The sequence below is a fragment of the Rutilus rutilus genome (assembly GCF_951802725.1).
Source record: "Rutilus rutilus genome assembly, chromosome: 11".
In the NCBI taxonomy this organism is placed as follows: Eukaryota; Metazoa; Chordata; class Actinopteri; order Cypriniformes; family Leuciscidae; genus Rutilus; species Rutilus rutilus.
In genome coordinates this window covers 9,851,067-9,995,245 of record NC_140216.1, presented here as the reverse complement: position 1 = coordinate 9,995,245, position 144,179 = coordinate 9,851,067, and the positions used below count along the sequence as shown (strand labels likewise).

Sequence of the window (144,179 nt, the reverse complement as noted above, 5' to 3'; positions counted from 1 at the left end):
GCCTGAGTTAAACTGATACAACTGTAGAGACATTGAAGGGCAGATAGTGAAAGATAAAGACCGATCATGAAAGATGGAAACTGGAAAGCCAGAAGACAAAAGAGGCCACTATTGCATTGCTTCTGGATGTAAAGAGGAGTTTTACAGTGTTAAAGCAAAGGACAAAAACCCTTTATTGGTCAACTACTTGGTGACCGCTATTATATAACAAACCATAATGATCTTCATTAATACAACGGAGCCAACCAACCCTGACTTCACAGGTTGTAGTACTGAAATATGGCAGTGCCCTTGCTACAAAAGCCATAAGACATTCAGCTGTACTTTCAGTAGTGCAAGCCAAAATGCACTGCAGTTAGACCATGAAAGATTAAACCGGTCGGGGCATTTCAATGGTCGTTTCATTACTCTAAAGCATCATCATGCATCCAGGAAGCCATGGTGCAGAAGTTTTTCTCATATGGCCAGTGTAGACCGCTTCAAACGGTTGTGACGTGTCAGGTCAAATGGAGCCAGCGCAGATACGTTGGATGGGTTATAAGCGAGACCCTCAGTTCACGCAATCACTTGCGACACATAGCAACACTGGCTACGTTTACATGCACAACTTTTGTTTAATTTGGACTGAATTCATTCGAATTCATCAATCGGAATGTAGTTTACATGAGCGCTAAACGTGATCGGGTTGATGTGCGCATTTGTCACAAGCTTCAAATCGGAATAGATTTTTTTTTTTTTTTTTTGACATGCACACACTGCACAATTAGAGTTTCCTTGCTGTTTGCACATGCTAACTATTCTCTTACATTGGTTCTTTATTATAGTTTTAAACAGCAGACTTAATATTTATCCATTTCTGGTCATAATTTGGAGTAAATGAGCATATTAACCGTAATGCCCCTCCCCATGCCCAAAACCAGTCGTCTGTGGATGAGAATCCAAAACAAGGACTGGTGGGACGTTGTTCTGCTCCACTTCACAGATGCTGAGTGAAAGGAGACTTTTAGGATGACGGGACACTTATGACGCTCATTCTGTGCATCATATGTCATTACGCTATTTCAGCGTCATTGCACATGCTCAGTCATTTCAGTTTCTGTTTTCAATCCGATCAAGCGTTTACATGTTCTCTTGATCGGATTAGAAAAGGAATAAACCACCCCTTTCAATCCGATCGAAGTTTCATTCGGATCGAGCTCAATCGGATCAAGGTGTTTACATGAAGGCTTTTCAGTCCGATTGAGCCGCCAATCCGATTATTTGAGGATTATTTGGTTGCATGTAAACGTAGCCACTGTTAACGGTAACTGTTAAATGGTGGACCTTTTATTGAAAGTACTGTTGTAAACTTAGAATCGAAAGACCAGGAGACTTGGTTGTTTCTTCAGCAGGATTCTTTATTGAGAACACGAGCCGTCGGTAGCTGCAGTCACCAAGTCTGACTAAATGTATTTCACTTACAGTTTATATACATTTAGGGGCAGGAACCAAAATGAGACAGGTCTCGGAACCTGTTCTAGACTGAGAGTGCTACCCACCCTAATTCACTCAGCATATCTATTCAACTGCTGAGACCCGAGTACAGGACTGGCAGGACTCTCTTGTTAAAACACAAAATCCGAGAGTCATTAAGAGTTTCAGTAAAACAAGACTGACCGGAGTCTTTTGCTAGAAAACTCTGCTAATAATCTAAATTCAATGTAAACCTGAATTAAACCTTTTAATAAATTTGGAATCCCACAGTACCTTACTTTTACCATACACCAACTTCTAAAATAACTTCACATTTCTACTACATAAATGACCCAATTTAAATACACATTCATCTTTCCAGCGGAGAAATATCCCTTTAATAAAACGACTTGTAATTTTCTTTTTTCTTGGATGCAGCCATTGTATTGGATGTTTCTCCTCTCTCTCCCCAGAAACTCCTGGGTCCTCCTACTGGAAGGAGGTGGCAGAAGAGAGGCGGAAAGCACTGTTCAGTGTTCTCCAAGAAAATGAAAAGGTGAGTTAATCATTGATAGGGTGTGTTTTTTTTTTTTTTTTTTTTTTTTTCTGCTAATGATTTGCCGCCTTGCTCCATTTCTCTTTACAGGGCTGCTGAAGCAGTTGTTCATGACACTTGTTTAGCGTGACCGTATTTAGTTGTAATTAGTACATTATCTGGGGGAAGAGTCTTTTAATTGAGACCTATTTGGCCTCCCTGGAAGTTTGTCAAAGTTCCCCCTGGTATGATTACTTTTATTTAAATGTGATCCCTGTTTATTTTGTTTCAAAACTAGTTGCACAAAGACATTGAAACCAAAGATGAACAGATTGCTCAACTGAAGAGTGAGAACGATGAGTTACAGGAGCTGGCACAGCATGTACAACACATGGCCGACATGATCGAAGTGAGTGCTCTGTATGGCGTTTAATAGTGGTGTCAGCCTTGCCCAGATTTGAATGCAAGGATTTAACAACCATTATGGTGGGACCAAAGAGTAAAGTAACCTAATGTTCAATTAATGCCAGTGTTAACATTTGCTTTTTCACATTTCAATCAGAGATTAACCGGTAAAAGTCCAGACAATCTAGAGGAGCTGCGTGAGATCGCCTTTGAGCCTGAAGATGACGAGGATCAAGAAGAAAATGGAGATGAGAGTGATTCTGATGAAAGCCTGAACAGTGTTGAACTAGACGCAGAACAATCACCCCACTGTGTGCCACATAAGGATGATTTCACAAACGAAGAAAGCTGAAATGAAGATCTTAAATATTGAACTAAAAAGAACTGTGATGGACCAGTTGTTTGGTCTTAAGTGAATTTTTCTTTTTGCCTTTTTAGGACAATTTTGCACCTTGTTTTAATACTTTTATCTTTGCTGTAAATTAGCTTGTTTTCAGTACCTGTAGTTCATATTCACTGCCAGTGTACATATGTAAACTTGAATGTATACAGTGGAAATAAACTCCCTATTTTGTACACATGCTTTTCTCCTGATCTCTTCTCTTCCTGGTGCAAGTGCAACCAACAGCTTGTCTGTCTTGTGCAGAGCATCGTTCATCAAGCTCTGCTGGAATCCTAAACCTTGAGGAGCTCCTGAAGGTAGTTTAAGGCCAGCTGTCCCAGTCTAGACTCCAGTTTCTCCAGACCGGACTGCAGACTCGGTCTTGGAGTTTTTGAGGTGGCAGGTGACTGGGACATTACGACGAAGGATGTTGAGCAGGTAGCAGCTCCAGTGCTGAAATTAGCTTTTTAGTAGGGTGTTGTATAGAGTCCAAATTATTGACTGTTTGGTGCCTTTTCAAAGGGGAAAGCTCTCATACAGCTTTTCCTACTTCAACATTGTGCAATTAGTGTTCAGAAGATCATATGCTTCAGATACTGTCCATTTGTCCTTCAGTAATTTTTACTGCTTGGCCAATTTGCATAACTGAATGCACATGTAACTTTTTGTGCTCTGGAAATTAGATAAAGCAGTTCATCTAGCAGAAGAACTTCTGTTTGTTACATGGGATACTCCGCAGTTGTCCTGCCAGGTCCAAATACAAGATAAGACAAAACACAGTTTGAAAGCTGGACAGATGTATTTGCAAAAGAAAGTTGCATAGTGTAAAGCAACACACTTCTTGAACATTGTCATTACACAATTTTGTTAGACTAAAACCAAAAACTGGAATGAGAAATTCTAATTCCCAGCATGCTTTACATGAGACTGGATCATTCATTGAAATTGTTTTGTTATAAGCAACATGTATTTTTCTTTATCTTGGTGTGTACATAGTTGTACTATATTTTCCAGAGTAAGAAATACTTTTCTGAACATTTCTTGATCTGTTAATATCAAAACAAATGCTGATATTTCCATTTTTGTTGAAAAACAAGTTAAACTAAACTGATTTTGTGAAATATTAAAATTCTATTTTACTGTTTTTGTGTGTAATTTTCAGCATCATTACTCCAGTCTTCAATGTCACATGATCTTTCAGAAATCATTCTAAAATGCTGATCTGCTGCTCAAGAAACATTTCTTATAAATGTTAACAATTGTGCTGCTTCATATTTGTGGAAACATATTTTTTCCCCCAAGATTCTTCAATGAATAGGAAGTTCAAAACAGAATTTATTAAAAATAGGAAATTTGTTACAAAGTATTTTCCCTTTTGATCAATTGAATGCATCCCTCACTGAATCCTTTTTCAAAACCTTTGAATTGTATATGATTTCACCAAAAAAAAAAAAGTGTCGTGATAATTATGCAAAAATAAATTTTATTGCCACTTTCAGCAGAGGAAATACAGTAAACTCAAAAAAAAAAAAAAAAAATTTAAACAATGAGGGAACATTAGCATTGTGACATCAAGTGAAATCCGCTCTCATTCAAACAGTAGTAGCTAAAGCTATTGCAACGGCAAGCTGAGCGCTCAAGCCCTCGACATGTACAGTCACACGCTCACAAAACCATAACAGCTTTCCTATCAAGGACACTAATTTGATGAGGTTTGAACAATAAAATGCAGTTCACTGAGCTTCTGTCCGAAATGAATACAAGGCAATAAATTCAACCTTTTCACTTGATATCTCAAGGAGTGATCACCAATGCCCAGGGTCAAATACTGTAACGGTGGTCATTCCTCACAAAGCAACAGGAAAACATTAACTTCTGTGACTGAATACAGAAAACAGGAAAAAGAATCGTTTTTGAATATGTCATAATTCTGATAAATAGAAACCACAAAACAAGCCTTAAATATATTGACTACGGTATCATTATGGCTTTAGGAGTTTGTGCAGTAGATGCCACATAACATGTTTAACATGTTAACAAACAATCTTCCCGAAACATTTCCGTTGTGCTTTTGAGGCAAATACTTACAGCAACCTTTCCGTACTCAGTACATTCCTCGAAATGTGCTCTTTTGATGGATTTAAGCCCCTGCTTTCATACAATTCTCAATGTCATAGAAAAAATTGTAAAAATAGGTACGGTGATTTACAAAACTGCGTTTTAATTGTCGCCATAAGCGTAAATTCACATTTGAGAGACCAACGTAGACGGTGTGCGTTAACGTCACAAAGCGAGGCAAGCGTTCGGTTAGCAAAGAGCGTTTTTTCAGGTCATGTGCATAAGCATACTGAAAAGACGTTCAGGAAAGGTTCCCTTCAGCACAAACACTGTAGAACTCAGCGAATACATTGTTAAAAGGTGATACTGCTCAATAAAACATACTTTTATATGTAAAATGCCAACTTTTATGTATATATAATTTCATAGTAGCCCCTCAATAATACCAAATCCTGACTTTACCTAATCATATTGTGAACAGATGTTTAGTACAATATTAATATAATCTGTTTATTTATTTTTTGAGAGGGTCAAATCAGCATCTTACCATTTATAGTGAAGAGAAATTAAAAAATAAATTAAATGATATTACAGTCACGTGACTCAGTAGTAGTACAGTAACAATAGGCACAGAAGCAAGTTCGGATCACAGAGCAAATAAGCTTCCAGTTTTCATTTATGCACAAACCAAAATTCACAGTAATGCATCACGCTTCTCTGACTGAATAAAAGTGCATTTTCAGATACTCTGATGGTCTCCAAACAGCTCTTGTTGCAAGATCCCATGTACCCTGGAATTAGTACCACGTTAATGCAATTGTCCACTACAGGCTCCGTCGTCCATAGAAATATTCACTCCTGACCAGTGAAGGCAAGCGAGCGATCTGTAAATCAGCCGACCATCGTCCACGCCGTTTTTTTGAGTAGTTCATATGCCCGGCTGGGTTGGAACAACACCTAAAATCCTTCCTTTCCCAGCGATTATAGTAATTTCACTTGTGCATTACTCGAGCACTTAAAACGGTCCCTTGTAATCCCTGAAACGGAACGGCACGTACAGAGATATAAATCCCAAAACAAAATTAAAATTAAATTTGCTGTGCTATTTACACGACCTCGGACAGTACAACTGCAAATAACTAACCGCCAATAATAAATACTCTTATTGTTCAATCAGCGACAATGACTCATGACCACTGCGACACGAGTAGTATAAATGAAAACATCCTGTAGAAAAGGAGACCTCGTGATGAAGGCCTCAAGATATGGGCCTCACTGTTCTACTTGTGAGCAGGTCGTGTGTATTTCCCGCCAGGTGTGTGCAGGGGTCACGAGGATGATAAGTTGATTTTTTCTAAAATGAAGTGGTGACCGCATTACCACGACGAGTTCCCAGCCGCACAATCTCCCTCGGTACCGTGTCCAACTGCTCGTATGCCAGACGCCCATCTTCACCTGAGAACAGAAACACACACAAACAAGCTCTGTAAGACGCAGGAAGGCTGGAGTTGAGACAATGTATGTGCAACAGTGTATCTGCAGAGTTTTTAAAATGAAGTTTAAGACTTATTAGACCTGCACAAATAAAATTAATACAGTGTGTCCATAGAGAACAAACCCATAATCTCAAAATAAATCACGTATCTCAGATTCTATTAGTTTAATTAAACAGGTTGGAAGAGATGTCGCTGAAAGAGTGAGGGGAAGTTATTTTGATTAAAGACTGAGGGCACAGGAATAAAAAATAATAAAAAAAAGTATATTATATATGCACTGATAAGTCATTTATAATAAATACTGCAATATTCCATAAAAAAAACCTGAGAATTGTCCATTTTGATTTCATAGTGACTTAAATACTGCTTATATCAGCAAAACAGGGGAACTGCAAGTTGAAAATACTTAAAACATGTTTTATTCAATATATACCTATGTATTGAAATTGGTTATGTACAGTACAGGTCAAAAGATTTTTTATATTTTTGAAAGAAGTCTCTAATGCTTATCAAGGCTGCGTTTATTTGATCAAAAATACAGAAAAAAACCCCAGTAATATTGTGAAATATTATTACAACTTAAAATAATAGTTTTCTATTTGAATATACTTTAAAAAATAATTTATTCCTGTGATGCAAAGCTGAATTTTCAGCATCATTACTCCAGTCTTCAGTGTCACATGTGACATCCAGTCTATCACATGATCCTTTAGAAATCATTCTAATATTCTGATTTATGTGAGTGTTGGAAACAGTTCTGCTGCCTAATATATTTGACGAATAAAAGGTTAAAAAGAACTGCATTTAATCAAAATAAAAAAATATTTTCTAATAATATAAATCTTCTTTACTTTTAATAATCACTTTTTATCAATTTAACACATCCTTGCTGAATAAAAGTATTGATTTATTTCAAAAAAATAAAGGAAAAAAAATAATAATTACTGACCAGTAGTGTATATTGACAAAATTGCAAAAAAAATGCTTTTTTTTCTTTTTTTACTTTTTATTCATCAAAGTATCCTAAAAAAGTATCACAGGTTATGAAAAAATATTAAGCAGCAGAACTGTTTCCAACTTTGATAATGAATCATCATATTAGAATGATTTCTAAAGGATCATGTGATAGACTGGAGTAATGATCCTGAAAATTCAGCTTTGCATCACAGAAATAAATGATCATTTAAAGTATAATAAATTGAAAACCAATTTAAATTGTAATAATATATCACAGTATTAAATTTTTTTTCCTGTAATTTTGATCAAATAAATGCAGGCTTGATGAGCAGAAGAAACTTCTTTTAAAAACATTAAAAATAGTAATGTTTCCAAACTTTTGACCTGTACTGTATCAATACTATTTATAGATGCCAATTAGAGGTCAACTGATATTGGAGTTTTCTGATACAATAATAATGCGTTTAAACTAAAGAAAGGCAATTAACAGATTATTGCTAGCATAATCTATATACTGAACTTACCCTTTTCTTCCCTTTTAATCATAAAGCAAGTCATAGATACACAGAGATATTTCATTTTGATTTCTGATAAAAGCTGCGGTCGCACTAGACCTTTGAGCACACGAAATTTCTACGGACACATATTTTGATTTTGAAGGCGCAGTGCTCATATTTTTATGGATCCACAGGGACTCTGGTGCTAGCATATTCCCAAAAGATTGATCGTTCAGTATTTATTTTCTGAGAAAACAGACCAAAAATACACATATAAACATTTGTGTCTAATAAAATGCAGTCTAGAATGGGTCAGTCAGACGTACACTCGTCTGCAGAAAGAGCGAAAACAAGAAGTATCATTGAATTGACTAATCGTGCAGCCGGTGTGTCATGTGTATGACTGGATGTCTTACCAAAAGTGAGGAGTGTTTCTATGGCAATCTGGTGGAGCTCTTCATCCGCTGAGTCACACAGTAACACCACGGCGTCAATGCTCTCCACAGCCTGAAAATAACCCCAGACACACAGACAGGCTTGAAGTAACCAATCACTGACATGATTTGAGCTTCAGTTTGAAGTGACGTGTGATTCAGTGAAACTGACCTGCAGGCAGCTCAGAGCGGCACATGCTGCTCTTGGTGTGTGTAAGCCAACTTCTGATAAGGCTTGTGTGTAACAATCAACAGCCTGTTGAAGAAAAACACACATAGACCAGATGAACTACTCCATCTCCTCCTGGTGTCCAGCAGCTGTACATTCATTTTGTACTGCTAAAGTACCATGATTACTCAAATTTGCACATTTAATTTATTAATATTTTTAATTTGTTAATATTTATATTATAATTACTACATTTTTATTTCTATGATTTTATTTTATTTTTGTAAATGTGTGTCAGTCATAGTTTATACACATTTAGGACATTTTTATTCACATCTTGGCATTTCTATCCAGCATTTTTATGCAATTTTTCAAAATTTGCTTCGAAATACACTACTGTTTAAAAGTTAGATTTTTAAGAAATTAAAACTTTTATTTAGCTAGGACACATTAATCAAAAGTGACAGTAGAGGCATTTATAATGCTAGATTTCTATTTCAGAATAAATGTTCTTTCTATTTATCAAAGACTCATGAAACAAAATGTATCACAGTTTCCACAAACATATTAAGCAGCACAACTGTTTTCAACATTGATAATAATAAGTGTTTCTTGAGCAGCAAATCAGCATATTAGAATGATTTCTTAAGGATCACTGAAGACTAGAGTGATGATGCTGTCATCACAGGAATATACATAATATATAAACAGTTATTTTAAGTTGTAATAATACTTCACAATATTACTGTTATTACTGTATTTTTGATCATATAAATGCAGCCTTGGTGAGCATAAGAAACTATTTCAAAGGCATTACAAAAAATCTTACCGACCCTAAAATTTTCGAATGTTAGATTATGTCGATATAAACCTGGCTATAGACTAAAATCATGTAATGTGGTAAACGACTGACCTTTGACCTGAAGGGCTTGTGTTGGGCAGCAGAGGACAGGAAGGCAGTAGCGGCCTTCATCACGTCAGGGTCATCAGAGGTCAGCAGCCCAGCCACGGCCCACAGGGTTTGAGCCCGGGGCTGGAGACACATGACCGACACTTCCTGTAGTTCCTTCAGAGAACGTTCTGTGTCCCCACAGCTCAGGGCTTCTTCAAGCATGACTGGTTTGGACACAAAAGAGAAAGATTACACTATGCTAATAATCTATTAAAGCTATTCAACGAATTATTATTATTATTATTCAAGAAAAACGTCTTACCTTCTTTGGCTAAATCCAGCAGGTGTCGCTCCATGTCCGTGACATCGTGTTCAACGGAGTAGCGGTGGAACTGAAACACGGTGAGGACATCCTGTGCCATAGAGGACGGCGACGGACATGAGGAAGAGGCCAGCTCGCTCCTGTCCACCATTTCATTCACCACCATCCTGATCACTGGACACACATGCGAACACACAGGCAGATGAACGCTGACGTTACATTCATAATAATTCGGCAGACTGCCGATGTCTCCTTCTGCAGAGTGTTATTGTCACTACCTGAGTCAGGAGAGTGAGGCAGAATCTGTTGCAGTGGCAAGGCAAAGCTGAGATGCATGTGCTTTAACACTTGGTCCAGTGTGGTATGGAACAGACCACCACTGCAGTCGGACCACAGAGACATCAGCGCCGGCCGCTCCACCAGCTCAGGCAGCACTGGAGACCAAACAAAGAGAGGGGAGGTTGAATTGAAAAAAAAATGTTCAGAAATATTTATTAAGTGACATTTTGAATTATTTTTATTATACATACACACACACACACTTAGCTATCTAAATGGGGACATTCCATAGATGTAATGGTTTTTATACTGTACAAACTGTATATTTTATCCCCTTACACCAACCCTACCCCTAAACCTACCCATCACACAAAATTTTCAGCATTTTAGCATTTTCAAAAAATCTTTAATTACTTTATTTTTATACCAAATTCACAAATGAGGACGTCCCTAAAGGGAGGTTGTTGAAGATTTTGTCAGGTCTTGGTCACTTCTGGGTACAAATTTGTGGGTACACAGAGACTTTGTTATTGTATCAATTTAATTTATAAAAAAAAAAAAAAAAAAAAAAAAAATACTTCCATAGGATCACTTATATTATTATTTCCAGTCTTTTTTGTTGGCATTTTTAACTCACTTATATTATAATTTATTGGTAAAAGTAAATCTGTCACAAAACTCTTTAGGACACATTGTAATTTAGTTAAGTAATCACACACGTGTCATCACATGGAAAAATAAAACACCGGGATGTAAAATTATATCACTGGGGTCATCAAGGTTATACTGGTTTTTAAACTATAACAAGGTTATTTATTTAAATCATTATAACTACTATTTCATTTGAAGTATGCAATGTTGCTGTTGCTAGTAAAATAACCTATTTCTGTCCAGTAACTTTTTATTTACTTTCTAAAGCCATTTCTAAGTGCTATAATAATGTGTATGATGCTATTTGTAGTTATGCTTCAGTAAAAGCAACAATATTTAGCTCAAACAGCCCAAACTCTTTAAAAGTCAAGCTTTGAAGTAAATATAGTCATATTAAAAATAAAAGTTCCAAAGGGGGAGGGGGGGGGGGGGGGGGGGGGGGTTGCATTGACGCCATATAACAACCTTTCAGTGAACAGTTCCTAAAAGAATCACTTTTTTTCTAAATGTGAAGAACATTTTGCCGTTGCAAGATGGAGGGGGAAGTTATTTTTGATTTTGAGGACAGACTACTTAAAAAAAAAATATAAATATAAATATAATATATATATATATATATATATATATATATATATATATATATATATATATATATATATATATATATATATATATATATAATAAATACTGCAATGTCCCATAAAAAATAAGAATGGTTCATTTTGATTTTATGGTGACTTAAAGGGATAGTTCACCCAGAAATTTAAATTCTGTCATAACTTACTCACCCTCATGTTGTTCCAAACCTGTATGAATTTCTTTCTTCTGCTGAACACAAAAATATATATTTTGAAGAATGTCAGTAACCAAACAGCTGATGGTCCCCACTGACTCCCATTTTTTTCATACTATGGAAGTCAACGGGGTCCATTGACTGTCTGGTTACCAACATTCTTTAAAATATCTTCTTTTGTGTTCAACAGAAGAGAGAAATTCATAAAAGTTTGGAACAAGATGAGGGTGAGTAAATGATGACAGAATTTTCATTTTTGGATGAGCTATCCCTTTAATAATCTAACCTTTTTCCACTGTAAAGAACCTTTTTTGTAATGGAAAGATGCTCGGAATGTTAAAGGTTCTTCATGGATCCATCAATGTCACTAAAGCACCTTTATTTTTAGTGATAAGTAAAAATGGGCAATGCTGTTGAAACAACATCAAAATTCTCCCACAAGGAACAAAAAACATCTAAGATATATTCACCATCCGACACTGAAGTGCAGCTGCCCGGTCTGTCAAAGTTTTTCTCACTGAGCTCCTCCAACAGGAGTGTTTCAGTTGCTAGTTTGTGCAGGTATGTCTTGTGCTGCGACTGCCTTCCTCCTGAGGTCAACATCTACATCCCAATACATAAAGAAACAGCATTTTATATCAACAAAACACCTTGATATGCTTCAATCTGTGGTGTATGTGTGCAGTTGAGACAAAGGAAATCACACTATTGTATGGAGTCTGAGAAGGAAAAGAAAGTTGTAAGCGTGGAAACACAGAATCACCTGAATGAGATGATTACAGTATTGTAGATGAACAACGATAGCAACGTCTAGGTTCTCGTTTCCCGTGGTGAGAGGCAACGGACTGCCGGCCACACTGTTCCCTACACCAGTGTCCTCTGTGAGGGCTTCACTCAGGTGTCCTCTTGCTTCTGGATGTTGGACCGACCTGTCGGACGTGCAAGACATACTGTGACCACAAGGCGGCGCTGCATAATCACAACTACTGAAGTTCTTGAGAGAAACCAGGTCACCAAATGGTGTGATGTCCAACTCACCCGATTCGTTCTGACTCCATGTCAATAAAGACGGTGCGTGAGAGGGTGCCCGCGTCATCTCCTGTGTCATCGTCATCGAAGTCAGAGGTGTTAAGAAAGTCGAAGCTTTCCAGAGCGCTCTCCACAGTCAAACTGAGGCTTGATGAGCGGCTCCTATGGGCAGGGACACGGCACTGAGGAGAGACAACAACACCCTTCACAGACTGTTCATTCAGAATTTAACTGAAAGCTTTCCCTTGTGTCCGTTTTGAGTTTTTCTGAACCATTGTGTGCTTTAACAACAGTGCAGATGCCGCTGGTGTTTATTCCTGCAAAATCTGATACTTTTTTTAAATCAAGATTATATTACATGGATCAAAAATGACATTAAAGACATTGTAATGTTCAAGGATAAACAATATTATACGTTTGTTATACCAGTATTTTATATCTAATTGTTCATGCTCCTTTCCTCTATTTTTACATTTAGAATATCTTTGCCATCATCTAACACTCACTTAAAGTTAATCTTTAAAAACGCCAATAGTTGAATAACACTGTTAAATGTAATATTTAGCAAATATGAAAAATATGAAGGAAAAAAATCATACTGAAAATTGGTTTATTTATTTTTAGTCTTTTTTATATTTTAAATAATATTTAAATTTAGACAAAACAGTTCAGAAATTGAATATCAGCCATATTATCAGCCAATAATTAGCGACTTATCAATATAGGCCAGGTTTATAATATAAGTGGATCCCTATTAATGTTAAGCCACCGTGTATATTTCATATAAATACTGTGTACATCAAATTATGCAATGGCAGCTTTTTATTAAGCAAATTATATATTTTCGGTTGTTTTTACTTTAGATGTATACTTATAAAACAAACATTTTTTTAAAGAAATCAGTTCACTTCCAGATGAACCATGAACCATCAGTACAATCTGAACATCCTTTTCAAACCGGGGTCAGAAATGACCTCCTGGAATTGATTTCCAGGGGCATTTTTATCTTGGTAAAATTTTTTTTTTAATAATTACCTTATTTAATGTATCCGTGTTGTCTTTCATGAATTGAATTACATTTAGAACGCAAACAAAAAACGTACCCCACCCCATCACTGAAGCAGTTCATGACCTCAACTTAAAGGAGAAGTTCACTTTTAAAATGAAAATTCTGTCATCATTTACTCACCCTCATGTTGTTTCAAACCTGTATGAATTTCTTTCTTCTGCTGAACAGAAAAGAAGATATTTAGAAGATTATCAGTAACCAGACAGTTTTGGGTCCCAATGACTTCCATAGTAGGAAAAAAATATACTATGGAAGTCATTGGGACCCAAAAACTGTCTGGTTACTGATAATCTTCTAAATATCTTCCTTTCTGTTCAGCAGAAGAAAGAAATTCATACAGGTTTGAAACAACATGAGGGTGAGTATATGATGACAGAATTTTCATTTTAAAAGTGAACTTCTCCTTTAATAAATGAGTTCTGCACTCTTGCAAAAAGTCCTGTTTTAATTACTCAAGCTGTCTAAACTGCATAATGAATCTAGTTTACATTCATCATTTCTGAAGAGAGAGTGCAGATTCAGCAAGTAAGCGTGCACACTGAACAAAACTTTCTTCATCACCGGTTACTAATCAGAACCGCTCTGATAGGCCATTGCATTTTTGCACTGCAAAAATATGCGTGAAAAGAAATCCTTGATGCAACATGAGCAGACCTAAATGTAATTCCACAATCAACACTTTTCATTCATTTCTTTTCATATCTCACTTTAATCGTGAATAAAATTAATTCAGTTGTAAAGGGGCATCTTTTGCCCCCTTATCTTGAATTTCGGTGGCATTCTTGCTCCAAGCCTCTGTTAATTCCCGACCCCGTTTCAAACCAACTGTGTTTCCTGAGTTCAGAAGGCTTTCTTGCTAAGAAAACACATCAAACTTCACGATCAATCAAACTCGAGTCTGCACCAAAACATCTAAAGTTTGAAGACCACAAACAGAGAACTCATTCACCTTGAGCAGGTCTTCAAGTCTCATGACCTCCTGCTCCAAGTCCTGCAGCTCCCCGCAGCGCTGGCCTAAGCTCTCCAGCAGCAGGAGCAGAGACTGAATGGCCTCCTCCAGGCTGCTCTCCAGGAAAGTAATGCTGCCCTCTCCAGCCCAGCTCAGAGCGCCGGTCTCTGGAAGCATGTCAGAAGAGGTGAGTCTCCTCACCAGCTGCCTGGTCAGACTGCCTTCCTCCCCGTCCAGCTCCACTGGCTTCAGCTCCAGGGCTTCATCAGGCATGTTGGGCTCCAGGAACATCACATCATCCGGTCCCACTGCGGACAGCTGACTCTCGGAGCACAGCGAGAGGGCAGCGGAGCCCGTGCCGGGCCCCTGGCCCTCAACCTGGTCCCACTCCAGGTCTGGATCACTGGTGCTGACACTGCCGCAGTCTTCCTCAACGCACTCCTCCTCAACTGGCCTGTCCTCAGGGACGGGAGCCGGTTGAGAGCTAGGGTCCGTCTCAGGGGGCGTGACGGTGATCTCGGGGTTTGACTGGATGGGGGCGGGGCTTGAGGTTGACACGTCAGAGAAGGTGAAGGACAGACGCTTGCATTCGGCAACACCGCATCCTCCGTTTTCAAAGACGTCATCTGGTAAAGTGGACTGTGCGATTGAAAGAGAAAGAAAATATGGTAAGTATGGCTCGCTTATGCCATTTAGTCTTTTCAGTACTGTTATTTATGTTGCTTTAGTGATCTAAAGATGCGAACAATAATTCAAGTCCAAAAGTTCCAACACACTAAAGAGCAGTAAAAGAAATAAAAACCTCTATGAAATGGTTTAACACAGGAATTCCCAAATGTTTTTGTAGGTTGAACAAAAGCAAATTGTCTTTCCTGTGTTAACTAATCCTACTGAAACAAGAAGTTGGGTGTTAAACAGCCAATCAAACTATGATTAGCTACTTACTAATGCTAGTCAAAGGCTAGTGTCAAACTGCATAAAGACCGCCCACAGATTGTTCACTGACCATCTGATACATACTTCACACAAAACTGAAAGCAATTGAGAAAACTGCGATAACCTGTGTTTAAAATGTACAAGGTTGATATTTTGTGCATTGTGATTTGTGGCTTAAATGTCAGTAAAATTAACTATTCTAGTTTAAGTGGGTGATTTTTGGTCCGATTTTATTTTAATTGAACAAAAATGTCTAAATGACCTGGGGATAATATTTGTGAATATCTTAAGTCCATCTTCCTGGAAGTGAAAGGTTTAAAATATGAATGTGTCTGCTAAATGTTTGTTTTGTGAACTGTGCATACAATAGGCCTCAAAGCTCACAGACATGAACTAAAAGCCACAGTTTCGTTTTCATGGGGTCTTTGAACAGTAATACTAGTCTAGAAAAGTGTATGTGTGAATGTGAGTGTGAAGAAAACTGTGTATGAGAAATGTGACAAACTTTAAAGCAGAAAATGCAAGCAAAGAAAAGTGACACACAGACTTCACTCAGAACGGCAGGGCACACAGTGACCTGACTCACGTAAACTTCCAGACTGGACCTTGAGCGAGGTCTCAGTGCGGCCAGATCGCCAAAAGAGCGACTGCGTCTGAGTTTCTCTAAGAGCGTCTCTCTGAGCGTGTGCAAGAACGAAAGACGCTGACCCTCCCACCGTCGGGGCTGCCACTTCTTTGCCATCGAGAAACATGCACACAGACACACACAACAGCCACGATGCACACGATGCCACAGGGAGGATACAGTTCATTACACAACAGCACAGACTACACAAGAACATTCACACACACAAGTTGCAAGTGCTGTCATATTTAATAATACACACAAAATAATAATAAACTGAACTCACAACAAGTATAGTAGCGTTAATATTTAGGTTAGTACTGAGGTGTTAAGGTGAGAAAGGTGACAGTGTGATCTTACATTCACTGTTTTCAATATCCTGTATTATATGTACACCCTTGTGAAAAAGAAGTGCACTTAATTTTACTTTTTCAGTTAAAACAGCTCAAACATGCATTTATATCTGGGAATAGGCTTAAGCCTTGTCTGTGAAACCGAGGGTTTATGTACTAAATTGCAAGTTCATTATTGCATGTGTAATAAAGTAATATATTTAAATACATGACATACAAGTTTAAATAGAAATTCCATTATATTTATTGTATATTTTAGTTTACCATAAATGTTCGTCAGTACTTTTACAGTACACTTTAACTGCATTTCCAAGACAATAGAAGTAATTATGAAATGACATAAAGATGTACTTGAGTCCTACTTAAGTGGGTCAAAAAGAAAAAGTTCAGCTAAATGCATTGAATATAAATTTAAACTATAATACATTTTTATTTACTTGTATATAACAAGCAATTAAGTGTAAAAACATGTACATTCATTTCACACCTAAATATATTCTTTTAAAAGTAGTTTATTTCCATAATAAGTACTCTTTTTTTAAAGTATGCTAAAGTGTACTTGTTTTTCACAGTGATAGAAGCAGACTTATAACAGAACCGAGAAGAGTTTCCGAAGTGCACTCACAAAGAAAGACGTGTCCTGGAAAGTGGGCGTCTCGGGTGTGCCTTGGCTGTACACTGAAACTCGTCTCTGAAGGGCGGTGGCTTTACTCACGTTTCCTGAGGACAGGGTCAGATCCTCCACGTCAAACGGACTGCAAAAACAAGACAGATATATGTTCATGTACAACAATCTGATATCATACAAAAGGAAACACTAAAATGAAAGAAACTGGGAAACCTATGACTTATAAGCCCCATTAAAGGTTTGAGAGAAATCATTATGGCACTTCCATGACTGTCCTGAAGAGGGCAGTGTACATAGACACTTTCCTCTACTGTGGCTAAATTGACTAAAATACCACACTTCTTATCTTTTTTTATTAGATAACGTCACTTACAACCAGGCAACCTCCAGGTTAAGTTTAATGGTTCCCAGGTCGTTGACATCTACAGCTACCACCTGAGGCATAGCGGTGAACAGGTCCTTGGTTTCACAGATCACGCTACCCACTAATATGTGAGTGGCCAACCCCTTTAACTCCGTCACCTAGCAGAAAAAAAGGTCATGCGTTGAGAAATTTCAGTTCAGCAATGTTTAATTCACAGCTTTCTTCATAGGAAAACATTTTGTTGCAATCAAGGATGTAACCAAATACTCAAGACTGAGAGGATGACATGTACATTTTAGGACTAACAAATATTGAGGGGAAGTGTTCTCTTGAATGTCTATGGTGGTTACAGCCCAGTTTGTCAATAGCCCCTTTCACACATATAGTCTTTACTGGTAAATAATCACCATTAAGAGATCATGTGTGAACAGGACCTTTTCAAAAATATCAGTAAATCATTTCTGGCAATTTACCAGTATGAGAAGTTGTAACATTACTCGTAAGATGCTGCGTGAACCAAGAATGAAGACTATTACCTGTACGAGATCCAAAAGCACTGACATAAGAATCAAAGTTCTTATGGACATGACACAATTACTCCGCGTTGTTGACTAAGCTCTGCTGCTTTTATTTCTTTTTTTTCAAGTAAATATGTGCTAGATGGAAATCTTTGTACGTAATTGAACAGATGAAACAGAGCTGTAGAGCTGCTCCTCAAGCAGGCAAATGAAGACAACAGCGCAGCGTTTAAAGCGTTTGTTTCCGATGTCTGACATTTTATTTATCTGTGTTTTTGTGCTAATGTGTGAATGGTCTCTTAATGGTAAAAGCCAGGTAAAAGCCAGAATGGCATTGCTTGTGAGAACAGCATATTTGTGTATTTACCAGTAAAGCCATTCTACTGGGCCAATTTACTGGGATTACTGCGTGAAAGGGGAAATTGTCAATTGTCGTTACATTGGGACTCTTTCATGGAAGACTGCAGCCCACCTTGATGTTGATGAGGTCTGTGATGAGGGGCATGAAGATCATCTCCTCTCCATCCCAACTCTGCTTGGAGTTTGTTTCGATCTTCCCCTTCAGTTTCCACCGCTGTCGGCCGTATCTCATGAAAATCTGCCAGGAATAGAAAGAGAGAGGCAACAAGAAAGAGAAAAATGAAAAATGGCAAAAGTAGGAAAAAGCTATCAACACAAGTTCACTTAATCGTTAATAGAGCAATAAAGCAAAGGGAGTTTTCAGTATTTAGTTATATACAGCCTTAAAAAATGTTTTATTGGGTTTGGTGGGGATCAGAAGAGAAAACGTTGCTAGGAGAGCTGTGATTATGAATGAACTGGATGTACTTGGCAGAACAGCAGGCAATTAATATAAGAGTTAAGTAATTTGATAGAAGACAGATGCATCTGGCTTTATTACAGAAAAACGGCATGAAACTTAGTATGTTCTGAAAGGTTTTGTTGTTGTTTTTTTCAAGCAACTTACCTCATACTGATCGCCTGGACAAAGCCTGGCAAAACCAGCCAATCCTGAGACAGGAGGCAAAGGAGTTTAAAAGTTTGTCATTGAAATCTAACAAAAACATTATAGATTTTCCTTTTTTCTGTGCAGAAGTCCTGTACCTTTCATTTTGATATGAAACTCCCCCAATAAGTTCTCCAGCTCACCCTCAAAAGTGCACATGTTCTGAAAAGAAGGGAACACATAATAATACAAATTGCAGCTGAATTGAGAAATTTTATTAGCCATACATTTTTCTTACTTGTACTATTCTTACTAAAAAGTAATCTGCATTATTGTTATTAAATATATATATAAAAAAGTATATTAAATATTTATTACTTTTAGTGCTAAAAAATAAATAAATAAATAAATAAATAAAAATAATGTGTACATTTGGTCTCCAAATTAATGTAGAAAGGCGGTTTATTTTAAATTTAAGTTTAATGGTATCTTTTTAAGTACTATGAATGAAGGACAGTCTCATAGATAACAATACTGCTTTTTTCTTTTTTCTGAAAGTCTCTCTGAAAGGTAGTGTCTATAATTAGTATTCCCTTTAAAGCACCGCCACTACATATACACATCTCATATATACTCAGACAAATCATTTTTGACTGTTGCATCATGACTTTTTTGATACAAGTTTTGCTTTTCTAAGAAGCTGTCAAAAATAGTTAAACTTCTAAAAGTGAAAACTTCGAGACCTGTTTGTCTTACGAAAATGTCCTCTCAGAGACACACATGATTGAGATCAGATAAACTGAAAACCAATTATATGGGCCAATTAGTCGACTGGTCATTCAGACAACCCACAGACTATACTGTGCGCAAATGCTAAAAATGGCCAAATAGTTAGAGAAACCAGCAAACATTTATAATGTACCTCTGTATATTCTTTGTATCTGCGGTTGACCTCCGCCAGGCTCTCACGTGTGCCTTTAGTTGAGGGTGAAGCAGTGAAGGCCTGTTTCATCTTACTGGCGCCATCACGCAACCTTCTCTGAATACAAAAGCCCTCGTACAGCTCATCGATCTGTAAAAACACACCAACACCATTAGTGCACAGAATTATATTACACAAAAGCAGACTGCACACACTCGCGCATGGCAACCCTCACTAAGGATAGCGTAAACACTAGCTTTGATGTCTAAATCGCTAGCATACATCATTACAGAACCCCGGGGAGCCCATTCAGCATAGAAACGTGGCTATTACAATCTACTGTAACGTTCTGTTAGCACAATGGAGCGGCGTACTGTACGGAGCGATGAAAAATGAATTTGGGCACTTCAAAAGCAAACACAAAATGATGCGGCTCAGCGGCCCTCGGGACAATGGTAATGCCATACTTCTGTGACAGACGAGCAGCTCGGAGCCACGGCCTTTATCATGGAAATGCACATTTAGCACATTCACAACTCAGTGAACACTGGCCGGCTCAAATTAGCTATGCTAATCCTAAAAACGCTGAAGAGCGAGTGATTGAGGGGGATGGAGAGAGAGCGAGAGGGGCAAATAAGAGTGTGGAGATGGACCGCAAGTGACAGAAACTAGTGAGCCGAAAGGGGCAGCAGGAACAGGGAATGATGCGGGAGTCGGCAGGAAGAGGGATGGACACTTCAGCTGAACGTCTTCACTTCACTTCAACATCTTTACGGTCACTTGATACATTTAATATATCCTTGTGGAATGAAAGTATAAATTTTACACACATACACATACACATATATACACATTCGTACTGCCCCCAAGGGTAGTGACTAAAGTAAAGTCAATTGTACTTTTTTGATGGCAGCTGCCGCTTATAGAAATATTATTGTGAGTTCATAAAGTGCAGGGAAAATTGTTTTATTATTTAATTATTGCTCCAGTTCTGAGTTCCAGTACATTTTGAGGCTGTTTCAGTAAATATAGAATACAGAATGTGTTTCTGTGGTAATGAGAAGAGAACATTCATTACCACACACAGTTACTGTGTTACTAAGAACAAGGTTTAAAATACGTACTTTGTAAGGTTAGTGAAACTTAAATTAGTTTATAATAAGTAAAGTGAGCAGTGTAGCAGAATAGAGTTTCAGAGCGCTGTTATATTTTTATCAAAAACAATTATATGTTGGAAAAAATAGAATTGGATAAGTTTAGCAAGATGTTGGGACCGGTTTCTGTGGCCCCCCACTGGGAAAACCCTACTAAGCTCCGCTCTGTGAGGAAATCTGTACGAAGATTCCCTCCATAACGTACAGATTATCCTCTTATAGGAAAAAACAAAACATGTCAAGACACTAAATCAAAAGGAAATATTCAAACACATGCAGGCAAGGGACATGAAATATTGATGCAGGGCTTTTTGATGTCTCTCATTAGGATGAGAGGGTGAGAATCGGGACAATCTAACCCAATTTGTGTATGCGGATGGGGTATATTAAAGGTGTATGATGGATGTGTATGTGTGTGGTATGATGTGTGGGGGTTGTTCATGATAAACGACATACATTAGACAAACAGTTAGCTGTGTGCAAGTGGGGGTAGAGTGTCTGGACGGTGGTCCTGTGGGTTTAATTACACTAGGATGAAAGACCCCACCCAAGTCTGGAGAACTGTACCACGTGCTATAATCCCGCTGTACCACACACGCGTACCGTCACCAGTCACAGCCCTGCTGTGGCACACAGCTGCCTGTTTATTTGGCTCCATAAAATACCCTTGTCTGACTCCTCTCATCTGCCATACCAGCTAAGCAACATGGGAAATGAATCACCATAACCGCCCCCAGCCCGGTCCGTTCTGTCTGACGGGTGGGGTCTGATGGGTGAATTTTTATGAGCTGCATTTTGAAAATGGAAAAACAGTTTTCCATAACTCGAGCTATCAACCCAGTGTCTAATTTGAAGAAATTGTCGACAATGAAAGCAGTGACTTTGAAGCTCTGACAAAAACATAAAGCACCATAAAAGTACCATAAAAATAGTCCATACAACTCATTTTACACATTGTGGCAGGATTAAAACCCCAATCTTAGCATTTTTTGTGCCCTGATGGTGCTAGATTTAAGGTTTCCTGAAGCCATACAAAATCTTTCTCCGAGAAACCCAAAATTTAAAGGGATAGTTCACCCAAAAATTAAAATTCTATCTTTATTTACTCCACCCTCGTGTCATTCCAAAACCATTAGACTTTTTTTCCTCTTTGAAAGACATACATTTTTAATGAAGCCTGAGATTTTTGTCCCTCCATTGAAAGTCCATTCCACCAAAACGTTCATGCTTCAAAAGTTAATAAAGGCATCTTAAAAGTAATTCATTTAAATCCGGAACAGATTTAATTTAGCCTTTTAAATCACATATTTTTATTCACGCACATACATAAAGCACACCAAACATGGTAAATGGAAAATCGATAGTCTATATAGTGTCGCTAGCAACCCGAGGTATGTAATAGTGTATTATTATATATGTGTATATTATATTATGTGTATATTTTGTTCACAATATACACACACACACATACAATATAATATACACGTATATATAATACACTATTACATACCTCAGGTTGCTAGTGACACTATAGCATAATACTATATATTATATATTGGGTCACTATAGACCCAAATATGTAATAATGATTGGCTTAACATTCATGCATTTAATGTTTAAAAACCTTAATCTGGTTTTGGAGTGACGTGTGTGAGTAAATGAGCACAGAATTTTAATTTTTGGGTGAACCTACCGTTTAAGTCATTATTCACTAAAAACATTTACTAAAAAAAAATCTCCTTATCAAATCTTGACCTCTTGAACAACAAATGTGACAACATACAAGCAAGAACCAATCATTAAGGTCATAATGATATTTGAAGAATGGTATTTTAATGATATTTGAAGATGCTGTGTGAATATCTGAACACAAATGAGATTTGAGAGCTCATGTGTTGTGTGATCCACAGGACACTCACACCAATGTAATCCGACCAATCCTCAACAGCTTTCCAAATTTACCAAAGGCATCTGTGGAATGGGTCTAAACAAGAGTGACCCGTGACTAACAGGATGGTGTGCCGCTCAGGTTAGCTGTTGGTTGTTTAGCTTTGTGTTTGTTTAATAAGGACAAAGCAGTAGAGAAGCACTGAGCCAATACAATCAGCTGATACTCTGCCAGATTGATATTGTCTGATTTAAATATTCATATCCACTTAATGACCACTTTCTATCTCATTTGCTGTGCCCACAGCATTTGTTCTCACAGGCAGCACCCGTAGCGACACAGACAGACAGCTCTGCTGTGACTGCTGCAGTGTGACCACTTCATCTGAGCACATGTCTGAACAGTGCCCAAGATACAGTGGCCTCAAAACCTATTTGGACACCACACTTAAAAATGTATGAATTTCATGATATAGATAGGTCAGTGACAAATACCACAGTAAAGAAAGGGAATCTTTGGGCAACATGTGCCAAGTTTGTAGGAATTTACTCTTTGTATTCAGGTTGTTTTTTTTCCTTTTATTCAATTATTATTATACAATTTTCAATAAAAGTTAAAATTGCATATCTCGAAAATAATGTGATGTAACCATTAAATAAAAAAATAAATAAAAAGTTATAATATATTTTCCTTATATTTTTCACAAAAAAAAAGTTTGTACCTGCAGATAATCTAACATTAATGAAATAAAAGGCCATGTGTAAAAGTGTACTTAAGTGTACACGTTTGACTGTTTCTTTACACCCTTAAGTACACTTTTAAAAAGTGCCCTTTGTGATAATGTCAGACTAAAAATTCAAAAAGATCATTGTTTTAACAATCTTTTGTCATGCTCTAAAGAAATACACTTATTTTGTTAACTAACATACTAAAACTTACTTTTAGATAACCATAAATGCTTATTACATACAGCAGCACACATAACCATAACCATATTTCAAAGACAATAGAAGTGTGAAATTACAAATAAATATTTACTTAAGTCCTGTCAACTAATTGCATTTAATATCAGTTTATAATACATATTAATTTAATTGCAATGAACATGCAATTAATTGTCTGAAAACATTACATTGGGTTTGGACATAAGTATATTCTTTTCAACTACATTATTTATATATCAAGTACTCTTTTTTTAAGTATGCTAAAATGTACTTCTTTTAAACAAGAGTACATAGGACAAGCGTTTTGGAAAAATTGATGGATTACAATATAATATAATATAATATAAAATAATAATGCGTCGCTGAATTAGGTGTGTGGTGTGTAAGAGTGTGTTGGCGTATGGAAGATGATGCATCTGGGGCAAACTGAGAGACACACACCCAGATATGCATTTCTGCAAACAGTCGTTCCCACTGGGAGCGCTTTTGATCTACTTGGGCATGACTTCTTTTTTGGTTGACAGCAGAAGTCCAAGGCGCGACTCAACCCAGTCATGCGTGCGTGTGAGCAGCTGTTTGTCAGCCCTCTGTCCATCGCAAGTGTGGGGTTTCGGATTAGGCCTACTGAGTCAAATAACAAGCCAAGAGTACACAGCTGGTCCACACACCACAAAAACAACAGAAGAAACAAGGCCATGAGCACACTTACAAGGCATAATAATATGCATTACTGTACAAAGAGGAAATGGACGAAGTAGAAAAATCCTCTTAAGTTACTAGCATCTATCAGCTGTGATCAGAGGATTTAGACTGCACTCAGAGGGGATGCCAGCCAGATTAAACAGAGATTAAACCTACAATACATTCACTCACATCAAACATCTTTGGGGTTCAAAGCCAGATCATAAAGCACCTCCAGCACTGATATCTGACTGCAAGCCGAGGCCTTTTGAAACTTCCTGTTGGTGTTGCTTAACTTCCTATGGGCAAGTGGGACGACTACACTTGTTATGATGAGGAGGATTTTTAAAAGCACAATCCCTGCTGAGAGTCTGCTTTAAAGGGGAAAAATTAAAAGCGTTTACCTACTAGATAGAAATTAACTTCTGTGCTCCAGTATCCTAAAAGACTAACAGTATTTGTTGACTGTCAGCACATTTAAACCCTTTCTGAGAAGTTGGCCATCTGAATTCATCCCCCTTAATTCACCGCCTCTACAGGCATCAAAGCCCTGCCTTTGTAACAAATCCTCCTCCTTCAGCAACAAACATAAACACTATTACTGTCAGACCTTAAATTAATGTGGATAGAAACATGGCCCAGATCATTTGGTCTGAGGAGTATTTGATGAAAACATTTTCAATGAGTTCATAATGAAATCTCTTGATTCTGATTGCATGAATCTTATTGTGAGGGAAAGTCTGATTCCATTCTGTGAAAATAAAATAAAATAAAATAAAATAAAATAAAAAGTATAGTGTTCAACAGTTATTTTACATCATGTTATGTTGTCATTAATACGTAATGCATTTACATTTTCAAATAAAGTCATCTGTAAGTGCATAGCTGATTTACATTTTATTAAATAAAAATAAAAATAAATTAATATTAATAATTATAAGGGTGTTTCTTTTCATCAGTACATAGTTTCTTTCATCAGTCTATCATTTGACTCATGTGAAGATTCAGTCCAATTTGGTGAACTGGTTTAACCAGTTCACTAAAGAGAATCAGATTAAAAGAATGATTCGTTTACGAGCCGGACATCTCTAGTACTTTGGCAAATGTTAGAACAGAGCAAGATTTTGTTGATATCTCTTCCGAATTCAGAGAAGACACATTTGAGATTACATAAAGATCTCATCTGTGATTTTCTTGTCAAGACTGATGATGATCCAAGCGATATAAATAGAGCAGCACAGATCTAATCAGATTTAAACATAAACTTGAAATCATAAAGAAAAGGCATCTCCCTCTATTTATACTTGCACACACTCATTAACACCCTGGATTGAGCCATCAGAGGTTTGCTCATCACCCAAGGGAATTGCTTTGACCTAGATCCAGTGCCAACCATAAACAGCATTTAAAAAAAAAAAAAAAAGATTAAATTGTTTCTCTGAGATCTGTGTACGACCACACGGTTCAGAGTGTTCCTGTGAGCTAGCTGAATACGGGGCTAATTTCAAGTGTGTCGGGCTAATTTGAGCTATGAATTGCTCTTCAACAGCCTCAAAAGCTCCCTTCGTCAGGTTGCCATGGCTACTTCAGGACTTGACGTGCTGCTGAGTTGCCAGTCAGCACAGTAGTTTACTGCAGACACCCACCTGTAATGTCACTAAAACACACTGCAAGAGGAAGGGGACACAGCAGGACTCCTGACACTAGAGAATGCCAAACCAGGGGACTCAAAATGAGTCAAGACATTTATTTGAAACACAAAGCACTCCTATATAAAACTGTATTTTCACTTGTTGTACTGACTTCACCTTTTCTAATATATAAAACAGGCACATACATATACATAGATGTATATAAAAAAAAAGTGAACTTCACCTTACTCATGTGGAACTCCAGTCGTCGCATGTATCGCTCTATGGTCTTGATTTGCTGAGAAGCAAGGAAATAAAATGACAAAATCAGAAAGTTATTCACTGAAAAAGAATTGCAAAAGATTTCACAGTGAGCAATCTAAGTTCAGAGTTCAACTGACGCCTTAGGCGATTAGTGTCGCAATAACGAATCGCTGCTGCAGGAATGCAGCACATCATTTATGTAAAGCAGCTTATTTTTCCTGCAGCATGTTTCTAACTTCTTATAACGTTTTAAAAAGGTTAACACAGGTCAACTTCGACAGGTTAAGAAGCATTAGTGTGTTTAAGGACCCTACCTTGTCCAGATCATACAGCACACCCTGAAAAAAAAAAGAAGAAGATATGTATCAGCGGAAATGCTAGAAAAATCAACCTATTATAACAATAAAAAAAGATATATATATAGATAGACAAATACACTTCAGAAATGCCCATATTAGACCAGCATGAAATTCATGCAGTAGAAAATAACCGGTGAAGGTCACCAGGGATTTATTGCTGGTTTTGCTAGAAATGTATGCTACACTGCAATTAATGACTTCTTACTGAGCTTTCAATTTCTTTCTTTTTTCACTTGTTTTTTAATGTTTATACTAAAAAGAAAACAAATCTGCCAATGCAGTAAGCCAAAATATCTCATATTAAAAATACATTCTCTGAAAACAAGTCTTAACATCTTATGCAGTTTTGCTTCTCAAGTAAATTTTTCTTATTTAAATGATTTCTATATGTTTAATACATAATTTTTTTATAATATACATGTTTCTGAAAGAAGTCATTCGTACTTAATATTTTTGAGGAAACCATGATCCATATATTTATATAACATTTTAGGATAGTCGCCTATTGAAATCAATAGATTAGCAGCACTCTGATGCACCGTAAACTATAGTGTGTAGGAAACCTGATGATGTCTCACCAGTCGGGAATTCCTCTTCATGTCTTTCATAAGGGAAGTGAGTTTATCCAGCTCTGTTTGGTGCACCTCTAGATATTCACTGACAGAAAGAGAAAACGACAAATCCTTCAGAACTCTGCAGAACAATGACTGTACACAGTACAAAGATTTCATCAAAGCCATTCTGAGCAGCAATGATTCATGCAGTCAATGTGAGAGAGAAGATCTACAGTATGTGACAGGACATATGTGAATCAGAGGAGACATCTAAACAGCACTCACTCCAGGCCTTGTTTGAGGGCTCCGTAAACTTCTTCCACTCTTTTGGGCTGAGGCTCTCGTGAGCTGCTGCTGCTGCTGGATTTGTGCCCGGACAGATGGGGCTTCCTGGGCTTTGAGATGGGCTTCTTCTGCACTGCTGAGTTCCCCATGAAGGAGTTACACCTGAAAACACAAACAGATGCGGATGAATCTCAAGGAACCTGTCAAGTGGTCATTTTCACCACAAAATCAAAAGAAAGAAATTCTATGTTTCTTAAAGTAAATTAAGCCTTATTTTAGGACAATTACAATCAAGGAAAATTATTCTAGGTTGCCAAGTCTCTGTGTTGTTAGTTGCTAGTCAAGTCAAATTTATTTATATAGCACATCATTTCAAAAGCAGCTTTACAGAAAGTCATACTAATGACTTCGTGATTTACCATAGAGGTGTTTTAAAGGGGACCTATTATGCCCTTTTTTCAAAGTTTTGATTTTCTTTTTGGGGTCTACAAGAATAGGTTTTCAAACTTGAATGTTCAAAAAAAACATTATTTTTAACATATTTTACATTGTTGCCGCACCTCTCTTCCCAGTATGTCAGTAATGCGGTTTAGTTCCAAAAAAAGAGCAATTTGTTATGATTGGTCAACCATTTCAAGCATGTTTCAGAAATGTCATGACCCTTACCATTACCGCGAGTTTCAACACACTACTAACACAACTCAACCAGGCCTTGCCAGGATCGGGAACACAGGCAAACAGGAACCAAACAGGTGTCCTTACGCCATAACTAAATAACACAGTCCAAAAGGGCTTTGTAGAAGGACATGGAGCTGGAGAGGGATGTGACCAAGGAGGGTCTGACAGAGGAAACCACCATGGAGGAGATGACGGAGCGAGGATCCAGATGCTGACCAAGAGCACAGCCAGGACGAAGGACCATGGTGGAACCAATGGTGGGAGGATCCAGGGTGGAATCAGATGTCCGACAAGCAGGGGTGGAACCAGGATAGTTGGAGACCCAGGTGGAGCCGAGGAGACACAGAGACCCGACGGAGCTGAAGGGGTGGAGGGACGAAGCGTAGCTGAAGCCCTGGAAGTCTGTGGCGCAGGCAGAGTGATGACTGACCAAGGGAGCCCGGTGAAGCCGTAAGGACGATTGCCTCAGGTGGAACCAAGTGAGGAAGGAGCCAAAGCAGAGCCGACTGGTCGACATGCCGAGGCGGAGACAGAGGATCCTCGTGCCAAGGCGGAGCTGGAGACTGGAAGACCCAAGGCGGATTCGAGTTTCTGGTTGGAGCCAACGGAGGAGGAGCTGAGGGACTGAAGGGAACCAGCAGAGACGGGGCCAGAGGGCTAGCTTGCTTTGGTAGAGGTGGTGGGAGAGAAAGGCAGGGTGGGATAATTAGAAACCCAAGATACTTGGAGTCTTGAAGCTAGGTGGAACCAGCGGCGACGGGAGACTTAGGGGAATAACATCATCCAAATCTACCTAATCAAATTTCCCAGGGCTCCAGGCTGATGTTGAGCTCAGGAGTCAGCTCTGGCACTGGCATTTCGGAGGGCTCAGCCTCTGTATCTGCGTTGGCTCAGTCATCTTCTCCTTTGGAAGCTTGGTTGGTGGATGGCTGGGCGCTGGATCCGGAGTGGGGCTGGTGATGTCGTCATCATCTGCAGTGCAGACAATGAATGACCCACCCACTCCACATAGGAAGTAAAATTCCTCTGAGGACCGTCCACGGGAGGGCATATTTAAAATAAATAATTTCTTATTTTTTATTCTTTGAGGTGAAACATGATCTGGAAATGTTTTTGTGAGATTCACCCATGCAATATCTTCACTTTAAAAGAGAATCCTACATCCACGAGCTATCTAAATATATTTTTCTTCTGCAGCTCCCTAACGTAAACACCAGTGAGTTTAGTGCAGACTTGGAGTCTGTAGTCTAGTGTTGGAATTTCAGAGCACTTCACACTTATCTGTGCAATATCCTTGCAAATAACCACCCCTTTCTCTTTTCAGACGTTTCAAGGATTCATGTCATAATATTAGTTAAACCCCAAAATGTTACAAGGATAAAGCTTGTGCTGTACATCTAATGCCACTCTTCCTCAATGCTTTCTGACATTTAAGACTTCTGTCAAAAGGCAGGGTGCTTATTAGCCTACTTCTGATGTCACAGTAATAACATTCATGTTTCAAAATAACACAAAGGCAGTTGGTTGCTCGACATGTCTGAACATGTCACATGCACAGACAGTAAAAAGAGCACTAGAGGTAGTGCTACAGTAAATCTAGGACATTGTGTAGAATGAGCACATGCTGTTGCCTAAGGGGTCACCCAGTCACGATTCACTCCGTCATACTAAGATAAGCCAGCACGCACAGTTAAAATACACTCTTTAATGCGGTTACTGCATCTGTTGTTTCACATCAGTATAATTTGCAGTTCTTTTGCAATTTGTTTTTATAGAGGAAAGTCCGAAAAGTGGTAGCAGAAATCGGTGGAATTAACGATTTTGCAAATATTGGTGTGGTGTTGGGGTGTCCACATACTTTTGGTCATGCTTTATTTATAGCTCTATATAGAAACCCCCGTTAAAAATCAATGCAGAGAGATAAGAGGTTTTGCCCACTTGTCATAAAATTGGTTAGGTGCAAATTCTGAGTAAACACCCAGAAATGGGATATGGTACAGGGCTGCACAATATATCGAAATTATCGAAATATCGCAAATGTATATATCGCGATATGCATATCGCAACAGCTTGCAATAACTGGGGTCATGAACAAAAGACAAAGAGAAAATCACTCACTGCTCTTGGCTGATTCACTTTTGTAGCTGAGAATCAATATATATTTAATTCATATAGTGAAGACTAAGCAGTGTTTTATTTTTACATTTGATTATTCAGTTTCTGTTAAATAAACCTAATGTAGGATAACCTGAAACCCTAAACCCTGTGGTTTACACTGATTTTAAAATAACACTTCTTCTGCTACAGTAAAACACTGCTGTTCACTTTCAGAAGTTGTAGGGATGTTTTCTTGTCACAAAAAGAATGTGAAACATGTAGGTTATATAATTTTAAATACACTTTAAAGATAATTTAAGTTTATTTTACACACTTTAAGCATTATAGTATTGCATATCGAATATCGCATTATGAGTTATCGCATTTTTCTTCAATATCGTGCAGCCCAAGCACATGGCATGAATTAAACACTATTACATGATACAATATTTCTCACACCCTTTCTCAACCTCTCACCTCTGCCTGCAAATGCTTTAAAATATGTTTAACAGTCCTATGTAAAGTGTTAAAAATACAATTGTTTCTTCTGCAGTGGCAAAACTGATTTTTTATATGCATCCAGAATCAAGAAGCTCATCTAGAGAGGGCTGAGTGTTTTAACTTCTGACAGGGCAGATGACCTCACCGTGAGCGTCTCTCCTGCAGGGTGCTGAAGCCGGCGAATGACTGGCTCCTGATGATGCCATTGGGCCCTCCAGGAGAGTGAGTGCCAGCAGCCATGATGTCTGGAGAGCGGGAGGACACTCCTGCAAGGGGACAGAGAGGATTCTGGGTAAGAGAGAAGTCAGTGGTACAGATGGGGGAAGGGTCGTGTGTCTAGGATGATGCCGTTAATATGATAAATATTTAGTTTATACGTAGAGTTACGCTTCAACTAAGTTTAATGGTGCAATGCAAAAATATTTAGTAGAGCATAAATTGTAACTTAGTGCCCCTTTAAGTCACAACTATAGGCTTAGTTTTAACTTGCACACAGCTGGTGCAACAGGACTTAGATCTTATTTTTTGAAAGATACTGGCTCTCTAATAAAAACAAATCCTGACAACCTTGACTGTGAATGAATGTACAATAAGCCAGCTAAAAATCACACAGGAAAGCAAGCAATGAGTCATTTAATCTCCAGTGTATATGGTTACCAAAAATAGCACTGCAGGGTGAGAAGACCCCATACGGTGCACATTCAGAGGTTTTTATAAACCGCTCGAAGCCACCTGAGCCCACCGCAGATGAAGACAGAAAAAGCGCTTGCAAACAGGAGGTGGTCTAATGGAACCCTGAAAGACCAACGCCATCACTCATTTCTATCAAATGCAATGATCCAGAGAGGGTGTAGAAATCTCCCGCCTACAAAAAAGCCTTCATGATCATCTCTGATCTCCTTATAGCTCATCTCCAACCTCCCATATTTCATCAGAGCAAAGTGGGATGATGACAGCAGTGGCAAACTCCCGATTTGAGGGTAATGAGGCTATGAGATCATCGATAAGAGAGGACTCATTTTAAGAGGACCCTAAATTAGCACGCAACCCTCATAACCCTGCCGGGGCACTGACATCTACACCAAACAGAGGGAAAAATCTGGGTTTTGAGGCTGAGATTCTCTCCATAGTTGAGGTTACACACTGTGTCCAGGGGCCGTGTGTAGGAGGTAATTATACACCTGTGGGTTTACGCTCAGTGCAATAGATACACCATTGCTTAGATGGAGCTACACAAAAGCAATACGGCTCTGGGATAGATGTTGTTTTGCACGGGAAATACAAAAGAGTCTTGTATAACGTGTACCAGGCTATTTATAGGCACTATAGAACATGAACTTATGTACCGTGCATTGTGATCATGACAAAACAAACAGATAATTCACATAAAAGGCATAAATAATAAAGAGAATACACAGAAGCATATGATTCTTGCTGCCTAAAATAACAGAGAAAAGTAATGCTCTACAGAATGGGGATACATTTCCATACTTCTCAAAATGTGTTCCTTCTCAAAAAGTAAAATAAAACTAAAATAAATATATATATTTTAATTAATATTATTTATTTATTTTATTTTTAATTGAATATTAACGGTGTAACACACCTTGAGAAAAACTTTGGCGAATTTGACCCTATTCCTGGATTATTGTAATCACTTTTGGCATGTCATATGATTTATTTCAACTTAATAATTCATGCATCAAGGTGTTCATGTTGATGAATCAAAATGCAAAACGAACACATGCAAAATGAACACAACCTATATAACCAATTGCTTATTTCAACAAACAAAGGTTCCACTTCAGTTTCAAAAACACAAAGCGACACTGTGCCACCCAGTGCATGCTGGGATTGTTCCACTCATTCTATTCAGGCCTGGCCGTCTCGGTTCACAGGCACTTGTGAAGCGCTGTTGATGTTGGCTACGTCATCCCCGTTCCTTCGGGCACGACTCCTCATAAGTATTCGGAGTACAGCTGCCTGGCACCCAATTCTGAACTCTTCACTGTGAGAGACGGATGACGAGGACAAAAGAACCGAGGAGGGGGGGGGGTTTCATTAATTTGTCACCTCCAGCAGGGACCATGTTTATCTGGCCCGTTGAGAGTGTGAGGGGGTCTTAAAGCTGGGCAGGAGAAGTACTGAATGAAAAGTGATAAACAGGTCCCTCATTTCCTCCAAAAATCCCACATTATAAATCTGACTAGTGTTTTTTTGTTATTTTAAACATAAATCTAAACAAGTTAAAAAAAATTGCCAGTGGGTTAAGAAAAATAAACAAGTTGTGATCTTACATGCAGTAAAAATCTTGTTTTTAAACAGGATGCATATTATATTGGTACCATATTGGTTATCTGTCAGGTTAAAGGTATTGGTCGATATTGGATATTTAATTGTTCATGCTCATTTCCCATATTTTTTATATTTAGATTACCTTTGCATCTTTAAAAACACTTAGAATTTAACAACACTGTTAAATGTAATCTTTATGTCAGTGCCAATAGCCTCGTTGACAGCACGTCCCAAGTTCGAGTCCCGGCTCGTGGACCTTTCCTGATCCCGTCCCCCTCTCTCTCTCTCTCTCCAAATTCACTTCCTGTCAACTAACTGTCCAGTCATAATAAAGGTAAAAACGCCAAAAATCTTTCGTTTTTCATACTGTACATTACAATTTTGTGATGCCTGAATTCACTTGTGTTATTTAAAGCGACTCTTTTTAAAGCGACTCATTTATTTAGATAAAAATTCTAAATAATATAACCAGTTAAGAATCATTTATTTTCATCACTTCAGCCTCTGGAAAAGTCATTTTATTTCCCGTGAAAGTATGCGTGCACAGCAACATACACACAAGCACAACAAACACTAGCTGCATGCGTGAATATCATCAAACTCAACCCACACTGCAACTTAACAGCAGAGCAGAGTGATTCCGAACGGCTGTATAAATTATAGTTTCTATAGTAACAGTGGACAATACACAATGTGTCCAGCAAAAGAACAATGCAATCATGGATCCCCCGCAGCAGGCCTCCTCCTGTCCTTCTTCTCTGAGGATCCGTTGTCTTCCGCTCTAAGGTAGGAGTACATCCCGCCCGGTTTCAATCCCAGCAGCTGTGTGATGCTCAGCTGGTCTTGTTCCACACTGACACTCCGCCTTGGAATAGCAATGACCTCACTTCAAGCATCCATGCCAGGTCAGAGAACTAATGTCAACCATGTGGCAGTGACCGACTGACCCTGTTCTACCCATGCTGTAGTAATGTGTGCCTTTTGGCAGTGTTGCCAATTGGGCCAGGAGAATAGATGCGGTGGATGTGAGAATGTGCAAAACCACATACACTCAGAATTAATTAGTCGGTGGATTGTCTTAATGACCACATACTGTCTTAAAGAGGACCTATTATGCTTTTTTACATTTTCAACTTTCTTTATGGCTCGTTTCCACTGAGCGGTACGGTACAATACAGCACAGTACAATTTGGGCACGATTCTCTGTCAACCAATCAACATTCTGCAGTGAGTCAAGCTCCACCCTTTAGTACCGGACTACTGTGCTAGGTACCCCAACGGAAGGGTCCCAAAAAAGTGGTACAGTACGGTTCGGAATTAGGGTGCCATTCACAACTTCTGACAATGGAAACAGCAAAAATTGCAGAGAGGCCTGGTTGGTTGCGTTAATAGTGTTAAAACTTGCAGCGTGAAATTTCCGGAAAAACACTCAAAGCGGTTGACCAATCACAACAACGCACTAGTCCAGCAGACTGGGAAGAGAGGTGCTGCAGCAATGGTTTTTGAACATTCAAGCGTAAAAAACTATTCTAGTAGACCCCAAAAACAAAATCAAGACTTTGTAAAAGGGCATAATAGGCCCTCTTTAACAGACCTGACTTGTATCTCCGCACAGAAAAGGACTCATCATAAGCACAAAGACTATAAACACAGTGAAACATGATTCTAAAGCAGGCACATCAAGACTGAATGGATGCTCTTGTGTTGTGACCGAAAAATCATGTGCTCATGGTGACAGTGGCTGCTACTGATAAACAATGTTAAAAATAAATGAAACAATTTTTCTTGAAACTAGGAGGCATATTAAGTCCACCAATGGAAGAACAAACACTATTTGGGTGCCTTAATAGTAGGCATTATTTTGAAATAAAGGGATGCAAGCATAAAAAATAAAATTATATATGAAAAAATGTAATCTATGCATTTAATCATTTGATATGGGCTTCAGCAGCCTGTACAAAAATGACAAAATAAGGGTTAGCTGTAACCACACCCACTGATTATATCTCAAAATAGAGGATAAAAAAGTTTTTTGACAAGAGCAAGGACAAGCAAGTAACAAGTGTCAAAAAACATACTTCATATACAAATGTGACAAAACCTTGCCCAAAAACAGCAAAAAAGTGATCAATACAAAGAAATACAAAAACTCACTCTCACTTGGGTCAGTACTGCTTCATTCCATCACACTCCAAGTCAGAAACGTCCAACTCAGAAGAACATCTCTTCTAACTTTGTTACTCTCAAAAATTTTAGATAATGTTTGATAGCAACTTAAGTCAACCTGAAGAAAATAGTGAAATGAACAAAAAGTTAGCCGAGACCCAAAACTGAAGTGGACAAAAAAGAGAAAAAGTCTTTATACAATGAATTTCCATGCTGGTCAGTACACTGCTTTATTGCCAGTTGACCAGCATGGTCTTATTGGTGAAACCTTGTAAAATAATTAATTGGTGGGAATGTTTGCCACAATTTAATAGTTTAGTTAAACTTATATAAATATATATACTTGTTTTTGAGTGCAGCATAAAGGCATGCCTCATATTTCCTTCCTTATTTTCTTCTTAAAGGTCAAAAACCCACGTAGTCTGTCAAATGTAATAGGTGGAGGGTGCAAAAGATGTTGATAGATGAAGCTGACACTTTAACACATCCAGTAGACGTGTGGTAGGCTATAAATTGAATATCCCCTAAAACTAAAATTTAGAGCTGAGGTAGAAAAAACACAGTGCACATGCATCTTATGGTCAAATCCTTTTTGATTCTTCTGATGGTCAAATACAACTATTTAGGCAATATTTAAGTCATGAACATGGAGCTCATAGAAACACATCAGTTAATTTATTACTAAAAGGGTCAATATTTGAACAAGAATCTATGTTCAGCAGGATCATTTAGTTTAACTTTGGAATTAATGGGTGATTTATTTCATATTTAATCCACAGACTTCAGACAACAGAGCACTTGAAGGTTATCTAAGAGCAAATAATAAAATGTCAGGCTATTTTAATTTTTTTGTGTGACTGAAGACACAAAGAAACTATGTCAGGAGGCCTGAATTACACTTGACCACTGATAACCTCTTAAGGCACATGAGGGGTTTGTAATCTCAAATTCATACCCATCTGAGCATGCTGGAAAAGTCATTATGGGAAATGTCTTTTCATTATTCAGCTGCAATTAAATAAAAACGATAACTGTTCTTTCAGAAAACACACTTTTTTTTTTACAATAGGAGAAAGCTAAAATAGAGAAAAGGCTTTTTGTAGTTTTGTATGCACATGGTTTTGCAAAATATGGATTTAAGACTCTACTTTTCTATATACATCTGTATATTGATTTATGTTCATTTCTGTTAATGTTTGGGGGGAAATGGCCTCTTTCTCACTCTGAAAATTAGCTTATTCTGAATAAGACATGGCAATAAGGCTTCATTATAGTATTTATTATATTAGTGTAATTGGGTTAACACATTTACATGCCACTTTCATAATTGTGATATTAGACAAATGTTTTATGTGCATGTAAACTCAGTTCATAGGCAGAGCAGTGACTCACTGGTTTAATCCATTTTAAAGACAGCTATGAGGATAATGCACATAAAAAGTCTGAGAAAGAGACAAGTTTAAAAATAGGCTAGACTGGAGGGTAAATTCTGAGTGATATGTGGATGTTTTGCACTAGACACTGAGCCATATTTATAATGCACAGAGCAAAGAGAGGACAGGGACAAAGCTAGAGACAGAATGAGGCACTGGGAAAGAGCGTATCTAAGAATAACAGAGCACAGCTGGCTAAAAACCAACTCAAACAAATGTACAATGCGATATGATGTGAAGCAAAGCAACAAAAAAAATAAATTAATAATAATAATCATCTTTCTGTTTATAGTTCCTGTTAATGGGGAAAGAGGATGCATTTACTTAGTGACCTTCAAATGCAGGAAACTTGTTAAGGGAGGGGTATTGTAGCCTATAGCCTAGTCATCATACAATATCTCACACAAAACTGTCAGATTGCCTCAGAAGACTTGGAATATAGCAGGAAAATATTTTTATAAAAATAAAACTTCACAGTATGTAAATGAACAACTTGGACATTCTACAAAATATCTTATTTTGTATTCTAAGAAAGGAAATAAAATAAAATGGTTTGGGAATGGCATGAGGGTCAGTAAATACCACATTTTTCATTTTTAGGTGAACTATCCCTTTAAGCAACTGTGCTCCAAGGAACAGCTGTCCTTAAATCATGCATACGTCTAACTTCACCACTAAATGTGGATTGTCACTGAGGGGCTATGCCAGTCCCGTACATTTGTTAAGCTACTTAACCAAGTTTCACTTGAATTGGTCTCTCTTTATTCAGACAGTGCTGTCTAGTGCCACACAAATAAGGCATGGCCAAAGCTCAAGCTGAAAGCAATGCTTTTAGCTTTGGAGAATTGGGAACTGAACTGAATTAATTATGCGCCCGGCAACGATACATGCTAGCACATCACGGGATGCAGACACTTGCAGGTGAATCTCTAGAATGATTCAGCAGTTCATCCACAGATCATTGTGAATGTCTTTATGTGTAGTCAATGCAAGATGCATGAGAAAGACAAGAACAGAGAAATAGTTGCCTCTTCATTTCTTTCTCTCCTGCAATAAAATAAAGATGTCAACACTTTGACTTTTGTCAGGCAGGCATACACAGATAAAATATTGAAACAGTCTTTTTTGTTTGTGTGTTTGTTTTTCTTTGGGGGGGCGCTGAAAAGACATTTTAAATTAAAGATTGTTACTTTCAGCTTCAAATAATCTAAGAAAGAAAGCACACACTTTTGATGCACAACCCTTAAAGACTGGAGATGAAACAGTGTTCTAAAAATACAATAAATAAATAACATGATGAAAAAATATGACAAACAGAGGTTTGATGTGGTACATTTAGGTCAGGCGATAGGCCAAATCCCGAATTAGTGGTGCTTGCCAACCAACCCATCACACATGCTACATACTACATGCTCTTTTGACTTGGACCAGTAAACATTCACCTAGCAACTGCATAGCAACATGATAATAAGCACACCTTGGCAACACCCGGGCAACCACCCAGAACACTCTTGTGGCGACAGGTTTCAGAGACAGTTGTAGTTTATGAGGGTGCTTTCCTGTTTTCTGCATTGCTTCTGGGTTTGACAGGAGGGAGTTGATTTCATCCCTGATAAAGCTGTATGTCAGAACAGACCCCGAGGAGGACAGCACCCTTTAAAAGGCATAAGGATTTGGCTTTTCAAAGCAGATTACATGTCACTGTTGACTAAATCTAAAAAACAGCCATCATCTGAGGGAGAATGTGTCAGACATGACAACATCCAAGGACGTCAATTCAATCAACCAATGACAATTCAGACAGAATCCACCACAACCAATCATATTCCCGCACACCTTCTAACTGCTATGCAAACAGATAAGGAAAAACAAAAATATTCAGTTCATCAGCTTATGTTGGAAGGATAAACCACCGTAATACTAATCACAGGGCTGAGAGATTGTGATTTTGTTGCTATGCAAAAACTGTGTCTCCAAAACGGATGTATGAGGGGTGTCAGTGCAGTTGATTTTAAATAGACTGTTAATCAGGGGGATTATGGGATAGCACCCCCACTGATGAGAGCTAAAAGTACATGTCATCTGTTCAGGAAGAGAGAGAGTGAGCCAGAGAGAAAGATTCCCCACACAAGACGCCAAGTCATTCACTTCATTACGTGTCATTTGAGGACGAGGCAATCCATTTTGAATCGGCTAGCATTTTTTGGTTTTAATTGATTTCACAAAATACATCGCATCACATGTAGCGTTATTTAACAAGTTATCGCATATTGCATTTTTCTTTAATATTGTGCAGCCCTACTGCATATTTTATGCTTTTTAGAGTATTATGTCATTAGCTTAGCAACATGCTAACGTCAAACTCTTCTGCGATCAACAATTGTGAAATCAATTGTGAACAAGTCTACAGTGTGTTTCATACCAGGAGCGCTATTTGCATAGTATTGCTACCTGAACATTCCAAATAAGTCAGCTTAGAAGTCAGCTACCTTTGTAGGCGATATATACAGCAAAACATTTCATTATGTTATGGAACAGAGGCCCTGTTTACACCTGGTATTAATACGCATTTTGGTCGATCAGATCACAAGTAGACGTAGTAGTCTTTTTGTAGTCTTTTCGTCTTCCAACAAAGTTTAAATCCCATCTGGCTAGCGCACTTCCCATAGTGTGTACGTACTTTACGTATTAAGTCAGCAGGAGGAGAGTAGGCATTCTTTTGTGGTTGTTCGAACCGTCGAATGCGTTTTCAACTAGCCTACCTCTGGAAGTGGTTGAAAGTGGACAAGCTCAAGACATTTTAGACCCCGTTTACACATGTATTTAGCATTGTCCACTTGATCCGATCAACCAAAACGCATTTTAATACCAGTTGTACACAGGGCCAGAAATAAACTATAGTCGTCCAGAACATCAGGCCCTTCTTGCAAGGGAACTTCTTGTCTAAGCTCTTGTCATTTCAAAACTGGACTACTGCAACGCTCTAATAGCTGGCCTTCACACTAAGCCTGATGGTAGATGCAGATGGCTCCAGAACACGGCAGCACGTCTGTTCTTCAGTCAGCCAAAGAGAGCCCATGTCACACACCTCCTGATCTCACTCCACTGGCTCCCAGTTGCAGCCAGAATCAAATTTTGACGCTGAATCAAAGTTTTGACGTTGGCTTTCAGGACTGCCACTGGAACAGCACCTCCCTACCTCATTTCACTCCTACAAGCGTACGCTCGTCCTGCCAGCTAAGGTCACTGAATTAGTGATGCCTTGCTGTTCCTTCATAACGAAGTAAAAAGTCACTCCCCAAAACTTTCACCCTCTCTGCTCCTCTCTAGTGGAATGAGCTGCCAACCTCGACCCAAACTGCTGAGAACATCACATCTTTTAAGAAAGAGCCATTCTGAAAGCACTTAACCACCCCACACCCATAAACCAATGCACTTGCACACACACACAAAAACCTTTCCTTTTCTGCATTTCTCCTTTTCTCTATAGCTTGCTTCCTAGTTGTCAAATAAACCTGCCATTGCATATTATGAATATTGTTGGGTCTATTGCTTCTGTTCCTCTCTTGTAAGTCGCTTTGGCTAAAAAATGTCTGCTAAATGCATAAATGTAAATGTACCCGATCAGAACATCCGAAACATAAATCAATATCAATAACAAAAAAACATTAAAAGTAAAAGTATTGTCCACTATTATTTATAAACCTTATTATGAATCTCAAATTCAAATGCTGTATCAGCTAGACAAATCTACTTTCCCCTTGATGTATGCACTTCTCTTTGACCACATGAACTTGTTAACATCAGAAGAAGCATTCAGTTGTAATATATTTATTAATAGTTGGATGGAGTTAGCTGACAACAGAGAGCATATCTCAGCGGAGACTGAGTAACATTGACACACTGGTCGGCCTCTTGCTGACCGCAATGATTTGATTTAGCTTTCTTTGCGGCCGTGACGCAAGCCAAACCTCTCACTGCCCCTTGTCATAAGAACAGAGTGACAGTAGATAAAACCCAGACCTCTTTCATCCTGCTTTCTCCACAAGCTAAAAAAGATTCTAAGATAAGCTATATCCGTCTCTTTCATCAACAACTTATTCTCTCCCTCCTCCATTTCTTAAAATACCCCTTCACAGGCCCTTGGAGTCAGACTATGTGATGGGAATTTGTCTGTACATGATCACTGGAAAGAGAGAGCCTTTCAAACACACATAAAACTCATAAGCTCGATTATATCTCTGTCAGGAGATACCTCAATGATGCGCATCTCAATACGCTTCAAGATACATCTCCATGAAGTCGAACGATATACTGTATTATACAGATTTCAGCAAAGCCAGTTGACATCTAAAACAAAAATCAAGACAGGCCTCCACTTATACACTGATGACCACCAAGAGAGGAACATTCAATGATTATCAGCTGTGAAAACGCAAACCACTAAAGCCTAAGGGAAACCAGTAGGGGTAAACCGTAAACAGCTTAACATAAACTCACAAAGCTGATGCGCTCATAGCCTTTTCAGAGAACTAGGATTGGATGTTTTTGAAGAGCCTGCAGTAAAGAGGCCTCGTCTTACTGAACTCCTGCCAAGTTTCACTGAGTTTTTCCCTATCCAGCGAAATTCACGAATAAGAAATAACATGCACTGCTGAAGACACACTTTGCCCTGAAGTACACTCGAAAACCAAACATCCCTTTTATTTGCTTTAGAAAATAAATTATTAATATAAAAGAACATCAACACACATTCTCACAGTTGACAGTTCAGATAGACCTCAAAGACCCATTGTTTCAGATAATAAGCCATAATGTATTGTATTCAAACAAACAGTTTTCAAATAATCGGCACAGCTGCCCACTGGCTCAGCAGACCAAGATAAAACTGATTAACCTCTGAATCTTTGCTTTAACATGTCGAACAGAAAACAGAGAGCAGAATGTGATCTAAACTGCACTACATGACATTTTTGAGAGGCTGAGATTAAAGAGATAAGGGTAAAAGGGTTGGGGCTGAATGAGGGCTGGAGTCAGAAGTAAGGGAAACGGGTTTTAATCAGAGGAAGATCTTCAGATGAAGTTCTGAGAAATGCTCATTTGTCATCAGTTTGGCAGCTCTAGCCTCATAGCAGCCCCCTCCAATAGAGCATAACAGTGACACCACCCACTTTTTCAGTGGTCTTGGTTGCAGAAGTATTTTTCTTATTCATTTTCTCTGGTGGAATTTTAATAAAATCTTCATTAAAGAGTTCTAAGCCCTTTACCAAAACAACCAGCGCTGAGATAAATCACAACATACAAACTCTGGTTCAATGCAATATATATATATATATCAAGATCAAGGTACAAGACATAAAAAAGCATTAAAGCATTGCAAATTATGTAATCATAATTTTTATCGTTTTTTATATTACTTTTAATATATTTTAGGTTTATTGCAAAATATTCAGATATGAATACCTTAAATCACCTTCATGTTCACAATCACTTTCATCTAGATTCTACAAAGTAACTAAGATAAGCATTTCACCTGTAAACATGGCACTCTGTGTCATGCATATGAGCTCATGAAATACTAAACTGACAGCTGCCAAAGTATACTACAACTACAGCAGGTTCAAACATATATTATCTGTTGTTCTGTTGGCAGTTTGTCTTATCTCATCACACAATCATTATAATCACACCCGAACAAACCAACAAAGTGCAGCTAGTAAATCACCCGGACATAATTCAGTCAGACTCGTGAAGCCCGACTACTGAACATAAAATTCAAGGCTGCGTTTCCCAAAGGCAACGTAAGCCTAAATTGATAGTGGAGGAAACCATAGGTGGCAATTGTTCAATTTAGGCTCATGCTTTTGGGAAACGCAGCCCAGATCGGTTTTGATTCATTGAAAAGATCCGACTCTTAAGAACAATTCGTTCGAGAAGCGAACGGAAGTCCCACTCAGTTTAGAGTGTGTGAGATTACATAGTTTATTAAATTAAACAGACGAAAAGCTTTACAAACTGGCAGCTTCTGGAAATGTCAGTTACGTGCTTCTCGTTCTCGTTCCCCTACAAATGTACAACTATTCAGTCTGTTTATATAACGGATTTATCTAAAATATCACAGGAGCAGATGAATCATTGACTCGGATGCTGAGTGAAAAACGGTAGTTATTAGTTCATCACATGCACCATGCATCAAAACAAAAGGAAATGGTCAACCACAACTACTCCTTAATATTGTCATTTGAGAAAAAAAAAACTCCAGCAAACCCGCGCTGCAAAACAGCATGTCGCTACAGTGAGCTATGACATCAATATTAAAAGGCGTTGTGGTGTCAAGTATATAGATTATAGGCTACTCACCGCAAGAGAGAGAAAACTTATTCCCAGTCAATGTTATTTACTCGGGCTGGGCACTTCCATTTATGAAAGCAAAATCTCACTTCTCCTTTCTGCGGCTAGTGTGTTAAATAAAACAGTTCGAGCAAAACGTGTTACAATGTCAACACCACAGACTTTGCCACGCGAAACCATCCGGACCGACAGCAACGGATTAAAAATCATGTGTCGTGCACTCGTACAGATTTGTAGCGCTCCCTCACAGCCACCACGGACCAATCAACAGGAAGCGCTGTTGGAGTGGGCGGGGTCTTCTCGTTTTTTCACTACATATTCACCCTTGACTCCTCTCGAGGCTTGTCTAAAAACGCATTGTAGTGTACAGGGGCTGGCATTAATAGTGTATGTGCTCAGCTGTCAGGATGAATCTTAAACTGCTTAAACAATGTGTCTGTAAGGAGTTTTGCATATTTAAAATAGATCAGTGTGCCTGTAAGCTACATGAAACCTGGCTGCACACCATAGAAAATAGCAGCCTACAAGCTGCAGACTACTGACCATTGTATACGCAGGAATACCAATGTTAAAGTCTTATACACAGCACAGGACATCCGTATTTAGCTGAACAATGTGACATTTAGAAGAGACTTTAGCATAAACTACTAAGACAACATGTCAGGGAAACACACATAACACTAAACTGGAATTAATGGAAGCAATGGGACAATGAGTGTCACTTTATTATGTGTATGTTACTTTTTAGACAATGTGGGCAGATAAAAGATCAATTAGAAGGATTAATTAAGCGTGAAATATCCCTCTTTTATCTTTTCATCTGCAAAACACACAAATTTATTCATCATGCTGAAGCCTTTGCTGTAGGTGGAAGAAATACCCTGCAAGCACTGCCCTTTATAGCAGAATCAGCATGACCACATTAAAGTTTGAGCACCTGATTAAGTTACAGTTACTGTGAAAGCTACTTTACATCATGTCTCACCCAGTCCAGTCTTCCTGCTGAGCTCATGGTGCTTAAACCTGACCTTGGTGGTTCATCACTCCTGTGCCTGGCAATGTATTGTATAATAGTCGGAGAGACTGAGTGCATCCAGACAGGCTTGGACAGTGTAGCACAGACACCTCCACATGCATCCTCTCTCTCAGCTGCTGCTCGGCTCATCCTGTAATTATGGCTGTCATCAACAGCCCCCGATGAGAAGCTATATTTACTGGAGCCCTGTACAAACAGTTCTCGGGCTTAAATGAGCCTGATACAAAAGTAAAAGCTCTCTCCATTCACTTGCGACTGGTCTTAAACAGGTTAGCCGGTGAAATACGAATGAAAACAGCAGGTTCTATAAGATGAATCAATAAACAATGAAGGAATGTGACTCATTTGAAACACTCAAATACAAAGACATCTTGTTTTTATCATCTCTTGCATATATAGAGGCTGGACATGCACTTATACAAGTTGAAATCTAGAAACACTTATCATGTTCAGTCAATCTGTCTTGGTATTTTCTGCTGCAATCTTCCTGCGCATTGTAGATATAAACTGAGCAGGTATCATCCACACACGTTTGTACAATTCTGTTCAACAAACTTGTCTCATCTCAGGAATTTGCGAACACTTCCATTCGGAGAGACAAACAGAAATAGGTTACGGCCATGCCACTGAGGTCAAGAGGTTACAAAAAGCTGCCAGACGAGTGCAGATGAAGATCAGTATGTGTGAAGCTGTCGACAGAATGATCACTTTAACAAGGCAGAAATATTCTCTACTATCTCTGTAAACAAGACTTTATGCAGAAAAAAATATTTAAGTGTATTCAAATCATTCTAAGTGTAACGGAAGGTCAGTAAGAGCTGTGCATGTAAACCTCACTCCCCTGGCCTCAAGAGGCGCACTAGCAACAGACACTAGAGACTGCAGACTTTAGCATCTTCGTCAGCGCACCCGCCTCCCGTGCCGGAGACCTCGATTCGAGTCCTGCTTGGAGCGGTTCGAGTTTGAGGGGCCTCAGCAAACTTCCAAGGGGGCCCTTACTTCCAAAGATGACCTAAGTTAAAATTATTTAAAATAATAATAATAATAAAAAACATTAAACAAGCTAAAACTATTAAACATGTTTAACATGTTTCTTATTTTAGGTATCCCCAAAGATATTCCCGGAAAAATTAGGTAGCATAATTTTGAAAGTATGATTTCTAGGCCTGAAAATGTCATATAAATTAATACAATCTTAAAGCTCCTTGGGCATTTTTATAATAAATATACACTTTTCCTGTCATGCCAAGCTCTAAAGCATTTTATCAGGTAGAAATTGTAAATTAAAAAGATTTTTTTTAAATCCTTACCAAGTAAATCACAAACAACTTTAAAGAGATCTGGAATGCTGAAATTGAATGTACAGAAACTAGGAGTGTCAGGCCTTTGGAAATCGTTGGAGTCACAAAGGTTGAGAACTATGCACTGGTTTGGCAGAAAGCACAGTATTGTGAGTTGCATGGAGTAGGAGCCACATTTCATTGTAAAATGTATAAACCTAGCTCTCAGTAAATTGTCAGGTGGGCATAAATTTTCCCTTAAACCCTTTGAAACGCAGCACCGCAAAACTGTGTATATTTCATGGTGTTTGAAGGCAGACAGTAAGCCTACATTTTTAAATTATAGACTGCCATGCCCTGTGGCTGATCTCCTGCCTTTGGTCCTATAATGACAGGCTCTGATGCAGGTATAGCAGCCCATGGTGCCGACCCACACAGCTGTGTGTGACAGCCAGGTGTTCAGTATTTCGTTATCAGCATTACAGGTTTACAGGAAGATTGAGATCATGACGGTATAAATGGCATAAAGATAAAGAAGGTGTTCCCAGATGGATCACGTTTTCCAACTGAATGGTGGTTCAGAGCAAACCGAGAAGTGTCTCTGCTCATCTGTCAATGGCCACATCAGTGTTTTTACCTCTCCACATTGTGCGTTTTCACCCACCGTGCGGCACAAGAATACAGTTGTAGCCTCGTGTTTGTGGAAGCTCCCCTTGTTTGGTCTAAAGTAGGTCAATGGACCATCATGTGGCAGCGAGGAAAAAGCACACCGTAAACAATCATTGAGCACGTGACACCTGAAATAGTCTTTTAAAAAACACTACTCTAGCTGCTCAAAGAAAGAGAACAGCAATCCCATGTTCTTTTCTTCTCACCCTAAGGGTACACAGTTTGTTCTGTGCGCTCAAGGGCACGTGTCCTGAGTCACTATGACCAGGTCATGGCTGCTTCCTTCTGACACGCTTTCTCAGAGCATCACAGATCCAGAGAGAGTTGGCATAAGCCTGAACCTGCCAACCTACATACTAAAGATGACATTATCCTTTAAGTATGGCTGTAGATCTAAAAAACAATTAAATGTTGGAGATACAGTCTAGCGGCAAATGAATGGTTCCAATGGGTTCACGCAATGCCCCACATCTTACTCCCACTTTCACTTTTCCAATAATTTCAAGTTTTCTAGTTTCTTTCAAGCATAATCTAACAAAAGCAGTTGAGGGTGTTTTATATTTAAATATTTGTTAATTAAAAGAGTAAAAATATTTGTCAATGAGATAAGAAGTCTTTTATTTGTTTTTGTATATTTGAAGATATTTTACTGGAAAAAAGATAAAAACACAGATTAAGAAAAATAAAAATCATAAAATAAAAAACTCATTAAGTGGCTTAAAGGGATAGTTCACCTAAATATGAAGTATTACTTTATTTCTTCAACTGAACACAAAATATATATTTTTTAAAGAACATGATTAACCAAACAGTTGATGGACCCCATTGACTTCTATTGTATGGTAAGTCAAATTCTATGGAAGTCAATGGGGTCCATGAACTGTTCGGTTAATCATAATCTTTAAAATAATCTTTTGTTATCAGCAGAAGAAAGAAATTCATACAGGTTTGTAACTTGAGGGTGAGTAAATGATGACAGATTTAAACATTTTGGGTGAACTATTCCTCAAAGTGCTATTTGCTTTTATAAAACGATGGCAATGGAAATATTATAAAAGACCTGCAATATATTATGTAAGCAATAAGGTACGAGAGGCTGTGCTGTATCGTGCATAAGTCAGAAGCGGAGTATATTATAAAATATTTATCATAAAAGATCTGCAATAAATAGTATATTATTATTATTATTACACAAATTCTTCTTAACTGTAGGTGATTTGTAGATATACAGAAGTGGCACATTATATGGAATTCAACACAACTTTGAACAAGGCTCATCCAGTCAGATTTCAGACAGAACTGTTAATCAGTTTTGTAATCTGGTAACTAATCTTGTTACCGTTAAAAGTGTCTGTTGTGGAGAATCAAACTGCGTGAAATGATCAGTGTGCTACATCACTCTCTGACTAAATCAGCTTCTGATTACGATAAGCCATCGGGGGGCCCGTCATACAGCCATTTAGAGCTACAATTGTCCTGCTCTGCTGACATAGACACTGACATCATAGATATTCATTGGCCGCCATGGACGTGTTGCAGAGTGATGATGACTGAGCACATTGTGTAGTGATCACTGTGCCAGTTCTGACCCACAGGCCTACAGATAACATCTCTACCAACGGCTCAGTTAAAGCCAGACTATATCCGTAAATCTCTCCCATCCTGCAGGAATCAATACACGGAGCAGCTCAGCGTTGAAATCTAATGCCACAACATTAAGCTTTGCTGAAGCCCCTGAGGGGATACGGTTTCCCTGGGCTGAGTGCGATAGATCAGGGGGAGTACAAATGGTTTGAAATCCGACACTGATTTTTGCATGGGCGTTTGATTTGATTGACAGAAAACATGATTAAATCCATCTTAAATGCTGTTCTTAGTAATACAGCAGCTTTTTGACACCTCACAGATTCACTGCAGCAATATCACATGAGGATTCCACCCAATCAAAAAGTTGCAAAGACCTTTAATTTAAAAAACATAAACATGTCACAAAGTTTCAACTAATTAATTTTACGCTTCACAAACCATTTAGGACAAAATTAAATGTAATACTGCACAATCAATGTAGTTATAATGCCAACTCTAATTGTATATTGATGAAATCAGGAGCGAAAGAACGATTTGAAAAGTGGGGATGAAACATTATAAAACAGGCTGGCTCATGAATATTAATTAGGTAATATTAAAGTCAGCATGAAATGGAAGTTGCGACAGTTTTTTGTGTTGACGTTCGAGTGAAACGGCTTCTCAAGCAAGAAAAAAATAGGACAGGACTTGATTTTGTCCATTGGGAATTGATTGGATGGTTGGATCGTTGTGGTTTGCTATAGTGTGGTGCCGGTGTGACGTCACAACCTAATTCGCCTCTAGTTCCTTCGAGATATAATGGGGTTTTTCAATTTATGAGTAAAATAAAGCCTGTGAGTAAACATAACTTGATGATACTTTGACGTTTTGTTTTTACCAAGACTCAATTGTCACCATGACCCAGGTCTTCTTAGTTTATTCTCAGCAGTGCTGATACTTCATTGCTTCAGGACCAGAAAACAGGCGCCACTCTCTATTCAAGGAGCCGCAGGCGGCCACATGAAAACCCTCTTTGAATAACTCATGAAGCACATGCAAAAAATACTACAATACTCAAACACTTTTTGAATGAATTAGGTTAAAGCAAAAAAACAAAAGTTTTCAGGGAAAGTTTAAACTAGGTTGCAAGCTGGATGACCTTAGTGCAGTAGTGACTCTCATGAGCTGGTTTTATTGGATGGACATTAAATATGGGACAGCACAACAATGTGCTCCCTCATATTTTTGAGCCTTGGAGTTTGAACTTCCAGAAAAAAAAGAAGTTGCATGATTATAAAAAAAAAAAAAAAAAAAGTCAGTCTAATCAAGTCAGCTTTTACGTAATGCTGTCATTACCATACAAAAGGAGATATTATCAAGATGTCAAAGGCCATTTAGATTTTCATTTTGACTATTGTTTATTATTATTTCAGCTGCTTTCTTTAAAATACATTAGGTCAGATTTGAACTTAGGTCCATGCATGCTACATAAAAGTTGTAGCACTAGACTAACAAATCTGGAAATAATAGTAATAATAAATAAACAAACAAAAAAACCTATAAGACACCAAGTCAGGAATGTCCCATACAAATGCATGATGCCCATGTGAAGGTCATACAACAAATCTTTTTGGTTCAATTCATGTGTAACTTTGCAACATCTCAAATATCAATAATGTATGTCTGCTGATAATTACTTCCTGCAACACATTAATTGGCATTGGTGATACCATAGTAGCATAGGTAGCTACTTTGTATAAATTTGTTTAAATATCTATATTTATCTAACTATTCCATCTATCACATGCTTCTGCATTTGATAAACACTAATCTCTATATGTAGTATGTGAAAGTGATGGGTAGCCTAATATCCAACATTCACACAATCACAGTTTATACATTGCAACACATTTCCACCCAATACAAACTCAGCCATGCCATTTCTACAGTTCAAACCCTTCAGGGAAAAGACAAAAGACCTCAGTCATAACTTACAGTCAGGATTGAGTGAAATAAATCACTTTCTATTCCTTCTCTCTCTATTCTCATGCACAGATGTTCCTGCTCTTTCTCATTTACTGAGGCAGCAGGTAACAGTATTTCTGCAGAAACAGCAGCTAAATCTGAACATTCAGTTCTTTAGATGGAAATAACAACATGTCTAAGACAAAGCACCAGACATCTGCTAGCATAGAAACAGGCTTTAAAGGGACAACTTTACCAGTGAAGTGATGTTTTTATATGAGACGTTAAATGAGGTAGCAAGTTAGATATTTCATAGCCTCTGATGCCAATGTGAACCCTTCATTATCAGAATAAGCAACAAAATGGGATTGATTTTGGGAATGGGAAAGATGTATTATGTTTATTCCTCAAAAGGTGCCTTGAGTGTCCATAATGAACTTTTGAAAAATTGCATCTGGAGAGTGAATAATTTAGCCCACTAATTGTGTCCAAAAACATAAATTATTTAAGTTCTCCCATTATACAATACCTTTCAAAAGTGATCAGTAATATTATTATTATTATTTGAAAGAAAGACAGACTTTTATTCAGCAAGGATGCATTAAACTGGTTAAAAGTGACATTAAAGGCATTTATAATGTTACAAAATTTGCCATTGCATGATAAAATTACATTTCAAAATATTTTTGAATAGAAAAAAGTTATTTAAAATTGTAATATTTCGCAATATTACTAATTTTACTGCATTTTTGATCAACAAATGCAGCCTTGGTGAGCATAAGAGACTCAAAAACATCAAATTCTTACCAACCTCAAACTTTTGTGTATGTGAAGCATGTGCAGATTTTTCTCCTTGCTTGAACACAAATCATAGCAGTTGTACTCCTTTTAGCAACATTTCTAATGCTCAAGCCCAAGGAGACAAATTTGCATTACATTCATCTGCTTGAAATGCCATTAACAGAAAAAAGCAGAAGTCATTACATTCTCAAGTTATTACATTTTATTTGTGCTGCTCCAAAGAGTCATTGAGTAGTAACCATACAGTAAATTCTTACAGTATGTTAATTTATGCAAATGTAATAAACAGGAGAAATGTATGCCTTCCAGAACATCGACCAGCATCCTGTTCCACCGCTCGAACAGCAGATATCATTCACATGAACATGTTTCATCATGCACTACCTTCAAAAAAAACCAAATGGCTGCAATGTTTCAGTTTTACAAGCGCAGCTACAAGCTCAAATCATAATATATTCGAGTTATCAAATAGATCTTTGTACTTCAACACAGCCAGGAGTTATACAAGAAGAACGCCCACTCGACACACTCGTTATTATGTTGAGATGACACATAAAAACGGCATCTCCTTAGGTTTCACTCACAAACACGGCCTAAACTTCCCACCCCGTCCCAGAATGACCCTACCGTCATCATCAAAGATGTCTTCTGCCTCCTCACGCACAAGTTCTTTTATGTTATCCTCCGTAATGTCAGGAAAGGCCATTCCGTCTTATCCTCTCTTGCTCTTCTCTTTTGCTTAAGCGTCTGAGCAGCAACTATACTGTAAAATTAAATCAACGTTCGGACAGTCTTCCCCCCCGGGCGAATGTAAAGCCCGCTGTCAGCTTGAGCCTGAGCAGAGAGGCGAGAGGCAGTGGACCGCTCTGAGCTTCTACTCACTGCACCAAGTCGAGTGTGAGTGTGTGTGGGAGCCCACACCATCATGGCCAAGTTTCATCAACAGGATGATTTCACAATCTCCTGTGTGAGTTTCAGTATGAGGGAGATAGTGTGTGTGGTAAATATGCCAATGGTGTTTGAGTGTTTAAGCATCTTGAGAACCAAACCATTTAGGCGATAAATAGGCAATATGTAACAGGGTTGTGTTCACAGGTTTCAGTCTCACCATACAACCATTAAAGGTCAAGAAAAAGTTGACCTTTTTTTAAATTGATCATTTTATTGAACCTTTAGATGTGTTTTTTGATATATTTGATATATTATGATCATATTTTAATCATATTTGATACATCAGGCATTTATGGTCTAGTATGATATAGGAGAATATGGAGCTCATACATAAAAACACACAAAACCCCCCCCCCAAAATTTTATTCAGAGCCCCAAACTGAGCAAAAATATATGCAATTTGGTGCTGCTGATATTGCTATGGCCAAAAAAGTAAGATGGAATTCTGATAGCTTGTAAATCAATGAGATCAACATTCAACAGCATACCAGACTACTTGCATACCGTAATCTGCATATAAATATCAGTTGTCACTTTATATCTCACAATAATATGTCTTTTTTATATGTTTTTAATATGTTTTTTTATTATGGGGTGCAAAACATAATGCAACGCAAGTTCACTTTGTAATATTACTTACCATATAAAAGCTATTCTTATGTTCAATTTATAAAAATCATTAAAGATTTCACAGCACAAAGACACTTGTACCACGATCTGAAGGTAAACAAGTTTAGAATTATATAAAAAGACCATTTACTTGTTAGAAACCCAGACAGCAACATAGTGTCAGCCCAGATCCGGGCCACATCTGGTACATGCGGATTCAACGTGTGCCAGATGTGGGCCGGATCTGGGCCGACACTATCTGGGAAAGTATAAACCATCAATCAGATGACAGAACAGTGCATAAGGTGAATCACCTTATTTAATAACAATAATTAATTTACAGAAAATTAGTAAAAGACTTCTAACTGCACAATTTGGTTTTCAATTTTGCACATTTTCTTCACATCTAAAATCTTTCTGAAATAGTAACTAGGCTGCAGGGAATTTAAGTCTTTCTCTTTAATTTTTGCGTGCCTCCTATGAAAGCTCTGTGGAATAGACCTAATGACAATCTCATTAACGGAGGGGTCAGCTCACACACTCACAGTCGTATAACAGCAATTATTCACTTCTGGGCTCTTTTTAAAAACATGTCCTATATAGGGGAACCAAAATAGATCCACCCACACATGTCACGTTTCCAGGAAACATTTTGATGTGATTGCTCAATCATTTTACATTTAGTGATGTTTGCTTAAGCAAGAAACACTGTTATTATTGCTTAAACATAGAGTGTGGGATTTAAACAGTATTACACTGCTACATGTAACTCATCTAGAACAGTTTATGGACATGAAAGATACCTCAAAACATGCTTTTCCAAACAACCAGACTTATGATTCCCCGCTAACAAGGAACGTTCTCAGAATTTTGGCTAATGTTCTGGCAAGGTTCTCTCAAAATTATGAAAAAAAAATCATCCAGCAACGTTAACAGAACGTTCGTTTAGAGTTATCTGGTCTTTAAAAATGTTCATAAAACGTTACCACAACAATGTTCATGGAACATTTTATTTCTGAAATGTTTTAGTTGGACATTCTTCAAACGTTTTTTAAAATGTTACTAATTGTTTCAGAACATTCAAAAGTAACGTTTCCACGCTGTTTGCAAAATGATCAAATGGAATGTTTCCTTAACATTCGCATAACCAATCAAATGTTAAAACTAGACGTTATGATTTTTCAGAGAACATTCAGAAATTACGTTTTCATAATGTTATATATCAGTCATATAGCAATGCCCTAGTGCCCAAATGTAAAATGTATTTTTTCTTTTGAATGTAGTAATTGAATAAAGCGTTTACATTACCATTGCATCTACTTATAACCAACTGACCTGTTGCAAACTAATTGTCAAAAAAACTTTTTTTTTTAAATCACAAAACAAAGATGTTAGGAAGATAATTCTAATTTGTATTTGTACACATGTACAAACATAATGGGCCTTTTTTATAAGTAAGTTAATGATTAATAAAATCATTGCCTGATTAACCACAGGTATGTAGGCCTATGCCACTGATCTAGAGCCTTATAAAAATCAGTGGAGTACATACATAAATTTGTTCGTACCTTTGTTGTAATGCTGATGAATCCTAAATGCTGAGCGCTAACTAGCATGAAACTTGTCGAAATGTGTTCTTAAAAGTCTTTTCTTATTCTCCTGCTCGTTAGCGCTTTCTTGTGCACGCAATCTCGTTTCCCTTTCGAATGGGAACTCACACTGCGTCCTAGGACGTTTGGGGGACACCTTCAGCGTGACCGGTGTCTAATCGCGACAATAACATTGGCCGGCGATAGCCTATGACGACACTACCGGTGCGACCAGAGTATAAAAGGTTGCCTTACATGTCAACAATTTCTTTTGTCTTCTGGGTCCATTTGTTCATGAGTGAAGACAATCACTCAGCCAAGTCTTTCAAGAAGTATGTGCCTCCGTATCAAAGATGACTTGAGGACACACAACTTATGCATTATGTGTTTGATTAAGCAGCATGCATGTTCAGTTCTCCAGTTTGTGACTGTTCTACGCGTGATTCTTGATTAGTGATAGAGTCTGGCGTTTGAGTGGAGCACGTTAAGCTCTTGAGGGACTTGAACACACTCTTTATGATGCGGTCGCTGTGATAAGCTCTTTTGTTAGCTATTCTCTCTAGAGAGGTATGAGAATAGTGCGCCTGTAGCCAGCGGTTCAGGCCCCGTGGTCGCCATAGCGGCAGGCAGGTTCGATCACGGAAGTGATGGGCGGAGTCCTATGAGATTTCTTTCCCTTTCCAGTATGCTGTTACTAATGTGTCTAATTCCTAAGGCCTAATTCTGTGGAATTAGATGCAGAGAGAGTGTAGGCAGGTGTTATTTTTTAGACACAATAGCAGTGCTAGGTGGTGGTAATCTCTGGAACCTGACAGTCCTAGTATTCAAACCCTTCCTAGTTATAGGCACCTTCATGAGTGTTGGAGTCCATTTTTCCTCAGGTTTGACTGAAGAGCAGAACCCTCCCCCAGTCGGGTCTTGAAATAGGGTTCTCCAGTCCCTGAGATGAGCTCTTTCGATCTCGAGAACCTGAAAGGAATTGGGTTGTTCGCTCTAGTTTGCAAACCCTTCTTTGTCGTAAATCGCCTTAGAAAGTGTCTGGAGTTTTGAGATCCTACGAAGACATTTGTTGCCGAGTGGTTGCAGCTAGCACTCAGCTGTTTTCAACAGAAAATGGTCCGTTAGTATAGAACGTACTCGTACTGTAGTTAGGACTCCTCTTGCTTTAAAGAGTCATCTTGCTGAGGCCTCCATTTTTAAAGCTTGGTCAGGGTGGCGACGCCGGGTCGTATGACTCTCTATGAGCCTCCTTGACGGAACCAACCTTAGGGAAGCGTTGTAAGGTATCCTCTTGATTTATGGAGTCATTATGCTGAGACCTCCGCTCCCCAGAGTTCTGCATAAGATAATATGTCCAAGTTCTGTGGCTCTCTGTGAGCCTCCTTGGTGAGGTGGTCTTTTAGCATAGAGCGTAGTTAGCCTTCCTCTTGCTATAAGGGTGCATCATGATGATGCCTCCGTTCTGAGAGCTCCGTGGAGGCAGTGGACTGGATTGTAGCCAGTTTTTTGAGCCTCCCTGGTTAATTGTCTTCAAGGTGTGTGTTGCTATGCTTCCTCTCGCTTTAAAGAGTCATCCTGCTGAGGCCTCTTCCCCCCAGAGCTCTGCCTGGATAGCAGTATCGAGATGTCAGGCTCTTTTTTGAGCCTCCTTGATAAGCAGTCCTTAATGTAGAACGCAGTAAGGCCTCTCATTGTAGAGAGTCGTCTCGCTGAGGTCTCCGTTCGCAGAGCTCCTCTCGGACACTAGCAGGTTGTTGGCTATCTGCGAGCTTCCTTGATAATATTTTTTAGTGTGTTGCTAGGTCTCCTCTCGTTTGAGTGTGGTTTTCCTGAGACCTCCACTCGTCAGGGGTACAGTGTCCCGTGTCAGGTAGGATATTCCCTATCCTTGACCATATTCCCTTGAAGGTATTCAGAAGAATACAAGGCCCTGATCTCTGCTCGCGGGGTATGTAGCTGGGGTTTCTGGCCCTAGGGAATAGAGTCACGGCAGCTTCTAGTGTGTACCATCTAAGACAGGGAAGTGTGACTTCGGATCAAGCTCCATGGAGTCATTGACTTTATGTCAGCTGTTACGGCGTTCATTCCTTCAGCATGTAGCAGAGGGTATTCCCCAAAGCGTTCCAGGATGCAGCGCAAGCTCCCATTCAAAAGGGAATATCTTGGGTTACGAATGTAACTATAGTTCCCTGAGAAGGGAAACAAGACATTTCGTCTTATTGCCATGCTTTGGGTGTGCCTGCCCATGTCTCCTTCAGACAAAAGAAGTTGTTGACGTGTACTACAGGTGCTCTTTTATACACTGGTCGCACCGGTAGTGACGTCATGGGCTGTTGCCGGCCAATGTTATTGTCGTGTTTAGACACGTGCTTCAGACACCAGTTCCGCTGGAGGCATTCAGGACTCGTTCCCCTTTTCAGGGAACCATGTTTACATTCATAACCCGTGACTTTTCATCGCAATTCCTGTTTTTATGCACAAATAAGTGCATATAGGAGATTAGTATGGAAGTTCCACCACAGAATAAAAAAAAGATGGTTGAGACTTTTAATCTCACAATTATTTTTTCCTCGCAATTGAGAGTTCATATGTCTTAATTCTGACTTTGATTCTTGCAGTTCTGATTTTATAGCTAGCGATTCTGACTTTTTTAATTACAATTAAAAAGTTGTAATTACCTTTTTATTTATTTTTGTGGCGGAAACAAGCTTCCATAGATTAGTGAATGAGTCCTATTGTTCTGTAAAATGCTTCAAAGCACTATACAGTATGTCTTCTGTAAACATTGTTCTTATAATAATGATTCTTAATAAGATGGGTCAGTTCTAGTTTTCTTCATATTGTTAGTTTGTTCTTGTAAACAGGTTAAAACCTGGGGCTAGTTGAACACTAGGATCTGATAATACCACAAGTCTTTCTGATTCTATAGCTATGCAAGCAAAATTCACAAGATGTGTGGATTGTGTTTGGTTTGAGTTGGATTGACTCGCCCCTGGCCTACAGTTTCCTGGTGGTGCATTTCAGGTCTGTGCGCATGAATAATGAAGGACAAGAGAGTAATAAGACCCCTGGGGTAGCCAGGAGGAACCGTTCTCTAGACCAGAGAACATGCAAAATATAAGCCTGGCTATAGCCTATAATAATGTCAGTGTGAACCTAAAATCGAATGCAATATTTAAAAAATAATTCTTAGGTTGTTTAGCATTGGAATATAAGAAATGAATTAGTAACATAAAACAAGTATTTTGTTATAAGAATATTTTTTTCATATTTTTTTAATCAGCTGAGCAGTGATTATTGGCGGTCTTTTAAACTTTTAAAGCATCTTAGCTACTGTACATAATCTACAATTCACAATAAACAAGTTATGGCCTTGTATTTATTTTCCTTGTCTGTGATACAAATTATTTTACAGCAATACAGGCTCATCAACAGTCTGTCCTTTAATCATGTTAGCTGTTAGTCATGCCACTGAAAATAAGCAGCTATCATAATGACACACACACACACACACACACACACACACACACACACACACACACACACACACACACACCTGCTGTGTTATCAGCACATCCCACGCAACACAGGCTGCCCTAGGTAAAAACAAGAAACACACTGAATGAAAAAATATCAAACAAAAGCATTTGGGAAATAAGGGCACTAATCTGTACAATATCTCCACAAATATTGATAGTTTGTTAAACAGCTAGCTGAAATCCATCTCTGCTGTCAGTCTGCAGTGTTTATTTTATGAAAAAAACTTAGTGTCTGTATTGCCATTACAGCTCACATTTAATTACTTTAAATTAAAGTACTCACATCACCTTTTACTTTCTTAGCACAACTTTTTCTTCTTAAGAGTTCATGCATATGTCTCTTAAGTGAGTTAGATAAAAGGATCCTGGGTCTTGTTCTTGATTTGGTAACAGTTCACAGAATTCCATGAGGGCTGACATGAATAATCTTAATTCATGCCAATCAAATCTTAACAATATGCTTTACTTATGCAAGAATGTGTAACCTCTTTTAGATAGCACAGGTTGTGCTAAGACTTAAAGAGATGGTGTAACAAGGAAGGATGTTGAAGTAAGCTGAGGAAATTCTCTTATTGTGCGCTTTTCTCCAAGTATGCCAACATATATCATACTATAAGCATCTACCAAGAGCTGCTGCTTTACCAGACAGACAATAAGAAACATAATGTAGCAAAAGACGACATAAATATAAACATTTTTCAGTGCAGGTCGAGGTCTCACTAATGCTGATTCAAGGTTTAAGATCATTGTCAGTCTGTCATTCATGCTTGATGAGTCTGTTAGCAGATTTATCTTGAATGGATGTTGGAGGAAACTTAGTCCAAAATAACAGAAGATAACAGATATTTTTTTTCTTTTTCAAAAGCTTTAAGACTCAGTGTCATCAATGTAACCATAAGGGGAGGAGTGTTGTTTTCTTTCTGATTTTAAACTCTCAGTGACCCAAAGCCATGCATTTCCCATGCTTACTGAAGGCATGAACTAAGGGCACAACCAATGTGACAAACAGTTTTACTGAACCACACCCTTTGCCAGTTCCAGTATAACTTCTGTTTTTCTCACTAAACTATTTTTCATATCCCCAAAGGCTATTAAAATGCAAATGCAAAGAGTGTGAGTCAAAAAAGTGAATGCATAATTTTTCTTGTAATGACATACTGTTTTCTTTGAAGTATTAATGGTATTTAATGTTAATGCATGTTGCTATGCTATGGTGCTGAATGATTACCTGTGTTGGGGGTAACACAATACAAGTAATGTGAATTATGTAATCAGATTACTTTTTTGATGTAACAAGTAATGCATTAATTTACACATTAATATTTTAGTTACTTTAAAAAAAGTAATGCACATTAATTGTTATTTTAATTCATTTAAAAAAAAAATTAACTACTGAATTCAAATCTCTCTATCTTCTCCATAATGCGGTATCAGAGAATTGTAGTCCACCATTGTTGTTTTGGTTTTCAAGTACTTGTGTAAGACTAATCACATAATATACAACCTTTTCACAAATTCATGTTTTTGTACTTAACACTGTGATGATGAGACAATGATGATATCGTTTTCAAAAACATTGAAACCTGTTTTTAAAAGTTTGCATTTTCAGGTTCCCAAAACGCCGTTGTCGTATAAATGAACAGCCAATACGCATAAAAAGTTTTCAGTTTTTACGGAACAGTGACATGTAAACTGCCCTTAAACTAACAAAAAAGCTTCCAAACAACTTTACATGGGTGAACTCCTAAATAACCAAGTGACAAGTGTGATATTGTTCACAAATAATCATAACATAATTTTCCCATCACAATTTGGTATTCACTCAAGATGCAGTTTATACCATCTAGTTATTCAAAGCACTTTGTGGTGATAAAATCAGCAATTTGTTGCACTTTAATTAATTACTGCTAAACATTATGGTTAAAGGATAATTAAAGGGACATTCAAACAATAATATAACATTGTTTGTATAAGCAGGACAGGGTATGGGTGGAGAAGCTTCTGTGGTTTGCATCACATCCGTTCCCACACAAATAGGTGACCAGAGAGAAGGGATGCGTTTGCAAAAGGGGGTAGAGAGAGAAAGAAAAAGGGAAGGAAAAGAGCCACACCTCCCAGATAACTCACAGCATGTTGATGTTAGTTGAGAGCGATATTGGTCATGCCTCAGTTGGGCCACATCACACATTTGCCACTTCCTGCAAACAAGCAGTATAGGGACAGCCCCCAAAAAGTGAAATGGTACACATGTTGTAAAATTTAAGCAAAATGGAAGTAAAATTGATCAAGGCAATAAGATCTCCATTGGACATATTATAGTGACACACGATCTGTTAATACCTGCACAGTAAAACTGAACAGTTTAAATTAATTAAAAAATATAAACTCAAATATTACTGAAAGTTTGTACTCGATAAAGAAAAAAGTTACATGAACTCAAAATTTGATTGTATTAAGTTGAACTTAGACTGACTGAGTTGCAGCAGATTTCTAGTTCCCAGCATGCTTTGCGCTAGACTGTATAAGGAGAATAAATGTTGAAATTAAAGGGTTAGTTCACCCAAAAATGAAAAATTCTGTCAGTAATTACTCACCCTGATGTTGTTCCAACCCCGTAAGACTTGCGTTCATCTTCGGAACACAAATTAAGATATTTCTGATGAAATCTGAGAGCTGAATCACTCCTTCAGAGGCTGCTATGTAATTGCATCTGCCGGCCCAGAAAAGTTAGTAAAGACATCGTTAAAATAGTCCAAGTGACTACAGTGGCTCAACCTTAAGTTTATCAAGTGACGAGAATACTTTTTGTGTGCAAAAAAACGACAAAAATAACGACTTTATTCAACTAGTCATTTTCTTCTGTGTGGGCCTCTGACGCGAGTTCACGAGAGCGCCACGACGCATGCGCGAGAACTGAGAAGATGATCACGATCATTAGATGAGTAAGCCATTCATTTTGCGGCATTGGTAAGGCAATTTTACGTTTTCTCGTTGGTTTCTGGCAGATATCAATTAATTAGCAGCCTATGAAGGAGTGAGCCAGCTCTCAGATTTCATCAAAAATATCTTCATTTGTGCGAAAGTCTTACGGGGTTGGAACAACATGAGGGTGAGTAATCACTGACAGAATTTTAATTTTTGGGTGAACTAACCCTTTAAGTGTTATTTTTGTACAAGATTACTATAGGGAGAGATGTGTTAGTGTTTAATGTTCTGTTATGCTGGGATTTACATGGGTTTCTGTTATGTTGTATTTGGGTCACTATTGTGGTTTACAGCTTGCATATGTCTTTAGAAATGAGGACATGTTAGTGGTATTGTATGCCTGATGATAGTAGTTTTTTTGTAGGGGAGAGAGAGAAAGAAGTGAGAGGAAGAGGGGAGGGGTGTGGGTAGACAAATTGTGAATGGACCTTTTCTACTGAGAAAACTAAGGACGACGTTTGAACAGCCTCTGAAATAACAAAAAAGATATGTTATTTTTAATTAAATGTATAGATTTATTATTTTATTGAAATATTTCTTTGAGTTATTATTCATTTAGATGCTAGTGATTTTGGTTTGGTATTGGTGAGAATGCTAACTAAATAAATATAAAATCACAACAAAACCTCACTAATACATTCTCAGAACCCCCAAAGTATTTATGTCATGTAGGCTATGTGAAAAATAATGAATTTAATTTGAAAAATTAAATGCTCTTTACCCCTGAACATGCTGAGCTCTGAATATGGCTCTTAGTTTTCCATCCTGTTGAGTGTGAGATTCCCATATGGAGTTCCAGAACTCCAGACAAGGAGCTTTTTTCCAGTTTATCTGCATGAGAATGTTCTTTCCCAGCATGCCTGGCGAGGCTGTCACCCTCTGCTCATTCAGCCTAGCCAACCCAGGGATCTTGGCATTCCTTGTTGGGCCCACATCCTGCTTTTAAAACAACGATGAGCCATGGTAACATCCCAGAATCCATCAACAGGAATCGCATGCCCCAAAACCCCCAGGCCTTATAGAGAGCTCTTGAAAACCCAGGCTCCCCTCATTTAGGGTTGCACAATGTTGTTGTCCCTTCTGTTCCAGTAATGTGTACCTGTTGGAAAGCTACTTTTGTAATACAACATAATGTTAAATGAGGCATCGTCACCCTATTGGTGCATGATTTATGAGTTTCAGATGTGTCACTTGTTTTTTGTAATAATTCCTGCGAGCTACTGCTGGCTTCTTTAGGACTGGATTTATTAGAATGACTCATTTGTAACTGTCAGCTTTATGGAGACAAGATGAAACTGGTAAAGACAGCATTCTGTCATCTGTTGTCTGGCTAATAAGATTACGAATTGTAAATATTCATCAGAATATAAAATAAAACAGTGCATTTAAAAAATAAACAAATTAAATTAAATTGTAATGGGTTTGCCAATGTGTTGGTTGCTACATAACTACAGTAAAGACACGATCAGTGAATGGATTTAAAAGGCTGTGAGATGGGATGGATAAAAATGTTTTCTTGTAGGCCTATATTATTTTATGTTCTTACATAATCTTTTATCATGATAATAACAAACTTCATTTGAATGCTGTCTATAGGCACCATCGCGCGCAATATAATGGGCTATAATATATTAATATAATAATTTCTTAAAGGGATACTCCACTTTTTTTGGAAATAGGCTCATTTTACAACTCCCCAGAGTTAAACAGTTGAGTTTTACTATTTTCAAATCCATTCAGCCGATCTCCGGATCTGGGGGTCCCACTTTTAGCATAGCTTAGCATAATGAATTGAACCATTAGCATCTCTCTCAAAAAAATGAACAAAGAGTTTCAAGAAATGGGTGAAGCAGGCATAATGATATGACGCAGCACCTGATAATAGTCCCCAGCTCAGTAGCCTATTATCAGGCGGCATGCGCTGCGTCATATCATTACGCCTGCTTCACCCATGGTACTGCCAGCAAAGTTTCTTGATTATTACGCAGGAATGAGAGTATAGTTCCTAGCCATATCAGCCTAGAAAATCACAACTTTTCATTTTCCGTCGGTCTTAGTACACGATGTAACTACAGAAGAGTCAAGTTTTAAATAGGAAAAATATCGAAACTCTTTGTTCATTTTTTTGAGAGAGATGCTAATGGTCTTGTCCGGTTCAATTCATTATGCTAAGCTATGCTAAAAGTGGGACCCCCAGACCCGGAGATCGGCTGAATGGATTCGAAAACGGTAAAACACAACTGTTCAACTCTGGGGGAGTTGTAAAATGAGGCTATTTCCCAAAAAAGTGGAGTATCCCTTTAATTCCGCCCTTATTTTGTCATTCTTAATTTAAAATAAATATTGGTTACACTTTATTTTAAGGTGACGTATATGGATTGTACTTACTCAAATAAGTTATAAATAATATTCATTATTAACTATACATGTACTTACTATAGAGTTACAGTTAGGGTTAGGGTTTGGTTTAGGGATAGTTGCCTGGAATTATGCATAAGTTACTGTTATTACAATAGTAAGTACATGTAGTAACGTGTAACTATGTCAACTTAATATAAAGTGTTACCTAAATATTATTATAGGCCTATTCATTTCTGATAATTCCAGGTTGCTGGTTGTTTACGCATTTAACTCATGCCCACGAGAAATAGATTTAGTTCCCTCAGCATATGATGTTGCGACTTTAAATTGCGACATAAGGATGGCGTTACTTTGAAAAAATGATCTTGTTGTGGCCAACGAATTAATATCTCGTCGCCACGACATAATATCACGTTCCCACCATCACCATAACAAGCCATACAAATGATATTAGGGATATTAATAAGTTACACAAAGTTAGTTACATGTCGAAGTTTAATACTTTGGGGATTGTTCGAATCATTAACCCCAAGCATGCACCACCAATGACCTCTCTATTCATCCTGTTTACAAGAACTCTGCGGCATATCTGCTGTTTCATTTCTTTTATTTCCACTGATTTATAGAACATTAGCATCAACAACACACTGAGGAAAACAACTTAAAAACCCTGAATCATTCTAAAAAAATTCATATTGATTAAAACTAGAATATTCCATCATTCACAAAGGTCAATCTAACAAAAACAAGTGAGAAAGCAGTCAACAAGCTAAAGGGCCCATTATTTTGTTCTTAAATGTTGTTGAACCTAGTGCACTCATGCTGTAAGCAGGCACAATAAATTCCTTTCCAGCAGGGGCCATTCAAGATTACTGACATTGTGATCAAAGACTGAGTTTGTTAAATAATCCTGAGAGGGCCTCTATGGTTGATAGTACTTGCTGTGACCGTGTTTGAAGGTTCTTACCTGTATCAGCATGCTTGAATGGCCCCTATTGTTTTATAATATAAGGGCCATGTTGTCATCTTAGTCTTGTATAACTATCAGTTACATTACTGTGGAAGTTCTAAATAATCCATGTTATCTGAGAAGAACCAAATTAGAGCCAAACAAGCAAGAGGGTGGAAGATGGTTCCAATGAAGAGAAGGAAATGAAACAGCAAGAGGAGTGAGAATGAATCACATCTCTGTGACCTAAACCTCTCTGGGGTGGTTAACCTCCATATTAAAGATCCCATATTAGCTCCAGAGAGGCGTGTTGCCATGGAGTGGGAAGATGCTGTTCTGCCTCCAAAAGCTCATAGTAAAGCAATAAATGTTGAAAAAGAAAGGAAGCCAAAAGCTCAAAACAAAACAAAACCAAACACATAGGTCTCAAATATTCAAAACAAAATGAGAGACTTTAAATATTTAATGATGCTGCCCTCAGAAGTGAGTCCTCAAGATAGAGCATCATCTTCAACTTCATGATAATGTATTTTCATAACTTAAACTCACATACTTTAAGTCAAGCAGCACCAATTAACCAGGTAACCACATCATTGCTGATATTCAGACCAACAGCATGGCGGGAGAGTGACCATGTGTGATTTTATACAACAGTTCAACAAACAAGAAGTTAATTTTGAACAACTTGATTTGATTTTAGATACAATATTGCCAATTACGTTGTGTATTTTTTTGCTCTGCTAGCAAAAATACTTTCGAATACATAATTACTTAATGCGTACGAATCCACAGACGAATCATTCCAGTCTCCAAGCAACATACAGTTGTGTTTCATTAAGTGTTTTTGAACAAATCCTTTGAGTGAATGATTATATAAAGACTGTTGTGGTGCTCGAAATAGAATACTAGCATACTACTTTTACTATTTCTGCCATGGGCTTTTGGTCTTTGCACTTGGGCACTTATGTACTTATTTCGTGGCATTTAGCCCAAATGTTCAAGTGGGCAAGAAGACCACAAGTGTGTGTAGAACTTTGGATTGCCTGATGAGACACACTTACAACATTCCAGCTAACAAAAATATGTTCTAAGAACGTTTTGCTAACGTTCTCATTAAGTTATGAAAATGTTACTTTTGAATGTTCTCTGGAAGTTTAAAACCCCCTTAAAGGGGTCATATAATGCCCTTTTCACAAGATGTAAAATAAGTCTCTGATGCCCCCAGAGTGTGTATGTTAAAATTGTCACTTTTTGAGGGTGAGCAAAATCGCACCGTTTTTGTGTGTGTCCCTTTAAATGCAAATGAGCTGACATTACACACTAACTAAAGTTAAAAAAGTTAAAACATAATGAACCACCCCTTTAAATATATTTTTTGTGTTCCCTTTTGCTCAAAAAGCAAATAAAAACTCCACAACTTTCAAAAAGAGTAAAACATTGAGAGAGATTGATAACGACAGTTAGAAGAAAGATGTCAACTTTACCGTCACTCCTAAAGCCGCTGTATTAGAAACACCCTCACAGCAGTGTTAACTAGTTTTTTTTTAGTTTTTTAAAGTTTTTTTATTTGATGCAAAGGTAATCACAGTCTCTGAAAAAGGTCCATGAAATAGAGTGATACAAACAGTGAAAGGTTGTAGTGGTGTTGGACTGTATATCATCACTCTTGGAACGTTGCTCAGCCAATCAAATTTGAGGACCGGAACTAACTGTTGTATAATACTATTTAGTATATCCGTTTCCGCTGTACTCAAAATTGCTTAAATTGCTTCCATTGCTTCCTCTTTACAGTAAAAGGAAAAAGGAAACTTTCTTCATTTCCTCGATGAACACTAAGATTTTGTACGGCAACAAGTGCAATCTTCACATTGCAAAATGTTTCTCTGAAAGTGAAAGGCTTTAATGTATCACCATCACAGTTATATATAGTGCAGTCCCAAACAGGAAATATTCTCAGAACTTAATTAGCTTACGTTCTGGCAAAGTTCTCTCAAAGTTAAGAACAAACATTCTTCAGTAACATTAAAGGGGTGGTTCGGGATTTTTGACATTGGACCTCATTTTTAAGTCAGCCTGGTTGTTATTCATCAGTGGAGACATTTTAAAAAAAAAAATATCCAGTCCTTATATTTGGATAGTTAGCCGATGCTAGGCTAGCGCGAGTCAATGGTATATGTTAGCCAGCCATTAAAAACCGTTTTACCCACTCCACAGTGCACCAAACACAAATCAATTATAACACTAGACTATCGATGCAAATGTCCGTAGAGAATAATGTTAGAAATCAAACTTACCTTTCATCTCAATGATCCCAAAGGAACTAGTTTCTCAACAGCTGCGGAATTTTACTTTGCTCCGGTTAGTAATGCGGCAAAAAGTAAACACAGGTAAATACACTTGTGTCATGTGTGTACCGGCTCACTCGGTTGCCTAGGTAATCAATATCACTCCGCTGCTGCTGTAGACAAGGCTTATGATTACAGGGAACAAATTATAACTAATGCAATGTGATGAAAGGTAAGTTTGATTTCTAACATTATTCTCTCAACGGACATATACATCGATAGTCTAGTGTTATAATTGATTTGCGTTTGATGCACTGTGGAGTGGGTAAAACGGTTTTTAATGGCTGGCTAGCATATACCATTGACTCGCGCTAGCCTAGCATCGGCTAACTATCCAAATATAAGGACTGGATCATTTTTAAAAAAAAATGTCTCCACTGATGAATAACAACCAGGCTGACTTAAAAATGAGGTCCGATGTCAAAAATCCCGAACCACCCCTTTAACAGAATGTTTGATCAATGTTATCTGGTCTTTAAAAAAATGCTTAAAATGTTAGCAAAAAAAACATTATATGTACATAGTTCATGCACTGTATAAAAAAAATAAAATAGGCCTAGTTGAGCTAGCTTAAAAAAATAAGGCAACTAATTGCATACAACTTTTTAATTTAACTAAACTAATCCACTCCAATTAAAGTCAACTTAAAGGGTTAGTTCACCCAAAAATGAAAATTATGTCATTAATGACTCACCCTCATGTCGTTCCAAGCCCGTAAGACCTCCGTTCATCTTCGGAACACAGTTTAAGATATTTTAGATTTAGTCCGAGAGCTTTCTGTCCCTCCATTGAAAATGTATATGGTATACTGTCTAGGGTGACCATACGTCCTGTTTAACCAGGACATATCTGGCCAGGATTTCGAGATCGCCCGAAATGCCCGGGATTCGTCTTTTGCTTTCTACAGTCACCATTCATTATGTTTACATTATTACGTTATTTGACACTGACACGTACGTGCCAGCTTTGCAGGTCATGCATTCTGATTCACACAGATCCCGATCGAGACGAAAACACAGGAATTTTCTTAGCAATGCTTACACGCACATCAACCGATCACTTGTTTAGCGTTCATGTAAACACTACATTCAGATTAACCAATCGGAATTAATTCAGTAGCCCTACTGAATCAAAAGGTGTACATGTAAACAAAATGAATGGCGACGAGAAAGCAAAAGCCGAATCGCGGATATTTTGGGCGATCTCGAAATCCTGGCCGGACATGACCTGGAATATGGTCACCCTAATACTGTCCATGTCCAAAAAGGTAATACAGACATAATCAAAGTAGTCTAAGTGACTACAGTGGCTCAATCTTAAGTTTATAAAGCGACGAGAATACTTTTTGTGTGCAAAAAACAACAAAAATAACGACTTTATTCCACGATTCATTTCCTTCTCTCTGAGCCTCGAGTTTTTTCACGTAGTATAACTGCGTAGCGCATCTGTGTTGTACGTCACACGTAGGCTCACTATTGGCCGACGCTGGTCATGTGTGTGATGCGTCTGACGTACAACCCAGAAGCGCTACGCAGTTATACTACGTGAACTCACTCGAGGCTCAGAGAGAAGTAAATGAATAGTGGAATAAAGTCGTTATTTTGCGCACAAAAAGTATTCTCGTCGCTTTATAAACTTAAGATTGAGCCACTGTAGTCACTTGGACTAACGTTACTTTGATGATGTCTTTATTACCTTTTTGGACATGGACAGTATACCGTATACATTTTCAATGGAGGGACAGAAAGCTTTCGGACTAAATCTAAAATATCTTCAACTGTGTTCCGAAGATGAACGGAGGTCTTACGGGCTTGGAACGACATGAGGGTGAGTAATGAATGACATAATTTTCATTTTTGGGTGAACTAACCCTTTAAGCCCAGGACACACCAAGCCAACGTTAAAGAACTAGCGGCAAAGAAAGCTAACTGTGTTGTCACCGACTGTTACGTCTCGGCCGAAAAGCTGACCTTGAACACCATAGGAACTAAAGGCAGCTGTCAGCATGTGTGTTCTGCACCTGCGTGTATGTAAACAGCAGGTAGGCCTATCAATAGTCTATTTTCGTCATTCTAAAAGGGAAACCAAAACTAGGACTGCAGATATGCAAACCGTAAACAAAGCAGCGCTTGCTTACCATTTTGAATATCAATCACGCTGTCACTTTCTTCATTCCAGTCGGTTCATGTTATTATGAAAATATTTTTGTGCATTTGAATGCTCAGGTAAAATGATAACGTCTTGATTCGCTTTCATCATCTTTGCTTTTATTCTCGTGCACTGACGCGTTCGCTACGCTGAACAGCCAATCAGAGTTCTCTCACCGACAGCCCGACGCCAATTCAACATACTGAATCAGCCTAAAAAAACCCGACTAGAGCGCCTGGCCAGTGCGGAACACACCGAAAAAACTAAGCCGAACAATGCTCAAAAACGGCCCGACGTTGCTCGATGGCCGACTGTCGGCTTGGTTTGTCCCGTCATTAAAATACTTTTGTTCATCTAATGAGTAACAGGTCGTTTTTTAACTTAAAAATTCTTATCAAGGCAACTAAAATAAAAACAAGTTTAGCCAACTTGAAAAAAAGGCAACCTATCACACTACACTCAACTTTTTAAGTTAACTCTACTAATTTTCTCCAGTTAAAGTCAACTTAAAAGATTTTGTTCATGAAATGAGTAACAGGTAGTCTTTTGAACTTAAAACTTCTTGTCAAGGCATATAAAGAATGTTTAGCAATGCAAGCAGCTACAATCCTTGTTTTTTCATCTCCATGTTTTATTTTCAAAGTTGGCTACATGGCATCATTTGCCTCTTAAAACTAGAGGCACACAATTTCCCCATTACACCCAGGCAAATAAGTTGCAATGAGAAGCACATAGCTCAACACCTTGACACAAATCTCAAACATGGTGATGATCAACAATTGTAATTCAGTCAAAATATGAACTCTGAACCATATGACAGCTAAATAACAGTGACAACAACGGCAGCAGCATTATTATTTTTTACAGTGTGGAATGTCTTTCTGAAACGTTTTAGTTGGATTTTAAACGTTTTATTTTTTTAACGCTAAGGCCAATTCACACTGCACCGACAAACACCGACCAATGCGGACAATCATCAGATTACAGTACATCACTTCTAAGCCATTCCATGACCCGAAAAGTGTAGATTCAGCATGTTCAGTCAGTGAAAACAAGCTCCCACAGACGCCAATAGACACAGACAGGGGTAACACACTGATCAGACAAAACCCGACAAAGTGTCTGTTGACTTCTGGCAGCGCAGTGTGAAATGGCCTTTACTACTTGTTTCAGAATCTTCTGAGAAAATTCAAAAGTAACATTCCCATAATGTTTGCAAAATGGAATGTTCCCTTAACGTTCACATATTTACTGGACATTTTGAATGGTCAGAGAACATAACGTTTTCATAACCTAATGGCAACATTAGCAAAACGTTCTTAAAATCTTTTGTTAGCTGGGGTGCTGTGTGGAGACTGATATGTTCAAACCTGACACTTTGAATATTGGTATCACAACAATGACACTTAGCAACACCACAGACTCCTTTAAAGTATGTTTAATGTGCACCGCCCTCTCGGGGGTTCTTACGTCTCATTGTCAGGGCTCTCAGATGGCAATATTAAGTAACAGTCATTGTTGGCGAGTTAGTGTTAAACATTCGGTTGTCGTGTGGCAGCATGCTAGGCACCTGAATGGACCTTTCTGAAATAGGTGGGTGTATGTGTGTGTGTTTTTAAAAAAGGGGATTTGGTTGTCTCCTAAGGACAATTTTGAATTATCATCAAACACCATGACTCTCCCATCTGGTCAGAAACAGATACAATCTCCCCTCAAAACGACTCGACCCTAATCGTACAAAGCATTATCAAAACAAAATGTAATTCTTGTCCAGCAGCTAGGGATTTACTACAAGAATAATCTATTGAAACATTGTCCACTATCATGCAACCATGGAAAGAGCTCCAGTGGGTGGACACACTGCAGTCACTGGAGGGTTTCTGTGGGTGGAAATGCTCTGACATGTATACTGACATGTTAAATAGGACTCTAAAAATAACGTTCTCTGTTTCAGACTCTTCAGAAGGGAACCGGGTTATCGAAGGAGAAAGAAGAGTATTTTTGGCATCTAAGTTTCTTCAGTGATTTGTCAGTCCCTGTGATGAAACAGATGTCACTGCTGAAAGATTCAGAGCAACGAGTTACAGTTGTAATCGAAATTATTTAACCCCCATTGCAAATCAGGTTTATTGGCAAAATTTGCAGACTTTCAGCTGTTTGCAATGAACAAGTCAAACAAAAGTAACTAAAATAGCTCAACCCACAAAAGTTTCAAGTGGTTTCCCCAAATTCAACTGAAAATGCAACTTTTGATAACTTCTGCAGTCTCAAAATTATTCAAATCCTTCATGGCAAGCATCTTTAGTACTTAGTAGAACACCCTTTTTGCTGTTATTACCTGGAAACGAGGTGTATAACCAGACACTAGCTTCTGGCAGCGTTTCTGGAATCTTTGCCCATTCCTCATGAGCAATGGCCTCCAGTTTAGTAATATTCTTGGGTTTGCGTGCTGCAACTGCTGCCTTCAAATCCCACCAGAGATGTTCTATGTGGTTCAAGACAGGTGACTGTGATGGTCATTGTAGAATCTTCCAGGACTTCTTCTGCTATCAAGGCTTGGCGGAATTTGAGGTATGCTTGGGATCATTGTCCTGACGTTTTCTCCTAGAATTTCCTGATACTCTTCTTACATCTTGCCTTCAACACGCTGCAGGTTTCCAGTGCCAGAGGATGCAAAACAGCCCAAGAGCAGAATTTGAGGTATACTTGGGATCATTGTCCTGACGTTTTCTCCTAGAATTTCCTGATACTCTTCTTACATCTTGCCTTTAACACACTGCAGGTTTCCAGTGCCACAGGATGCAAAACAGCCCAAGAGCATCACTGAGCCACCACCATGCTTAACTGTAGGCAGAGTGTTCTTTTCAGCATATGCTTCATTCTTCTTCCTACAGACATACCGCTGATCCACTGGGCAGAAAAGTTCCAGTTTTGTTTCATCGCTCTACAGAACAGAATCCCAAAACCTCTGAATTATTCATATGATTTTGAGCAAATTGGAGCCGACTTTTCTTGTGCTTTTGGGTCAGTGGTGTACGTCTTGGAGTTCTGGCATGCGTTTAGTACTCACCTAACTGTGTGAGCTGAAACCTCAGTGCCTGTTGTCTTTCTACAGGTCTTTTTCGGTCACTCGAGGGTTTTTCTTAACCTGCATTCTCATAAATCTGGTTGCAGCCGTTGATAGCTTTCTTTTTCTGCCCCGTCCAGGTAGTGTAACCACTGTTCCTTTAACTTTGAACTTTAATTTCCAACGGTGTCTCTAGGAACATTAAGTGCCTTCACTATCTTTTTTTTTCCTGTTCCTTGTTTGTGAAGGGCGATTATATCTTCTCTTAACATTTTGGACCATTCTTTTGACTTAGCCATATTTCTAACATGCAGTCAAACATGACACGCAACAAACCTAGCCAGATCAGGTATTTCATGTGTTCTAGCTCAAGCACACCTGGTGCAACTAATGAAGCCCTTGATTGGTTGCATCAGGTGTGCTTGAGACAACACCCGTTTTGCAGATGTGTGCTGTTGTGAGGGATTCTATTCAGGGGATTGAATAATTTTGAGACAGCAGAAGTCATTAAAAGTTGCATTTTCAGTTGAATTTGGAAAAACCACTTGAAACATTTGTTGTATTGAGCTACTTTTGTTCGATTTGTTCATTGCAAACAGCTGAAAGTCTGTACATTTTGCCAATAAACTTGATTTGCAATTGTGGTTAAATAACTGTAAATATATAAGTCATAAATAAACTGTATATATATATATACTTTAATTCAGCATGGTTGCATTCAATTTATCAAAAGTGACAGTAAATTTTGTAATATTACAAAAGATTTCTATTTCAAATAAATGCTGTTCTTTTGAAATCTCTACTAATCAAAGAATCAATATTTTTCAACACAGATAGTAAGAAATGTTTCTTGAGCAGCAAATCAGCATTTTATAATGATTTCTGAAGGATCATGTGACACTGAAGACTGGAGTAATGCTGCTGAAAATTCAGCTTTGCCATCATAGGAATTCAATATATTTTAAAATATATTAAAATAGAAAACAGCCATTTTAAATTTAAATGATTTAAGTTTAAATGTTTTAAAATTTAAATTGATTTTTGAAAAACGAGTGTGGACTGAGCAAAGATAGCAGATTTCAAAATGTTTTTGACTAAATAAAGGACAAGCCAAAATTATTTTCACTTATATTGAAACACATAGAGGAAGTCATCACCAAGCATGTCTATCTTACTTATCTTAAAGACTGATCAAGACTTTGAAAAGTCTCAGGGGTCAACCAGCCTGAAAATCACTGTTGAGCAAATCCGATAATTCACCATAATCAGGCATCTCTTTGAGGATGTGCTTGGGGTGTCTTGTCAGATGGCTTTACACCTCACAAAGGCCTGTCTTTCCCTCAAGCGTGGATCAATACTCCACCTTTATCCAAAACTTCAGCAAGAGCCTTGGAGGAAATTGAAGGGAATCAACCCTCATTTTAATTCTACCAACAATAGATCCCATATACAGTCAGATGCTCTGCTGGTGTTTCTCCTCCACCATATTTTTTTGTTCTCTTCAAAGACAGTCTCTGCAGGTAAAGTCAGACAGCAGACAGCTCTTGTCCCAGAGACACCACAGGCTGTGATACAGCCTAGAGTATGGGGTCCTTCACCATCCCTCAGACACCTTCAAACCCCTCATGTGGAGAGGATCGAGTCCTCATTCCCCACGCTGTGCTGCCTTTTGTCTCGCTGGCACAAACACCTCTACAACATGTCTATATGTGAGTCTAGAAATAATAGTCCAGACTACCCAGATCCACTCTTCACAGAGATGAAAGGAGTCTTTGAAATGAAATAAGCCCCCCAAAAGCTCTGTGTGTAGGCTATGTGCGTTTCATCCATCAAAAAAAAAAAAATGGTGGGGCGTTTCTAACAATTAGTTTTAATACGGGTGGGGTGGGGTTCAATTCAGACAGATTATCTTTTTATCTACAGTCCACGGTGAGCCTTCAGCTTCTTTTCAGACACAAAGGGAATACAGGCGCACTGCAGCGACAGTGGAATCAGCAATTATTTTAAGACTTGTTGTAGAGCTTTCAACCATCAATTTTGGACAAGCACTTCAATATCACCAAAACATTTAGGCCCATAACATCTTCTACTGAAGTATGTGAATGCAAATGCAACATAAACTCGGTTTTATGTGTCATTGGCTGCTTCCATCCACATTTTATGCAAAAAAAAAAAACTTAGATAAGAGGTGCATAAACTGCATTTCTCAACAAATCATGTGAACAGAAAAAATGTCAGAGAGTGAAAAGTATATGGACGACAAGATTCTTAAACATAATTTTTGCAAAAGAAGTGACTTCAATTGTTGATGGAAAACATCAACAAAACACACAGATTTTCCAAGAAGTGCGAGTGAAGATTGTGTTCCCAAACACAGGCATCTGCATCCGAACGCCAGATACCATGATGGCATTTATTGCATTTCATCTGCGCACTCTGAAGTTTATGATGCATGAAAAAAAGTGCCCGATTGCATCAACTGCCATTGTTTTACAGATATTTTTAGAAAGTTATATTTTTTTCCCTCTTGAATTGCGATACTCCATATTCACAATTTTAAATAGAAACATAGTTATTATTTTTCACCAAAAGAAAAATAAGTCAATCAGAAAGCTGCCTGATACATGCGCACAGGGAAGTTTCTTTCTCGTGCGCAATTTCTCTCAAATTATGACCAATAAATATATCTCAAGTATACTCAAATTTAGTTTGAAATGTCTCTGCCATTAAAACAAATAAAAGTTGTTGAGTACTGAGTAGACTATGTTTAGGGCCTAAAATAACGCTTCAGAATTCAAATATTCTGAATTGTGAATGCACCGTCACTCCCATTTTCTGAGACAGCATCTGTGAAATAGGTGGCCAACTCTCAGCATGACTAAGATAAATAGCATTGCACAGATCAGACTCTCCCCAAATGAGAAACAGGTGGAAATGAATACAAATCTGGGAGCGACTGAGGCGGAATTCATGGCACATGGTCAACATTCCCAGAGCTGCAGCAGCTGTAGCTGTTATGTTTAGGTTTGCAGAGGATGAATGACTTGCATATTAGCTGCAAAGCTAAAACATGGCTATGGTTAATTAGCTATGCAAAGGGATTCTGAGGCCACTGGTTCCCTCTGTTGTCACAACGCATTCAGATGATGAGCCTGAACTAAATCTTTTCTGTCACACGTGAAACAGGATTTCTCTCTGTTTCTCTCTCTCTCTCCTTTCCTTGGCTGTAATGCTAATGCAAAACATAGTTAGCGCTGTACTCATTTTGACATGGGGGTGGTGAGATCCATACAAAAGTAGGCTACTAGAGAATCAGCATCATGTCCTATTTAATAAACATCTGATTCTGATTCATTTTACAGGATTATGCTTGTCTGAGATAATCTACGGCAAACCAGAGAGGAAGAGAAGAGCGTCCCCTGCAGGTAAATCACAGTAACACAGGTCAGGACACACTTATGCTATAATTATCATGCTTATGCTTAAGCTTAAAAAACACATTAAGCTATATCTAAATTGGCTATATTTGCATATTCTGTACTTGTCTGTGTATATAAGAACTTTTACAGAGACTAAGGGCAGAGTAAACCGCATCACTTTACTGCTCTTTCCAAATCTTCTGTAGTCCACTCAATGTAACGCACACATGTGCGGCCTAGTGCTAGGCTATCACATGTCTCCGGCTCTCTCTCTCAAGACACAAAAAAGACTGCTGTACACCACAACACACAGACAGCAAATAACTCTCGGTCACACATTATATTAGGTGTCTTCAAATACTATAAAAAAGAAGTACAATGTACTTATTGGGTTCATGTTGTATTGCAAAACACTTTTGTTGCTATAGAGGTTGGATACCTGTAAGGTTAGGGACAGGTTTGGTGGTATGGGTAGGTTTAAGGGTGGATTAAGTGGATTACTGAAATTAATTACAGATATAATTACATGCAGGCAATTTTTTTAAATATAAGTACAATGTAAAAAAAAAAAAAAAAAATGTACAAAATAAGTGCATTATATCAAATGATTCAGTTAAATGTTTGTACAGAGTTAAAGACACCTAATATAAAGTGGGACCTAACTCTCAATTAACTAGGGCTAGAAAACAGTGAACCTCAGACTAAATTTAAACTAGTCCATGCTTGCAACCAAAAACTATCCATAATATAGTATGTAATACAAAATATCCCCAAGGCATCGAAATTCTCCAAACTCTGAAGGATAAATACTATTATATTATATTATATTAATCCATTTTTAAGTTAAGAAGTTTAAGAACCCTCCAAATATGCTTTTTACCAAAGCTATGATCCCCTTCAAAGATCTGTAAGCGTTTGATTGAGTGGCCATTGACTAGTTTTGTAACTCAACACTATGGATTAGAACTGAAACTAAGACACTTTAAACTCCTTGTTATTTCACATCTGAGTGAACCGATGGCTGAACAAGTCAGCCATTAATCTGAAGAAGAAATCACCAATCAGCAGTGCTGGCCTTCAGCCAATCAGAGCCCAGCGCAAGCCAGAACGTGACCAACACTCGATCCCGGGCACCCATGGTGTTTATCTTCAAGCAGAAAGTGAGTAGAAGAGGAGCCATTGTGGACACTTCACCTTCACACTCACTTCATGCTCTCCCTCCTTTTCTTCACACATAAATGTAAGCAGACAGGCCCATACAAAATACAAATGTGATTTGAATATGTCATTATGATACGGATACCATCAGTACATTGTATAATAAAGCAATTCAGTTTCAGCAGTCATTTACACTTTTAAAAATAAAGGTTCCAAAAGGTTTTCACAGCGATGCCATAGAAGAACCATTTTTGGTTCCCCAAAGAGCCTTTCAGTGAACAGTTCCTAAAAGGGACATTTTTTTCTTAGTGTGAAGAACATTTTAAGAATCTGAAGAACCTTTTTCCACTATAAAGTCCAATGGAAAGATTCCATCAATGTTAAAGGTTCTTCATGGGACCATCAATGCCAATAAAGAACCTTTATTTTTAAGACTGTATAGAGCATTTACACTGGGATAAGATGTATTCATCAACCCTTCCAGCATGTTCTTTCACACACACACATGAACATATCACACTCACTGTTGAACTTCCTGTGATGGGCCCGGGGCCTCCAGGGCCGGTTGCGAATCCAGTGCAGCTTTCGCGACAGTTCCATGGCTGTGCGCCAGACTGTGCCCACAGGACGTCATTGAACAGCGTCAGTCCAAACTTCACCTTTTGTCCCCCAACCATGAGCTCATATCCAAAGCAAACATTGGACCCTTTAAGGGTCTTCGTCCAGTTCCCAAAGTAGACTATTTCCTCTCTGTCTGGTTGCGTATATGTCGTCTCAACAAGTCTGTTTGCGTTGCCTGAGATCTATATTTTATGCATGAGTCAGGGGAACCCAACTCCCTCTACCGTTCTGACACACAGACACCACTCAGCTTTTCTTCATCCAGGGAGCATCACCTAGTATCCATGGCTGACACACACACACACACACACACACACACACACAGAGAGAGAACTGAAACATGACTCTAGTCATCTCCTGGACAAAAGAAGGGATTGGATACCAGACAGTGAACATGCACTATATCTTTGACTGAAAGGTGTATTTCACTAATGTTTTTCATTGTGTGATCTTATGCGTTTCACCAGTGTTGTTACTGTTAACTAAAAACTAAAATTATTTATTAACTAAAAATAATGGAAATAAATATTATAAAAAAATCAAACCAGCTGAAATCAAATCAAATCTAAATAAAACTTCAACTCGACAAATATAAATGAAAAATTAGAAATGCTGTCTGGGCAAATTACTGAAATAAATGTTTAAATAAGTTCTCAAATGATTAAATTGAAATAAAATATTAAATAAATAATAACTAAAATTACAATATATATTACTACTACAATATTACTAAAACTTCATTCAACTAAAATAAAAACTGAAAATATAATATAAAATAAATAAAAAATACAAATAGATACAATAGTAGCATGTGAATAATAGGCTACTAAAATGACAACGAGCCTGAGATATACTTCAGTAAAATAGATCAGTTCGCTTCAAATAGGCAACTAATTAAAGACACTCCATTTTTAAATAACTATAAATCAATGAATGCAGTAAGTGAAACATGGTGAACAGAAACATTAACACATTAATCCAAATCCACTCTAATCCAATCCGATTTACAAAGTCATTCAAAACGGTTTATTTCTTCTGATAATCACATGATACTGAAGGACTAAAGTAGTTGTAGTCCTATGACGCCCTCTGGTGGTTTTCTCCTAGGCTGATGAAGGTGTTCTGGAGGTTTTTAAGTGTGTTGCTATGCAGTTGCTAGGGTGGGGTTTTTTTTCAGGTGGTTTATTTTATGATATTCTATCTAGACAGTCCATTAATATAGCTCAGTCTCTTTTACAATGTAAAGTCTAACCGCGTAGAAAAGTAAACACTTCTGTTGAACAAGTCACATGGTTTGAGGTGTCACCCATGTGTATCACGAATTTACTGTTGAAGTTATATGACAAAGACATGTAACCCTACGTATGAGCAATAGTAAAAGTGATGCTTGTCCTATAAATGAAAAACAAGGAAACCAACCAAAGGTTTCTTTTTGTGTTATGTTTTATTGTCATGTGTACAATTCTACATCTATGCAATAAATAATAGAAACCAACGAACAGTACTACAAAATCTCACGTGAACATAAAAACAAAATGGAATGTAACGAAAGAACATTCAGAACAGCATAGGTTTATAACATCGACACCCAAAAGTCTATATGTGGAATATTTGATTGTTCTTCACAAAATATTGATCATCTGTTCATATAAATCACAACTGTTTAAGGCACATATTATAACCATACAGTACCTAAGACAATCAACATTTAAATATGTGACTAAATTGGTGACTAACAAACAACCCTTTAAAAAAACAATGTGATTTTGTGGGTCAAAATTATATGTAATGAATAACATCAGATTAAAATATGACTTCGGACAGAAGGATGAACTGTTACAATATAAAAGAGCAATGGCAAGATGTAGTTATTTAGCAGCTTTAAGACATTAAATATATACTACCAAGAGCATCTTAAGGCTTCATAATTGCTGGTAAACCTGTAAACAATTCTTTGATTTATTATTCTAAAAAGGTCCATCTAATGAGGAACTGATGGACTCGTCTAGAAATCCTTGAAAACGTCACCTCTGACCGGCAGTTTTTAAAGTGGTGTCTGTGCGTGTCAACAAACATACAAAATTAAACTGTTCAGAAACATCTGAATTTGAGATTGACCAAAACTGGCGAACACTACACTCAAATGCTGCTGTTTTATATAGCCTTGTACGGTAACAACACATTTCTGCACACAATGACAATTCTCCCATAAAACAGTGCTTTCCACAACATTTATGAAAATACATACTGAATCTTCACATTATTTTTGGGGCCAAAGAAAATAATCCATGATAAAACAGACGAAAGGAAAAGCCGCCAAAAATAAAAGCCAATCACAGAGAAAAGAAAAAAAAGTAGTATATGGTCTGGAGTAAATGACAAAACACATAGCTTTGGACTAAAAGGACACACTTGATTATGAGAAAGAAATCTTTATATTAATTATGCCCATTAGGGGAAATTAGTTCAACTTTACTAACATCTCTAGAAGTCATTTTCCCAACCGGAGCTACAAGTACAAAAAGGATATGGCTTTTAATTCTAGAGTACCAATAAAACAATCCTTCATCTCAGTAAATAAAATTCATTATCTTTAATGTCTCTACCGATTTCAGTTAACAGGCCTAACAAAAGTTGATCATCTAAGGAGCCTCATATACATAAAACTGATGTGATGAACAGAGGAAGCTCATAAAAGGAGAAACAATCTAAACGTTTAAGCCAGTGAATCTGATTTAAAGAAAACACCATATTACAGTCACATTGACATCAGTCTTTAATAACTGAATGGTCCGCTGCATTGTGTCTTAACTCGTACTGCACACAGCGTTTAAACACAGTCACAGTGTGTGTATTTGTCTATGTTCAGTTCAGTTGTTTACCCAGATAAATATTTCAATCTAATCTCCATCTACATCCATTGCTCCATTCCATGCACGCCCAGACTGGAAGGTGCAGACATGCGGTTCTGGCTTGAATTTTGGCTTATTCTCAAAGAAGTCTGGGTAATCCAGCTTTATTGGTTTAGCTTCCTTTACAGCAGTGTTTATTCTTTTTTATGATCCTCAGGCGGATTGTCCAGGTCCAAACCGGGATCTGCCACGCAGCAATAACACAGCTTCTGTGTTTGCAATGAAAGTGTATCTGAAAAAAGAAAAAGATCAAAGATCATTATGTAAAAAAAATCATCCAGAATATCAAATAAATCTCTGTACAAAACTAATAATCACAGAAGCCTATGCTTACTTAAAATCCTCTTAACTAGTCTGCATGTCTAAGATCAAAATGGTATTGATTCATTTGCATGCTCAAAAAAATCCTCCTCTTTATTATAAACAAAGCATTTATTTAATCAAGCTCCCAAAAGGCTCTTTTGATATTGCGGGATCTGTGAAGTCATACATGCAAAGACGTTTGCCTCTAGACCAAGACATCGATAAATAGTTCTACATCGTGGCATCAAAGGCCCCGCCCACTGGTATTCAATTCCTTAACGTCTGACATTTGCCTACACTGTACGTGACCGTCGCGTCACGTCAAAAGCATACAGAACCCATTATAATCACTGACGCTGTCTACACTGGATGCAGTATACAGATGTGCATTCAGATCCTGACATACTCCACGCTCTCGAGTCTTTTGACTACAGGACAAATGGAAGAGTGAAAGAACATTTGCTTTGACACGTCCAGTAGTTTAAACCGCTTTCTGTACAGACTTCATCCCAGCGTCAGAAACAAGTTGATGGTTTATTTTAAAGGCAAACCGGATCAAGCCGGAGGACTATGTTTGTTCGGAGCATTTTGTTTGGGAAATGAGGCACAATGTAATGTGTGAAAGAAACTTGTTGAAAGACAAAGAAGTCAGAACTATACTGGATCTGACAGCAGCTACATTCCAACCCGTAAGTAAATGAGTCCATAATGCTTTGTCTGTAAATGACGGTTTTATATGGATAGCGTTTTCAAAACATGCAATAGTGAGTGGACGTTGATACTGTTAGCCAATAATAACAGTGGCCGTTTACTGAAAGGCCTTAAAGGGCACCCCTTAAAATGACAATTTCAGACAGATAATAACTATATTGTCTAAAGGAAATGTGAGCAATGCTTGCCCGTGGAAATTGCAATACCATAAGAGACACAGTTACATGATTGCTATATGTTTAGAGTTGTTGCTAGATCGTTGTTCACAGGCTCAAGCCAAAGAACCCACACCAAAGTCTCTATAGCATTCTAATTAGTCTGCATTAAGCACATTAACTGAGGTTTATTACTCAATACAACAGCCTCATGAATGCTGTAATGTAAAGTGTGGCCAAAAATGATTAGAAAATGACTAACATGCCATTTTTCTCTGTAATGCCCATGGAGGCAGGCGGGTGAAAACACTACAGTCATTGTTCAGAGTAAAACGATTTGCAGTACATACGGACTATTATATGGTCAGAACACTTCTGTTTCATAAGAGCACATACATCTTGGGTTCAAATTCATTATACAACACCACATGTATGTATTTGTAACATATACATGTATGTTAAAAAATATAAACACTTCATACTGCCTGCAGCGGAAATCAGATGTGCAGGTGCCCAGCTGAACTAATAGAAATGAGACTCGAGAGGTTCTTGCGTGTTTGTGCGCTCACTCACCGAGCATGTGTCCCAGAAAGGCGGGTCTGGAGCTGGGCGGGAGGTGCACACATATGTAATACACAGGAGCTCCGGAGAGCGCGACAGTGATTCCCACTAGAGAGTTTACGGTGTCACTGTAGAGCGGTACAATCACCAGAAACACGGTGCACAGACAGTACACTATAGGGAAGAACAGACTCAGCTACATGGAAACAAAAACACACAGAGTCAATTAAGCACATCATAAACCAGGGCAATAAAGAAATAAACATGTCAACAGTGTAGAAAGTATTAAATATATGACAAGCTATTATCGAAGTATTTTAAGGCATCATAAATGTGATCCTGATGCATGGACCGTCCACACCCCGTTAGCTGAACGATTTAGCCATCTGATGCATATGGCACTAAAAACACTTTCGCGATGGCAAAAGTCTAAATCTGATTGGCTAACTTCTACAGGTCTTCCGGGAGTCTTTTTGCGATGAGCTTTAATGGCCTGACAGGAAACAAAGCTGTTTTAAAGTTCTGATATTGCAGCAATGAATGCTTTGTTAAATCGTTATAAGCCATGAACCGAAAATCAGACAAAAACACACATTTACAAGACTGTACTAAACGGCTTAAGATCTACAATCTCTCGAAGCATTGTGAATAACAACTGAAATAAAAATGACAGATTAAGAACTTAATTTAATTGATTCAACGATGTTGAATATACATGGCGCGATTTGTTTGTTTAGATTCTCTGATTGGTGGAGATTTCATGGTATCATGGATAATGTCGTTTTTCACCAGGAATTCCACTGATAAACGGAAATGGAAAAAAATACGTTGGAATAATGCTGGCTGATGGCTTCATCAAAAGCATATACCACTGATTAAACTCGAAGCTCAGAGTAGGTCTGTCTTTAAAGTTTGTTAACGTTGAAGTCGGCATGAAACGAAAATTGCAATAGTCTCTTTTTTTCCCCCTATTATGATATAGCCATCTATTAGCAATATCTAGGCAATATATTACCATCAGATATTGATTGATCTTTGATCATTGTGGTTTGCTTTTGCTGCGATCTCATTCATGATCTCATGAGTGACAGGTTGTCCCCCCCCTCACGCCGAAAAACACATCATCAGAGAAAAGATGTAGTTGCAAGTGGTAGGGGAAGTTATTTTGATTAAAGATTATGAGGGCATATAAATCTTTTATAATACTTCACTTCCGTAACCTGACTACTGCACTCTATTGAAATCAATTGAGTTAAGGTTCTCCCTTACATGTGGAGGACTACTTGCATGCATGGTGTTACTGCAGATGTAGACAAGTCAGAATCAGTAACTTATAATGGTTAGGACTATATAGGTAGAGGGACGCTAGGTTTTGGAACAGAGCTGTTGACTTACCTTAACAGGTCGAGGCATGTCAGGTGCTTTAATACGCAGGTAGATCAGACTGCCTATGGAAAGGCCGATGAACAGCCAGTAATTAAAACTGAAGTAATTAATAAGCTGGAACACGTCTTTCACACAGAGGAATATGAGTGACATGCCACCCTGTAGGAGGAGGGAGAAAAGCAGGTTAAATTAAAAAACGCATCCTGTTTTGTTGTAGAATGTAGATATTCTGGATTTTTTAAATAGTACAGGCATGTCTGAGCCTGATAGCTCACATTAAACAGCAGGGCTGGAATTGGTGTGTAGCGCTTGACATGAATCATGCAGAGGACATTGGGTAAATGACCCTCACGTGAGCCAACAAAGAATAACCTAGAAGAAAAAAAAAAGAATTTGGCAAAGAAACTGAATTCCTGGCACTAGGCATGGACTCAAGCGACAAAAGACTATTAGAACAAAACCTTTACCTGGAGGCAGCAATGATAGAGGAGTTTAAGCCTCCATAACAGGAGATGGCCACAGATATAGGGATGAGCCAGCTAGCATATCCCAGCACATAGTCAGCAAACGTCTGTATTAGATACAAAAGCAAAAGTGTTTATTAATAATCATTTTATAAATCTAATAAAGTAGTAATAAATGGCTGACATTCTATACTAGTTTTGTCTAATTAAATAAGACTATAAGTAAAACAATAAAATCAGCAGATCTAAATCCTAGAGAATTAAGGCATCGAAACATTATAATGTAAAGAATAAAAAAATGGATATTCATTTTGAGATTTGCTAAAGATTACATTTAACAGTTTTATTAAATTATTAGTGTTTTTAAAGATTAACTTTGAGCGGTAGGCTAGATGATGGCAGAGGTGATCTAAATAAAAAAAATAGAGGAAATGAGCATGAACAATTGAAAATACAATATCCATAACTGAAATGCTATAGATTTTTGTACAGATATTGTACATCCCTAAAAATAAATTATCAAACAGGTTTCTGGTCACTGATATTCCCGCCTAGGGCAACACAATTTGGCAAAACGTGCGCTTAAATTACTAAAATAAATAATAATAATAATAATAATAATAATGGTTTGTATTATTGTTACCAAATATTAAATAAAATAAGATAATTACTATTGCAACATTTCACTATAAAAATAAAAATGTAATAATTATATTGGTATTATAATATTTTTTTAATTTTATAATAATATAATTTATAATAATGATAATATTTTACAGTACAACTGTAAAATTGCAATACTATAATCTTCTTATAATCTTAAAGGTGCAATAGGTGATCTAGGAAATGCTAACTTTAGCCTGCTAGCATTGAAAGCATATGATCCCACCCTCCCTGCCAATCGGTGTATAAAAATGGGAAAGGATACAGCAGAAACAAAACAATGTATCAAACAGCACAAACTGTATGTGGGGCACAAATGATGGATACAAAAACTTTCCACAGAGCAGCACACTAGTATAATTACAGGCAGTAGAGCGTCTGTGGCTGTGGACTAATGTCATCGAGAATCTCCAGAGAGAGGACGCTGCCTCAAGCTGCTCTCCTTAACTAGATCAGTGTAACAGGAGATGAAAACATGATCAAATCTGGAGCAAATAAACTAAACAGATGCTGTCAATTAACTTGCATGTGACATCCAGGATCATGTGGGTTAAAAAACGAGGTTTGCTGCAGTAGCTTGAGATATTAAGATGTGATGATAACAGACCAAGTAGCTTCTTTTTTTTTTTTTTTATATCATGTTCGGCTCCAAGAAAGTTTTACTCACCACAGCCACAGCTTCACTGTGTAGCAATGTATCCATGTCCAGCACTGCATAATAGGCAATATTAGTCAGGATGTAGATTATTGTGACAATGGGCATGGAGATCGCTATTGACAATGGCAGGTTTCTGTAGCAGAGAAAATGAGACTGAGTTCTCTTACATATTTGAACTTCCTACTCGATTTGTAACAAAACTGCTGGACATACATTCAAGCTGTAGTTTCTGTGCCATAAGGGATGGCAAAAATAATGACTGTTTTCAAATAGGTTTTCCAAACACACATCCATCTGTCTTTTGGTCAGTAAAACAGAAAATCCTGCCCTAAACTCATGCCATTGGTTGAGCCAATTTTGCTGTGTATATGAGAAATTATAATTGAGTCTTACTAACTCACAATGAGTGGAACATATAATTGTAGGAGATTATCTTTATATTAAGTGAAATGTCAAGAATATTCATACCTCTCTGGGTTTTTAATCTCCTCTGTGATGAAGTTCAGGGTGTCCCAGCCTGAGTAAGAGTACAGCGCGGCGTACAGAGCCAGAGCCATGTTTCCTGGATCCAGTTTAGAGTTCTCAAAGGAATCCCTAAAGTTATTTGTTTTTCCTGTGGCAGAGCAATGCAAATAGAGTCAAATATCCGAAACAAACAGTAATGACTCACAAAAATACACGTACAGTGAGGAAAATAAGTATTTGAACACCCTGCTATTTTGCAAGCTCTCCCACTTGGAAATCATGGAGGGGTCTGAAATTTTCATCGTAGGTGCATGTCCACTGTGAGAGACATAATCTAAGAAAAAAAAAAATCCAGAAATCACAATATATGATTTTTTAACTATTTATTTGTATGATACAGCTGCAAATAAGTATTTGAACACCTGTCTATCAGCTAGAATTCTGACCCTCAAAGACCTGTTAGTCTGCCTTTAAAATGTCCACCTCCACTCCATTTATTATCCTAAATTAGATGCACCTGTTTGAGGTCGTTAGCTGCATAAAGACACCTGTCCACCCCATACAATCAGTAAGAATCCAACCACTAACATGGCCAAGACCAAAGAGCTGTCCAAAGACACTAGAGACAAAATTGTCCACCTGTTGGAGGTCCACTGTTGGAGCAATCATTAGAAAATGGAAGAAGCTAAACATGACTGTCAATCTCCCTCAGACTGGGGCTCCATGCAAGATCTCACCTCGTGGGGTCTCAATGATCCTAAGAAAGGTGAGAAATCAGCCCAGAACTACACGGGAGGAGCTGGTCAATGACCTGAAAAGAGCTGGGACCACCGTTTCCAAGGTTACTGTTGGTAATACACTAAGACGTCATGGTTTGAAATCATGCATGGCACGGAAGGTTCCCCTGCTTAAACCAGCACATGTCAAGGCCCGTCTTAAGTTTGCCAATGACCATTTGGATGATCCAGAGGAGTCATGGGAGAAAGTCATGTGGTCAGATGAGACCAAAATATAACTTTTTGGTCATAATTCCACTAAACGTGTTTGGAGGAAGAAGAATGATGAGTACCATCCCAAGAACACCATCCCTACTGTGAAGCATGGGGGTGGTAGCATCATGCTTTGGGGGTGTTTTTCTGCACATGGGACAGGGCGACTGCACTGTATTAAGGAGAGGATGACCGGGGCCATGCATTGCGAGATTTTGGGGAACAACCTCCTTCCCTCAGTTAGAGCATTGAAGATGGGTCGAGGCTGGGTCTTCCAACATGGCAATGACCCGAAGCACACAGCCAGGATAACCAAGGAGTGGCTCTGTAAGAAGCATATCAAGGTTCTGGCGTGGCCTAGCCAGTCTCCAGACCTAAACCCAACAGAGAATCTTTGGAGGGAGCTCAAACTCCGTGTTTCTCAGCGACAGCCCAGAAACCTGACTGATCTAGAGAAGATCTGTGTGGAGGAGTGGGCCAAAATCCCTCCTGCAGTGTGTGCAAACCTGGTGAAAAACTACAGGAAACGTTTGACCTCTGTAATTGCAAACAAAGCCTACTGTACCAAATATTAACATTGATTTTCTCAGGTGTTCAAATACTTATTTGCAGCTGTATCATACAAATAAATAGTTAAAAAATCATACATTGTGATTTCTGGATTTTTTTTATTTTATTATGTCTCTCACAGTGGACATGCACCTACGATGACAATTTCAGACCCCTCCATGATTTCTAAGTGGGAGAACTTGCAAAATAGCAGGGTGTTCAAATACTTATTTTCCTCACTGTATGTGGTCTCATGCTCAGTGCTCACCAAGGCTGCATTTATTTGATAAAATAATTTTTTTTTAAATGTATACAAATTATTCCTGTGATGGCAAAGCTGGATTTTCAGAAGACATTACTCCAGTCTTCAGTCACATGATCCTTCAGAAATTATTATAATATTTGGTTCTCATTTCTTATTGTTATCGATGTTGAAAACAGCTGTGCTGCCTAATAGTTGTACTGGAAACTAAGATGTTTTTGAAACAGAAATCTTATTTAACTTTATGTCAAGTTTGATCAATTTAATGTGTCCTTAGCCCTATTCGGACGGGACTAGTTTAACATGGAGAGGTGGGGTAAAGTAATAATTACCAGAGCTTCTCTGTGATTTTAGTCCCGTCCGAATGTGCCATCTCAGTAATCATTACGGACAATGTCAGTAAAGATTACGGCAACTTTTACCTTCAGTAAAAAGGTCCGGAAAAGTTACCTCAGGTAATACCGTCAATAGGCCCGCAGTAAATATGTACGTGTACGTACATGTTTCGTCATTTCGAGTTTAAAAGTAGTTTTCCACGTTTTTTTCAAGTATGGAGACGCTTGAAATAGCATTCAGTTGCATTCTAGACACCGGGACAAGTCTGTGGCAAAACTCAAGTGTTTTCCACATACCATTCAGATCAAAAAGAGGATCGAACGCACTTGTTAGAGGCACGAAACATCTTTTAGCGTTAGGTAAGTGCCTATTAACACCACAATCCAATCTGAAGTTAATACATCGTTCGACCGGACATAACTGTTATTACTGTATATATATATATATATATATATATATATATATATATATATATATATATATATATATATATATAGAGGTTATCTGTGTTTGCGCACGTGATATCAGGAAGCAACGTAATACGCACATGACAGGAGGGTGACGGCAATGCGCAAATCAAGTTACCCCTCCCACTTCTGCTAGTTTTAGTTAATAAAAATATTGATTTCTTTCCCAAAAAAACAAAACGAAAAAAACAACTGACCCCAAACTTTTGAACAGTAGCATATATAGTAAGCTACATGGATGTCAGTATGATCACACCTTGGGCCAGCACAACCATTCCAGCGATGATAATGACTATGAGAGCCAGAACTTTAGCCACAGTAGAGATGACCTGAAGAATGGCCCCCCACTTCACCTTCATGGAGTTCACAATGGTCAGAAGACCTGCAGAGGAAACAGAGATAGGCATGTCCATATAAATATCTAACAATTTAAACAGTAAAATTGCTGGTTGCAACTGTTTTTAAACTGCCCTTTGCGACAGGTATTTCTCAGTGTCACTTTTGATCATTAGGCTAACAGTTTAATGTTAAGCAATTACTGTATTACCTTGTTGATCGAGATGAATGTCAAATTTCCAATGTGACAAAAGTTCCCATTTAAAGGGATAGTTCACCCAAAAATGAAAACTAACCCTTTAAGTATTTTGGTTCACTGTTTGTCCAGGGCTATAAAATTAGGCTGTGGGTGAGTTTATTCACGACAGAGTAAACCATCGGCCCTTGCGGTTTTAATGACTGGTAATTCAAGTTCCTCCGTTCATTAGATACTGCAGTAAACGCTAGGAACTTCTGGCATCTAATTTCACCAACAAAGTCCTACAGTAATTCACTCATTGCCAACCGTCTCTGGCTCTGAAATGTTATTGCTACAGAATTGCAGATGCCGCTGTGACACCCAGGTGATTCATTTAAGCATTTGTGTACCTGTTTTAATCTCAGCCCAAATGCCACCTCATTCTGATGAAATTGTACACAAAGCCAACATAAAGTTCTATTTGTCACAAAAAAGGAAAATAAACCCTGTAGAATATAATTACACCGTTATGTAAGCCTGTAGCTTTGAGGTTTAGGCTGTTTGTCAAGTACTTCAGTGAGTGGACTTTGCCGCAGTAAGTAGCAAAACATGCCACAGGTGACAAATACCCAAGAATTCCCTTGAACTCAAACACATTGCACATGGTCTCAATCTGGGATAACCAATGAATTCTTAAAAGTTTCATGGAAATCTTGGCAGGGTTACGGACCCCAGTCCAAAGGGAAAGTATTTGTGCGGCATGAATAAAATGCCAACCAACACTGACACGAATGGAGAGAGCAGGCTGGCAGCCGCAGTGGAATTAACAGCTGAACCAACAGAAAACATGCTTCAAGATTTGCAGAGACATTACTCACTCCAGTTAGACAAAATTGAGAGACAAAGTACAAGTTTATGAAAAAAAAAATGAACAAAAAGGAGCATGTACTTTAGCCAAATGAAAATGATGACATCATTTATTCACCCTCATGTTGATGTAATGAAGCCTCACTTGTTGAATTCTGTAATTTTAACTAGTTAATATTAAAATCACACAATTCAACAGTCCACAAAAATAAATTTGCACTTTCTGATAAAGGAAAAAAGAGGATCCCAGAGAAAACTCACTGGAAGTGACAGTGACATTCACATTGTTTTCGTGGCAATTACTTTTTTCAATTCATATTTTTTCATGCAATGTTTTAGTATGAAGAAAATCAAAAGGATTTTGCAGATATTAAAGCAGTTCAAAGAACACAAACTCTCCTCGCATAGGCTACTACTACTATAGTATTTATTAATATTTTAAACTAGCTTTTCTTTTCATATTTTTAGTTTTCCTTTTAATTTTAAGTTACTTTGTTGTGTGCTTGTCATTTTTATTAGATTTCTTTTTATATTAAAAATATTTCAAATGAGCTTTAATTTACTTTTATTTGGATTTTAGTACTCAAACTTATTTTATTTCAGTTAGTTGCCAAAGCATTATTTTTAACTTTAAGTTTTTAAATATTAATATTTAACTTTATTTCAATTAATCAAAACTATAATAGTTTCAGTTTTAGTTTTAATTAAGAATATTAACACTGATTCAGAGATGTTGTGTATATTATGAAGTCAGTATATTCCAATGCATGCATTTCATATTTTGCATGAAAATAAATAAAGGGACTGTAAGGCAACCATACAAACTAAAAGAACTACCTAAATAAAACTATGCAGATCATTACTACGCTCTGCTACAAAACTTTATTTTTGACATGTTGACAGGAAGCGCTCTTTTCAGAGTAATCTCACACACACACTGAGCTGTGTGAACAGTAAACATTAGTGAATCTAAGGGAAAGCCTTTATTGAGCCACTATGTACACTGTTTAAAGTGCTGTTACATTTGTCTTTATCAAAGCAATCTCTCCATGCATGCATGAGCAGAAGAGCACTTACCTATAATGAGAGCTGCAATGAGCCGTACTGCATCATTTGGAGCCGAGCAGGTGGGGAAGAATGGTTTCACTAAGTAATTAGCAAAAGTAAGAGCAATGACCGCCTGGCAGGCCGGTTCCACGATCATCAGCGAGGTCCACAGACGAATAAAGGCCAGGAAGCCCCCAAAGGTCTCCAGGATGTAGGCATAACTGGCTCCTGACTTGCGAATGGTGGTGCCCAGCTCGGCGTAGCACAGGGCGCCAAAAACAGAGAAGATTCCTCCAATAACCCAAATCACCAGTGATAGACCGTAAGATCCTGTTTTCTCAAGAACACCAACGGGGGAAATGAAGATGCCCGAGCCAATCATGTTCCCCACGATGAGGCAAACGCCATGCAGTAATGAGATCTCTTGCTTCAGACGCATGGAGCTGGTGGAGCTGGAATCCCCCATGATGAACTCAATTCAGAAGGGGAGACTAAACTCAAGAGGCAAGGGTACTACAAAAATAAGGAATGTGATGTTGGACCACACAAGGGTCTGATCACCTCAAGTCTGGAGTATCAGCCGAGTCTCATCGCACTTTTCTTTCCGCATCAATCTAGAAGGTGATAAATGAGACAAACTCTCAGTTAATGGTTATATACAACTACTGTGGTACACTGTTGACAATACAAAACATTTTCGACTCATTCAACACCAATTTTAACACACCCTCTTAGAGAACAAATTCTTTAACTGAGCCTCAGTAGTTTCGCCCACACCTGCTGCCAAGGACGTCATGTACCGACTGCAGTGGTATCAGTAAGGGAACCAGAGAGAAAAGCGAGAAAGAAAAGTGAGAGAGAAAACCAGGCAACGCTTGGATGGGTGTGGCCATCGACAACAACGTGCAGAACAAACTGTTTTTAAGAGATAAATCAACTAGAGATAATGTCTTTCATTTGACACTAAAACTACATGGGAACATGCTCATTTGAAAAGTATGTTATGCATCAAATATGAAAGAATTCACCTTGTAAAAGTCACATATTAATCTGATTTTATTTAGGATTTTATTCACATTTAAACATTGATCAGCAGACATAAACAGAAGCTCAACAGAACCTCCTTCACTAAAGAACAAACATCATTGATTTTTTGCAGAAGCTCAAACGTGCTGCATAACACGAGAATGAACCTCATTGTTTCTCGCACATCAAGTGAACATGATTGAGCTTCTGTTTATCGTAACTGAAGTGTGAGGTTGAAGAATGTTTATGTGAATGAAAGCCTAAATTCAATATGTTCATCATATAAATCGATCGTGTCTCTTCAGAAAATGTGCACTAAAACGCTCAATTCATTTGGATTAGTTTAATGATTTCTTTGTGGACTTTTTAAAGCGTCAAAGTGTCAGTTGCGTAGCTGCCAATCGAGGGACGGAAAGTTCTCAATTTCATCAAAAAGATCTTCATTTGAGTTCCGAAGATGAACACGTTTTACGGGTTTTTGAACGACATGAGGGCGAGTAATTGATGACAATTTTCATTTTAGGGTGAACTATCCCTTTAAAATGACCATTTACTAGGGCTGCTCACTGCAGAGCCAAGGGTGGAAAGTGAAGTCCAGCTCCCCCTCTCTGGATGTATTTTGGGCATAATGGGTGGAGCTAGAAAGTCCAACCACACCCTTACCCTACCAAAAACCGTCCCTTTCACCCATTAGATCCACAGAGGTGGAGCTGGACTAGGTCAAACTCAACCCATGACAGGAGGAACTGCATGTCATTTGGCTCTGCAATGAGCACCACTTGATTTATATTATGCTGCATAATAAATGACAAACAGGAACAAAATGCGCATGTCACAGCTGTTCTGAATGTGTACAATAGTATTACGACAGCTTTGAAGCATGTAACAGTTACACCTTTTCTAGACTATGAAACTTAATCAAAAAGTGATTAAGAACAAGAAAGTGATGTCAACATGACCTTGCATAGGCTACTTGCGCTTAAATACATCCGGACGATCTACTAACATCGTGTTGGGTGTAAAAACAAAACCATTTCCTCAGTGATACCTCACTTCTGCCTTTATTTAAACCACTGGTCTAGAATGACATTATATAGCTCAGTGGCTGCAACAATTTCTGACGTAACGTTGCCTGCCTGGGTTTAAATGGTCGATTCGCGGCAACACACGGCTTCCTTCACTTTAATAACATAAAACACTAATATAAACACTTAATAGCATAAAAACGGACAGCATTACAAAACAATCTTTATATTCTATCGTTTTATGAGCGCTTCAACCTTATACGGTCGGTAAAACACGTCTCTTTATCAATCCGTCATCTAAGTTACATTGTTCATTTCAGGACGAGCGACACGTTAGAGGAAGTTAAAAACACGTTGTTCAGGTTTAGTCTTAAAACCTTTTGATTGCCAATCTCACGATTTCCCGTCAAACTCCATAATTTTAATGTTACTTGACCGCTGGGGTAATAATACGTTTTCCATATAAACTACAAAGAAAAACATCTCTGACTCCCATCCACATCTGTTAGCCAACAGTTAGTGTAGTATTAGCTGTCTCACACACACCACACGGCTCTGCTACAGCACTCACACTATTAACAGCTGGTGCGGATGGAGTTGGAGTGTGAAATGTAAAGTTTAACTGAGCAACTCATCAGACCTCACCTGTTCTCACTGAAGAAAGCGTGGACCATGTGCGTGGATGTCTGAGCGGACGTGTCGTGGAGCTGTGAGAGAAGAGGAGGAGACTCATGACATCGTTCAGCAGTCTTTTAATACTACAGCTTTACACTAAAACATTAGGCCATCCTCCTCCTTCTTCTCCGTCTCCTCCTCCTTCTCCTGGAGCGCTGCACTGTTGACTGCTTTATCCTCCTGGGACCACGGAATAGCCTTTATCCTCCGTAGTGGACATTATATTTGAGCAAATTTCTCTGACATCATACATGTCACAGTCTGGATGTCCTGTAAAGAGCACATTAGGGTTTTTCAGAGATAACAAATGTTTGGAGGTTTCACCATAAAAAACAACTTCTCCTTGGTCTTTAACAATGACTGACATTAGCTTAATGATCAAATTTAGTAGGCTACTCTTATGGAATTTTGATAATATTTTGTAATTATCATTCAAATCTGACTAATTTTCAAATCTTTTGTTAACATCTCAGGAAAATGTTATGGGGTTTATTATAAAAAATAAGGCATTGATTTCATGCATGTCCACTGTGAGGACAGAAGGACTTAATGTTTATCAGGCATTTTGGGAGACACAACAAGTGAAGGAAATAAATTATATATCAATATTCCTATGAAATATGAGATATTATTATGAAAATGTTGCCAGTTGTTACTCCCATTATTACACTTTTTTAATTTTTTATTACATGTTGCCCCAAGAACACATTAATATTCATATTAGATATGGTCTATACATTGTGTTGAATGGGATTACCAATTGATGGCCATTTTACCCACATATTAATGCATAAAGTAAAATGGTATATCAATTAATTCCATTATATCTTTCATAGCATAGTTTGATAACATTTGTTACATGTAATTTCATGCCCTTTTCTTTTTTAAACAACTGAGATGGTGTCCAGAGGACATAGCAACAAATAAAATAAAATTTTCAAATGTTTTTTCCCCCTCCCATTTGTTTCATATGCTCTAAACAATTAAACAACATGAAAAAATACTACATTCAAAAACCTTTTTATATCTGGTTCTCAGGAGGAGTGTTTGTGTTAGATAAATTATTGCACATTGTACTGTGTTTTTCGGGTGTGCTATTTCAAATAGATATCAGTTCTCTTTTAGTTAATGCATAACCATGAATTTTAATTAAACTCTCACATTTACAACAATCCTCTCACTGCTCTAAAAATCAATTTTCCTACTGACCATATCTGAAAACTATGCAGTCTTTAAACAGAAGTGTCATTCAAGCATAACTAAAACTCATTTTAAATTCATCAAGGACATTATTTTGATTAATGAATGACTCCAGATATATGGTTCATTGCCTGTGTGCTTTTAATGTTTGGGTAATTCAACATAGCCAGCAGCAGCTTTAAGATTAGTACTGCACTGATAAATCAATGTGCCCTCTTAACATACAGCTTTGTACTGTCTTAAGAGATTTCTCAAGTTTAAATGTTTGACTATAAACTGCTCCTTTTTCCTTAATCAAGGATCTATTGCCACCTAATGGTTGAAAATGATAATGCAGTGCCTCTTGATCGTGAATGTTTAGGCGTGACCCTGAGCTGACAGTAGCCTGGCTATCGGATCCATAAAGAATTTAGGCTTCAGTTTAGAAGCAATGAAAAATTACAATGAAAGCATGAAGATATTAATATATTGTTATTTAAAGCAAGAGACTGCAGGATTGCTTGTCCCTGAAATGCCAATTTGACCAATGGATTATTTAATCTATGACCATTGCACACTGTAAGATACAGGGGTCTTCTCTAGTAGCCTAATGCAACCCTTGCAGTCCTTCATTTTCTGCTGTGCAATTTCTAAACCGATTTGTTCAGACAGCAGAACTTTTATTATTTATTGTGCAGACTTCGCTTCCTTCATAATTGATGCTTGCAAGCCATGTGCATTTCTAATGGGAGCTGAACTGGATGTGCATGTTGATGTAGTGATACATCATGGCTAAATGTGACAACATTAGCATATTTATTATTGGTAAAGAAGTGTTTTGTAATTTTGTATTTCTTCAATGCACTTATATTACACCAAAACTTACTCTGATGTTTATAACTGTCAATACATTTCGTGCTCTTGTTATTTGTTTATGCTGTCATTTAGGTCCTGCCAGGAACCTGAAAGTAATACATGCATACATTAATTAATTAATTAATGTTAATTAACAAAATACATTGATTAAATATTTCTAAACATATTTTGATGTTCTAGAGTCACTGTAATAATTTTAGCAACAACTAATATTGACAAATATTATCGAGGAACATCACATCACCCATTTAATCTAAGGGACCCTGATAGTGCTGGGAGGGGCACTGTGTGTCCCAGTGCTGCTTTACCGGTGCTACTGCCATTATATGAATGTAAAATGTAGGCTATTCTAAAATACAAGTGCGTAGCATATCTATAACCATGAATAGGCCTACTGTTAATATGACTGTTATAAGACAGAGCTTCCATCAATCAGTGATGGCAGAAAACAGCCATTACAATCCATACGAGATTATCATTGCTAGGTTACGTATGAAATGCCATAAATGCAAGTTGCCAACGTTTCCAGTTACCACCGTCTTTGATAGTAGGCTAGGCTACATCATATAAAATGAATAAATCAATGGGCGCTGTGCATGAACGGTCTGCACCATTTCTGAGAAAGGGGGGAGACTCAATTAGTCACCTTGTAAGCTCCTCACCGTTGACATCCTCCGGTACATTAGAGCGAGCGCGCGACATCCTTTCACTTAGAGCTGCGCGTGAAGGGACAACAGCAGCCAATCTGATTGAACACACGCACGCTCATAATTCCCGAAGCTGCTCTCGCGCACTCTTTCCCTCAGAGCGCCGTTCTGCTGACTCAGTGCCTTATCAAAGCGATCCGGTTCCTCGCCACCGAAACAGAGCTGAGACGCACCAGTCACCGCAACAACCCCAGCCATGGCCAAAACTGCTATCGGTAAGACAAACCTTCCTTCATTTTGTTCGCCGGTTCATGTCTCTTTGATGCAGGATGCTGAGAGATGCTGTCGCGCGCACAAAAGATCCTGATGCAGGAGAAACAAAAGTCTTTTAGCAAAAAAAAAAAAAAAAAGGTTTTAAATTACTGTCTGGGTTATTTCTTAGATAAATAAATCTGCTTTCTCTTAACGCCCCATGCTGTTTTATTTTCAAATATGGCTGTGCGTTTTTGGGTGCACCCAGGCTGCCCACTCACCTTTACATAGAAAAAGAGGGTACTTTATAAACGAGAAAAAGCATTAAATTGGGTTGATATAGAGCACACTTCTTTTAAAATATACTGTAACATGTTTTAAAAGCCATAAAAGGATTTTCTTATGGTGACACTGCACCTGCCGGCTCATATCTCCAGCATAATGCAGAAGGACCCCACCCAAGATCCAGCTCTGTGTTTCAGCCTCCAGAAAATCTAATAAAACCTGACAATGCCTAACTCGGAACAGTTCAGAGCTTTGGACATCCTCTATATACGATATTTCTATCCTTTTTCATTAGATTAGCTAGGTGTGGATGGTATATTTATTGCCAAACAAAGCCGTAATAGTGAAATACGACATTACTGAATTGCAAACTGTTGTTTTTATCCACGCAGGGATGTTTATTATTATACAGTATACACTGAATTCCTTAATTTTTGGAAATGATCTGAAATAATAAATTAATTAGTTTAATTTCAGTGTTTTGCACTGATTTGGGGACTGGTGGGTTTGTCAAAAAACTACACAGTGGCATTTTTATATTACCTAATTTATAATTTGTGAATAAGAATCTGTTCTCACACCTTTAATATATTCTTGTGACATACAGTCTGCCAGCACATGTCATTATTTAATCCCAAAAAAACTCCTTAAACAAGTTTTTAATGTGTAATTGTGGATTTGTATGTGCATCCTTTCGTTCACACCATTACTAGCGGCATATGAGAGGCAGATTGCAGTATCAGATGATTGATGTGTTAAATGGAAGTGTGTCAGGGCTGAAGTCGTCTCGCCGGTGAGCATGTCTCAGTGCTGTTGTGATTCTGGATTATGTTGTAGGCGGCCAAACTGGGGCATGCCTTAGACAAGGTGTGAGTCGGCTTTATTGCATCATTTTGAGGCGCCTGCAGGGCAGGGCACTGTTGGTCTGAGGGCAAATGTTTCTGTTCTAGCTGTCATGTCACTTGAAATGTTGGAGAGACTTCTGTTTTGTGGAATACCAGTAATGTGCACTTAATCCTACCATGCAATGCAATTACATGGGGCGTTTTAAGGATATTTCATTTCATTTCACAGAACACACAAGAAATGCCTGTGGGATTTCTTCCGCTAATGAGAAAGAACATGTCAATCAATATAATCAATACACTTGGAATATTTATAGGGCTTAAAAGAGCCTGTAGAAAGACCTTAGTGCGTTTGTCTGCACCATACATCAGATGAAAATAAGAAGAAACCAGCTCTCTCATTAAGACTAATTTAAAAGCATGGCTTATTTAATTACGCATTTGAATTATAGTAACAATTGGATAATTGGCAACAACAATGTCATTTTTACCTGTCAGAATCATTGATCAAAACTGAGCTGCCAGGTGCCTGTCTTTGTCTTATCTACTTTAAAGGTCTCCTCATGTAACCCCCACCATGCACGTTTATCATTTAAGATTACTGGATATGTGAAAGCAGTATGACTAATCCAATCAAGCCCCATTAATCGGTAACCTTACAGGAAGTTCAAACATACACATTCAGCAATGCTCCGCAGTGGGGCGGGGCCATTGCTTTTTAAGCTAATTATTTTTAGGTTTTAATGTCAACCATATGATAAATATATTTCATAGCATACACATATACCCTATATATTACCATATTGCCGTAGTCATTTTACTTAAAAGTTTAAAATGGACTCAAGTCCGTTTTACTGATTTTACTTAAAATGAAGTGGTTTTAGTGTGAACAGATGTAATGATGATCACTATTGAACATTGAAAGGCATTTGTCCAGTTTCAGTGGACAGAGCATATGTGTGAGAGAGATGGGAGGAGCCATTATTGATTTCCAGGGTGGGCATGCTGATGCATTATCAAACAAACCACACAAAGGACTTTTCGCTTGTCCACTGGGCCGTAGATCCTGAAGGCAAATTTTGAGTAATGCACTTTTTTTTCTACCTAATTTTACAAATGCAATGCACGTATCACTGTCTGTATGGAATGATATATTAGAAAGGACAAAATAGGCTACAGAGAATTAGAATTACTTCTTCATGTAAAAAAAAAAGATAAAGTTTACAGTATAAAATTAGTATCATATTATCTTATATAAAGTTATATGTCATACATTTCAACATGTGTATATATATATATATATATATGAGGGAAATATTTTATATTTTTTTTTAATATGAAGTAAGAACAAAATACTAAACTTGGTTAAGGCATTTATCTGACAAATTATTTGACAATAAAAGCCAACTACAGCTACACGTTTCATTAGGCTATATGCAAAAAATGCATAGAAAAACTAAAATGTTTTCATGCTTTATGGGGACATTCCAGAGACATAATGCTTTATATACTCTACAAATTGAATGTTTCAAGCTTTTTTCCTGATGGCGACCAAAAAATGATTTCAGATATTATCATCTCTGTATCGTCTCATAATGTAGGGTTTACAAAGACCACCCACCCACACACACACACACACACACACACATGCGTGAGCGTGTTGTCTTCATGTTTTATGTCTTTCCATAGACATAATGTCTTTCCATAGACATAATGATTTTTAAACTGCACAAACTGTATATGTTATCCCCTTACACTAACCCTACCCCTAAACCTACCCATCACAGAAAACTTTCTGCATTTTAACATTTTCAAAAAACAACACTTAGTATGATATATAAGCTGTTTAATGACCAAAAAATGTCCCCACACGGACAAGGATTTCGGATGTTGCCATCTTTGTGTAGGGTGTGCAAGGCCACACATTATGTGTGGCCACACACAATACAGTTTATTACCCCATCATGTCAATAATCAATGTCTTTTTTGACCAGCCACAATAGCTACAGCTCAAGCCTAAGGTGTGGCTACTGTGTCTACTCTTTTCTAATTACAAACCCTCTGATATTTTCCAGCAGAATCTCTAGATTAGCTCACAGTATTGCACACAGGTTCATCCGTCTGTGTGAGATCCTTTTCACCTGCTCACCAGCCGGCTGACCTGAATTACTTGCTTCAGTGAGCTGTCTATCGTCCTTATCTCACTCTGACTACACAGCAGAGGAGAAATGCTTACTGAGGTCCATTGCCACCCCCTCAATTTACCGGAAGATATGGTTTGCTCCAGTAATTACTAATTAAAGCCCCCCACACCAAAAGCAACCTGCCTCAGGGCTTTTTAATCCTAGCGGGAGTGAACACAGTGATTCTCTCCCCTTCTTCCCTTCCCAGTTTTCTCCATCCTCTGTTTGTGAGGGATTAATAAGCTCGTCAGGGAGCGAGAGGGAGTTGATCAGATTTTTCCATCCTCCTCTGGGCGAAGAATGAAGAAAGTAGGTTTGTTCTGGAAAGCATGAAAGCAGAGTGATATCTGGCTGGAGAAACCCAAGCATGCACGGTTTGATAACATCAACACAGCACTGCTGTCAAGACATTGATTTATAACTCAAATGCACTGGCTTTGATAAATGCTGTCTTGTGTGTTCAAGGAAAATCAGATACATTAATACGCTTCATGTAGCATCTGCCATACTGATGTGTTGTATGATTTAGACTTGTTTGCACTTAAGCATTAAATGCTGAAAAATCAAAATGATTCTGAAGTTTTGGATGAGGAATTATTGCGTTAGGTTCAGTCTTGCCGTCATAAAAAGCCATCTGGATATCTGTATCGCCTCGTGCCTTCTCTGGTCTTGCCGACTCACTCCCCGCACACACCCTCAGTAGTCAGAGTAAAAATGGATTTTAATAAATAATGTAACGCTGATGGTTGGGCGATGGGGGATGGGTGGATCTTGAGGGGAACATTGTCTTGTAGGAAACCAGAGCATGTGAGGACATGTTTTCCTTAGAAAGCACAAATGGAAACATTGGCAGTACTGTTAAATCATTTTTATGAGGGTTTGTCATCGTTTTTGGACTCAGGATCCCCCACCCAGAACCCCAACCTATAGGGGTGAAACCCTCTACAATGAAAATATCAAATTTTTAACATAATATGTTTTTTTTTTTAACATAATACAGCATAAAAACTTTCAATAATAAAAGTATCAAACATTATTGTATTAATATACAATGTAAATAATTAGGATATATAATACATACATTTTAATTGACATATCTAATATAACAATAATTAATATATATATATATTAATTTCTTTAATATATATATTTAACAAATTAATGTAAGATAATATAAATCTAATATTAATTTTATGTATAATTAAATATAATTAATTTAATATTTTAGTTTTATAAAGTCAGTGGACCCCTAGATGTATTATATTCAATAATAGCTTTACCAAACACACACACACACACACACACACACACACACACATACACACACACACACACAATAATAATAATAGTAAAAATGTAATATACATTTAATTTTATTTTAGATTTACTGTTTCTCTCTCCCCTCTATAGATAGATAGATTCTACATATCTACTGATCTACATATATTTTTAACTATGTGTTAAAATATATATTTTATATCAGTCAGTTTACCCCCTGGTTGAAAACCTAGATGATTTGGGTTATTTTCTGCAACATTGGCGATGCAGTTTCGAATAATCATTCATAAAACAGCGAGAATCTGGGTCAATACTTTTGTTTGATGTGTCTCTCTGCAGCATACAAAGAGAAGATGAAGGAGCTTTCCCTCGTCTCCCTCATCTGCTCCTGTCTCTACCCAGAGGCACGCAAGAACCTCATGAGCGAGTTTGAAGGTAGGAAATGAAAATATAAAACCAGTAATGAGATACAATAATGTGCTGTGCTTTATAGACCTCGTTCTGTTTGATCTTTATAATCTATTTTTTATTGGCCTGTATGTGTACCAGCAGCACTAACATTTATTATCTTAACAGCTAATATAGATCAATAAATGTCTGATAAATATTTAGGATGGCTGTATAACAAAGTTATGCAAGCTCATTTCACGAGCAGAAGGCAGTTTGTGCATTTTATTGCATGGATCCGGATGCTCAAACCCTACCAATGTGTAGATGAATATTTGCTGCCAGACATACTGCAGTTTCTAAACAACATCTATTTCAATTTGTGTCTTGCATGCTCAGACATGGAGGTTAAGCCCATTAACAAGCGGGCTTCTGGCCAGGCCTTTGAGGTCATCCTGAAGCCACCCTCTCCCACGGCTGACGGGGGCTACAGCATCACTTCACCTCCTAAAAAGAGGGACATGTCTCTGGAGGACATCCAGAAGAAGCTGGAGGCCGCAGAGGAAAGGAGGAGAGTGAGTGACCTATTTATTTGTATAATGTATCTGTACTGTATATATCTGTATTATGTTTGCCATTTTTATTTCTATTATTTTTATCCCTAATGTTTTATTCCTCCAGTCCCAGGAGGCTCAAGTCCTGAGGGCTCTGGCCGAGAAGCGTGATCATGAGCGGGACGTCCTGCTGAAAGCCATGGAGGAGAACAGCAACTTCAGCAGGATGGCAGAGGAGAAACTCATCATGAAGATGGAGCAGATCAAGGAGAACCGTGAGGCCCACCTTGCAGCCATGCTGGAACGGCTGCATGAGAAGGTCAGGACTTTAATTATAACTTACACTACCGTTCAAACTTTTGGGATCAGTACGATTTCTTTATGTTTTTAAAAGAAGTCACATATGCTCACCGAGGCTGCATTTATTTAAACAAAAATACACTCAAAATTATTACAATTTAAAATTACTGTTGCCTATTTCAATATATATTTTGAAATGTAATATATTCCTGTGATCATTCCTCCAGTCTTCAGTGTCACATGATTCTTCAGAAAACATTGTAATATGCTGATTTGGTGCTCAAGAAACATTTCTTATTAATAGCTATGTTGAAAAGAGTTGTGCTGCTTGTGGAAACAGTGATACGTTCTTTGATTAAAAGAAAGCTCAAAAGAAAATAAATATTTTGTAACATTATAAATATCTTTACTGTCACTTCGCATTAAAAAAGTATTAAATGCATAAATTTGTCCCACAAAAGTTCCATATCTTGAAACTTTTTGAGGAGTTGCATGCTGCAACTGTGAATAGTGATCTGATTTTTACGATCTTTACAGGACAGAAGATAAAACTAACAAACAATCCTCAGACTTACATTGAAGTTGGAGCCAGAGTCATAGAGACTAGAATATCATAGAGACTTGAATGTGGGCTCTTTTGATTGGGGCTATTGTAAACAACCGCACAAAACACCCTAGAAATACAGCATCAAAACTCACATTTTCTTCAGAAAAATACAAATCTAATCTGATTCTCTGTCACAAGAGGGCACTACAGTACAAAAAAATCGTTCTTCAGTAGTACTTTGAAAAGGCATTATAAAAACAAGAATGGTATTTTCTTCATTTTCTTCAACTTTAAGCTATAAACTGCTGATAAATGTCCTGTGTTATTTCTCTATGTGTTTTCAGGAGAAGCACGCTCAGGTGGTGCGCAGAAACAAAGAGCTGATGGAAGAGTTGAGAGCATGAGCACATCTCTCTACACCCATCGTCCCATCACCCCACCCCCTCTCCCCATACCTGCGACCTCCCGTCCCCAGAGAGACCCCCTTTCCCCCTGCCACCGCAGCCCTGTGTAGAAAAGAGCCTCTGTCACCCCACCCCCCTGCCCCGCCCCGCCCAGGCCAAAAGAATCGACCCTGCCCCCCTCACCAACAGCATCCTCCCCGATATAGTCCATAAGACAAAAGGAACATCATTAGTCCAGAAAAAGAAAAAAATGTTTTTGATCAATTCGAAACCAGTCAAAGTGGGTGTGGTTTTTTGTAAATACTTCCTATTTGTTTTATATGAGACGATGAAAAGTATTGCGGTGTGCCATTTTATAAGTTTCTCTCTCTGTATTCTTATCTTTTAGTGGATGTACCTGTTTCCTCTCTCTCTCTCTCTCTCTCTCTCTCAGATATACTACAGTTTCTCTTGTACCAGGCTTTGATGTTTGTGAGTTTGCTGGCTAGCTGACATTTGCAACGTCTTCTCTAAACCCAATGATCATGTTAGTGTCTCTATGTCCATGTGGAGAGAGTAAAAGCCGCCACAGTACAGTACACACAGCTCTAACCGGTCACTAACATAGCATTTACAGTAATCTCTAGCTCTTTCTTCATACATTCATCTGGTATATAGTCACAACACAGACACACACACACACTTAAATGGACCCAGTCAGCATGATTTAGTAAAAAAAATGACATGTTGCTCAAGAGGAGCAGCGGTTTGAGCCACGCCGAAATCATGCGACGTCTCTTGACCCGTGTTTGACCATAGTCTGGGTTGCATTTATGCTGACCACATAACATCAAGTTAACCTTGAGTTCTTGAGAATCACGTGTACTGAAGTTCTCCCATTCTAAGTCTTGAAAGATTTTCAGGTTGATATCTGGTAATACAATGGACATTGCAAGATGATGTGTGTGTAAGTGTGTGTGTCAAGAGCAGTGTGGGTAGACGATGTTATAATGTGCCATAGCTATTGCTTTAATGTCACAAACATGCCCGCCCTCATATTTCTCTTCAAGCTGTGTGTTTTATTCCCTTCACATGTAACTTTGGGAGCAAGCTGTGGTGAATAAAGGCTTGGGTTCCTTGGAATGACAATATCTGTCTTTGGGTCCGTTTTTATTTCATACAACATACATTAACATAAACACAAAAGTCGATGTCAAATTGAACAACTATGCTGTGGGGAAATGCGAGAAATAACAAAGTGTAATACCCTAGTTTCCCAACAGGTGGCGATAAATGACTTTACAAGAAATCATGCTAATAACATACCATACTTCTCTAGCTATTGCACTATAGTGTGGGAAAATTCTTTATGCACAAAATACTTACAATATATTATCCACTAAATTTGCTTTAAAAATGTGCAGTATGCAATATAGTTTATTTTATTATGTATCTTAAGTGCAATGTGTTCGACTTGACCTTCCACTTGATGAAGCAGGATGAACTGAACAAGAGGTAGGCTAATAGTAATAGTCTAATATATCAGTTGCCAATTTTAAAATGTTTCTTTACTCATTATTTGATCGGGTTACCAAATGTTGATATTGTAACGTTACCCCAAATGGGAATAAACATTAAAAACAAGCGTTTTATTTTCCATGTGACAACTAGATTCCACTTTCTCAATTAGGCTAAACCAGTCTATGGGCTAAACATGCAATGTAATGAGCTCACGTGACAAAGTCGTAGCATCCCAGCTAACAGGGAACTTTCTTAGAACTTTCTGGCAAGGTTCTCTCAGCGTTAACGTTTTTCCAGTAACATTAATAGAACATTTGTTCAGAATGATCTTGGCTTTAATAATGTACTCAATAAAGCACAAAAAATGTATTTTAACATCGTTCATGGAATGTTTTTAGTTTTCATAACTTTATGTGAACGTTAGCTAAACGTTCTTAGAACATGTTTTTGTTAGCTGGGATAGGCCTACTACTTTAAACATTTATCATCGAATAATTACTTATTTATAAAATACAAAAAGGTAATCAGTTAGTTGTAAGTCAGTACTCCATTTCAAACATGGTTATTATTGGTAGTACAGTACTGTAGTATAATACTAGTGCATGGCTTACTGCATTCTGCACAGCGTACAGTACTGCCTAATATTTCTTAAAACATAGTTTATGAATCAGTATTCAATATGCCAGTATAAGCATACATATGCAATACAGGAATATATTGTCATTGCTCACCTAATTATGTATAATTCAACGAGTGGCATACAGCTCATCTTGGACATATAATCATTTTCAATCAAATAATGATTCGAGAATGTAAAATAGCAAGATAAAAATAACTAGAAATTATTTCTGGTCCATTCATCAAACATTTTGTGTTTTGGGATAGAGTATCAAACACAGTATGCTCTAATGTATACTGCATTTTTCAGCAAATCATAGGTCATCCAGGACAATTTGCATACTGCATAAATAGTATGGGTAGTATGCTATTCCAAGCCTAGCCATTACTGCTACAGTATCTACTTAATATTCCAGTTTTAGAGAATCCAACCATCACCTCTAGGGGGAATGTGGGGGGAAACATGTGATAAAAGCCTCTAAAATACATTTAAAGGCAGCTAGAGAAATAAAGAAGTGTGTTGGCAGTGCGCTGTGTGTAGGTGGGAATCTGTTTTACGGGTTTGGCTGGCAGTATAGTACCCGTGGTGGCGTGGGAGTGCTCCGCACCAGGAGCTCAGTGAGCTGCTGTGATTGCTTTGGGACAAAGCTGCACTGTGCGGCCCTCTCCTCCTACTTCTTCTCTCTCGTTCCCTCTCTTCTCGCTCTGTACCTCTCTCTTTCCTCCCTGTGCAGTCCAGGCCAGCCAGGCTGCCATTGTCCAGGATATCCCTTGGCTGTTAATGGCTTCCTGGATACATAGAGAGGCCACAGAGAGGCCCCTGGGCCGTGTTTGATATCAGTTCAAAACGCACGCATACAGGCACTGGTTCAACCCTATAGAAATCTGCAGTGCCATGAAAGGAACTATTCTTCCCCAAAGCATTACAGTTTTTCTGAATTGCCAAAACACTAAACCCCATTCTCCAAGTAACCCCATCCAGTAAGAGGAGGTGAACAAGCAGGAAGAGGATCTTCATTTTGCAGTTGCACAACTCTTCTGAGTGTACTTTACTGTAACATGCTTTTCATTTAGAGTTTTTTACTGTAACCTTTGTGGCTTTTGCAGTTGGGTCACTGTATTTTCACAGTATGCAAGTGGTGATAGTCCTACTATTCAATATTCAGTACAATACTATACTTGCAGTGGATACAGTATAACCTTACCTGAATGTTGTCAGGTGTGTGTAAGTTGTCATTACTATACTTTTTTACATAATTGCAAAATTTGTTTACTTTGTAACTGTAACTGCATGCTTTGGATTCTGTGATCTCCATTTTTTGATGTAGTGTCTAATGAATGATCTGTAGTGTTTATGATTTAGATTTTGCCAGAAGAGTCAGAGGTTCTGTGAATGTGGTTTGAAAATTTGGTTTTGTGTTTAAGGTTTTGAGAAAGTGAGTGATGGTTTCAAGAAATGTGTTTTAGCAATTCAGAAAAACTGTAAATCACATGTAAGGCCTATTTATGTACTGTATATTCACCTGTGAGAGAGAGAGAGGGGTGACTGGAACATTTCAAGCACGCCAACAAATCTGGACGATAAAAATGTATGAATGCAGTTTACTGTGACTGTTTAATGTTTTTATCAGACTGCGGGATCTGTCCTAAAAGACGTTTCGATGTAGATGTCAGTAAAAATGGTCATTTTGTCACAAAAATATGTCATTATTTTGATTAGGAATGCACCCATTTAAAATTTCCAGCTGATATCAATAAGTTGATAATTTTTTTAATTTTATGGCCAATAATTTAAGTTATATTATAATTATATTAATAATAAAATGTATCTAAATAAATGTAAATAAAAAAAACCAATCAGTTGTTAAAACTGAATTTAGGCATCATAACACTAAAATGTACAGTATGAAACATGGATAGTTGATCAGTATTTTCCTATTATGGCCAATATTTAAATGATATTATATTATAATTATATTCATTTTAAAATAATAAACACAAACCAATCAATTTAAATGCTAAAACTGAATTTAGGCATCACAACATTATAATGTAGCCTACATTTTGCAAAATAGATAGCTTTTAATTATCATGTTATGGCCAATATTTATATTATAATTATATTAATTATAAAATGTATCTAAATAAAATGATACATTTAGCCACGATAACATTATAATGTACAGTATGAAAGGTTTGTTAAAAAATTACTTTTAACGGTTTTATTACATTCTTAGTGTTTTTAAAGATTCATTTTATTTAAGAGTTAGGTGAAGGCATAAGGTAATATAAATGTAAAAATAGAAGAAATGAGCATGCAAAACCAAAAATCTCTAATATGCACTTATGGTACCAATTAATATATTGTGCATTCGTAGTATTGAATGTGTCAATGACAATATCAAAAATCAGAACATGAGCACACAAATCCAGGGTTATTAGCTACATGTATCATTTTATTACAGGAAAGTCACACAGGTTAGTGAGGGACAGGCACAGTACCACATCATCTCTTCCAGTACTATCTATTCCCCTAATCTTATCTGATTTGCCAGTGCAAATTCCCTATTACCACAAAAATGATCTGGTTTTCCAAAGTACAGTTAACTAAGAGAGAGAGGGAGAGAGAGAGAGATGATTTGGGGCATGAAGGGTGAACATGCCTGTAAGCGCTCAATTCTGCTATTAACGAACCTAACAGTGACTTTGCTACAATTACATTAGTGCAGTTCTGAGAGATTGTCTATTTAGATTGTCTCCGTAAAGGTGTACCAGTGGTCCATCCCTGCAAACAACAAATTTATTACATTTTACACACACTGGCCAAACTGACCAAAAAGACTTAAATCTTTATAAAAAAATAAAAAAAGAACGTATACTCAGCTGAGGAATACAGGTTCAGTTGCATAGGTTTTGTATATGTGCAGATGGACAGTTGGAAAACCTCAACTTCATTGCATAGTATTTTCTAATATCATAGAAATGCTGAACAGTTTCCCCCCCCCAAAAAAATCTAATTTGAAAGATCATTCTCTGATGAGGAGGAGAAGATGCAAATATATCACATCATGTTATCAAATCGTTCCTTTATTATCATTATTATAGTTAAATCTGTTTTAAATTAAACTCCATTAACAGCCGTCTCTCTCTCTCTCTCTATTAGCATACATTTCTCCACTGAGGGACAAAAGAACTCAGAACTGATGTGCGAGAACCCCGATCATCTCTAGAACTTATTTCAGCTCGACCTGAGACGGATTTCAAAAGACGGGGTCATTCGAATAAGTACATCGGTTCTGTATTCGCTCTTTCCCTTTGTACAGAGAGGAGTTCTGCGGTTGTGTCCATCTCTTTGAAATAGTCATTTGTTACAGAGAAAAGTCATTTCTAACTGACTGTCTGTCTGTCCACAGCGTTCATGTTTTTGCAGAGTTCAGAAGGCTCCTATTTCCATGCTCCAGGGCCTATAGGGCTTCCCCAGGCTGCTGGAGGGAGTCGCGGGGCCCAGCGAACTCGGGGACAGCAGAGGAAATGCGCTCAGCGGGAAGGGAAACGCCGACAGGCTTGAAAGTGACGTCAGGAGGGGCGGAGAAAGCTTGGATGTAGTAGGTGGTGTGAGGCCAGGGGGCAGGGAGGTACCGGGCGGCACCCTCAGCGGTCCCGTCTGCCCTGCCTCGCTAATCCCCGTCCCGGTCAGCCTGCTGGGGGCGTGCGGCTCTGTGGAGGCAGCGGATGAAGATGAGGAGGAGGAGGGCGACGAAGAATTGGAGGATGGAGGGCTGCTGGTGCTGCGTGAGAGCGGCGCCCCCTGCTGTTGTTGCAGGAGGAGGTGGTGGGCCAGGTGGCCGGGCGGCGTCCCGAATGCGGAGCCCCACGCCAAGTGGCCCAAACCCGAATGAGCTTCTCTCTGGGAGGCGTAACTGTTCAGGTGTGAAACCAGGCGGATGCGGAGGGGGTCGGTGTTGTCCAGGCCCTCGATGATACTGAGGTAACGCGCCGTCTCCGCCAGACACTCGCGGAAACCCAGCCCGCGGTAATCCATGGCCAGCGCGTGAGCATCAAAGTAACCTGTGAGAGAGAGAAACCAGAGCTGGTGAGTGATCTGATCTGATAATGATTACAGCTTATGACAGGAAACACTGTGCTGTTAATAGATCACACTGGGAGGGGCTGAGAGTGAAACCGAAATGACACTAGATAAACAACAGAGATTAAACGTCTGGGTTAGTAATTATTTTCTTTGAGCAGATTCCCAAACATTGGATGATCTCATAATGAAAGATAACATACAACATTAAACCTGGCAAGATTTTTTTGGTGAGGCTTTATGAAAACTTTCATTATTAATAAATCGTTAGAAAATATCATAACGCATAAAAGAGCAATGGTTAATGTTAGAGTTTTGTTAAGCATATAAAAAGCATATGCTTACTGTAAAAATTATATGATTAATAAGTTCTGACAACATATGGTTTTACACTGCTTTAACTCATCAAAATAAGTTTAGCAAATTTTCAACCTTTTTTTAAGTTATACAAGATTCAACTCATTTTTTTAAAAGTCAGTTTAAGGTAATTTAAGTTGAAATGACTTAAACATCCAAGTTGATTGTACTTAAAAATTTAAGGCAGCAAGTTAAAGTGTATTTTCTTTAAACATAAATGCTAGTAAGAAAAAACCTTACCTTTTCCTCCAGCTGCATGAAGCATCTTTAAATGATCTACCGTCATCTGTAAAATTTCTGCCTTTTCTAATTTAGCAGAGCCCTGAGAACAAGAACAGATGTGTTGATGAGTTAAGTGATATGACTATGTATACTGTATGGCTCAATGACAAATAAGAATGTCTGAGATGATAAAGAGGAAATTCTTTTTTTTAATCTTTTTTTTAATCGATTTTAAAACACATGTGCCAAGTTCTTGTTTTGGTTTCATTCTAGGGAAAAAGTATACCTTTTCACAAAAAGGCCCATAAAAATAAATAAAAAATACACAAATCTTAAGGATTTCAACGAGTCCTCTTAGTTTTTATGGTTTCTTGTGCCATGACAACAAAGTTGCATCCTGCATGTTGGTTATGCCACACTGAAGTTTATTTTAAATATTAATAATAATATTTAAAAACAAATGTTTTTTTTTTTTTAAATGAAATATTAATACTGGACTAAATGCCATAATTTCAGGACTTTTTCATGAATTGAATCCCGTAAAGAGACTTATGTATAAAATCTAGACAGTTAGAGCACCTAGACATTTGATTGCAGTGGTCTGACTCTGAGATGTAAGTCAGGTGTTGATTGACACTCACCTGTTTCTCAAAGGCGCTGGGCACCAGTCTGCGCAGCTCAGACAGACTGTTATTAATCCGGTCCCTACGGCGCTTCTCAATGATCTGTCCAAACAGATTGTGAAATCATCATTATTAAAAGTCATTTAAGGACATTAAAGTCATTTATTCAGCTTTGCAGATTCAGTTTTCAGGACTTTTCAAAGAAAAACGCTCTTACCCCTCTGCGACGTTTTCTCGCTTGCACTTGAGAGGTTGTGGATGGAGACATTGATCCGAGTGGAGAAGTCACACCGCTTTAAAAACAAAATATGCATAAGAACACACAATACATTTGATTTTTATGAAGTATGATCCTGACCAACATCTAAAGGAAACGATTTTCGAGGTAATATTCCACATAGGCTAATTTTGTTGACAGATATGTGATTTAGAATTATTAATCTTAATTTTGTGTGCGATTCAAATTAAACGTGCGCACATTAAATCGTATGACTGTTTTCTTCATCTGGTCGCAAATTCAACGTTTCATTACTCAAAAAAGCAAGACGACTCAAATAAATTACAGCTAACTTACGCATTTTCGTCAGCACTCTCCTTCTCCACTTCGATATTCTCATCGAGCTCACTATCCGAGGAGCTGAAATCGTGATTTCTCTTCATTTTTCGATAGTATTTCAGAGCGTATCCTCAGCGTGTGTCAGGTGAGACTGAAGTTCATCCGTATGAACCGACAAGCTTTCCCACGGTATAATTTCAACTCCGCAGCTCGCCAAGACAGGCGTGGCTAAGCTCGTGGATAGCCAATCAGCGAACAAGTCTGGGGTTGAGTGGCACGTCGGTTGTCAACGTCCCAGTTTAGCCCCGCCCCTCTTTTTGAATACGCTTAACAAAGGGCCAATAGAATGTTCGTCCGTGAGAGCTAAGCTCCGCCCCCGGGTTCCGCCGGTGCTTGTGTTGTCTAGCCCAGCTGAAAGGAGTGGCTGGCCGGCTGTCAGCACGCGCAAGCCGTGGGAAAGTTTCTTAGCAGAACGCTGATAACCAATCAGGGGCGACGGCCGTCTCCGGCGCTGGAATGAATGGGGCAATTGGTTGGGGCGACGGGCGGTCTGCGAGTGAGCGTGTGAACCTGTAATCTAATACTAACTCATCCGAAGGAGTGCAGTGTGTGTACGAGGAAGCTACCAAGTCTAAATGTAGGCTACTCGATGAAGCTCAAACATGTACCTTCTTTAAACGGCATTCCCAAAGGTGCACTGCAATTAAAACAGCCCATGCACAACAAGTAGGCTACACCGCAATAACCCGAGGGTTTTCCACTTGCAATTAGCTTGTCAAGTGCATATTTTAATATTCTAATAGTTTAATGTAATAATAATTATATATACTGATATATTTTGCCAAGCATTTTGACAGCATTTTCTACTTAAAGCATAGTAGCATAAAATACTAATAAAATAAATACAAATTTACAATATAAATTAAAGAATTCAAATAGTTTTTTATAAGTCTTTATATAATTCCATTAGGCCATATAGGCTACGTTTCTATTTCCATTATATAACTTGTACAACTTATATATAACTTATGTGTGTGTATATATATATATTATATGTAGCCTATACATATGTAAATATGCTATATTCCAGTTTTTCCCAATTTTTTCCCAATTATTGTATAATCATTTTAACCTAATATTGATATGTATGTATGTATGTATATATATATTCACATAATGCATAACCCCTTCAAATTATATATCTGGATCTATGTTCAAATTAATTTCAAATTCAATTAAAGTCTTCTGTATTTTTGCACCAAATATCTGCAACATTAAAAATATCATTCTGTCAGTCAAGAACTATAAGTGAGTATGCACAACTTCAAACTAAATCACAGGTTAATAAAAAATAAAATAAAAATCAGACTAACATGAAAAGCATCATATATTGACCCCTATTGATTGAGTTTGCAAGAGCATCAGAAGAGCTCCTAATCAATAGAACGAAGCAAGTTCACGCCGATGTGTGCTTCTGGCTGATACGCTGCAGCTGGATCCTTATCAGCCCGTGCACATCATGCTTAATTGTCATCGGTTCTGCATACATGAATGAGAGGAAGCTCTTTGGCTGATTTCATGTTGTTATTGCTACCAGCTTCGGCTCGACGGCATGGATGAACTTCCTCGGAGAGGGGTGGCAGCGGGGTGGATCACGGGCCGCCGTGTTTGTACGCGTATGTGTTTTTCTATGTGCATGGGGATGGGGGTGGCTCTTTTTGTCGCTGTAACTCAAGTTCACAGAGGTTTCCCACGCTGTTATTTTCTCCTGACGTTCGTCTTTGTTCTTGTGTCTCATCACATGTTGTGATTAGTGCTCCCTTTTGAAGGTGTGGGCCCACAACACAACAGTATTTCCCCCCACAAAGCATGCCAGAGCCTCTTCTCATTCCAAGCTTGAGGTTTTTGCTCCTCCGAGTGGGTCTCCATGTCGCCATGTTTTCATTTCAGACTCTTTATGTCCATGCCAAGAAGCCTAGTCTACCCACAAGGAGGGCAGACGATGGTTTAAAATTGACACGCTGCTTTTTAGGAGTTATGTCTCAGCCTATTTGGAGCATCACAGCTCATTTATCAGCATCAATGTTTCTGTTGCACCACAAAACAAGCTTGTATTCCTTGCTTTATGTTCTACAGTCGTTTGAGAGGAGGGCAACAGGTCTGTGATCGCATCGCTGCAGACTGTCTGGCCACCGCTGCCTCACGCTGTGTCGTGGCGTCGTGCGTCTTGCGCAGACAGATGTTCAGGTCCCTGAAACAATGTGTTAAACAATCCTGTCCTCCTCAGGAGGAGCAGCAGGGGGACATGTTATTGTTTATAAATAGCAATGCATTCAGTCCACACAGAAGAGGAAGAGCGGCTTTGTTTCTCTCACTGAGAGAGGAAGTGGAGCTTAATTCTCTAAGATACATGTGACACCTTGCATTGTGCCATTTGTGCATGTTTGTGGGAGTGTGCCTGTGTGTGTGTGTACACACACAGAGACGGATTATACTCTCATCCGAGTGGCAAAGACGCTTTTGAAGTCATCCAACTTTGACCCCTGAGCAATGCAAGACCTTTCCTCTTCCATTTCCAGTGAAATTACGTGTCTGTGATAAATACACCGTTGCTTTGTATGTGTTTTTCTACAGAATGATGATCTGTCGGATGTCTCCTCCCATATTTGTGTCCTTTTCTCCAATAGCCTCGTGTTATCCCAGCTCTTTGTATCCAAACTTAGTATACAAGCGTTGACACCCTTATTGTCTCCATAAGAATTGGAACAAGGCTGCTTTGATGACTTAGCTATTTTGTTAGGTTGAGATTTAGAGTTAGTAATGGCTGTTAAATCCTGATGGGGTGTGTTAAGTCATTTTTAGGTGTGTGACGAGAGATTTTTGATGGATTCTTTGGTCGTTGATATGAGGTTGATATTGGCTCAAGCTGTGATCGCACATGTAAGACGCAGTTGCTCGTAATTAGGTGTTTTAAGTCGTGGAGTGACTCGAGGTGGGTGGTCATCCACATGAACACATCAGCCACGGGACTGAGGGTGGAAAAGGGTCTCTGAACTCTTAAGCTTTCATCTCCTGTCTGCATATTTAGAAGTGTGTGTGTGTCTGGAAGTAAGAAATAGCAGAGCTTTGACAGACAGATTGTAAAATGCACCAAAGAAAAATATTTTTTGGGGGTAAGTAATAATACCATTATTAAAAAATACCTTTATTCAGCATGGATGCTGGGCGGGGTTCGGGCTGGCACCCAGGCTACATGGATGCATTAAATTGATCAAAAGTGACAGTGAAGACATTTAAAATGGTACAAATGGCTCTTTTGAACTTTTAATTCATCAAAGAATCCTGAAAAAAGTATCACAGTTTCCACACAAATATTAAATAGAAACTGTTTCAGAAATGATTTCTGTAGGATCATGTGACACTAAAGACTGGAGTAATGCCTGATAAAAAAAATCAGGGTTGCCATCACAGGAACAAATAAATGACATTTTACAATATATTAAAATAGAAAATAGTTTTTATGAATTTGTAATAATATTTCACATTATTAATGTTTTTACTTTATTTATGATGAAATAAATGCAGCCTTAGTGCGCATAAGAGACTTCTTTCAAAAACATAAAAAACAACAACCCCAAATTTTTAAATTGTACAGTATATATTATGTAATATATATTATATATATTATGTGGACAAAACTAAAAATGTACTACAAAAAATAATTGGTATAAACTAATTTTATTTCTTTCAATTATTATTATTATATATATATTTTTTAAGTTCTACTGAGAAAAATATACTATCAGTAGCGGGTCTGAAGTGATCTCAACAACTGTGCTATAAGGATAGTCAATATGATTTTAAGATTTCAATATGAATTCTTCTTATCATATGTGGATCATATTAACTCCTTCTGCATGTGGATTTTTTCAAACTTCAGTATTACTGGTCTGTGTGGGTATACATGAGACAAAAAAGGCTTGGGAAACACTAGATTTCAGGTCTCAACAGACACATTCAGACACATGTATCCGTGCTGGCAGACACACACACACACACACACACACAGCCTTGTGAGTACTTCTCACTTCTGTAGTTTCTAATTTGATAAAGTTACCAGTGATCAAAACATGCGAGTAGTTGACCTTTGGCCTGACAAAATGGCAGCATATTTGCCTTTGTGCGGGCAGCCTGGGAGAGCGCCGCCCCGTGACCTGCGTAATGCAGGGGGTCAGAGGGCAGGCTGTTTGACAGCAGTGTGAGTTGGGATCTCTAGGGCCTGCCTGAGCCGTGAAATCAATCTCTCAGGGCCAGCAGCAGGGCAGCAGACGCAACCGGAAAAAGCCCCATGCTGCGGACCGGCCCACCACCCGTCTCTGTCTGTCTGGAACTACAGAGCGAGTGAAACCTGACAGGGGAAAGTATGATGGGGAGGAGTAATCGCACACAGGACAGACACAAGTGAAGCTAAGAGAAGAGTTTCTTGTTTAAAGAAGCCCATGACTATTCAAATCTTTGCATTATTTTCAATTAAGCAATTGAGTACATTCCTATTAACCGCGTTCCTATCAAAGATATTTAAATGACCTAAAAACAGCCACATTTTCTATATTGTGTACTGTAAAAAATAAAAACAATGATAAAAGTGAAAAAAAATTAAATGGGGGAAAAAAATTAAATATTAATAAAATCCCAGCATAGGATAAAGTAAGTAAGAAAAAGTATTTATTATTCGGCTTTCTGGAATACTTGATTCTGGTTGGCCAATAGTAGCATTGGCCAACGAGTGTGTGTGTGTGTGTGTGTGTGTGTGTGTGTGTGTGTGTGTGTGTGTGTGTGTGTGTGTGTGTGTGTGTGTGTGTGTGTGTGTGTGTGTACAAAAATGCGTAATAGCAGAATGCTGCAATTGGCCAATCAGAATCAAGTATTCCACTGAACTGTATATTTGTGCATTGTCTCTGGCAACTAATCTCTTGGACCGTTCGTTTCTTTTTTAATCACTCTCTTGAGAAGAAGAAGTAGGAGGAGAAAAAAAAAGAAAGAAGAAGAGTAGTGTGAAATATGACCTCGACTTTTTTCTTAGATTCGCCCATACAGGCACCATTTTCTGGATCTCACTCCTTTAAATTGACTGGGCAGGTGTTGTCAATACATGCTTTCTCCAGATTCCTTCAACACACACACACACACACACACACACACACACACACACACACACACACACACACACACACACACACACACACACACACACACACAGTTTGCTTATTTACCAGTGCAAGTGTTTGACCTGATGTGTTTCAGTCTTGCAGAGCTGCGAGTTTGATCACTGACAGCAGCTGCGGGGTCACACTTGCCTCATAAACATCACGGGACTGTCAGTGGTCGACATCTTAAAGCTCTGAGATTTATCCAGTTTCCATGCAGAGATCACACGTAATGTGATCTTACTCTGCTGATTGTGGTTTTATTGCATTTGACAGGTATAGACAGGTTTAATGTCTCCGTTTGCAATACATTTCACTTGACCATTGGAAATAGCACAATCCAGGAAACTTTCTCAACTGACTCTACAGATTGTTGTTTCAGTATAAGATTCAGTTTGCGAAAGTGAGAAACCTTGGCCTAAGTTTACCTTTTGCTAAAACTCACACTCTTTGTTAGGCTAATGGGTTGTGCGTGAGGAGTTTTGAGTGACGCGTGAGCCTAAAGAGGTCGTGAAGGTAAGATTTAGATAGTCTGATTAGTGTTTATGCAGTCATTAACGTGACAGGCTGCTTCACTGCCACTGCTCAGCTCTGACAGTCTGTTTTCTAAAGGTCCCACTGCTTCAGTTACACAAACACTGGGGTTTCACTCTCACTGCTCCCACTAGCCTCCGAAACCTTGGCTCAGAAGTTCCTGTAATGCTGAGTAGCAAGATGAAACATTGGCCACTCTCTGCCCTTGTTATGACTGAAAGTAGAGTTGTGGGAACTCTGGAAATGTGCTATTTTTACATCACGTTGAGTTTTCACATGACTCCGGGTACAGATACATGTCATGGGCTGAAATGTTTGAGTTTAAAATTCATCCAAAATTAAAAATCTGTCACTATGTGCTCATGGCGTTCCAAACCTGTTTGATTTATTTATTTTTTAATTAAAATTAGAAAGAGATAAGTTGACATGTACATGTAAAGTATCTTATAGTCAGTAGAATGTCTTTTGGGGTTAGGGTTAACAGTAAAATAAATAAAGTTTTTTAGCAGATATTACAGGCAGGGTAGGTGGTTGCTGGTTGAAAGTCTCTTCACATCCTGATAGCAATCACTAAGTTACGTGTCCAAATGTATTTACTTATATGTATAATACATCGTCTGTGGAAGGCTGTCCAATGCATTCAGTTCTACATTCGGCTTTTATCAGTGTTAGTTCGTCGGTTTGGTGTGTCCCTATACCTTAATACTCTAATGAATGGTAGTTGATATGCAGATGCAAAGTTACTTAGTTAGTAGAATGTCTAAAGTAGACTATCGAAATAAAGTGTTACCAAAATAAATGTATGCAAAAATAGTATATTGAATATGTACTGTATTGAACTTCATATTTATATTTGATTGTTGTTTTAAAATAGAAAAGCAAAGTTTGTCAAAAAAATAATTTTAGCTTTATAAAAACTTGCTTTAAAAACTTAACTAAAAAGCCTTGAAGTTAGAATGTGTATAGACCAAATAGAAACCAAGCTAACAGAGAACGACCTTTGGCTAACGTTCTGGCAAGTTTCTCTCCAAGTTATGAACAAACATTATTCCAGTAACGTTAATAGAACATTTGTTCAAAGTTATAGGTGTTTAATAATGCTCTCAAAACAGTATCACAAAAACGTTATTTATAGGCTATGGAACTTTTTTTCTGAAACATTTTAGTTGGATGTTAGTCTAACATTTTTAAATGTTACTACTAGTTTCAAAATAGGTAGCAAACATTAAAAAGTAATGTTTCCATAATGTTAGCAATATGATAAAATGGAATGTTCCATAACGTTCGCATAATCAAGAAGAAAAACATTTGAAAACTGATGTTTTAAACGTTCAGAGAACATTCAGAAATAATGTTTTAATAACGTAATGGGAACATTAGCAAAACATTTTTGGAATATTTTGTTGGTTGGTTGGATGGATGAATGGATGGATGGATAGATAAATAGATGCAAACGCACGCACGCATGCACACACACACACACACACACACACACACACACACACACGCAGTGATGTCCGCAGTGTAGTCTGGGCCCCTCCTTCCTCCCCGGACCCCCCTCTGGCCTGGTATCTGTTAGACAGCTTGTGTGGCTCAGGCTGAGATTGTCCGTAGACAGGGCTGCAGTAACGGCTGCTTACCGCCAGCCCCGCAGCTGTCTGTGCACGATGACCCCGTGTGTGAGACCCCCCCCTCTGCTGCTTCCCAGGCTGGGAGGGGGTCATGGATTACAACCGAGGACGTGTAGCCACCACACTCCCAATCCTGTACTTACAAAACACATACACATGGCCCACCCCCAACCCCTGCCCTGGAGCAGCTCTGATCAGAGGAAGCTGGGATGGGTGTGTGTATGTCTTGAGTGTGTGTCTGTGCAACTGTGCATTCATATGCAGACCAAGTGTGTGTGAATATATATCATGTCACACGCTCTCCCCCTAAAAAATTGTATAGGGTATATAGCCAGTGGGTTTGAGTATTACATTTTGACGCATAACTTCCTGCATTGTTTAACTACAGACATGAATGGTAATTAAAATCAAGCATCTTGTTGAGGAGAGATGTGCTATTGCTGTTCTATTGCTTCTCGGTTCAGATTTAGAATTTCCACCTATGATTATAAAATAGGAGAAAAAATACCATAGGCACCTTCGCAATACATTAGCAACCACCCAGAACACCTTTGCCACTGTATTTGCTAAAAACAATAGCAATCGCATAACAATACCATAGCATTCCTTTGTTAAAAAAGCATACATTTAAATTAAATGTACTTATTACAGAAATAATATCTTTTAAAATATATGCTTCCGTGTTAAAGCTACACTGTGTAGGATTTTCTCCCATCTAGCGGTGAAATTGTTTATGACTTCCAACTGAATATTACTTTCTAGCCCCTCCCATTCCAAGGGCGTTCAAGGGCGTTTTAACTCCTACGGTGGCCGTATTATTTCAAATCTGCCGGCAGTCGCGAGTAATCTCCCCCTCGCATTAGTCACGGTGCCACTGAGTGTAAAAACGCTAAAGGCAAAGCTTGAATTTCCAGGTATGTCCCTCTTTGGGTAATGCATTTTCAAGATGGAGGCGCAACATGGCTGCCGCCAGTCGAGCGACTCACTCGTATGTATTCTAAATGGCAGATTCTACGCTTACGAGAATACTTGATTAGTTGGTAGAAGTAATTACACATTATTGAGCACATATCATTTTAAAAAAGTGTTTTTTGCTAAGAATCAACTTAATAAATTACACAGTGTAGCTTTAACTGAATGCTAGTGTTTTTGGACGCTCAAATGCTAAATGTTATCTGCATTTAGATAAAAATTTTATTGCATAAATGTATATTAAATACAATTAGTTGAACCTCAGAGTGCTTTTTTGACCCACTTATGTTGGATTTAAGAACATCTTTATAAGTAATTTCATAATTATTTATATTGTTGAAATAATTTACTGGCAAGTGTTTAAGGAAAACTAAATAGGCCTGTACTTTAATGTAATTTCTGTTGGAACTTGTATGTCATGTTTTAAATATATTTTAGTACATTTAAAATATATTAACTTTAAATCTAATATTGAATAACACACTACAGTTAAAATTGTAATCAAGTACTTTACATGTGCTTTAGTATGTAGTCAACATATAAAAATAGTGCGCTTCTTTAAAACGCATCAAAAGATTATGTACTTTTAAAACATAACTTTTATTTTGACAGTATTAAGTGCACTTTGTTACTTAAGTGCGTTAAGAAACAGTCATGAAAGTACTCAGTATTTATTAATATTTTATTATCTTCAAGTTCAGTTTTGTTTTTAATCTACTTTTAATATTTAAAGTACAATACAAGTGCACATTCAGTACAATGAAACACACTTCCTCTTCCCAAATGTTGTAACGTTTTTCACAGGCAGGCGCCACTCATATTTTCTTAGTACACAACTAAACCCGTGGGTTACTAGGCACCTACTAAGGTTGTAGATGTGTGCTAGAAACCATTCAGAACATGCTAGTAACTGCATAGCAATATAGCATTGTGACATTTTTCACAGGCATTTCTAAAAAAATTCATATTCAAGCTACAACTTTCTTAGCACACAACTGAAGTCAGCACATACTAAAAACCTCCTCTGAATCTGTCACACGCGGTTTGTTGCTACAAGCAGAAGCGCAATGCTGCCCTAACAGGAAGTGGGCAACTGCCTCTGTGGTGACCCTTCAACAAGCCTGAGAAAAAGAACCGAGCATAAGCTGACTGAGGCTTAAGCAATTATACTTCACTTTTTTCTCTCCAAGAAACGTAAGCTCAAGTAAAAACGAGAAAGCAAACATTTGCCTTTCAGAGACATTATTTTCATGCCATTGTGTTGCTTATTTATGGAACTTATTATATCGGGCTGCTCCGTAATGCCATGTGAAAACAGCTTACACGGTTCCTGCACATTCCCTAACTTTGTTTAACCTGCACAGTATGCCGTTTATTTTCTTGAGCTGAGGAGAGGACAAGGAAGCACAGTTTCCCTGGCAGAGAGAAACCTGTCGACACTGGAGTAAAGCTGGGTGTTATCATCTGCACGACTCTACCAACAAACTGAGGTGGGAGGATTGAGCCCTCTCACTCTGTCACACATTACAAACATACTGCGGAAGTACAGTACAGTGATGCTATCAGATGATATTGAATATCATGGTACTAAATAATGACAATATTCATATGCCATGGTATTCACATTATACTCCAATGTGCTTTAAAGAAAACTAGTAAAAGTTGAAGGTCAGTAACATTTATTTAATACAAAAAAAGAGAATGCATTAAATTGAGCAAAAGTGACACACTGTAAAAAAAGATTTTTTGGTGAAGTAAATACTACTGAAAAAAAAACAATGTAATTTACATGAAAAAGTTAGTTCAGGCAAGAATTAAAAAAACTAAGTAAATTCCATATCAGTACTTAATTCAAGCGAGTAGAAATGAAAGCGTAAATATCAACTCGATAAAATTAAGTAAAAATTACTCAACTTTTCTGATACTGGGGTTCCCATCATGCACTGGACCTTGAATAATTAATGAGGTTCATTTTTCACTGTTTTCCAGCTGTATTTACACTGTTTTATCATTGCTTTTGTTGTCAGGATTAGTAACTTGCCATTTTGTGACATTTCGAGTAAATTTTCTGCTCAAAATGACACATTCAAACACAAAAATGATCCATCAAATGTTACCGTCATTGTGTATTGTCTACCAAGTATTGAGGCATTTGCATTCACATGAGATTTAACATCTGACATGAAGTAGTATACATTTTCTGAGTGAAAAACGTAAATCCTACTCCAAATTTTTTTCAGTGCAGTAAAGACTTTTACATTGTTAACAAAAGATTTCTATTTCAAATAAACTGTTCTTTTGACCTATTTGAGCTTATATAATACTATTATGTGACACTGAAGACTAATGGCTGCTGAAAATTCATCTTTGCCATCACAGGAATAAAAATACATTTAGAAATATATTAAAATAGAAAGCAGTTGTTATATATCAATATTAAGTAATATATTAATATATAGTAATATTTCACAATATTACTGTAGTTTTAATCAAATACAGCCTTTGTCAGACCTCTTTCAAAACATTAAAAAATCTTAGTGAAACCAGAGTTTGGAAGGTAGTGTGTGTGTACAAAACTGATTTAAAAAGGGGTTCTGCAAATATTAACCATAGTTTTAGCAAACAACTCAAATTGATACTTTTTTATATTTGTTTCAGTAACAATATATAATGTAGCACAAGATACAAGATGCAGAATGCCACTCCAAATACACATTTTTGGACCGTACCAGAAGTCACAAAATTATGAAAGAATAAATTGAATTTTCCAGTTAAATATTTATTCTCACATAATTTTGTGACTTCTATGTAAATTTCCACTATTCGCTCTTTTCTTCTCTCCAAGAAACCGGTACGGTCCAATAATTTGCATTTGGAGTGGCATTCTGTACTTTTCTTCTAGTGAAAATTCTTCTAAAGTCACACTTCCTCTTCTTCTGTGTGATTGCTGATATCTCACTAGATTATTGGTCCAGATAGCCTCGTTCTTCTGTAAGGTAGTTTCACTTATCTTGTGCGACATTATATAATGCAACAAATATCAAAAAGTATCAAGTGTAGTTGTTTGCTCATAAATCTCCTTCTCTCTCTTTGCCCCTCTCTCCTATATGTATACCAAGATTTGGATTGTTCTAGAATAACAGTTCTAGAAAATTCCAGAAAATTCCAGAATGTTCTCAACAGTGTAAGAAAGTTCCAGAAAGTTCTAAACAATTCTATAAAAGTGCTACTTACTTATAAGACGTAAAGTTTGTTATATGGTTGTTCCAATTTTTCATCTGGAGTGACCTTAGGGCCTTTTTCATTGTTTTTAAGCAAAAGTTCGTCGATTTATGATACAGGAAATCTTATTTGAAAATTTTGAAAAATAATTTTAGAAAAAAACCTGCTTTACAAATACGCACAAACACTTTCAATACAAACTCAATCTCCTGCTCCTTCTCTCACATACACGCTCCCTTTGTCCCATGAGGAGCAAATTCCCAGGCAGTTTTGGGGCGGATTGGTTTCTGTCTCACCCAGCCACACTGCACTGTAGGTAACAACGCATTGTTCTCCAGCTGGGTCCCGACTGGGGAAGGGTTACAGGAAAGAGGGTGGTGAGAGAGGGAGAAGCTGGCCTGCAAGAACCTGAATGGAGTTTTGTCTCGGCTGTGCGCAGAAGCAATCCGATCTGGTGGGAAACCTTTGAGACGACCACAGAGTCACAAATAGAACAACAGGAACTAGGGACAATCACAGACTGCCCCATAAAAGAGGCACTATCCCCGAGTGAGATAGTCAGCCAGCTCTTGCCTTCCTCTCACACATGTGCTCAGTCTAATACAATATTAGATCTGATTTAAAGTTATGTACAAAGAGGGCTTAAAAGTATATTGGACAATTAAATAACAAATAAAAATGTGTGATTGTCATTGTAAGGAAAAAATAAATTGGACGTGGGAGTATCAAACTTAAACAGCTTTATTTATACAAAATACAACAAAACACCCCAATTTACATAATTGTGGCAAAATGATATGTAGCAAAACTCAAATTGTTAAATCGTCCATACAAGACGATTCACTAGAATAAATTTGACATTCCTACGTGACATCTGAGAGAAATTACTCTTTGAGATGAACCAGTTGACTAAAATGACCTGGGCTGCGTTTCTCAAAAGCATCGAAAGGCTAAGTAGATCGTAGAACCATTAACACCGATGGTCTCTACGATCAACTTAGCTCATGATGCTTTTGAGAAATGCAGCCCTGGTCTTTCCTATGTTAGAGATAGCCGTTTGAGATGAACCAATTCACTAGAATGAACTGGTCTTTTCTTTGCTACATATGAGAGAGAGTACCATTTTTGATGAATCGATTCACTCAAATGAACTGGACATTCCTACACTACATTTGGGGGCGTTTTAGATGAACCGATTCACTAGAGCGATTTAGATTTCCGATGCTCCATATGAAAGAGAGTACCGTTTGGGACGAACCGATTCACTAGTGAACTGAATATTCCTAATTTTCAAATGAGAGAAAGGACCGCTTGGGATGAACCGATTCACTAGGGTGAAATGGACTTTCCTACACTACATATGAGAGAGAGTAGCCTACTGTTTGGAATGAACTGATTCACTAGAATGAACGGGACATTCCTACACTGCATTTGAGGGTGTTGGAGATTGACCGATTCACTAGAGCGATTTAGACTTTCTGACGCTACATATAAAGCTCCGTTCACACTACAAGCGACAAAGCGACACGATACCATTCATTTCAATGGGGAGCGGGCGATTTCCGGCGACACGCGCGACAGTGACCGCTGGCGACTGGATGGGGCGTGTCCAGCGACGCGACAAAGTTGAGATCTGTTCAAATTTATGCAAATGAAGAGCGACTTAGCGGGAGCGACAACCAATAGAAGTGAAGTCAGTAGGGCGTGCGTGATCCGTCACTCTTCAATGCCGAGTCGGACCGAAGCTAGATGAATGAGAAGTTTATTTTAGCAGTCAGAAACTGTCCAATAATTTATGATATGTCTCCGTGTACATACAGTGGTACTCGCCGTGCTGACTCCGAGCCTGAATGGTTTCGTGAACTCAGAAAGACCAGTATTTGCCCATTTGCTGCAGTTAAATAGCCGCGATAGCAAAGAGCACTCGCTGTTTCTCATTCATCTTTAATATTATGCATTTTATGTACTGATTCCATTTATATTTAGACTTTTCCTTCCAAAATGTTAGCTTGTAGCGGCAAGAAAACAGATTTGTTGTCTACAACATGGAGTAACATCTGTGAATGTCACTCACAAACATTACTAGGCAACCAGTAGTGGGAACCATAGATATCATATATAAAGGCTAGATGTCTCGTGCGCACTGCTGGCCAATGGAGGTCGACGTCCGCACGTGGCGGCCATCTTGCGACAGTGTACTCGCTCACTACTTCAATGGTGCATGTACTTTTAAATAACCATAACTTGCTCATTTTTCTACCGATTTTCAAACGGTTTGGTTTGTTATAAACGTCAGAGATGTAGTTATGACACTGCATACATACACTGCATACATATGAAAAATTATAACATACATTTTCAAGCATTCGGAATTATAGCCACGTTAATAACGTTTGTAAGAAACCAAACCGTTTGTAAATCCGTCAAGATTTCAGCGAGATAAGAGGATTTGTGTGCGTGCTGATCATTCACCTTAATGCACAGAGCACTGTCACAAGATGGCCGAACGATGATGCCGGAAGTGACTGCGCCATAAGACATCTAGCGTTTATATATGATATCTATGGTGGGAACGCCCACTAAAGACCTCACTGCCAGCCACTGGCGACATGCAGCGACAAAGTCGCTTGTAGTGTGAACGCAGCTTCTGAGAGTGAACTGTTTGGGACAACCGATTCACTAGAATGAAGTAATTTTTCCTACTGTAGGCCTACATATGAGAGAAACAACCATTTGAAATGAACCAATACACTAGAACAAATCTGATATTCTACTTACTGTATGAGAGACAGAGAATGCAGAGGTGAGCACGCTTCCTTGATTCCCTCAGCTTAGACATTAAAGAGCGATGTAGCGTTTATGTTGGCCAAACCGTGAGTCAATGGATAAAACTGGATAAATGAGCTCCTTCCTGGAAAAGCCACACTAATGTGAAAATAGCTGAACTGCAGTTGAAAAGTTACTCCCCAACAGTGGTTCCCAGTTCATTTCAGTGAATCAATTTAATCAGTTTTTACCTTTATAATAATATATAAGAAAATATAATATTATAAAGGTATTTCTCAGTTAGGCTTCTCATTAGGGGGGGAAGCCGGTTCTTCTTTTAGCAGAACCTTTATTACCTCTCTTGAGCATGTCTACTAACGTCATTCCTTGTCACGAAACACATCATATTTTCCAAATGCATATGTTCTCGGATTAATGACATCCTCTGAAGCTGCAACTGCTGGGTGTGTTTGGAGTTCAGTTGAAAAAAAAATTCACAGTACTGATGTGTCCCATAAGTCGGCTGTTGTGATTTCGTCTTCTTTATTGTTGTCTTGGGCTACTGATGTCACTTCCCCTGCCGTAATAAAGGAGAGCAGCCGTTGGCCCCAGCAGGATCCAGCTGTTCTCGCACATGGTTGAGCTGTGCGGTAATACTCAGAAGACACAGGAAAAACAAGAAAGAGATCACTGGAGTTCAGCACATCTCCGTCACTGCGTGTCAATTGTTATGGGGACTGTACATTATTGTAAACACTGTAAAGTAGGCTATCATGAATTCAAGCTCAGCTGGGGCTCGGGATGGATGTTTGAGAGAAATGAGAAAAGTTAACAGATCCTCTGACATAAACCATGTCAAAATGTGTGATTTCCTTTGATGTCTTAAAGGGATAGTTCACCCCCCCCCCCAAAAAAAAATTCTTTCATTAATTACTCACCCTCATGTTGTTCCAATCACTTAAGTCTTTCATTCATCTTTTGAACACAAATGAAGATCTTTTTGATGAAATCTGAGAGCTTTCTGTCCCTCCATAGACAGCTATGCAACTGACACTTTGATTCTTCAAAACGTTCATTAAGATTGTAAAACTTACCCATTTGATTTGAGCGGATTAGTCAAAAAAATTTCTGAAGAGACACGATCGCTTTATATTTAAGCTTTTATTCACATATAAACATTCATTAACGAAACACATCAGTTATGATGCGTGAGAACCAATGAGGTTCATTCTCGTGTTATACGCAGCACGTTTGAGCTTCCGCCAACCAATTGAGCTTCAGTTTATGTTCGCTGATCAATGTTTATATGTGAATAAAAGTCTAAATTCAATCTGTTCATCATATAAAGCGATCGAGTCTCTTTAGAAAATTTGGACTGAACAAAAAATTCATATGGATTAGTTTTACGATCTCTTTATGAACTTTTTGAAGCATCAGATTTTCAGTTGCGTAGCTATCAATGGAGGGACAAAAAGTTTGCAGATTTCATCAAAAAGATGATCATGTGTGTTCTGAAGATAAACGGGTTTGGAACGACAAGGTGAGTAATTATTGACAGATTTTTCATTTGTGTGTGAACTAACCCTTTAAAGGAAGAGTTCACTTAGAAAACTGGATAACCAATAGCATCAGTGATATCCAACGAGGTGCGTGTTCGCTATATTTGAACATACACAAACGTAAATTATATTTGAGAGATACGGCGCTGCTGATTTAATGATAATAGATAGACTAATCAACAGCACAAACCAATGATTAAATGATTAATTTAAGTAGTTATTGTGTATGGGAAAGTCAGATGCAGAGCTGTCCCACCCTCTTAAGTGTAGAGAGAAGATGAATCCATCCAGCTTTTGGTAGTCAGCATATCCACACAGATGTTCTTCTTGGCACCTCAGCATGACCGGGTGAGCCTCAAAACCCTGGTGAGAACTTCCTCTGTGGGCCACAGCAGTGAGAGAGGACAGGGTGGATAAAAAAGGGGGGAAAATTGCTTTAGTTGATTTACATGTAAGAAATTGTGAATTGCACTTGTTTGTGCAAAATCTAAGGAGTTAGGGGTGACAAGGTCGTTGCTATGTGGTTGCTAAGATTAAGTAGTTTTAGAAGGTTGCTAGGCAGTTGATACCCTGACAGCGTCTACCCATATCCGGGCAACATCAGGTACCACATGTGGATTCCACGCATACCAGATGTGGGCCGGATCTGGGCCGACACTATGTTGCTGTCTGGGTAGGTGCTGTTGGTGATCAAGGTCTAAAAGTTTGTATGGTTTTGTGCACACAAGTCAAAAAAAAATTCAAATGCAAACTTTAAAGGGTTAGTTCACACACAAATTAAAATGATTCCATAATTCACTCACCCTCAGCCATGCTAGGTGTTTACAGTATGACTTCTGTCAGCCAAACACAATCTGGCTCTTCTAAGCTTTATAATGGGAGTGAATGGTACCCTAGATTTTGAAGCCCCCAAAAAGCACATCCATCCAACAAAAAAGTAATCCATATGGTTCCAGGGGGTTCTGAAGAGAAGCGATGTGTTTTTGTAAGAAAAATATCCATATTTATAACTTTATAAACTATAATCACTGGCTTCCATTACAGTCGTACGCGAGTCTTGACCTCTGACCCGACACATGACGTATTGACGAACGTGATTGCGCAGAGAACAGAGCAAAGGCTTTTTTTTAAATGTAACGCATATCAAAATAAAAAAAGACATGAAATAAAATACATGAAAAAACATGAAGAATTTAAAATTGACTCATGTTCAATTAATGAACTTTTGCACTTTAAAATGTTTAAAAAATCAAATCAAACAAGGCTTTGTCAAGTCAACATTAAAATTTTGCTTTTGTAGTTAAAAATGAATTATATTCGTGAAATTTCAATTAATTTTACTTACTTAACATATCACAAATGTGAATCCATAAATGCATCGGATTTGTAAATACTGGATTTGCAACAGATGTCATTTGAAAAAAAATGTTTGTATGAATTTGTACCATGTGATACAAATTAAAACATACAAATTTAAGCATGAAGGTTCACCTCTCAATGTAACTGTCAGTGATGTAAGCAGATCAAATGAGAACATATTCATATGAATTACCCGCAAATTTACCAAAACATAAAATAGTTGCATGAGGGGGTATTGGATAGTGTGTGGTCTTTTGCTTTTCACATTTCACAAATTAAGCAGATTTGAGTTAGAAATGCCCCAAAAATTGCTGATTGTCTGAATTGCTGAAAAGTCCAATATATTCTGGTCTCTATGGTTCTTCTCCCTCTTTCAGTCTATGGGATCATTTGCCCAAATTGATGTATAACAGGCAAAAATCTAATTGTTTACAGTAGAAAAGAAACAGCACATAATACTAATACTTAGTGGTTTAAAAAATATGTATACAATAAGTTCTTAGCCAGCACCACTAAAGGCTTCATAAATTGTTATTGACGGAGAGAGAAACATGGATGTTCAAACCTGTGCTTCTATTCTCCTCAGAACTCAGTTTGCCGGTCAAAGCCAAGTTGTCCGTTTTCCCCCGGGCCGTGTGACGGGCCAGGCGCCGGGAGGTCCGGACCTGCCTGACAGAACCTGCCTCTCCCATTGCATCAGACCGCGTGACTGCCAGACTAGGAACAGACTCATTCACTCCATACAATGGTTCGTAATGCCTGACACATAAACCTTTGAGTCATTGTTTGCAGTAAAGTAGCTCTGAATGAGAAGAATACATAGCCAACAATTCCTCTAAGAGGGCTACATCTATGTCAAGGCGACCTGTGTTTTTCTAGAACTTCTCCTCACCCTGGCAACTGATGTCCTCTTAATATCTCACTATTTAAAATGGAACTTTCTACTTATAGACAGGAATGTCAACTTTGACTGCAAGAACCTTCACTGGCAGAGCCGCAACAATGGCATGCTGAGCACAAAGTGGAAATTCGGACGGTTCGCTTGATGTGGGTGAGGTTTTAAAAAACATCCTTGTGAAAACTTGGATTACAAAAAGATTGAAAGAGAGAAGTGGTTTTAAATTGTGGACCAACGACAAAGCTGCAAAAGCCAAGAATAACCAAGCTGTTCCTCAGTGGGCCAGACGCGCTGCAGGCGACAGAAAAGAGGGGCTCTGAGAATCCCCCTGACCACACCCTAACCACCAGTGAGAAAGAATGTGGGTAAAAAGAAACAGACATACAGAAAGAAGACAGAAAGTTGATTGGAAATAGCATGGAGATTCTTGTTGTTTTCCGTCACTCTCAGGCCTTAACCACACCACACACGCAGAGGGGCCACAGTAAAGGACAGGGCCCCATCTAAAACACAGCATTGATCTCCTTCAAAGAGCTCATGTTAACTGCTGGAGTTAACTGCTCTCTACTTACCACACAGCCTTTTCAGAAGGCAGTTCAGTCTAAAGCTGTGGTCATATTTACCGCTGTTCTGCGAATTTTCACAAATTCACTCATTTCAATCCACCTTATTTTGCAAAGTGGAAGTAAGCTATTTTCTCTGAACATGTGAGACATCCTATTAATTAGCTGCTATAACTAGAAGAATAACAGTGCAGTACATTTTTAAACTATTTGCTCTACAAACCAATGCGTTTATAATTATGATAATAAATTGAAGTAATATGATAACAAATACCAGTTTATATTATCAAGCAGCATAACAGGCTGTTTTTGTACAGCTAAAGTAACTGGAAGCGGATGACACAGGAAGCCTCGCACATTCAAGTTACAAATGGCCGCACCCGCTCTTACGTTAAAAATAAGGTGGATCGGGAGTTTTGCGCGAAGGCAAAAGTTTGCCCCATGCAGATTTCGCAATGAGTTAAGTCGTTCACTTGGATTTGCCTCATTGAGCAACAGAAAGCTGAATGGCTTGAAAGTGACTTCTGTGTGAGATATCGCTACACTACTGACAATACACAATGAACCTTTTTTTGCCCTCAAAATTTCTTTAATGTGACCTCACCTCTAGGCTTAAAACACACTCTATGCAAGTACATGAATGCAACCATTTCTTTACATCATGCAAGCTATGTTGTCAATGCATTCTGAAAAGTGACAAATATGCAAGTAATACATGTCACATTTTCAGCATTGCCACTAGAGGCACTATAGCGAGCATTAGCGTAAACTTGGTTTCTACTTCTATAGTTAGTTTTTTCTCTGCCAGGTTAAAGCAACACTATGGAACTTTTCCTCTGCGGTCCCCCTACAGGTTGGATGCGGAATTGTCCATTACCGCTGTCGTAAATCATTTAGCCACACACGCCCACTGTTTATCCAGCACCGGCTTTGGAATGAATGATGTCCACAGACAAGGTAGAGTATGATGCATGATTTTATGAAAGTATGATGTATTGCAACATCAAAAACGAAGAAAAACTAAATAGTCAAATTTGTCGTTTTCTTATGTCTCATTAGAACTACACAAATGCGACCCGATCTGGCAATCTTACATAGTGTGGTTATAGCAGATACAGGACCGCAAAGCGGAGGCATAATGCCTTTCACCCTGTCACGACTTGATGAACCACTGAAACGATTTTGGAAACATTCTTTTAAGGTAAGAAATGTTACATAGTGTTGCTTTAACTGTTGTCATGGCGGAGCAACAGTTTGAATCATATATATGTCTATGTAGATGACACGTCAGCGCACCCGCCATCTTGGAACAGTCAGCGTGTCGTCACTCACAGTAAGAGTTAAAGGAGCCATATGTAAGATTGTGGCCAAAACTGGTACTGCAATCACTTTCAAATTACTGTAGAGCGGTGTATCCTATCTAGCCTGACTACGTCAGACTTCTTACTTCCGCTCAATTTCATTTCGCTTCTGTACTTAGTCTGAGACAGCGTAATAGCTTTCCGTTTGCCTCCGGCCTGAAAACAGCCGGGCCAATCAACGAACAGAGGGCGGGCTGAGAGCCGTGACGTAGACGCTGATTGTACCGTGGATGCGTTGATTTTTACTTCACATAATCTGCATCATACATGTGTTTACAGTGGAAGTTAGATGCGGCTGAGCATGCGCATAACACACACCATAACCAAACGTTATGTGATTGGCTTACGGTTAACCAATGATTTTAAACTTCAGACAAGCGCCCCCCCCCCGCGAGAGAGAAAACACTTCTCTATTATGCCATTCCAGACTCTGTCTACGAAGCAAAGCGAAGTAGCAGAGTTTGGTATTACCAGGCTATATCCTATCCCCCCCTGTTTAGCAAAATCATCTGCTGAAGTTTATTGCACCTATACATCACCCTACCTGCATGACCAGACCTGCTGGAATGAACTCAGGGTGTAGGTGAGGTTAGTTCAATCTTGACAACTCTAAAAACTGTTTTAGCATGTTATTGAATATGGCCATGTTAATCTATTTGGTATTGGCAGACTAGATCTGCTACGCTGCTACTGCTGTTGATTATTTCTGCTGCTGCAAAGCAAGTATGGACTTGCTATTATATGTAATAGGTACACAGACACACTGCTGTTAGCATGTAAGATATGCTGCTGCTGCTGCTGCATTAATAGACATACATAAATCCTGTTGTAGATTTTGGCAGGTGGAGCTGGGGGAGGTGGAGGTTTTCAGAGGAACTCTGATTGCACGCTGCAGGACTATCTTAAAGCAAACACTGAACCAGACTATTTAAATAAAAAGCAAGCAATCTCATTGGTTGCAGGACCAGCAGAGGCCAATGAGCTTGTGCTATGCGGTAATTGCATGTAAAGGATCTATCAGCCTGCGCCCTCTAGAGTTCATGACTGAACTAGATATATCACCTAAGAGGAGATGACAATTACAGACAGGCTCTGTTTTTTTTTAAAGAGGAAGGGAGAGAAATAATAGATGAATGACAGAGTGGGCTGATGTTGGGTCCCGAAACTTTGAACAGTATTGTTCTCATGAAGTTTGGGTTTAGCGTAAATAACCTTCAGCTTGCCAGAAGCAATGTCAGCTCAGGTAACACTGGAGATGAGGAAGGTCAGATTTACAAAGATTTAAAGTCAAGATGAAACGGCTGTCGCAACCCATTTTACTGTAATCTGACATATTTATGAGTGAAACAGGATATTCAGCAACAACAAAAGTTTTTTTTATCCATAAAGAATTGGTTAGAGGGGTTTCCACCACATGGAAATTATGGTGGTGGAAATGATGTTTAAAACTTTTTTCTCGATTTGCAATAAGCGGCATTTTATTTTGTATAATAAAAGGAGACAAATATTTTTTGATAAAAAGCAACCTCTTATGTCTCTATGCATATCCAGCCTCTATCTTTCTATTTTATTCTCTCTCTTTTGCTCTGTGTTTCTCACTCCCTCTGCGTAGTTTTGGCAGTCACAAACAGGCCATCCTTGTGTGGACAAAGCAACTGCCGCACGGCCTGCGGGCTGATCCCATGACCCCTGACGACATGGGAAAGTGTTCCACTCAGCTGTCGGCCACCCCTCGTCCCAGCCGTGAGGCTCTCCTGAGAAACACACACTTCACATCAACAACGCGGCAGCTTCACTGTAACACATTATCTGTGCGACCTTCTGCATGAGAACGAGCGCAATAAAGCTGCGCAGAAATGTCAGAGAGCCATTGAGAGAACTCATTAGTGATAACTGTGTATGGGCCCACTGTACCACATGAAGGACTGGCCGTACTGCATTCATATGGCCTGTAGCTGTATACGTCCTGAGCCATATTGGCTATTCTGGTCTCGTTTTTTTCCCCGCGTGGTTCTCACAGCGGCTGAGGTCGGAGGAATTTGTGGTATCTGGGACCTCCGCAAGCGATGGGCGGTTTGAGACGTGATTGAGCGCAGGCCTGGTGGTTCCCATGTCACAGGGCTGACAGCAGTCTGTGGAGTTTGTTACCGGCTGTGTGCCCTCTGCACTGTCTGAGCCCCGCTGTGGCACTGCACACACACAGACGGGCAGAAAGACTGCACTCTCAGCTGCTAACCGAGACATACACACTTCTCACCTCACACAAATGTACAGTTACAAAAACCATTAGGCTACCAATGTGAATCACTTAGAACTGGCAAATAAAGGCCCTGATATACTTTAAGCGAAAATCGAAGACCGAACTGCTGTGACGTCGTATCGAACAAAGTCAGGCGGAAACAAGCTCGTTTGGAGTTCGAAACAGCTTCCCAAAGCTAACTTTCTGGAAAGGTTTGCTACGGCTGGTAAACACCATTGTACTACCATTGGTCTGTGGCGATTACGTAATAGGTGGGTGCGCGGAGGCTCCGCCTTCTTTCACGAAATCTTTTCCAGTTCATTTCTCCTGTTCCGTCTGTCACGTTCGGACATCCGCAAGTAAAAACATGAAGAGAGCTGCTTTATAGTAGAAAATGAAGTTGTACTTCTGATGAAATTAGACACTGACACTGTTTTTCATGTTTAATACAGTAAAGCTGCTTGATTATAAATAAACGTGACGTGACTTTACTAGAACGCCGAATTGCAGAGCTTGTGCAAACATATCCGTTGCTATGATCAGACGCTTTTCTTATGCTTTATTACAAAAATGCTTGTTGTTTTCTCAATTTTGTTGTGTGTTTATTTTGTTATTGAGAGAAAGCGCCCATCACATATTTACATATTCATCTAAACTTCGTTTTATCCCTAAACGAAGAACGAAAATGAACTAGTATATCTGGGCCATCAACATACATAGGCCTACCCTGGTAATCCAGAGTTCTCGCGAGAGCACAAGTTGAATTTGCTCAGCGAGTTACTCTGGTGTCGAGTAATGATGCTCATTAAATATGCCCCTCGATCTGAGCTGCACCAATCACATCGGGTTATCTGATATAGGCGGGCCAGAGGCGAGCTAAACAGATGAGCACAGCGCTGTGACATCGAAGTCATTAGTAAACATTGCAAGATGGCTATGGACGAACACCAGTTGTTTGAAACGGCTTTGGCCGCTACAATGAACGAGTTAGACTTGGCTTTTAATCTAAAACAGGAACAGAAGACGCAGCTCGAATCGTTCCTTTGCAAGAAGGACGTTTTTGCTGTTTCGCCGACCGGATACGGTAAGAGTATAATCAGAGAATGTCTAATAAGGTTAGCTCCGCTGGTAGCTGGGGTTTATTGTTGTGATTGGTCGTAGTGTTATCCAATTGCGTGCAGCGAGATTTTCAAATGCACGCTTGGTGCCGCCCCTCGAGCTATTATCTTTTAGATTTAGGTCTGGATTTCCAGGCTAACATAGGCCTACAAATCAACATACATACAAATTGTGCTAAATCAGTTGTGTCTGTTAATAGGGCCAGAAGGCATTATCTGAAGTCAGGATAAATTTGATTCAAGTATGCCCTGATTAATTTTTTTTATTAATTTTTAAAATTTGTATTATTATTACAGTAATATCACATTATTACATTTAATAATTATTATATTATATTATATTAATATTATATATTCATTTTTTATTATTTATTATTACATATACTGATATGCACATATATATTGTATGAATTTATTTTAGGGGAGAGTGGAACTAGTCATAGTCATTTTTTCCAAAGATAGACATACATAAACACACCTTACACTACAAAAAATAAACAAACAAACAAACTACTTTTATAGAACTTTGAACATTTCCACCTATTGCGGCAAGATGTAAATTTTTGTAGACATTTTAACTACATTTTAAAGAAATTACAAAGCACTAAACAAAATTGTAAAATATGTTACATACAAAAATATTTATAAAGCGTTTTTATATTTTATTTACTATTTCTCTCTCTCTCTCTATATATATATATATATGGCCAACAGCAATTAATAGACTGCATAAAATTACAACACATGAAAATACATATGACAGTTTTCCCTAATACAAGTGTCACAATCTGCATCCTTCTGACTATTTACACATCTATTATGAAAATATTTCATAGGATTTAAAAATGTAGACACATTTAAATTGTGCATAACACACTTATGAAATAAGATTTGGTTTATGTGCATGAATGACCAAAGAAATAAAATTCATAGTATACAATTTGACTAATTCCTTGAATACATTAACATTTAAGTCTGTATTGAAGGAATTAGTCAAACCGAGTGAGCATGGCAAGTGTTCAGAGCAGGAATTAGCTGACCCTCCCCCCTCGTCCTCTGACCTCTCCATCTCCCTCCTTCCTCCTCACGCTACTTGTTTTCTCTCCTTCATTGATCAGATGAGACACACAGATGCACAGGCAGTGAGAGACACACAGAGACCTGACATTGTGTCCTAATTGGTAAAGGGCAGAGCCGTACCTTTCATCAGACATGTGGCATGGGGAGTGCCGGAGCTGGGAGGGCCCACCACTCTCTCGTGTGCACAGCTGACTCCAGTTAATATTTCATAGCAAACAAATGGGAGCACATTCATGCCTGACGGGGGGGAAATGGGGTGCATGGTTTAAAGGGGTGTAATTACCCCAATTACACTGCTGTCAACGCTGGGTCAAACACACAGGCCTGGTCAGAGATAAGGGCGCTCGCCTCCGCCCCTTTCTTTACACTCTAATCCTGATCAGCCTTAATCTTTAACAGAGAAAACACTGAATTTATTGGAAGAATTGCTTAGTAAGGATGTGATATGCATTCATGTGTATGCATTCATTGTGTTAAAATAGTTCCTTCATTTCAAATTTCTGATCTTTTCAATGAATCATTTGAAAATGATCCTAATGATTAATTCCCAAATCACTCATTTTCGAGTTTAGCTCATTTCCTTACTCAGTAATCACTATGATATTTTATGATATACTGCTTTTTCATCTTTCTTCCTTGAATGTACCATTCCCTCTCAACTTCATGGAAATGAGCAGCTAGGACATTCTTCAAAATATATTTTTATTTTATGTTGCATAGAAGAAAGTCATGTTTGCAATGAGTAATTCTTCATGTTTAATCAATCTATTATCTATATCAGTATGCTGTATGATTCTCTGAAGTTTTCCTTTGTAATTGTGTTGCAGTACTTATCACAGTAAGAAGTCAAAACTGAAATAGCGTGAGGATGCCCTAAACCGAAGTCCACCAAAAGAGCGCCGTGAGGAATGAAAATAGCAAGCGGAAAGGCAGATGAGAGTGAAGGAGCAGGAGCGTCCCTCTTTGATGTAAATGAAAGGCCGGAATGATTGTGATGGGATGAAATTGGTGCTCTGTGGGGAACGCCATAGGGTACACACGGACTGAATGGGAGCCAGACCGAATACTAGAACACGATCTGTCAGATAAAAGGGTGTGGTGAGGGGACAGATAAGCTGAGCTGGATGTGTGTGAGGATGTATCTTTGTGTTTGTGTCTATGGCGACATCCAAAAAGGGAATAGTAGTTCATAGTTTGGGTTAGGGTTATTCTCATCACACACCCATGAACTGTTTATGGATTCTCTGATCAGGCAAAATTAGCATGATTAAGTTGAGACTGTCAGTTGCAATCTGATTGGCTAACTTCTGCGAAATACAGAAGTCAGGGTGTGCAGGGTTTTCATCAGTAAAACAACAACGCAAAGTCATGTTAATACGCTTATATGACGTAACAAAAACTGTTTGTTTTGCCAATGTTCAAGGCATAAAACCGCAGAGAGACTTTCAGTCAGTAAACAAGAATGACTGTATATACCGCTTTTTTTTTTTCTTTTTTTTTTATGATTTCCAATTTACTCACCCCTAAATGTCACATACTGTAGAAGAAAGTGTGGTGTCAGACGACCCCTTCGTTTTTAAGTGTATTTTTTGAGTGTAGTGGACAATAATTTATCCAGATAATCAAAAGTCTGGCTACTCCAGACTAAAGTATGTTTTGTGCATAGCTTTTATAATTAGCTTTATCTAAAAACTGTAGTTGTCTGCGGCATATCCCCATTTAGAGATACTTAGATAAACATGTGTGCCTGTTGATTTACACAGTTGTAGTTAGGTCTATATGTGTGTGTGTGTGTGTGTGTGTGTGTGTGTGTGTATTGTGTAATAAAAAATTGTGAATTATATGTCATGTTTATGTCATCAATTATATATATATAAGTTATATATGTTTATGTGTGTGTGTGTGTGTGTGTGTGTGTGTGTGTGTGTGTGTGTGTGTGTGTGTGTGTGTGGTAAGCCCTACGTTGTGTCCACTGTGGACACAACGTAGGGCTTACCACACACACACACACACACACACACACACACACACACACACACACACGACAGTCCGCACATAGATAGTAATTTTTTGTAAATGTAAAAATGCAAGTTTTCTGTGAGGGTTGTGTTTAGGGATAGGTTTAGGATTATACAATTTACAGTATTTGCAGTATAAAAATCATTATGTCTATGGAAATTCCCCACAGGACATTGAAACTCAACGCGTGTGTGTGTGTGTGTGTGTGTGTGTGTATAGCTGGGTAAAAGTATGTTTAAATTTGCATACATTTTGGTAGTAACTAGCTAGTTATTAATAGTTGAGGGCAGTGCAAGGGTGTTTATGGTGTGCAGTACATCTGATCCTTCATGTGTGTGCCTTGGATTTGAGTGTCGGGTTGTGCAAGTGTTAACGGCGTGTGTGTGTCTGTGTGCGTGAACACTGGGCTGGCGTGAGCAGGCCTGCTGCATATGAATGGCCCTGAACATTGACGGTCAGGTGGCCAGGCCTGCAAACAGGTGGTCACACACAGGCTCTAATTGTGCTGAAGGTCAAAATTACAAGACGTGTACTCGCACCACAGCACGAGAGAGAGAGAGAGAGAGAGAGACAGTAATGGAGGAACTGGATAAATTAAAAAGAGAGAAGGGGGACGAGGGAGGGATGGATAGGGGAGTGTGTGTTCATTCGCTGTCTGTAGATCACTGGCCGCTTGACCGTGTTGAGCGCTAATGGAGCTGGCAGGGCGGAATCAATTATTGGCCAGTGTGGATTTTCCCACAGGCTAGAGCTTGGGAAAGCCGGAGAGCTCTTCGGCCAAGACAGCTGGCACAGAGGAGCTACTGGGAAAAGAGCCGGTGCCCCTGAAACAAGGACCTTTCTCTCTGATACATTTGTGACAGACCATTAGTTATGTTTCTTTTCTCCTACACTGTGAGAAAACCAGCTAAACCTCATCACCTCTGCCGTCTTTATCGGAATTTACTTTAGAACATATAAGATCTAATATAGTGGGTGATTGTGACTCATAAAAGTCACATTGTCATGATTGTACTATGTTCCCACTTTATGCATAATTCATTACGGCTCACTACACAGTGCCATCCTGCCATCAAATGTAAAATAAATAAATAAATAAAAAGCAATGACATTGTGCTCTTTTTTTTTGTCATACTAATTTATTTTAAAGTACATTAAAATAATGCTATTCATCATTTCTGAGTTTATTTGGATATTTTTGGATACAGTCATCCTGATATTATAATAAAGTAAAACTCATTAAAACAATGTTATAAGTTTTTTTTAACAGACATTTTTAAATAAATACAAATTTTAATTATAAATTTTCACTTCACTGCTTCACTGTTTATTAAAAACTTTTGTCTGACAAATCACAATCATGTAGAAACATTAAAAAATTAAGAACAGGAATGATATCATGTAGATCCCCACAGACCATCATGACTGTGTCAAGGTCATTAAATAGAATTTTTTTATTTATACAATATATATGATATATAATATATTTTTATGACAAGGCAAGAATAGTTGCCTTAATAATAATATAAATTATATAAATTATAAAATAATATCAATTATTCATATTAGTGATTTTTAATATGTTTTTACCTCAAAAACATATTAAAATGTTTTTGAAAATAATGACACTATGATATCATTTTTTTTTAAATCCATGTACCCTTGTAATCTTTAATTAAAATAACTTCCCCTTCCTCTTGCAGCGACATCGCTTCTCTTCTCTGATGATGTGTTTACTGGCTTGACAACCTGTCACTCACATGACATCACAGCAATAGCAAACCGCAACCATTCAATGATCCAATCGATTCCCGATGAACTCTTGTCCTTGTTCATATGGCTTTTACGTTTCTCAAAAACCATATGAACCCAACATGAATATAAAGAGACATTTCTAACAACTTGACAAGTTTTAAACTAAATTTGAATTTGCAGGGGTTTTTTCTTGTCATTGACGCATATATAATATTATAAAAAGACATTTGAAAGCTGCAATTAACCAATCAGAATCAAGTACTCCAGAGAGCCCTGTAATAATATCAGTCAGTTTTCTGAAACATTTTCCATCATTGTTTTCGTGACCCATCAGCCTTCAAGCAGTGAGAGGTGAGAAGTCTTGATGTCTTTTAGACTTTTCCGCCCATTCAGATGCTGGTCTGGAGCTCATGTGAGGCTCAGCATCAAACCCAGGGCTCTGAATGGCCCTGCGAGGGTTCAGGGCCCTCTGAGTGATGTCATGTGTCACTCTGCACACAAGGAGAGGGGACGTGGCGAGCGCTGGGGCCATTGTGCAGCTGAACTGGACCTTAGGGGGGCTTTCAATAGCAACAGGCCGGTGACACAAACCCAGTCGAATGGGCAAACTAGACAGATTCAAAGAAAAGGGGACAAGGGTGGACAGACAGACAGGGAGAGAGATGTGTGTTCATGTGTCAGCATGCGGAGGGCCGAAGAGGAACTGCAGGGTTTGATTTCACCACTTGGTTTCAATTCATCCGAGACTCCCTCAAGGCATGTGACATTGATGCCACTCACCCAACCGTCATCACACATATAAACACTCATGCTCACTCACACACAAGCACATACATTAGTATCTTATGTAAATGAGGAACTTTGGAATGAAATAATACTTTTATTCAGCAAGGACTGTTTGAATTGATCAAAAAGATCAAAAGATCTATTCTAATTTCCATTTCAAATAACTTCTGTTCTTTTGAACTTTCTGATCATCCAAGAATCCTGAAAAGTGTAGTGCGGTTTCCACAAATATATTAAGCAATATTAAGTCTTATAATAAGGGCTTTTCCAGAGATAAATTGAGTAGTATTCGGCTGGTCATGTGATCTCAGCATGGCGGATCTCCATTGTGTACACTCTAAAAATGCTGGGTTGTTTCAACCCATTTTTTGGGTCAAATATGGACAAACCCATCCGTTGGAACTGGGAATTATGCGTTTCTATGGAAACACTATCAACACCTGAATTAATCTGCAGAGGTCAGGTGATACAGCGGTAACAAGTTGGAGCTCTCAGAAAATTCCCAGTATGCATTGAGTTGGAATCCCATAATTACGGTAATTACGACAAGGCGTGAATGCACCTAAACCTTTTTCAACACTGTAAAACTATTTTTCAAAGTTGTAAATAAAACAAAGATTATTCGTATACTATTTCAGTCTTTCTGCTTTAAAATGTCATGTTTAATTCAATGTGTTTCAGTGTAATTGTTTGTAATATTTCCTAACAATTTCTAAATTAAAAATATTTTGAAGTAATGCGGCTGTTACGATGGGTTCTGTTCTTGTGTTTGTTTTGGGTGGGCTTTGCACGTGTTTTAGCTCTGTTTCCTGTGTTTGTATTCATTCCAATGGTTTATCTTTGATTTAATTATGATTTTCACCTGTTATTCATTTCGTTGATTAGTTTGCCATGGTACTGAAACCCTGTGTTTGCTCAGTTCATTGTCCGTTCACGTTGCATCTTTACTGCTTGTTCTGTTCCTGTTTTGCCCAGAGTGCCAGCAATTAGATCCTGATCATCTCAAAATTGCCACAACCTGCATGTGACAGCTTATCGTAATTACGGTAATTACGAGATGAAAACATGCGACGGAGATGTTCACGTCCTTGGTCTCGAAATTATGCATTTCAATGGCAACACGTCAGAGCTCTCAGAGAATTCCCAGTATACAAGTTGTAATTACAATTTCTACAAGGACGTGAACACATTTCACAAGTCGTAATCTTGTAATTACCGTAATTACGACACCAATTCACCAATTATTTTTTAGTATAGGCCGATGATATGACTGATTTACATATTGGCCAAATTGTTATGGCAAGGCGACTTGGTCAGAGTATCTCTAAAACGGAAAGGCTTGTGTGTTGTTTCCGGTCAGCAGTGGTAAGAATTTGCAAACAGTGGTCAAAGGAGGGACAAACCACAAACTGACGACAGGATACTCTAGTCTGGGCAATGTTCTGCTGGAAAACCCTGGGTCCGGCCATTCATGTGGACGTAAATTTGAAACGTGCCAAACATTGTTGCAGACCAGGTACACCCCTTCATGACAATGGTGTTCCCTGGTGGAAGTGGCCTCTTTCAGCAGGATAATGCACCCTATACACACTGCACACATTGTTCAGGAATGGATTGGGGAACATGATGCAAAGAACAAAATCTTTCCCTGGTCTCCAAATTTCCCAGATCTCAATCCAATAGAGCATCTGTGGGATGTGCTGGACCAACAAGTTCGATCCACCGTGACTCCAACTCGAAACCTACAGGACTTGAAGGATCTGCCGGTAAAGTCCCGAAACCACAGTACACCTTCAAGGCTCTTGTAGAGTCCATGCCTCGGCGGGTCGGTGCTGTGGAAGACCAACAGCATATTAGGCAGGTGTTCATAATGTATTGGCTCATCGGTGTACATTTAAATGAAAAGTAAATTAAAACGATTTAATGCGAATACACAAAATGCAACCCATTTGCCTGATGTGGTACATCAATCTTTAATATTTTGATGTCCCCCGTTCTCAGCACTCAAAGAGCAACGTTGAGTTATTTTGAATCTGCACAACACACAAATAAACACACAGTGCACACATAAAAATGTTAAAATGAAATGCTGTCAAAACAAAACAAAATATATATATATATATTGAGGGGGCTTCTGATTGTTTATGACGGAGGATGTCAATGTAAAAGTTTCTCAGACTTGATGAATGATGGGGGAGGTGGAGGACCGTGAGAGAAGCATAACGAGTGTGTTGTTTGTTTGACATGGTAGGTGGTGATGGTGAATACCCGATGTTTATTTTGAGGGGGCTGGGGATGGTGTGTGTGTGTGTGTTTATGTGCGAGAGAGTTTGTTTATCATGGGGCTGGGGGAATGAACGAGTGTGTGTGCTAAGAATTTGAGGTGAGTCGTAAGACGTGTGACTAGCAATAGAAGACGTGTGTGTGTGTGTCCTGAGGTAAAGTGAAACAGACAAGCCCTGACAGAGCACAGGATCCACAGATGTCTGACTGACAGATCTGTGAGTAGTGTGTAACTGAGCCTTTACTCTAGATGAGACGCTGATGGCAGTGATTTAACACAGAGCACATTCTGTAACAGTTACTAGCCAGCAGCAATATATAATACCAATCAAAGGAAACCAATAAATCTTTTGCATCAAGACATATATTAAAGGGTTTGTTCACCAAAAAAAGCAAATTCTGTCATCATTTACTCCTCTTCATGTCTTTCCAAACTATTATAGCTGTTTTTTTTATCTAATTTAAAGACGTTTCTGTAAATGTGTGTTTCACTATGAACCATTAGTATTTAAAATAGCTTCATTTAATAAAAAATGTGTCTTTTATACCGTATACCTTTGTCTTTTCTGTACAATATATTTCGAGCCAGTCAATAGTTCTGTGTGAGGAACAGGACTTTCTTTCATGAAACACTAAATAAGGAGTTTTTTAGCTTTATTTTATTATATATTTTCCATAAAATATTCTAACAATTATCGTTAGTACAGTAAGTATTTTATTAATTTGCTTTAACTCTACTACAGTGACAAACATTAACAATTAACTCAATATTTTTCTTTAAAAAAGTATAAATATGCACACTACCATTCAATAGTTTGGGGTTGATATGATGTTTTAATGTTTTTGCAATCCCCAAGGTTGCATTTATTTGACCAAGGTAAAACAGTAATATTGTGAATTTAAAATAACAGTTTTTTATTTAATATATTTTCAAATGTAATTTATTCCTGTGATGCAAAGTCACATGATCCTTCAGAAATCATTCTAATATGCTGGTTTGATGCTCGAGAAACATTTCTTATTATCATTAATGTTGAAAACAGTTGTGCTGCTTAAAGAATATAAATTTTTTTTAAATAGAAATTCTTCGTAGCATTTTATAACAAAAACCCCTGACCCCAAACTTTTGACCTCTTTGGGTCCCTTGCATGCGGTGAGGGGTCCTCGGGATCAGAAAGTTTTTAAAAAATCAGCCTGGACTAAGGAAAAAGTTGATCTCTTTCCAATGAAAGTGTGTACCGGTATGTTTGAATGAACTTAACCTATGATACTATGCTGCATTTATGCAGATCTTGGAGTTTGATAGCACTTAAACTGCATGGACGTGAGCAGCTTGGACATTCTTCAAACTTTCTCCTTTTTTGGTTCAACGGAAGAAAGCAAGTGATTCAGGTTTGGCACAACCATGTGAACTATTCGTTTAAGATCAGTATGAATGCATATATCAAACTGACAAGTTTTGTGCTTCTTATTAGCAGAGCTGCTATGAAAACAATCCTCCACTGCTCATATGCATGCTCAACAACAACAAGCACACCAATCCAAACCTCTCCACCAACACCAGCATCCACCCGTCCCCCACAGGCCCGGGGGTCCATAATTAACAAGCATTCTTTCAAGTACTCCTGTTATTCAACTCAGTGAAGCAGGCCTTTGTTCAATGCACACACACACACACTAACAAACACACATACACTCTCCCACACTCCTCCACATCTGTTTTTATTTCTTCTCTGTCTGTGAACCTCCACCGACACACACACGCACATGCAAACGCACACTCTCTCGTCTCCTCTCTCTCCTCCCGATGGTCCCGGCAGGCAAAATGTCACGAAACCCGACGCCCCCCACCCACCGCGCCTCCCAGCTTCTCTCCTCCCTTCTGCTGTTCCCTCGTTCCTGCAGTTGCTGAATGTCAGGTATAAGGTGTCAGGATGGTGTGCGCACAGGATGCATCGGGGCATGTGAGCGCGGCTGCTGCTGCCGGCTCCCAGAGTTGACATAGTAAACCAATCCGGGCGAGCCGCTGCGCCGAGGGGCCTGGGGGACTAACAGGGGAAGTGGCTGCCACACACACACATACAAACACACACAAATGCAGCGCCGGTGGGAGGGAGAGCGCTGGCCGAGCGACGCTCACACGGAGATTGGGTTACAGCCGAATTAGATCAGAGCTGTGGGAACCAGCACCTCGTCAGGCACACACACACGTACACTCACACACGTGTGCACACATGGCTGAGCGCTCACATACGCAGTTGTGCTATGTACACAAACACACTCTGACGGATTGTTGCACGCACTCGTATTAACGTGCACGGCTGTAGACGTAAACACACCTGTATGGCACGCATCTACCAACTGCAGACACATTTATTATATCGCATTATGTGTGCTTGTGTTATCAAAACATGCGCATAGAGTTGGACGCACCAGTAATTCCTGGTTTCTTATTTCAGGTTTTTTTTTTTTTTACTGGGGTCCGGGGACCACAAGGGACCTTATGTTAGGAGGTCCTTGCAAATGTTCATAAAAAATTTAAATAATATAATGCAAATTGTACATTGTAAAAATTTATAGTATATATAATTAAAATATAGACAAATTATTTACAGTATATATATATATATTACATTCTACACTCATATATATATATATATATATATATATAATAAAAAACAATACAATAAATATAAATAAATTACACACATATATATATTATAATTATTTAATATTTAATTATATTACAATGTGCATATATAATATATAATACACATAATTATATATTAAATTATTATTATTATTTAATATTTAATTATACTACATTATACTTATGTATATTAGATAGATATAATAAATAACAATAAATAGTATATATATATATATATATAGCCTATATATATATATATATATATATATATATAGTAAAACAATAAAAATAAATATAAAATAAATAACTACACACACTGTATGTGTGTGTGTAGTGAGTTATTTTAATTTATAATTATTTCATTGTTTTAAATAGTAAAAAACAATATTAAAATAAAATAAGTTCATATGTATTTGCATATGCATCTTGCTTTCTTAAGACT

At 38.2% G+C, this 144,179-nt stretch overlaps 5 protein-coding genes and 2 long non-coding RNA genes across 13 annotated transcripts in view; 3 read left to right on the top strand and 4 right to left on the bottom strand.

The window, feature by feature from the left end:
- Positions 1 to 2,968, top strand: part of gmnn (geminin DNA replication inhibitor) — a 5,844-nt gene extending 2,876 nt beyond the window's left edge. The window contains exons 5-7 of the mRNA XM_084422770.1: positions 1,926 to 2,008; positions 2,286 to 2,396; positions 2,550 to 2,968. Of these exons, the coding sequence (XP_084278896.1) occupies positions 1,926 to 2,008; positions 2,286 to 2,396; positions 2,550 to 2,744 (389 nt within the window). The 3' untranslated portion in view covers positions 2,745 to 2,968. The remainder of the gene's footprint in view (positions 1 to 1,925; positions 2,009 to 2,285; positions 2,397 to 2,549) is intronic.
- Positions 2,969 to 4,237: 1,269 nt separating this feature from the next.
- Positions 4,238 to 51,162, bottom strand: ripor2 (RHO family interacting cell polarization regulator 2). 2 transcript variants are annotated; one of them, XM_084422768.1, is made up of 22 exons: positions 50,887 to 51,162; positions 30,843 to 30,963; positions 27,422 to 27,583; positions 27,161 to 27,239; positions 26,538 to 26,561; positions 26,204 to 26,257; positions 19,662 to 19,811; positions 18,898 to 18,961; positions 18,761 to 18,804; positions 18,266 to 18,391; positions 17,285 to 17,433; positions 16,909 to 17,038; positions 14,370 to 15,008; positions 12,361 to 12,533; positions 12,086 to 12,251; positions 11,793 to 11,925; positions 9,878 to 10,033; positions 9,600 to 9,773; positions 9,299 to 9,501; positions 8,389 to 8,472; positions 8,199 to 8,289; positions 4,238 to 6,287 (listed from the first exon to the last, which is right to left on the bottom strand). In XM_084422768.1, the coding sequence occupies exons 1-22, from the start codon at positions 50,963 to 50,965 to the stop codon at positions 6,187 to 6,189; spliced, it is 3,102 nt and encodes a 1,033-aa protein (XP_084278894.1). In that variant the 5' UTR covers positions 50,966 to 51,162; the 3' UTR covers positions 4,238 to 6,186. The 2 variants fall into 2 exon arrangements, with proteins under 2 accessions (XP_084278894.1, XP_084278895.1); XM_084422769.1 differs by lacking the exon at positions 50,887 to 51,162 and adding an exon at positions 42,952 to 43,192.
- A 9,110-nt stretch (positions 51,163 to 60,272) lies between these two features.
- Positions 60,273 to 64,857, bottom strand: LOC311300479. Its single transcript, XR_014629330.1, has 3 exons — positions 64,727 to 64,857; positions 60,654 to 61,031; positions 60,273 to 60,401 (listed from the first exon to the last, which is right to left on the bottom strand). It is a non-coding gene; the product is annotated as an uncharacterized lncRNA (long non-coding RNA).
- A 12,592-nt stretch (positions 64,858 to 77,449) lies between these two features.
- On the bottom strand, positions 77,450 to 92,305 carry LOC311299280 (Y+L amino acid transporter 2). 2 transcript variants are annotated; one of them, XM_084422766.1, is made up of 10 exons: positions 92,006 to 92,305; positions 89,340 to 89,923; positions 87,138 to 87,263; positions 84,282 to 84,426; positions 83,823 to 83,946; positions 82,496 to 82,599; positions 82,304 to 82,400; positions 82,038 to 82,187; positions 80,655 to 80,838; positions 77,450 to 79,144 (listed from the first exon to the last, which is right to left on the bottom strand). In XM_084422766.1, exons 2-10 carry the CDS (start codon positions 89,773 to 89,775, stop codon positions 79,047 to 79,049), a joined length of 1,464 nt encoding a protein of 487 aa, XP_084278892.1. In that variant the 5' UTR covers positions 89,776 to 89,923; positions 92,006 to 92,305; the 3' UTR covers positions 77,450 to 79,046. The 2 variants fall into 2 exon arrangements, with proteins under 2 accessions (XP_084278892.1, XP_084278893.1); XM_084422767.1 differs by lacking the exon at positions 92,006 to 92,305 and adding an exon at positions 90,037 to 90,131.
- Positions 92,306 to 94,672: 2,367 nt separating this feature from the next.
- On the top strand, positions 94,673 to 102,898 carry stmn2b (stathmin 2b). Its single transcript, XM_084422765.1, has 5 exons — positions 94,673 to 95,012; positions 99,920 to 100,015; positions 100,367 to 100,542; positions 100,649 to 100,840; positions 101,713 to 102,898. The coding sequence occupies exons 1-5, from the start codon at positions 94,994 to 94,996 to the stop codon at positions 101,770 to 101,772; spliced, it is 543 nt and encodes a 180-aa protein (XP_084278891.1). The 5' UTR covers positions 94,673 to 94,993; the 3' UTR covers positions 101,773 to 102,898.
- Positions 102,899 to 106,325: 3,427 nt separating this feature from the next.
- hey1 (hes-related family bHLH transcription factor with YRPW motif 1) lies at positions 106,326 to 109,916 on the bottom strand. The gene is made up of 5 exons (XM_084424133.1): positions 109,754 to 109,916; positions 109,397 to 109,472; positions 109,198 to 109,281; positions 108,575 to 108,656; positions 106,326 to 107,958 (listed from the first exon to the last, which is right to left on the bottom strand). The coding sequence occupies exons 1-5, from the start codon at positions 109,837 to 109,839 to the stop codon at positions 107,324 to 107,326; spliced, it is 963 nt and encodes a 320-aa protein (XP_084280259.1). The 5' UTR covers positions 109,840 to 109,916; the 3' UTR covers positions 106,326 to 107,323.
- A 9,323-nt stretch (positions 109,917 to 119,239) lies between these two features.
- LOC311300053 lies at positions 119,240 to 136,043 on the top strand. Of its 5 annotated transcripts, none has more exons than XR_014629226.1 (6): positions 119,240 to 119,569; positions 127,572 to 127,733; positions 127,937 to 128,036; positions 129,300 to 129,403; positions 129,506 to 129,647; positions 131,420 to 136,043. It is a non-coding gene; the product is annotated as an uncharacterized lncRNA (long non-coding RNA). The 5 variants fall into 5 exon arrangements; XR_014629227.1 differs by having other exon boundaries at positions 127,937 to 128,244; XR_014629228.1 differs by having other exon boundaries at positions 127,937 to 129,403; positions 131,420 to 132,318; positions 135,072 to 136,043.
- The last annotated feature ends 8,136 nt before the right edge of the window (positions 136,044 to 144,179 follow it).

Excerpts from the sequence above, each read along its gene's own strand:
- ripor2 (XM_084422768.1), bottom strand. The coding sequence starts at position 50,965 with ATGGCCTTTCCTGACATTACGGAGGATAACATAAAAGAACTTGTGCGT. Across the intron at positions 27,240-27,421 it reads GCCCTCAAACAAGGCCTGGA|TGAATATCTAGAGGTGCACC; the intron begins GTGAGTGCTGTT and ends TCTTTCTGTCAG. Across the intron at positions 9,502-9,599 it reads GCTGGATTTAGCCAAAGAAG|TCATGCTTGAAGAAGCCCTG; the intron begins GTAAGACGTTTT and ends TGTCCAAACCAG.
- LOC311299280 (XM_084422766.1), bottom strand. The coding sequence starts at position 89,775 with ATGGGGGATTCCAGCTCCACCAGCTCCATGCGTCTGAAGCAAGAGATC. Across the intron at positions 82,188-82,303 it reads TTCCAGCCCTGCTGTTTAAT|GGTGGCATGTCACTCATATT; the intron begins GTGAGCTATCAG and ends CTCCTCCTACAG. Across the intron at positions 79,145-80,654 it reads CTTTCTGGGACACATGCTCG|ATACACTTTCATTGCAAACA; the intron begins GTGAGTGAGCGC and ends TTCTTTTTTCAG.
- stmn2b (XM_084422765.1), top strand. Across the intron at positions 100,016-100,366 it reads CCTCATGAGCGAGTTTGAAG|ACATGGAGGTTAAGCCCATT; the intron begins GTAGGAAATGAA and ends TTGCATGCTCAG. Across the intron at positions 100,543-100,648 it reads CCGCAGAGGAAAGGAGGAGA|TCCCAGGAGGCTCAAGTCCT; the intron begins GTGAGTGACCTA and ends TTATTCCTCCAG.
- hey1 (XM_084424133.1), bottom strand. The coding sequence starts at position 109,839 with ATGAAGAGAAATCACGATTTCAGCTCCTCGGATAGTGAGCTCGATGAG. Across the intron at positions 108,657-109,197 it reads CCAGCGCCTTTGAGAAACAG|GGCTCTGCTAAATTAGAAAA; the intron begins GTGAGTGTCAAT and ends TCTTGTTCTCAG. Across the intron at positions 107,959-108,574 it reads TCATGCAGCTGGAGGAAAAG|GTTACTTTGATGCTCACGCG; the intron begins GTAAGGTTTTTT and ends TCTCTCTCACAG.